This window comes from Chiloscyllium punctatum, chromosome 8 (genome assembly GCF_047496795.1).
Source record: "Chiloscyllium punctatum isolate Juve2018m chromosome 8, sChiPun1.3, whole genome shotgun sequence".
Lineage (NCBI taxonomy): Eukaryota > Metazoa > Chordata > Chondrichthyes > Orectolobiformes > Hemiscylliidae > Chiloscyllium > Chiloscyllium punctatum.
The window spans coordinates 11371962-11516140 of record NC_092746.1 but is presented as its reverse complement, the minus strand read 5'-3'; the positions used below and the strand labels follow the sequence as shown (position 1 = coordinate 11516140).

Here is a 144179-nt window from a genome sequence, read left to right as displayed (position 1 = left end):
ACTCCACACAGTTAGTCACCTGAGGCGGGAATTGAACCCGGATCTCTGGCGCTGTGAGGCAACAGTGCTAACCACTGTGCCACCGTGCTGCCCGTGCCGCTTATTAGCTTGTAACAACAAGCCAGAAACCGCAGTAAATGAACAATCTGTTATCAGACCTTTTTGAAATTACAATTCATTATCTGATGAATGGAGCACCTACTGCACTGAAACACGACATTTGAAACTCAGCCAAGCATTCAGGATTGCCATAGCTGTCTGAATAGTGGATTGCACTTTAGCAAGGAAAGAACAAAACACAAAAAGCCTCATACGAATTTCCAAGCAAAATGTAATGGTGATTAGATCATTTACAGAATGGAATTTGCTTCCATACCAAAATCAGAAACTAAAGACGAAGGTACATAGAACTTTCAAGCAGAAATTTCTTGTTAGCAGTCATATTTTTAATCGACAGGAGCCATATAAACTAAAGTAGAAAAGATGGAGAAGCAAACTGTCAGGGCATGTTGTTTCATTTTTCATTACATCATGATGTTTTCTGCACTGGGGAAGAAAAACATTGTACAGGTAGTTCTCGTTTAATGCTCTAGTTGTGTTCTAGCGAAACCTAGATTAATAGAAAATCACTTAATATAAATAATAGGGCCTATGGGAAAAGTGGGGTTATGGGCAGACCAGCAAAGAATGCCACTCATGATCACTCAAAAGCATAACACAAAGTATAGCACGACCTGAATAAAGGTTTAAATCATATTTAGTAAAAAAACAAAAGCAACTTTAACACATTACATTGAAAAAATATTGTTAATGCAGGGACAGAGGGTCATCATCATCACCATCTTCGGGTGCAGTTGTTGGTTGCAGAAGTGGATGTCTGTCGTTGATTGCCTTCTGACTGTTTCTTGGAGGTTGGTTTAGAAAAAACATCCATGTTCTTGCTGCTTTGCCCTTTTTCTTCTGTTTTGAAGAAGCTGTTCACAAGGAACCTCTAATGCATATGAGAAAATAAAGAAAACTGATTAATGTAAGTGTCAATATACCTTTGAAGGACCGATGTCTGTGACAAATCACTGCATTGAAAATACATTTACATTACAATACAACACAGTATAGTGACATTTGAAGTTGTGAAACCACTTTACCCTTGCTTTTCAGAATACTCTAGACCCCCTCAACTTTCTATCTTATCCATGAACTCTCAAACCTATCGTGCTTTTAACGTGTTCCCAAAAATTCTGCACAACCAAATGAAAATGGTGTGTAAGATGAAATTCAAACTCCATTCTTTGTTTATAAGGGTGAGCCCAACCACAACCAGGCTTGGGTTTTGTACACACTTAGCTGACATTTTGCAAGCATTCCTGACCAGCATAAGGGCCAGAGGAAAGTCAAGACTTCCTTCAAGGAAAACCTATATCCAGCTAGCCACATACCTCTGCACCCAAAAGAATTTTGACCCATTAATGTTTCGTTACGTATTTTCATTGCTGAAAATATCCAATAGAAACAAATGGTATGCAAGTTCAGATTTGCAGGGAACACAATGAGTTCTAAATCTCACAATCTAGAATAAGTTGGGTTGCTGCTGAAATTCACAGAAGGTCAGTTGTCATCTGAAAGAGGAAGGATTGAGAAATGGTGGGGGCAATAATCCCTTCCTATCGCCTAATTTAAATTTCAGTTGTGATGGGAAGCTGCAACTGAGTTGCTACTCAGCAATTTCTTTTTTCAATATTAAATATTTTCCAGTTACTTTCATTTTTTCCTGTTCTATTTTTAATAAAGGGTTTTGAAATAAATATGTTCTTGGTGACTGAAGCCCCAATTTGACACTGCACATATGAAATTTAATAATGCGTTTTATGTTCTTTTTTTGTTCATTGCATGCCATTTGGGGTCTTAACATGCTTGACAATTAAATATTGTCAGTCTATTGATTCCCAGCAACCTATTGCTGGGTATAACCATTAGCCATATGTTCATCAGAGTAGCAATTACTTTATCATTTGAGTTGAGTAAAATTGGAAAATAGATAAAAATGTAACAAACAAAATCATAAGGTCCAGGGCAAAGATGGCTTTAAGTTTACCTTCTACCCCTAAAGTTTGCATACAAAAGATGAGCTTGTAATTTGCTTGCTGCATTGCATTCAATTCAAAGATGTTGTTAGCCAGTCTTTTCTTTTAAGTTAACTCATTTGCAGCAAAAAAATTATAATGTCATCTTAACAAGTTTGGGCAGAAATACATTGTAGGGAAGTCATATTTTCTATTCCATACTGATTATGAATTAAAACAAAGATTGCATTGCTATTCTGTGATGAAATTGTTATGCTATATATAATTATTCAGTATGTATGTTAATGTTGATGTAATCGAAATCTGCTGCCATTTGTCGAAATTGAACATCATCTTTTGAGATGATTTTGATGGATTGAAGCCTTACAGTTGGGCATGAGGATCCAGGAGGGTACTTGCTGGCTTCGTGGCTCTGCCATGATTACATCCCTAGTAGGAAGCTATCTGAATGGATTCCCCCCCCACCCCCACTGCCAAGCCAACTGAGCCTCTTCAGTCAGCAAGTGTCCCTTCGGGTTTGAATACCAGGCCTCTAGGAGTTCCCGTGCCTGTCTTTGTTTACACATGGGAATTCTTGGAAACCTGGCATTTAAACTGGTACTCCTATTAACAAACACATAGAGTTGGACCCCATTTACCAACCTCTCAGAAACAGAACCGGAAATGATACCGGATTCTGGATTAGTGGTGCTTGAAGAGCACAGCAGTTCAGGCAGCATCCAAGTAGCTTCAAAATCGACGTTTCGGGCAAAAGCCCGATTCCTAATGAAGGGCTTTTGCCCGAAACGTCGATTTTGAAGCTACTTGGATGCTGCCTGAACTGCTGTGCTCTTCCAGCACCACTAATCCAGAATCTGGTTTCCAGCATCTGCAGTCATTGTTTTTACCTCGGAAATGATACCACCTGCCACAACAAACCAAGACAGATGAATAGCAAGCGGGACAGAACACCAACACTTCACCAGCGACTCACTGGTGATGTGACCTGGCATGGTTACTAAAGGTCTGAGAACAAATCTACCAGCTCAGCGAGCAAAGTTACAACCTGATCCACAACCTGAGCTGCAAATCTGTTCCAAAATCTCAAGTTTAAAGCTGTTCAGAGAATTCCCACGTTAGACACGCCCTCACAGTTCCCCCTCCTCCCTCTACTGGGAGACTGCCTCCTTTCAAAGCTGACGATTTTCTTATTCCCTTTGCGACTGATGGCAAACAGTACTCGCGTTTTCAACCCTGTTAGTCTAATTGTCTACAAACAGTACGTCTCACCAATTAATGAATCGATGTTAATGAAACATGGTACACAGACAATCTATCAGAGCATATTTTTAGGTGAAGATGCTGATCAGGAGGAATCAAAATGTCAAGAATTGTGAAACTGGGTCCTAAAAATGGTCCCCTGTTAATTTTAAAGAGTAATGATGCTAGTGCCTAAAGAAACGAAAGAAAAAAAATCATTCAGAAATAAAGAGGCACAGGGAGGAAAGCTTTTTTTTATAAAATTCCAAGGAAAAATCACTACCTGAAGGAATGAGTCTCTGTGTTAACAATTGTACACTTTTTATGCTAGTAGTTGTTTATACCTCTTGCCACTTTAAGTGGCACTTGCTCCATAATTATTAGATTCTACTTTCTGTGTTTAGTTCAACTAATGATTAAATCTGAAGCTATTACAACTTTTTAAAATTCATGGTGTCATTAAGGACATGATGCTGTTTTCATGAAGTTGACAAAGTCTTATTGCTAATCATCAGTAACAGGTGCAACCTTACAATTCGCAGGACAACTATTCTCTATCAGAGTTTGCCACAAAATTTGCAGATTAATAGCAGTGTGCATCATCCATATATCTTCAGCAAATTCTACTTCATTATGTTCAGTGATTTTGAACAACAAGACAATACATTGCATTAATTTACAAGAATCGCCTGTAACAGAACCATTTGTTCCTTTCCAAGTGAAGCATATTTACGGAGGCTTTGACATAATTTGCATATATAAAGGTGTGTCAGACCAGAGAGTAAGTATTTTTCATATTGCAATGGCTTTGTAAAGTCAAATTTCTTCTTAGTGGGCATATTGAGACCAGTAAATGTGAGAGACGTGCATTCAAAATCAAATAAAGTACTCATCTAGATTGCTTGCAAAAATAGAAGTTTTCGTTGGAATTCTTTTATGTTAGAGAGGATGAATTGTTGTGATTTTCCACGTATGTTATATTTGGGCAGAGTCAGAGATAGTTTTGAGGGTCCCCTATCCAAGGGCACAGTAAGTGGTGTTATTAACAGCCATCCTGGCCAATCCTATGACAGAGAATAAGTCAGATATCAAATTAGGCGAAAGTGAGTACTGCAGATGCTGGAGATTAGAGCCAAGAATGTGGTGCTGGAAAAGCACAGCAGGTCAGGCAGCATCCAAGGAGCAGGAAAATCGACGCTTCGGACAAAAGTCTGATGCTGCCTGACCTGCTGTGCTTTTCCAGCACCACACTCTTGGCTCAGTAGTTTGTCAACTGAGCCAAGAGTAAGCTGCTGGAAAAGGGTTTGGGCTCCCTCTCAATTCCTTCCTCAACTATTTGCCATCACTCTCTCCTCCCAGTCCATTAGTAATGGACTGGGAGGAGAGAGTGATGGCAAATAGTTGAAGATGGAATTGAAATGGAGTCCAAAGCCTAACCTCTGCAACAGCATCATGTCAGCATCAGGAATCATGATGGCATAGCTAGCCATTGGAAAGTCAATGCAGCTACAAATTCAAGGCTAATTTGTGCTTGACAGACATTTTACTCACTTTAGAAGCATCCACCACTTGATGGGAAAACTGCTGAAGAAATCTGGATTTTGGTTGCGGCCTTCCTTTGTGAGTGTGAGGCTGAAGCCACAGCCCTCGCCAGCACTAATGGTGCACAATGGGCCTTCTGACTTGCCAGGTCTCTGCTTGGCCTCATAATTCGGCGCTGCTGGGAAAGTGCTACTCCCTGGTCCTGCTAAATTGGAGTCACATCAGGCTTTTGCCCACTGCTGTTGGCACATGAAGCCTAATTTAGAATTTCCCCATGTTTGGCGACAGTGTGTTACATTTTATTGTGATTTTAGTTCTAATATGCTAATGAAAACACATTCTAGCTTTGCGGATTTTTCTTTAGATTCTACTCTCTTTTCCTTCTAAAGTAAAAAATTGATTTATATTTATCTGTAATTTTCCAATGTGATAATTGATTCCTCTTAGTCTAGCAAAGACATTGGATCAAATCTTAACTCCCGAAAGATTAGATTCCCTACAGTGTGCAAACAAGCCCTTCAGCCTAACAAGTCCACACTGACCCTCCAAAGAGTAACCCACCCAGACCCATTTCCTTCTGACTAATGTACCTAACACTATGGGCAATTTAGCATGGCCAATTCACCTGCAGATCCTTGGACTGTAGAAGGAAACTAGAGCACCAGGAAGAAACCCACATAGACACGGGGAGAATGTGCAAACTCCACACAGACACTCTCCCGAGGCTAGAATCGAAAATGAGTCCCTGGCACTGTGAAGCAGCAGTGCTAACCACTAAGCTGCCATGCAAAAATTGAGTCTATTTGCATTTTGGAAAGAAGTAGTCAAAATTCAAAACTCGTTTGAATGAAGCAGGAACCCAGCCTTCCTCAAACATGTCCACGTCTAGAGAAAGATATCAAATTGTATTTCTTTACGCCACTTCCTATTAGTTGAACACAAAGAGAAGAACTAAAACACAATCTGTGCCTTGCCAAATGAAGCAACTTACAGTCTCTTAGGCCTATTAATTGACCTGTTGATGTGCCTTCTCATAGACAAATTAATTAACTTCCTACTGTCTGTAGCCGGGGGAAGAATTGAATTATAATTTTATAATGCTTGCTGAGGGAATTGTTAGCTTTTACAAATTGCAATCATCAGAGTCCCTCACAGTTCTACAACATGCTGTTAAATGATTGTATTACATTGGAAGAAAAATTGGATAAAGCCTGAAAACAAGTGTAGGGATCACGATGCGTGATTAATCTGTGTTCATTCCTTTGATGCAGGTAGCACATAAATTTGTTGCTACCTACTTATTATAATGAATATAATGTGCAGCCAGCATTAAGAAACACCCTGTCAATTTCCTGCAACCTGATCTCCTTAAAGTCATCCTGAACCTCTTAAAAGAGAAGTGCATTAATTTATTCCATAAATAACTGGTAAATGGATAAGACATAGGAATGGCACAACCTGGCAGAGTTTGCATTCTGTGATGCAACACTGGAAGCCTTGACAAGGAGGAATGAGGCCCTATACATACAATGGCCAGGAGACTTCCCGGGAAATCTCTCAAGAGGACAATGGGAGCAAAAACTGGGACAGATCAATGCCAGAAGTGTAGTCCTGAGGAACTTGATGAAGTGCTGAAAGTAATTTAATTGCCTCCTTTCAGTGGTCAGGTTAATGAATGCATCTCCAAATTTTAATTCTAACCAACTGCATTGCTGACCTCAAAAACTGCTCAAAATATCATATCCCCTTCACTCACCTACAAATATCTCCATCAAGTGAAATCTCACATTCATAAACAAGTGCACCTTCTTCCAATTTTGACATCGGTAAGTCTCACACCCACATATCAAATCTTGCACATACAGTCAGTGGTTCAAGCGTAAAACGTTCTTCACCAAAACATATTGCACTATACTCACTAACACATTTCCCTCTCTCCTGGAGGTCAATATTTGCATCACAGATGACAGCAACTATCCAACAGGCTAGCTGCACATTCTCATCCTCATAGAGAAGTAGATGCTAGCAAGAAGCAAAAACAAACTGGTGGAAAATCTCCACATGTCTGGCAGTCTCTGTGGAGAGAAGGCAGAGTTAACACTTCAGGTCTGATGAACCTTCCTCAGAACTCAGAGCAACAGTTCTGAGGAAGGGTCACTGGACCTGTAATGTTAACTGTGATGTCTCTACATAGATGCTGCCAGACCAGCTGAGCTTTCCAAATAATTTCTGTTTTTGTTTCTGATTTCCAGCATTTGCAGGTCTTCCAGTTTTTATTTTGATGCTACGATGCAGGGGTTTACTTATAGATTACTTACAGTGTGGAAACAGGCCCTTTGGCCCAACAAGTCCACACCGACCCGCCAAAGCGCAACCCACCTACATTTACCCCCTCACCTAACACTACGGGCAATTTAGCATGGTCAATTTACCTAACCTGCACGTTCTTGGATTGTGGGAGGAAACTGGAGCACCCAGAGGAAACCCACGCAGACACGAGGAGAATGTGCAAACTCCACACAGACAGTCACCTGAGACAGGAATTGAACCGGGTCTCTGGTGCTGTGAGGCAGCAGTGCTAACCACTGAGCCACCGTGCCACCAACAGGTGTCGATTTTGGACTGGGACAGACAGGGTTCAGAAGTCAAACGACACCAGGTTATAGTCCAACAGGTTTATTTGAAACCACAAGCTTTCAGAGCGTTGACTCTTCATCAGGTAGAGTGAGAGAAAGAAGCACACAGAAAAAGAATTTCTAGGCAAAACGATCAGTGAGCAGAGAAATAAAACAATCCTACAAATGATGTGAGTGAAGTGTTGACAGGTAAATAATAGGACTTGACAGGTGATCAAGAGTGTTAGACGGTGTGTGTAAAGTGTTGACAGTTGAAAAACAAGCGAAGGGATGATTGATAATCTGATTAAACGAGTCAGAGAGATAATTATAAAAATTAAAAATAAGATGGTACTGGAAACATACCAAATGCTTGGTACAACATAATAGGTATAAGAGTCACATGCCAAGGGTCTAACCAAAGTAATAGGTAATCCAAAACAGTAAAATTAATTAAGGTGGAGAGATCATAACAATTTATCAAGGTGATAGTGTCAAAACAGGACAGTAAGGAAGAATTTACAGATACAGAAGTGTGGTGGGGTCACACATAGCACAACATGAATCCAAGATGATGGTTGTGTCTGTCTTCATGGGTATGGAACTTGGTTACAGTTTCTGCTCGACAATTCTGCATTGTTGTGTATCTCAAAGGTAACCTTGGAGTTTTCCCCAATGGGAGGGAGCATTCCTGCCTAGTGACTGTTGTGTGGTGTCCACTCATCACAGCGTCTGCATGGTTTTGCCAATATACCTTGCCTCAGGGCACCCTTGCCTGCAGCATATGAGGTGGGCAATATTGGCCGAGTCACATGAATACCTGCCATGTACGTGGTGAGTGGTGTTCCCACATGTGATGGTAATATCCATGTTGATGATCTGACGTGTCTTGCAAAGGTTGCCGTGGCAGAGTTGTGCGGTGGATGTTGTCCTGAAGGCTGGGTAGTTTCCTGTGAGTGATGGTCCATTTAAGGTTTGGTGGTTGTTTGAAGGTGAGAAGTGAAGGTGTAGAGGTTATCTTGGTGAGGTACGTGTCATCATCAATGACATGTTGAAGGCTGCAAAGAACATGGCGTAGTTTCTCCCTTCAGGGGAAGCACTGGACAATGAAGAGCACTCTATTGGTTGTATCCTGTGTCTGTCTTCTGAGATGGTTGTTGTAGTTTTTCACTATGACACGTCAGAACTGATAATCGATGTGTTGAGTTCCGCATCCCGTTCTTATGACGGCACGCTTCAAAATCTTTAGCTGTCTGTCATGTTCTTCCTCATCAATGGATGAATGAATTCTGTGCAACAATTGCCAGATCAATGAGAGGGCCCTATATATATGTGGTACATAAGATGTTAAAGGGGATTAACAAAGTAGTCATGGAGAAGATGTCTCCTCAAGTGTAGCAATCTCGAATGAAAGATCATAATTCTAGGCAAAGGGATGACAGATTTAAATCAGAGATGAGTAGGAATTGTTTATCTTAAAGGGTCAGGAATCTGTGGAATTCACTACCTAGAGTACAGTGAATGCAGTGAAACTGAATAAGTTTATGGAGAAGTTAGACAGATTTTCAATCAGTAATAGGTTGAAGGGTTATGGAGACAGGGCAGGAAAGTGAGGTTGAGATGAGATCAGCAATGATTGTATTAAGTGGAGAAATAGGAAAGCTTACTGGCCTACTCCCCCTACAAGTTCTTCGAATGAGAATGGCCTATGAATTCTCAACTGAGTTCCCTGAGAGAGCATTTCCTGTGTGTTTGGCTATAAATTCTCACAGATCTACTCTGACCTCAGATTGTATATTTCAATTTTGTTTTTCAAAGTGAAGATTATGTCAGTATCTAGTTAGTCTAGGAGGAAACAAAATCAGACCAATTTGTTCTTGGCCATTTTGAAATACAGTGTTCAGAACACCAAAGGAATAAACCAAGCATTTTTCAATTTGTTTATCATCAAGCTGAATTTAAGCTCTGTGTAGTGTCAAAGTGAAGTTAACTTTCTCTAAGGAGTCATAATTTTAGCATCAGTACAACATTATTTCACAATGACACGGCATTTATAATAAGAACAGAATTTGTAGTGTAATTGCATTCTAAGACATGTTTTCCCATATTAGGTTTAAATTGAAGTTGATATAGACCAAAACAGAACTGGATTTCGGGACAGTTCCAAAACAAAAATGCTGAAAATGAATAGAAGGAATGAATTTCCCCAAGGATTGTGGGACATCAGGGCCAAATATGGGTTCTGGGCCCATACAATCCTGCTGTAACCCTGCCAGTGCAGGTATATGGGACACAGTTTTCAAACTTACTGCTTCACACTCACAATCCAAGTAGGAATGGTTGGCACGACATGGGGAGGGTCAGAATCAGAAGGCCTGAAGGGATGGCCAACTACCAGGAGAGGTCAGCCCTGCTCAGGTAGAGGTAAAACTATAGCAAATCTCAAAATAGAGGACCTCATAACAGTGTGCAGACAGCAATGTCCAGATTTGTCAATGTCATTACATGATGGGGGAGATGGTGGCTTCTGTGATGCCAGCAAAAATTTATCTCCTTCTCTGAAAATATCAGTAATTGAGACCACGATTGTCCTGATTGGCTCTTGTCTTCATGAGATGGTTGACGATTCCAGTGACAGCTCAATGGGGTTTAATATCTCTTTGCCCCTGCCCGAAGGGGCAAGAGAATTTCTCTACACTTTTAGATATCTGGAGCTATGAAATGCCTCTTTTGAGGAAGAATAACAGCTCTTCATTTTCATCATTGACAGGAATTGCAAATGATTGCATTTCCAGAAATCTAACAGTTAAAGATCACATTATTTCACTATGTCACATGCAGGCTAATGCTTAAGGCAAGAAAAGCTTCACTTAATCTCATTACAAATCAGAATAGGTTGTCTAACACAAAAACATTTTACAGCACCAGGTTTATATCTGTGTGACAAGTTGAAAATCTGTCCAAATGATTTTAGACTAAGCTGAGAGAACTTTGGCAAGTTAACAGCAATTTCTGCTGTAATTAATACATTTTTAAAAAGCCTTTTGTGTCACTCTATTTTGAGTTTTGCATCTGAAGGCAGGTCAGTGGTGAATATTAGCCAACCATGTTAAATATTTTTATTACTTGTAAGATGAGGAGTCAGGGTGCAAGTCTAGCTCACTTGGAACTGCAATGTAACCTTGTTGATGTTAATCTGTTGCAATGTCTAATCTAGCTGTAGAGTCGAGAGTGTGGTGCTGAAAAAGCATAGCCTTCTTGATGAAGGGCTTATTCCTGAATCATTGATTCTCCTGTTCCTTGGATGCTGCCTGACCTGCTGTGCTTTTCCAGTACCATACTCTTAACTCTGATCTCCAGCATCTATGGTTCTCATTTTCTCCTAGCCAATCTAGCTGTAGTCATTGTAACAAGGTCAGCGAGGTGGATCTCATAGAATATGAGTTCCCTGATTGGAGCTGTTAACCTGGTCCAATCATGAGGCCCTGGCTGACAGATATAAACAGGGGTGTCAGAGGTTCTATTCACTCTGCGAGTTGGCTCTGAGGGAGCTGGATCAGTGACAAGGATTCTCCATGTATAAATAAAGTGGGACTTGGTGACAGGATACCTGCCTCTGTGGAGTTATTTCAGCGATGGCCAGAGTAGAATAGCTCCAGCAGATTTGCTAATGGGGAAAAGACTGTTGAATCTGATCATTTCAGACCTGGAGGGGGTGGGGGGAGTGGCGGGGAGGTGGTGGGGGAGGGTAGGGCACAGAGGAGTGCAGGGTGAAATGGTATCTGGAATGCCAATGCCCTCTGTAAGAGTCTGCTTTAGGAGAAAGTCAGGACTGCAGAAAGTGAAATTAGAGTCAAGAGTGTGGTGCTGGAAAAGCACAGCAGGTCAGGCAGCATCCGAGGAGCAGGAAAACCAATGTTTCGGGCAAAAGCCCTTCATCAACTGGGTAAGTGGCTGATAGCCTGACAGAGGCTGGTAACCCGTCACCAAGTCACCCTTTATTTACATGTGCTGGCGAGTCAGAGTTGAAAAGGGTAGCACTGGAAAAGCACAACAGGTCAGGCAGCATCCGAGGAGCTGGAGAGATGAAGTTTTGGGCATAAGCCCTTCTTATGCCTGAAATGTCAACTCTCCTGCTCCTCAGATGCTGACTGACCTGCTGTGCTTTTCCAGTGCTGTCCTTTTCGACAAGACTCTGTGAAGCAAGAGGATCAGTTTATTACAGGGGACAAAGTTTGGTATAAGAATCACAGGAATGACCCTGCATGCGTAAGAGGCATGGTCCAATGATATATCAAGGTCCAGTAGGTGCAATGGTCCTGAACAAGCACATGGACCATATGGAAGCTGCAAACTCTCAAACAGTGCAGGAGCAAAACATGTCTAGCTCCTTGACAACTTTTCTGACTTTACCAGGACCTATGTGCTCTTTGTCGAGTGTTGAAGATACTTCCGATTTGAAATGGACACTGCAGATCATACTGCCTTGACATTTTTGCCACCTGAAGGGGAGAATGAATTTCTATCTGAGGAGGTCTGGGTAAGCCACTGCACGTTAAATGCCGCCCTATCAAAGGCAGAGTTGGAGGAACCTAACCCGGTGCTAGGATGCCCCAGGAGGAGCTACAACAAGGGGATGGATGTAATGATTGAAACAAGGTCAGCCAGGGGTGTAGTCATACAATATGAGTTCCTCGACTGGGGCTGTTAATCCGGTCCAATCAGGAAGACCTGGCTGACAGAAATGCCAAACATCCTGTTCATCTGAGAGTTGGCTCTGAAGGAGCTGGATCAGTGTCAAGGACTCTGCACATGTAAATAAAGGGTGAATTGGTGACTGGCTATCAGCCTCTATCAGGTAAAAACAATGACTGCAGATGCTGGAAACCAGATTCTGGATTAGTGGTGCTGAAAGAGCACAGCAGATAAAGCAGCATCCAAATAGCTTTGAAATCGACGTTTCGGGCAAAAGCCATCCTGATGAAGGGCTTTTGCCCAATACATTGGTTTTCCTACTCCTCGGATGCTGCCTGACTTGCTGTGTTTTTCCACCACCACACTCTCGACTCTAACCTCCAGCATTTGCAGTCCTCACTTTCACCGACTTAGCTAGCTGACCTCCCCTGGTCCTTCTTAAGCCCTCCATGATTGCTGAGTCCTGGCAATCTCCTTTTTCCCCAACAAAAAGAAGAATTATAAAACTTACTAAGTTATGAATATAATTTTCTCAAACATTTTGTTCCTTTTACTTGCCATGAGAAACGTTGCAATCAGGTTCCAATCGTGCATCATTGATTCCAATATGTTCCAACAGACTTCTCTATATAACATAGTCTTAAGTGAAAGCTGAGGGAGCCAAAACAATTGATCTGATTTATTTATTGTCATTTGCATTTTGTTACAAAATACAGTGAAAAGTGTTGTATTGTGTCGCCATTCTTGAGCCTTTTGTAAAATTGATTTTTAATTAATACCATTTAACAGTGTTACATTTTCCTCAGCGTTTCTTTCAGAAGCAGATGCCAGTAAGGACACCAAAATGTTTTACTTTTGCTATTTTGGTTCATTTATAAAAGATTAATAGTGGAAAAAGGAACAGGACTGTCTTAAACTGCAAACTCCTGCAGCAGGGGATGTTGCTGTCACTCTGGGTACAAATGAGACAGCTCTGGCCTAATTTCATCTGACTTTGATTGTGTGCGAATTGAAGGACATACTGAATTGACTATAGACTGTGAAAATAGGCCTGGACAGAAAATCATTGCAAATCACAGTGTTATACATTTTTTATGAAGGTAGATGAGACAAGTTATTTGTTAAAAACATTTAGAATTTTGAGTTGGACTATTCACTGAGGGCAGACTTCCCGCACATGAGTATAAATTTCAGCCTACCTCTACTTGGCTGGCTTGCCATGCTTTAACTTTTCAAGTGATGAACCTTCAAACAATATGAGGCAGCACTCTCATCATGCTCAAGGAGGAAGTCCTGTTTCACAGAGTTGTTGGTTAAGATGTGGCGAGCTGCTCTGTGCTCCATATCAGGATTGGTGGCGAATGCTGGAGACCAGAGAGGAAGAGGAATCTGGGATGCTCCCAAATCCTGTTGAGGTGTGGAGGTGTGTTGACAGGCATAGATGAGTGGTTTTAGGTACGTGTTGGATAGAGCGGTGGTGAGGGTGGACACATGGAGGTAAAACTGTGGGATTGGGGTCTCCTTGGTTACGCCTTGAAAACAGTTCTCCTTCTGCCCATTAAATTGGAGCAATGGATGGATGATGCCCTGAATTGGACATTAGTTTTCCACATAAGGACTGCAATTGAACCATGGATGCATAGCCTGATATTTGTCCCTAAAAGTGTAGTAGGGTAGAGATGGGAAAATCAGCGGGCCAGTTGTTTGATCCACACATTGGTTTTTTTGCCTGCAAGTAGCACACAAAATGTAGTCCATAAGATTCTCTGAAGTAATTCATCCTTTATGAGAGCCTCTATTTTAAATTTAACTTTGGTTTTAGTGTAAAAGGAGTAAAGGCATTTATGTGTTCTTTCCACAAATTATAGGAAGTAATGGTATTTGTTTGATAAAAGGAGGATGGATACCTGATGAACACTGCGGGTGTCCTAGTTTTCACAATATTCCATCAAGGGCAGAATTGCCTGAAAATCAAGCTCTCACTTTGATAACATAACCCAGTGCTAAAAGTATCATTATCTTCACTGAACATCAATCAAAAGAATTATATTTACTTGATGCTCCCAGACTTCTTTGAATGTCCAAAACAGGAGGGGTCTGTGAATTCTCAGCTGAACCTGAGTATTTTGTTTTGTTTCCAGTACAGATATGTCTCTTGTCTGAATCAATACTGATGAAGGTAGATGGGTTGATCCTGAGTATTACCATTTGTCTTGGTAGGTATGTCATACCATCCTTGTCCTTTAATTGCATTACCTATATTTAGTCTTAAGATGTCTACTTTTATGAATATAGTTTGATCTCATTTGCATAGAACCACTTGAGCTATTGAGCAAAAAAAAACACTGCAGAATGGTGCTATACATAATTCAGCACTGCAGCCTGAAGCTATTCAATGACAGATATTCACAGTACCCAACAGTAGAGGACACAAGCATTTTCAACACCTAGAAGCTCAGTGAATGTCCCTCAGTGAGTTCCATTATATGGGCGGTTTCTGAGTGTGACTTAGAAATGGAAGCTAAACTATTGCTGGAGGCCGCAGGAACTGCAATCATATTGACTGGCAGAATGACCCCTTGGGGTGACTGAAGAAATTTTTAATTATTTTTACTTCAACTGACAATCCAGCATCAGGTGTTGCAACAAGGATGAAAATAAGATCAGTTATGTAGTTTTTTTATTACATCAGGACATCGCAAGAGTTTCACAGTTAATGATGTACTTTTGAAATTGAGTCATCATTATAATATGGGCAAAATCATCAGACATTTTGTTCACATTTTAGATCTCATACCTCAGATATAAAATAAATAACCAGTTAATCTGTTTCTCTACTGTTCCAGTACTGAGACAGACTCTAGTCAGGATTCCATGAGAGTTTCCAAGCAAATAGTACCATGCAGTCTTTACCATTTACCTGAACAGGTAATTAAGACTTGCGCATAGGATCTCATTCAAAATGTATAAATATCAAAATGGAGCTCAGATTGCCTTTGATAGAAGAAAACTAGAAACCATGCTCATGTAAAATAATGGACATTTATTGTCTTTTTATATAATTTACAGAGACTAGCTGTATCAGGTCTCCATTGAATCCTCTTTCTCAAGATTGCAGTTCCATGTAATCTGAGATCACAGATAATGTTGACTGCCTGTTAACATAAAGGATACTATTATTTTATTCTACACCTCCCCCAAAGACTTTGATTTTGTATAAATCATATATTATTTACATGAGTTTATTATGAGAAAAACAAAGCTACAAAGTCCCTCCGTCAGTGTGCAAACACTCAGGTGCCCCCGAGTTCCCGAAAACTGCCATAGATGGAATGCCTCTGCTGTCAGGTACGCGGGCCCAAACATATCCTGCCACCATCACAGGAACCATGTCACCATTCTTTGTGCCATCTCGCCTCCACTGACATCATCTCCTCCATGAGTCCGCGATGGGCCGATCTCGGCAATGCTGCCGCCATTGAAGCTACCGAACTCAACATTGGGCCTACCATACTGTAGCAGCCGATGCCTTGTTCTGGCTTAACTTGCTGCCACCTTTGGTCATCAGGAGGAGCCAACTCTGTTGCTGTTGCTGCTGCTGCTGTCTCCAATCGTCACTGCCATAATGTTTTCAAGTTTGCTGATCTATCGAATAGATCAGTAAGCTTAAACTTTTCTGGTGAAAGGATTGATATTGATTAATTGTATTGCATTACTTCATTGTTGCTAAGCACTTTTAGAACTGGAAGAATATTATTAGAATTTTGATCTACTTGCACTGCACTCATTTTATTGCCTTGTGGTATTCTTAACGGATTAAAGTTGTTGTTGAATCATTGTTGTTATAAAGATTGTTGTTGTAGTGTTAAAACTGAAAGCTATTGATAGTTCTACTACTGTCATGATATCATTCAAAATTTTTTTTTCTCTGCCTTTGAGGTATTTTTGTGCAGAATTTAACACTGTGATCAGATTTCAACATTCTATTTCTGCAAACTTTAAATATTTTAATGAACAAAATATCTAAACATCTTAGTTGCCAAATAAAACATTGAATTTCTCATTCAAACCATCAAAGCAATAAAGATTTCACTAACTTCAGTCTTCATGCTGTAATTCTTCGAACTGCAATAATGATCCTTATTCACGATTTTCTGCCTTTTCCAATTGATTTTCTTTAAGCCTGCACCTGAAGAATTATCTTAACTTGCAGTCCTTAACTTTGTCATTGAGTAAATTATTCAGAAATTTGCTAACTCCCTCTTGGAAGTCTTCAGTATGCTCCTCAGCCTATTTTTTTCTCAGTCCAGAAACAATACTTTAATCCTTTCCCTTACGGGATCAAATCTGCTTTTGTTATCAAGTAATTTGTCTCTTTTTCACAGGTACTCAATTTGGATTTACCCCCTTTGTTGCTAGTGTCCTTTACTGCTTCCTTTACTACTCATTTCCCCTGTCATTGTCAGTAAAAGACTTTTAGAAACTTCCAGTTTTCTGTTCAGATATTTCTTTGATAGCAGCTGACCAACTCTGGCTGCAGGTGGGTCTTAAAACTACATTGACAAGTTCTTGAATTTAAAAAAAATTCTTCTCTTCACTCGACACTTCTTGAACTTCACTGCTGTTTTGATTTTCTAGAGACAATAAAAAACCTGCAGATGCTGGAATCCAAAGTAGACAGGCAGGAGGCTGGAAGAATTCAGCAAGCCAGGCAACATCAGGAGTCCTGAAGAAGGGTTACACCCGAAATGTTGACTTCTGCACCTCCTGACGCTGCCTGGCTTGCTGTGTTCTTCCAACCTCCAGTCTATCTAGTTTTGATTTTCTTGGCAATGTATCCAGTGGCTGCCACCATCTTCTATCATGTGGTTTGATGCCACCTTATGCGTTTGTGTTCTGGGAAATGGCTGGTCGAGTCGAAGGCCAAGTCAAACATTATCTTCAGTCTTAGACTTCGAAGTAACACTACTTATTATATGATTATAATAAGTCTCGCTATAAAAAGTAATCACAGGCATAGCAGGTTCTGATCTTAACATTAGATAACAATTAATCTTTCTCGTATTCATGACCATACTCTCATGTGAGGGTTTCGAGTTTAGTTTGTCACCCAAATTGTGCAATTTATGCTCAATGATGGGCAGCTCTGTGACATCATCATAAAGTTAATCCTCCAACTTGATCTCATGAAGGATGTTGAAGATTCTACATTCTTTTGCTTGGAATGCACTGACATCAGCCAATTAAGATATGTGTTTCTTAATCCCTGCGGAAAAAAAAATAATGTACAGAGTTCTTTAATTCCTCTGCTTTTATTTATTTCTAGAAGACTGGAGAAAGGTAAGCTATTGGCTGCTCCTACCTGAACAAATGAAGCCCAATCAGATGCTGTGAAGAAACATATAGGTGAAAACAAAAGATGCTGGCGATCACAGCAGGTCAGACATCATCCACGGCGAGAAAGCAAGCTAACATTTCCAGTCTAGATGATTCTTCATCAGTGTTGAAGTGAAGTGTGGAGGGGGCAGCATTTATTCCATGGTGTTCTATTTCCCGTCCTTGCACAAGCATGATCCTGACTTTCCCATAGCTGGTCATTTTAATACAGCTTCCTGCTTGCACGCCCACTTGTCTATCCTTGACTTGTTGCAATGTTCCAACGAATCACAGTGAAAACTGGAGGAGCAATATCTCATCTTAAAACTAGGCACTTTACAACCTTTACAAAATTGAGTGCAACACCTTCAAGTTGTGAACACGTTCCATCCCTTCCTTTTAGCTTTCTATTCTCGGTCACCACGTCCTTTCGCCTCTCCGTCCCATCCCAGTGGGACTGTCTGATCTTTCCAGTCTGGCAGTTAGACACACCATTGTTCTGTCATTCCCACATTTGGATCACTTAATCTAAATTATCATCAGCCTTTGTCCCCCAGCACTTCAACCTCCCACCCCCCAACTATTGCATAAATGCTGCCCCCTCCACATTTCACTTCATCACTGATGAAGAGTCATCTAGACTTGAAATGCTAGTTTGCTTTCTCTCTAATGATTTTGCCCGACCCACTGTGATCTCCAGCACTATTTTATGTTCAGTACAGATTCCAGCATCTGCAGTAATTTGCTCTGAAGAAATGCGTAGGTGTCTCTTCTACTGCTGCAGAAATTGGAGAGAGAAATAGTGATTCAGGTGAACCAAAAAGATATAAGGTAAGGAAGAATGATGGTAATATTGCACAAGTTTCACTTTCTGCAGGTAGTGGATTTTCTTGCACAAACTTACAGCATGGGTCTATTCCTCTGCAAACCATAATATCTTTGAAACGTCTGCAGAATGTCTGATGGCATATAATGTCAATTATAGTGGCAAAGGAAACTTGTAGATTCAGAGAAACTACTCCTTATATACTGGTATAATTTGGATTGGAGAGTGCTCTGTGGCCCTCGAGCTCCATCACTCCACTCATCCCAGTGCGCAATGAAATGTTTTAGCCAGTTACTAATATGGCCAATTAGATACATTTGCTTAGATTTAAAATTCTTGAAAAAGGATTAGCCAATTTCTTTAATTGTTGACAGTCTTTGTATTGTGCAAATAGACTTATTCAACAATGATGTACATTGGATAACACACAGTTTTAAATAAGAGATAAATATTTATGTTCACATATATGCATACTCCAATTAAAAGAAAAAGTAACAAACTTTCTCTGCACAGATTAACTCAATAAAAACAATTTAGCCAATAATGGTTAGCTTTTGAAGAAAAAAAGGTATGAAATAAAATATTCAAGATGGCTTTCAGTTGGCATCCTGGCTACAAACACAGGTGGTTGTCACTGGGACCTTTAAATGCATTTTATTCAGTAATTCAGAGGCTTTTCAAGAACAAAGAACAATATAGCACTGGAACAGGCCTTTCAGCCCTCTGGGCCTGTGCCACCATATTTTGCCCTTCCATACTAAAATTGTCTTCACTTACAGGATTCATATTCCTCTATTCCCTTCATATCCACACATTCATCAAGGTGTTTCTTGAATGCTGCTATTGTGCCTGCTTCCACCGCCTCCTCTGGGACCACGTTTCAAGCACTCACCACCCTTTATGTGGAAAACCTGCCTCACATATCTCTTTCAAACTTTCCCCCTTGCACATTGAACCTGTGTCCCCTTGTAATTGACCCCACCACTCTGGGGAAAAGCCTCACACCTTCCACTCTATTCATGCAATTCCTAATCTTATAACCTTCTATTAGGTCACCCCTCAATCTCCTGTGTTCCAGTGAAAACAAAGTTAGTCTATCCAACCTTTCTTCATAGCTAAAATTCCCCCATACTGGGCAATATCCTGATAAGCCTTTTCTGTACCCACTCCAAAGCATCAACATCCTTCTAGTAATGTGATGACCAGAACTGTACACAATTTTCCAACTGTGGCCTAACTAAAATTCTATAAAGCTACAGCATAACTTGTCTATCCTTATACTCAATGCAACTTCCAATGAAGGCAAGCATGCCATAAGCCTTTTTCACTATTTTATCTACCTGCAGTGCCACCACCAGTGATCTATGGACCTGCACACCTAGATCCCTCTGCATATCAATACTTCAAAGGGTTCAGCCAGTCACGGTATAATTTCCACCTGTACTTGACCTTCCAAAATGGATCACCTCACATTTGTCCAGCTTCAACTCCATCTGCCATTTTTTCTGCCCATGCCTCCAACTGATCTATATCCTCCTGTATCCTCTTCACTATCTGCGAACTGCATCTGATTTTTTTTTTAAGTTTCACACTGTTTTATAAAAAGGTTTTCTCAGAAACGTGGATTACCTGGATATCTCTCTCCCTCAGAAGGTTGAACCCCAATAAAATCTAGACAGAGTTTAATTCCTGATAGCCATAAACCCAGCCATGTGATTTCCAGTAATCAAGTCAAAGCAATTAGATTGTCTGGCTTGAAAGCAGTGATGTTACAAACAAAAAGGCCCAATGTTTTTTTCACTGATCCCTTTCAAAAAAAAATACACGCTTAGGTATTCAAATGCACCATTTTCACAATTCTTTAACATGGACTCTTAAAAAATAAATGAATAATGAAGCATTTTAACAATAATACCTATGGAACTATTAAGATCTATAATAAGCAGCTTTGTGGATTACTAATCCCCAGACTAGACTTTAGATTCAAAAGCTGTTGTTGCATGTCATTGTCATCTCCGGCAGAATGAACCAAGTGATATACATCTTTGTCATTTTTTAGAAAACCATGTTCATCCTTCTCAGGATAGATTTTCTTTTTCTTTGCTGTCTTCAAAGACTAAAGCATAGTTCAAGATTGCTTCTTACAATAAATCATTGATATGGGTAGCGTTCACTCCCATTCTTTCTGAAAGAGCAAATTAAGGACCAGAATTTTATTTTGTGGCTGGTTGTCTTCATCTTCATCGCCCCTGAATTCCTACTTTCAACCACTCCAGAAAGAAAACTAAAAATGTAAGATATCATCCAGTGTTACTAGGGATGGATTTTCTTCAATGAAATCTGATTCATAGTGCATTGGGTCATCTTAAGTTTCTTCAGCAACTGGTCAACAAAAACATTCCAATTTCACACAAGTTCGCTACTTAAAAATGCTGATTAGGAATGATCATCAAGATTTTGGTGATCTTCCTTCTAATATACCAATATGGAGCACACATCTTGATGGCTGACTGAACAGAATATGTCCTGCATCATGAAATTTAATTGTTGGAGAAATTCAAATTTAAGACATGCTGTTGTCTCAGAGCGAATATGTACTCCAGTGTCTGTACTGAAAATGTGTTGCTGGAAAAGCGCAGCAGGTCAGGCAGCATCCAAGGAGCAGGAGAATCGACGTTTCGGGCATGAGCCCTTCTTCAGGAATCAGGCATCATGCCCAAAACGTCGATTCTCCTGTTCCTTGGATGCTGCCTGACCTGCTGCGCTTTTCCAGCAACACATTTTCAGCTCCGATCTCCAAGCATCTGCAGTCCTCACTTTCTCCAGTGTCTGTATACAGTTTAAGATTTGTATTCCTGCCATTAGTCTACCACTTCCCATAAAAAGCTTTCTTAGGTGTGTTGTAGAGTCATAGAGCATGGAACCAGATCCTTTAGTCCAACCAGTCCATGCCAAACATAATCCCAAACTAAAGTAGTCCTGACCTTCCTGCGCCTGGCTCATATCCCTCTAAACTCTTCCTATTCACTTACTCATCCAAATGTCTTTTAAACACTGTAATTGTATCTGCATCCAGCACTTCCTCAAGAAGTTCATTGTACACATAAACCACCCTCTGTGTAAAAATTTGCCACTAATGTCTTTTTTTAAATCTCTCTCCTTTCACTTCAAAAATGTCCCCCCAGTCTTGAAATCCCTCATCCGAGGGAAAAGACAACTGCCATTAACTCAATCTATATGCATCATTATTTTATAAACTTCTATAATATCAGCTCTCAACTTCTCACACTCCAGTGAAAGAAAGTCCTACTCTGTCCAGCCTTTATTTATAACTCAAGCCCTCCATTCCCAGTAACATTCTGGTAAATCTGTTCTGAACCTTCTCCAGCTTACTATCATCCTTCCTGTAATGGGACGACAAGAACTGGGCACAGTATTCCAGAAGAGGCCTCCCCAATGTCCTGTACTACTACACTCAGAGGACTGAGCAATGAAGGCAAGCATACCAAACACCCTTTTAACCACCCTGTCTATATGTGACACAAACTTCAAAGAATAATGTACCTGAACCCATTAGTCCCTCTGTTCTAAGGGCCCTACCGTTAATTGTATAAGCCCTACCCTTGCTTATTGTACCAAAATGCAATACCTCACATTTGTCCCGATTGAACTCCATCTCCATTTTTCAGCCCATTGACTCATTTAATTAAGATCCCATTGTAATCGTAGAAAACCTTCTTCCCTTTATACTATGCCACCAATTTTGGTGTTGTCCACAAACTTACTAATCATGCCTTTTATATTCTCAAGCAAATCATTAATTTCAATAACAAACAAAAAAGACCCAGAACCCTGTGGAATACTGCTGATCATAGGACTCCAGTTTGAAAAGTAACCCTCCGTCACCATTCTCTGACTCCTGCTGCTAAGCCAATTATGCATCCAATTGGAAAACTCACCCTGAATCCCATGTGACCTGACTTTACTCATTAGTCTACCGTGCAAAACCTTGTCCTAAGCCCCTAAAGTCCAAGTAAACAATGTCTACTGCTCTGCCCTTACCAATCTTTTTAAGTTCCTCAAAAAAGTCAATCAAGTTTGTGAGACACAAGTTTCCTCACACAAAATCATGCTGACAATCTATAATCTATTTGTGCCTCTCTAAATATCCATAATTCCTATCTTTCATTATCACCTCCAACAATATAAGCACAACTGAAGTCAGACTCACATGTTTATAATTTCCTGAGTTCACTTTACAACCTTTCTTAAACAAAGGTACAACATTAGCCACCCTCCAGTCATCAGACACCTCACCCATAGCTATATATGATGCAAATATTTCTGCAAGGGATCTTGCAATTTCCTCCCTTACTTCCCACAACATTCTGGGATACATTAGGTCCCAGAGATTTATCCACCTTTATATTGCCCATTATCCTCCCGCACTTCCTCTTCTGTAATGTGAACGATTTTTAAAACATCAACGTTTATTTCTCTGTGTTCTCTAGTCTCCATTTCTCTCTCCTCAGTAAAAATTGTTTTGAAATATTCATTTAATATCTCTCCCATCTCCTGGGATTCAACACAAAGATGACCCTCTTGATCTTTAAGGGGCCCTACCATCTCTCTCGTTACCTACTTGCTCTTAATGCATTTGTAGAATCTCTTTGGATTATCCTTAACCTTATCTGCCAATGCTATTTTATAACCTATCTTTGCCTTCCTGATTTCATTCTCAAGAATGCCCTTACACTCTTTATAACGATTAAGAGATTCAGTCGGACCTCTGTTCTGTCAGGCCATTGGCTTTTCACTTTCCCTTCTTTGGTGAAACCACCATGGAATAAATCGAATCATCCAAACTGAACTTAACATATTTATCAAATGACTTTGAAACTATTCTACCCAGTCAGGCATGAAACAAACCTCATCTCCTATTTTTGATTTATCAAATATTGATAGTCCATAATTCCCACTATCATAACAACATGAACTGAAAATGTTTAACACCGGCAGGTTAAATGAAAATGTATTGCAAAGTCCTGTGAACTAAGAAAATCTGCTCATTCTCAGATCTTTCATAATGTCTACAATGTTTTGAGCTGACCTTTTCATTTATACATTATTTAAGCACAAACCTTGCAAAAATCAAAATAATCAATAAAATGGGATCATAAATAGGATGAAAAAAACCCTGCTAACATATTGTTTTAAAATTCCTTGATGTGTAGTTAACCTAAAGTGACAAGAATTTCAAAATAGAGTGTAGTATGCATCAGCCTGGAAAGGAAAGATAAACGAGAACTGGTGGATTTAGGAAATTAGGGAGAGGTAAAGTCAAAGCAAAATTAATGGGGATGGACTGAAACTGGATATTATAATGCAGGGAAAAGCCATAATAAACAAAACTGAGAATTAGAAATGTCAAATCTACATTTTGTAATTCAACTTATGTTGGGGATAAACTTGTTCTGTATTAAAACTTTGGCAGGATTTTTATTTGAATATGTAAACAAGCTATCCACTCAGTATAGCAGGAGAATATCAAACATATACAAACTCACCCTATTTACATTCATTGAGGCAGATGTTACGAGTGGTTATTCATTTATTCACAGCTTTTAAAACATTTATGATAACCTTTGCTTTCAACATGCTTTTGGTCAAACATCTTAAACCCCAATTTTAATCTAGATAACCCAATGTTAAGTTTGTGAATGAGGAGTTAAGAGGTATTGTGCAAATGAGGAATGCGGGACATCGTTTATGCCACATTCTCTCCTTGTCCAATTTCAGTTGGGGAGAGAATTTGTTCAGGAGGGCAAACAAATGTTGCGACGTTGAGAGACAGTTGGCACCACAATACATTTTTTTGTATCAATGGAATGGGGAGCCCATCCTGCATTAGACCTGTCATTAGAACTCAGTGGGAGTTTTGTTTTCCCCTTCCAGGCACATGCTGCATGCAGCACACTTGCAGCTCTGTGGATCACTGGATCTTCACTATATAGATTGCCGAAAAAATCTTTCGTTTCCACCTGGCTTTTTTCTTTCCCATTGTTTTTAACTGGCTTTAGATCAGAGGCCTTTCAACAAGTATTGTAACACTACTTTTACAAACATTCCTGGATTGATAAACAACTACATGAAAAGGAACAACAGTGACAACAAGACCTTGAGAGAGCTGCAGAGGCCTGAGGTAACAGTGCATCGCACAAGACAACAGGTGAAGCAGGCTTATAGTAGGAGGGCACGCCCAACATGATAGCACTGGACCTCATTCTGAAGCAGTGTCTCAAAGGATTTCACTTCACTACATTGCGATTCTAGACATTTGAAAACTGCTGCTGATAGAACTCCTGTTTACTAAATCAGCAAGACCTGCTTCCCAGTGACAGTCAAAGTTACCATATCCCCCTCAGAACCTTTACTACCACATCATTGAAGTCTGCTACTGGGTTCATCACTGTGTTAACTGGTCTAGAGGATGTAGCTGCACTGATTAGAGCTAACTAGGGCTAACCAACGCCACAACCTTCCTTATAGAGCACAGAACATAGAACAGGATAGCTCAGTACAGACCCTTCAGCCCTCAATGTTGTGCCGACCTTTTATCCGACTCTATGATCAAACAAACCTCCATACCTTTCATTGTACTATCACCTACGTGCTATCGAAGAGTCGCTTAAATGTCCCTAATGTATTTGACTTTACTAGCACTGCTGGCAGTGCATTCCATGCACCCACCACTCTCTATGCAAAGAACCTACTTCTGACAATTCCCCTAAACCTTCCTCTGATCTCCTTAAAATTATGTCCCATTGTTCTAGTCGTTTCCACCCGGGGAAAAAGTCTCTGGCTATTCACTCTATCTATGCCTCCCATCATCTTGTACATCTCTATCTCATCCTTCTTTGCTCCAATGAGAAAAGCCCTAGCTCCCTCAACTTTTCTTCATAAGACATGCCCTCCAGTCCAGGCAGCATCCTGGTAAATCTCCTCTGCACCCTCTCTAAAACTTCCACATCCTTCCTATAATGAGGAGACCAGAACTGAACACAATATTCCAAGTGTAGTCTAACCAGGGCTTTATAGAACTGCAGCATACCATCAGAGCTCTTAAACTCAATTTTCCGCTAATGAAAGCCAGCACACTATACACCTTCTTAACAACTTATCGACTTGGTTGGCAGCTTTGAGGGATCAATGGATGTGGACCCCAAGATGTTCCTCAACACTGCCAAGAACCCTGCCTCTAACCCTGTATACTGTATTCAAATTCAACCTTCCACTTCACACTTTTCCAGGTTGAACTCCATGTGCCACTTATCAGCCCAGTTCTGCTTCCTGTCAATGTCCCGTTACAACCTCCAACAGCCCTATCCAACACACTACCCACCATTTCACCAACGTTCATGTCATCAGCAAATTTGCTAACCCACCTTTCTACTTCTTCATCCAAGTCATTTATACTGATCTCAACAATGAGAACAAAGATAATTTCAGAAACATTAGCAGTCTTGGCTCAAGTGAGGCCATACTTAAGTCATCTCACTTCATTAAAGGTGCTATCTAAATGGCAAAGTTATTCGAGCAACCTTGGCTTCCGTTGGCTAAGTCCTCAGTTCTGAAATTTCTTCCTGAGTCCCTTGCCTCTACCGTTTTAAGTTGCTGCTTATGTGACCAACTCAGCTCATCTGCTTGCACCAGTACACTTGAACTTTGTTTGCTAATGCTCCAGAAAAGTGCCTTTGAATATTTGAATAAATTGTAAGCACTATGAAAAGGCAACTTGCAGTTGTTTGGTTGCTTGCAGGAAGTAAAAAAATGTCTGGATTGCATTATTTATTTTAATGTTTCAATTATCCACGGATAAGATATAACATGGGCATGTAAATACTGTCTCATCGGGTAATCTTAGAGCTGAAGTGCAATAGAATAAATTTGTGGCATAGCTTTATTTTAATAACTACCATGTTACTGAACAGAATAGATAGAAACATGCAGCAGTATCTGGATAGTCGCATCCATTTTTTATTATTTACAATCCAGAGGTCTGCAAGGATTGTAATACTGCTCGTTTTTTACTTCTAGTTGTATATTCTCAGATTCAGCCAAGCTGCTTGGATCTGTGTACCTCATTGTAAATCACCACACTGCAACACTCTTGATTTAAAATAATCTCTTAAAGCTAACCTTTTAAAAAAAAACTAGCAATGTACAGGATGTAATCATTATAGTAGCTGGCACTGTCCATATCTAATGTGAGGTTATGGGAACATCATAAGCTGTACTCTGGGCTTTCTAACACCACAGATGATGACTAAATTTTCAGCATCTTATCACACAGTCACAGGGTGGACTAGTACAGGGGACTATGAAGAAAACACAGCATGAAAACTGGAGTACAGATGATCAGATTAAAAGATATCGAATTTGTTAGTGGTAGCACAATCTGACTGGAGCAGGCCGAGACCAGGGCCCATGGAGACTAAATACATTCTCTTTTCTCTTTATCCTTTCACCCAGTTAAACTCTTCTGAGAAGGGGAATTTAACACTTCAGAGATTCTGACAACTTATCAGATGGGCTGATTGATTGTGGCTGTTGGATACACTGTAGTTATCGCAGGGTGAAAGGCAAAGCAGGATCCAGATACAATTCAACAAGATCTCTCCAGCATTAACAGCTCGGCAGTTTGACTGCACTTTCATGAATCTTTTCCGCATGGATTGTCTATCTGTTGTGTACGCCTGTGTCAGCTCCTGCTGTTCTGTTCCAACCTAAACCAGGACTGTGGCAAACTACAAAGCATAAAGAGGAATGAATCCTTTTGTAGTTTATGACTCAATAGCATGAGTTTGGCTTGTATTATCCTCACAATTGTGTGTATTCCTGTTCTTGCACTGAACCATTTTGTGTAAATTGGGAAATTATCACTTTCTAAATATAATCTTTACTAAACTTTAAAATAGAACACTTGTTTATAATTTATATTAATGCTTTAACAGAACACAAATGTATAATGCAATATGGAAAAGTGTATATTTCATGTAAAGAAGAGTGGCTATGATGCTTTGGAGGCATCTTCCCTTTCTTGCATTGTCATTTTAGTAGAAAGCCAACCTTCCCCTCCCTTCTTTGGCAGAGAAACATATCAGCTAACGTTTCTATTCTAGATCTCGATGCATTGTTACCAAGAAGAATTGCACTTGTATATGTCTATTAGTCCAGGACACAATTAGGGTAAAGCTTTGCTTCCTCTCATTTGTTTGACATCATTCAAGGGAACCTTGGAACAGGAGTAAGCCATTCAGTCCATCAAGTCTGTTTTGTCAATCAATACAACCATAGCTGATGGAGCACTTCAAAGCCTTTTGTCTCATTATCCCCATAACTCTGATTACCCTTGGGAAACAGAAATCTATCAATTTCTACCTTAAGCATTCTCAAAGACTGAGGGTCCACTCGCCTCGGTGGTAGAGAATTTCAAAGATTCACAACCTTCTGAGGAAAATAATTTCTCCCCATTTCGTGATTAAGTGGCACCCTCTTTACCATTAAATTGTGCCCTCTGGTTTTACACCCCCCAACCAGGGAAAACATCTTACTTAGCTGCATCTTCTCCTTCTTTCTCTTTTAGTATTTTGCAGGTTTCAATAAGCTTCCCTAGTTTGAAGGATCAGAGAGCTGCTGATCTTCAGCACAGTGTTTGAAATTAGCAGCATATAAAATCTCAGAAACCTCAAGTCTCAAAAGAGTAACTGTAATTCAACTGGTCTAGCCCAGTGCAGCATTTCTGCAAAGCTTATTGTGGAATTTTCACAGTACTATCACAATCTGTTGTCTCCCACCATTGCATCAATTTACCTTCAATTTTAGTAGTGATTTAATAAAACCTGCAGAAAACTGTTACACAACGGTGTCAAAATGCTCAGAAAAAATGTTATGAATATACAAAATAAGTGCTCATAAATGATAGATTTTTAAGCTGAAATCTTAATAGAGATTGAGAGAAATATGAAACCATTGGTCAGTTCCAAACTCAGAATCAATGTAATTCTTCTGCTGAAGTACTTGAAAGATCAAGTCACTGCAATCTTGTGGCTTACTTGATATTTTCCAAAGGGCATACAAGGACCGTGGGATTTCAGAGGTTGAACCAGCTAAAGCAATGACAAAATAAGGGCTAAGTGGCATTTCTCTCAAGAAACTAGCAGCATGTAGTGGCAGAAGGGGTGGTGGCTTGAGGGAACTGCCAGATGTTGACTGAACGGGAAAAAAGTACCAGCGCTGAGGGGGGGTGTAGGGACAGTGGCACTTGATTGGAGGAATGAGATCAGGGTCAGGTTTTGACTGGGGTGGCTTAGATATCTACTTAGATGGGCAGGAATAAGAGAGACCATCTGTCATGAGCATTATCTGACCAGACCGTATGACCCATTAAGGAAGAAGAGCTGCTTGGAGGGAGGCAGGTCCAGGCACTGGCAGGAGACTATCAACAACCTCAGGACTCACAAGTGAACTTGTTTCTTTGCCATTGCAGAGAGTTGCAGAGGGGCATACCAACATGCCTCCTGTGTGGCAAAAGGCTGTCATGATGAAGCGGTCTACAGCTTCAGGTGGAACTTTCTCAAAATGTTTGAGAGGGGGTGTTAGAAAAGACTTCAATTCTCCAGAGAGGCTGTCACTGACATCTGTGCCATGTTTCAAAACACATTGTGGTTCACCAGGGTTGAAGTGCTGATCACAGATTATCCTGTGAAATTAAGGATTTGAATATGCAAGGAGAAGAACATCTTGGATCACATACAAAGTGCAATGAGGAACACGTCAGGAAAGACTGAATTACCTTAATAGATGCTGTTACCTCCACCCTTCAGAAAGGTTCCAATGGAGTCTTACCCTTAATCTGAACTATTGTAACATCCATCATTTGGTACTTCAGCACAATGTACAGTGACGAGGCTGAGGGGCAAAATGAATGCATTTTAGTCCATTACATTTAGCACATGATTGCGCACATGAGGGTGCAAGGATGTTGAGTTCTCATTTAATGCCAATAACTGGAACAAGAAGCAACAACAATGAACACAGCAGAATGAAAACTTTAAACCCATGATCGTAATTGCCTGTGAAACTCGGAAGTGTGCTTCCTAATTGTTGCACATTTTCTCGTGTTATCTTGGTGATGGGTCCTGAGACTACATTCTTGACAAGCTCTAGAGAGAATACTTAAATTCAATTTTTGGTAAGATTACCTTTTTAGTTAACATGCAACTCATCCTTTACACCATTAACCTTAACACATGGCTATAAACAGAACCACCTCTCTTTCTCTGTTGAGTCTACTTTCATGCGATTCTTTGAATCACAACTGGAATGGGTTGACAATTTGAGTATTAATCCTTTACTCTGTATTGCCTGGCTGACCCCAGTGTGCCAATCCTTGATGTACTGGTGTCACTGGCAGAAGAACTAAGGAAATTTGTCCACATCAAGAATATAACGAGAGGACCTCCAAATGTAAAAAAAAATCAGCTGCTGCTTTTCCCATGTAAGAGATCCTTCTGTCTCTCTGTCTTCCTGAGAAAGTCAAGAACCTGGTGAGAACTCCAATTGTTTATTCATCTGTCCCCTTACTACTCCTCTATGAAATTCATGGGCAAGATGAAAATGTGTGTATGTAACTCTGACCTCTCTGGGTTTCCCTGAGCGATTGTTGTGAGCTGGAGTTACCAAAGCTCCTGAATTGTCCAGGAGTCTCCTGGAATGACTGATTCATCGTAGAGCCACAGCTGATAATCTCAAAGGAACATATTTCCACATTTCAGTTTAGGCCAGCATGTCTCTCAGCGTTTAAATGCAAATCGCAACCGCAATATTCCATATTGCAATGTCATGTAAGTGCATTGCCAAAGCCATAAGACAAACCACTTCAATCTGGACAATATCTTGAAGGATTATTAGCTACATCACTGTCCTATGTCCGTATGGATTGTTAAGTCATTTCTATAAATCTTCTGGCCATGAACTGTGAAGCATTGTTAAATAAATCTGTACCGTACCACATGCCTGCAGCACATGGCTCGAATGCTGAAGTTTATGATAAATCTAATTGCTTCTAATGCCCAGCAGACAAATGAGAGAAGAAATACAATGGATGGTTAAAGGAAACCAGCTTATTTTTGCTGCTCAAAATGGCCAAGTGTCATGAGATTGAACTTCCACGTACAGATCTAACTAAATTTGACAATCCTGCTTTGAACCTATTCCTCTGCACCTGCCAGATGTCCTGCTCTGCCAGCTTTACTGCGGCACAAATAATCCTATTGATGTTTGGTTCCATGAAATCTGCATTTATGCAATATTTTATACCATTAATAGAATAATTAAGTAGAAAAAGCCAGAATCGCAGATCAAAAAGGAACAAGGATATTTAATCAGAAAAGAAGAATATAATTGTTACACAGATTTGATGGTCACAGACAATTATCAGAATGGAAATACGAAAGGTTAGTTATATGGAAATATTCAGGGTAGTTGAAAGCTTGTGCTTACTCATGACCATAAGTACTTTCAAAGCTTTTGTCCATCCAGTCCCTCTTTAGCAAGCTGCAATAAAACAAACAGCTTTTCCTCTTGGAATCAGTTCAGTCTAAAAACATGCAAACAAGTAGACCTGATGAAAGATGTAACATTTCATGCCAAAGTCCATTTTCTTCAACATCAAAGAAACGTGGCAGGGTGTGAGTCTTCCACAACATCAGGACCAGATCAGCACCACTAAATGTTAACATTTAAGGCAAGACCTCTGTTCTTATGCCAAGAACACAATAGTTGCAGATGCTCCACAGCATAATATCAATTCGGAGAGGAAGCACAGAATGCCAGAGGCAAAGTTTCTGTGTGACATTTTTAACTTGTCCACTGGAGCCCCATTAAAAATTGTTGAATCGCTGTACCTTTTACACTCTTAGTAATCACTGGGATTCATTTCAAGGAACATTGATAACTTGTAGAGTTGTGACTGGAAAGACCCTGCGATTATGAAATATTTGCACCAGCATAAAAGTTATTGTGTGAGGAAAGTAGCACTGACAAGACAACATTTATTTTCATATGTAAATAGCAAACAAAGAAACTTGGTACTGAGGCTACACAGAAAGAGCATTCAGGATGAAGTTAAACATCTGACACTTGTAAATTGTATTTTGTAGTTCATAACTAGTTTAACGTATAAATATATAAATTATAAATCGGGGACTCATTAACAGTAATTTTAATGTAACCAGCTTTCATTTTAATTCTATTTGCAGCTAATTCTGTAACTAACAATGTTCTTGGAAAGAATTTTCATACTGAATATACTACGAATGCCAATCACGTAAATTATAAGATGCATTTACTCATTAATTTTTTATGTTCGTTAGAAATAGCAAGTGGTCTTAAAGATGAGTACATTTTCAGTATGACTTGTTTACTTTTAAAACAGAAGTAGCTCTGGAAAAACAATTTTTTTTGTAGTTACATTATTTCTTTTAATTATATCCTGACCCTTATTAATACTGAAGAGGGGATTTACCTCAATCTTCTGCAAAACTGCAATGCCCATAAGCCTGGCTGTTTTTCTAGCTTTTAAAATAATTTTCCCCACACTCTTGGTAATCTTCCCAGGAACTTAAATTGGAATGTTTGTTACCAGCTTGGGTTCCATCAACAGTGTAACACGATTGGTAATGAGGCACTAAATGTTCAATTTACCCCTTTCTCCACCTACACAGTAGGTAGCTATCCCTAGCATTGTATAACACCTTGATGAAAGCATAGTTCCTTCTCCATTTCATGTCTATCCAGATTTGTGGAATCAAATCGGAAATTCCTGATGCTGTGCATGCACCAATATTAGATTAGATTCCCTACAGTGCAGAAACAGGCCCTTTGGCCCATCCAGTCCACACCGACCCTCCGAAGAGTAACCCACCTAGATCCATTTCCCTCTGAATGATGCACCTAACACTAAGGGCAATTTAACATGGCCAATTCACCTGACCTGCACATCTTTGGACTGTGAGAGGAAACCGGAGCAAAGCCACACAGACACGGGGAGAATGTGCAAACTCCACACAGACAGTCATCCAAGGCTGGAATTGAATCTGGGACCCCAGCCCTGCGAGCCAGCAGTGCTAACCACTGAGCCAATGTGCCGCCCTTTAATTAAATCTAAAAATCAGACCCCCTTGGCCTAGGTCCTGTTCAAATTCAGAATTCCCACAATGTACCGTGCGATTTAACCATTCTGAACTGGGGGACTTTTACAAATTTGCAGACCAACTTTCTTCATTCCCTTCAGTGTCTTGTGCCGAACAACCAAGTCAAAAAGGCAAATTAAACTGCAGATTGGATAATAGACTTAAGACCTCTTGTTGAAAAAAAATCAGGCAGATTATTTTTTTTAGTGGTCTCCTTCCCTGACAGCAGTCTGTGTCTTTTCAATAATTCAGATGAATGGAGTATTGGACAGTGTATACCTTGACCATTCAGCCTCACAAAGCTGTCCCTAAATTTAAGAGTGAGAAAGCAAACATTTGACCTTAGTATCACTGACTCTCTCTTCTGGAAGCAACACTCAGTGGATTTCCCTTTTTTTTATTTGCTCTCTCCACTGCCCCATGATAAAACAATATGTCTTCTGACTATCTATAAGAAATATAACTGGTGACCCTCTAACATAAATACCAAACAGGCAGAAAGGTCTGTTTGAAAAACATTACTTAATACAGCTAAAATTACAATACTTTTTTAAAAGGATTACGCATTATGCCAAAAATGTAAGCAGATCACAACTGAGTCTATTTTAATATGAGTTTGGTGAGAGCAAAAGTACAAATCACAGAAAATTATCAAATACGTATTAGTGATAGCAGTGAAGAATCCTCTTTCACAAACCTGATTTCCAGCTTCTTCAATAACCTTGAACTAGACATTGTGTGTAGGGATTCTGGCTAACAAGGGGAAAACACTTCTAATTTTGTGCATCAGACAAATGGTTCATAATGGCTCAGCTTTCAGAGAGATAAGTTAAAATACATGTTTATTGATTTCCGTGAGAGGTATAAGTCAAATAAGTTGTGAAATTCTTCATCCACTTCCAGATGAAAATGTCCGCACAATACAAATGTTTTTAATATCCCAGTCCATGCTTCGAAAGATTTTAATTCAATGTGTGAAATATAAAAATGGTATTTTGCCTCATGTTGCTCAATGTTACTGTGTTTGTTATCAGTAATTGCTCCCTTGGGTGGAATCTTGGTGTTTAGCAACTAAGTATGGAGGCAGGTCTAAAGGACGATACTCCCATGTGGGGATGGGTCAGGTTTTCTTGTGAGACTTTATTCTTCTCAACTCATTGCATATGCTTTGTGGATAAAGCAGCACATTTCATGGGCGGGCAGGCAGTTCTGACTGTTTGGACTCCAACTTCTGAGTGACATATTTAAAAGGTACCCAAACAGCACTTCAGTCTAGGATCTAGAGGCATTATTTTGCTCCATCTTTTCTGGGCTCATCACTCTGACAAAGAAACGGCACGTACTTTAGCACTGCCTCTTGAAAGGTTCTCCTGAAGGCTATCCAGAAGAGAAGTTCTTTTCTCTCGGGAATGCAATAAAGAGCCATCCTGACTAATGAAGGTACCTTGGAAAGAGGGGGCTGTGAAGAACAGCGCTCCAAGAGGGTGAATGATCTGTATTGGATCTCTAGGCACCCTACAACCTGGACCACGTGAGGAAACCCAACAATGTGATCTGATGCAAGTAGGCAAAGCACTCAGCAGCTTTACAACTGTAGGTGTCAAGGCAGCATTAAAATGTACGAGGAGAACAATTGAACAACATTGACGGCAGTTTGAGTGCACAGGTGTCTCCTGTGTAACTGGCACTTAACACAAATATAGCACATCATGCAACAGACCTCTTCTCTTTCAATCTGTTAAGGTGCTTGACTATTTATGATATCCATGAACTGTATCTTGAGGCGCACTGATCACTGGTCATGCTCACTTATGCATCATATGGAATAATACAAAAAGTACCAGGGACTGTCATTTTCCATTACCCCTTGGCAAGGGCATAGCCTCTGGAAAAGGGAGAACTTAAGTGAGATGTTTGGGTTTTGGTAGTTAATCAATATGGTTTAGCCCCTCCACATCTCTGCAATAGATGAATGCTCCTTGCAAACTAAGGATTGAATCATTTAAACACAGTCCCCTTGCAATCCTGTATAATTCACTACAGGCTTTCCCTGGGTTACAAATGCCTGACTTATGAACACCAGTACTTACGAACCGACCTCTGTAAAGTCTATTATTTTTAAAAATTGAGTTACATACAATGGTTTGTACTAATGAATGGATGGACTGCTTTGCTAGATGCTCAAAACATTGTGCATTTTCAGCGGTTCTTCAGCCTGAGGGTTACATTTATTATTATTATTAATATTATTATTATTAGTAGTAGTAGTAGTATTACTCTATTACTATATTTAAGATGATTTTGCTTGATGGCCGGAATGTCTCTACTCCATAGTTGGTTCACAGCTTTGATTGTCACACATGCTGAATACAACATTATTATTCTCAAATGTAGCCACTATCAAGTTGTATGAGGCCTGTCTGCCTCATATCACTAAAGTCCTGGCTCCCTCAGCATCCTGATCATCAGCATTAGCTCCCCAGTATCTCCGTCAGAATCCCCTTCTTCACTGTCTGAGGAGATGGATTAGTTCATCTATCCTAATAAGACTAGTTCATCTCACTTATTTCATGTTCGCATCCTGTCTCTGAGATCTTATGTTCTGTGTACTTTATTCTGACGCTGCCAGGATCTCTGAGATCTGTGAGTGGCAGTGGCTTCTGGAACCGGATGTCAGTGTCCGTAACAGATTGGTGTATGTGGACCCTCTGAGAGTTTAAATGAAACATTGCAGAATCATTATCCTGGGAACCCTGCCTAACAAGTACTGGAGAGCTCCTCCTGAGTTGTCTGGGCAAAGGAAGATAAATCAATCATGGCCCTGGTGGATTCCTAGGAAGCATTGCTGTGCTGTTTGCCATCAATGACAGTTTCACACTGGGCTTATCAGCGATATTTTTATAGTTACCCCTTGTCACCCACAAGCTAATGCTAATGATGAATTGTGGGGGAAAACCTTTAAGGGCCCCGGGAGTTGCCCAAATTATAAACATCGTGATAATTCCCTGGAGATCAGGCATATATCTGTTGGAAGTGTTGCGAAGCCTTCAGTAGATCCTTTTTCAACATGGTTTGATGGCACTAAATCACTTTTTCAGCCTTGCTTATCTGCAGTTACCTTTTGAACTTCATATTTCTGGCTGCATTGGCAAGAACTATTCTTTCTTCTTCTCTTCCCTTTTAACCTCAGTCATGCTTTTAGACTTGCTAAGTTAAATTGTCACCTATCATCCAATTACTGATCTGTGATGGAATATCAGGAATATCTCTTCGTTTGAGATCTTGACATAGTCAAACTACCCTTCTGTGATCATCTTTCTACAAATTCCAGAATTATGTCTGCAGATTGGAAGCTTGCAAATCTGACCACCACATTTGTAAGAGAGTATAAACTACACTATATTTCCGAAGTACAAAGGGGTCTGGGAGTGCTAGTCCAGGATTTTCTGAAGGTTAATTTGCAGGTTGAGTCTGTGATTAAGAAAGCAAATGTAATGTTATCATTTATCTCAAGAGGGTTGGAAGTTAAAATCAATGATGTGCTTTAGAGACTTTATAAATCTCGAGTTAGGCCCCATTTAGAATACTGTGTCCAGTTTTGGACCCCACATTTCAGGAAGGATATACTGTCACTGGAGCATGTCCAGCGGAGGTTCACACAGATGATCCCTAGAATGGTAGGCCTAACATACAGTGAATGGCTGAGGATCCTGGGATTGTATTCATTAAAGTTTAGAAGGTTGAGGGGAGAACTAACAGAAACTTACAAGAGGCGTGGTTTAGAAAAGGTGGATGCTGGGAACTTGTTTCCGTTAGGTGGAGAGACTAGGACCCGTGGGCACAGCCTTAAAATTAGAGGGGGTCAATAGAACAGAAATGAGGAGACACTTCTTCAGCCAGAGAAGTGGTGGGCCTGTGGAATTCATTGCTGTGGAGTGCAGTGGAGGCTGGGATCTTGAATGTCTTCAAGGCAGAGATTGATAAATTCTTGATCTCGTAAGGAATTAAGGGCTACGGGGAGAGTGCGGGTAAGTGGAGTTGAAGTGCTCATCAGCCATGATTAAATGGCAGAGTGGACTCAATGGGCCAAATAGCCTTACTTCCACTCTTATGGTCTTATGGTCTTAAAGGAAGAAGAGAGAAACCCAGAATGTGAGACCTGTTAGTCTGATGTCAGGAGGGAAATACTAGAATCTCTTATAACGGATTTGATTACTGGATATTTAGAAAATAGTTTTATGATTTGGCAGAGTAACCTGGATTTATGAGGGGGAAATCATGCTTGACAAACCTAACATAGATTTTGAGGACATTACCAGAACAGTCAATAAGGAAGAACCAGTGAAGGTAGCACATTTGGACTTTCAGAAAGCTTTCAAAATCTCCACAAGGGAGATTAAAAAACTAAATTAAAATATGTGGGACTGGGGCAATGTACTAGCATGGATTAAGACTTGATCAACAGGAAAAAACACAGAAAATTGGAATAAATATGTCATTCTCAAATTGTAGGCTGTGACCAATTAGGTAGCTTCATTGTTGGGCTCCAGTAGCTCACATCTAAAATCAATGATTTTAATGGTGACCAATTGTAATATTTCCAAATTTGCTGATCTTGAAAGACAGTGATGAGGCCATGTAGATGCATCAGAACTCACCAAGATTACAGAATGTGAAATGTGAGGAAAAGGTAAAAAAAGTCTTCAAGGAGCTTTCAACAAGCTGAATGAGTGACCAAGAGAATGGCAGATGGAATATAATGCGGATAACTGTGAGGGTATCCACTTGGGAAGGATGAATAAAGGAGCAGAGTATTTCTCAAATTTTGGGAACCATTTTGGATTTGAAACATTCACTCTGTTTCTCTCTTCACAGATGTTATCAGAACTGCTGAGTTTCTCCAGAATTTTCTGCGTCTATTTCAGATTTCCAGAATCTGAAGTAATTTGCTTTTAATAAGAGAAGCAAGTTCTACCCACATTGGTGACCCCAGCACATTAGTAAAGAAAAGATAAGGATGAAGTGTTTTTAAAGATTTTCAACCAGATGTACCAAATGGATCATTTATCGTGGCTTCCTTCTGAGGTCCCCAGCATCACAGATGCCAGTCTTTACCCTGTTCAATACATTCCCCATGATGTTAAGACACAGCTGGAAGCATTGAATACTCCAAAGATTTCGGGCCCCAATGGTATTTGTGCAACAGTATTGAGAACTTGTGCTCCAGAATTAGCTGGACCCCAGCTAAGTTGTTACAGTACACCCACAATATTGGCACCTACCCAACAATGTTGAAAACTGCCCAGGATTTCCTGTGCAGGAAAGCCAAGACAAATCCTTTCAGTATTTCCTAGGATTATCCCCATGCCTCCCCACACCACCAACCCAAACCACATCTGTTCCCTTCCTGGAAGGAGATTACAAACGCCATGGTTTCTAATATGGTGGTGGTGGGGTCAGCAATGTTTGGCTCCTGAGCATGGGGCACGGCCATTCATGGCTCATGTGGTGAGTTCTGATGCATCTACACTGCCTCATCACTGTCTTTCAAGATCAGTAACACTTCTTTTAGTTTTGGTTGCCCTTGGGCCTCCTCTTGATATCCTACTGCAGGACCCCAAATGGCTTAGAAACTCAGAGTGACTTAGAAAGTAGGATTCCTGCAGTGTGGCCCTATGAATCCACACCAATCCTTTGAAGAGCATCCTACCCAGACCTATCCCTGTAACCCTGCATTTTCACAGCTAAGGCACCTAAACTGAACACTATGGGGAGGGTGTGATTGAGCTTGGTCCCTAATGATGTGAGGCAGCAATGTGAACTTATGAGCCACCATGCCGCCCCATGTATCCTCGTACTGGCTCCATCTCGGTTGACTCGGAGCCCGGATCTGTCCGTCCATGTCCAGCATCAGAGGAGGTGTGGGTTCTGTGGCATGTGACATCTCCAGTTCAGAGGTAGCTATGGTAGTGATGGCGCTGGTGGCAGTAGAAATGGAGGACATTGCCAGGACTCTGGAGATGATGTCAGATGGTGTCAACTGGAGGAGCAGAGAGAGTGAAGTCTACAGAGAGTGAAAGATGACCTTTTCAAGCTGTTTTGGTTTTAGTCATATCAATGTAACATTAATCTGGAATGTGGCAACATTATCCACTTTTCACTGTACCAAGGTACAAGTGACAATATATTTTAAAAATCTACTTGATAAATCATTCCGTTCTACACCCCACGATTCTTTTCTCAGTAACCCTTTGCATCTGAACATTATTAGTACAGCCCTTTATGAGTTAAAGCCCATTTTTGAATTAAGCTTCACTTTCCTGTCCCAGTCAGCTTTGCTCGTGCAGTTGCCTGACTTTGGAAGGCTTGTTGAGCTGGTCAGATTTCCCTCCTTACACTCGAAGTGTTTCATAACAGCAGGTAAGATAACAATGACTGGGATTTCTCATGAGCTGGTTGACCTGGTTAGGTTTCAGTAAATATTTATGTAAAAGAATGGCTTGGTTCTGAAGCCACCAAGTTACTGAAGCAATGTGTATTCTACAGAATTTGGAACAAGAAATAATTGGGTTTATGAACTGGCCTATTTCCCCCTTTTGCCTAACAAGATTGTACTCATGAATGTAATTCCAGTGGGCTGGGATTTTAATGAATAATAATGAAATGCTAGTTAATGCATAAAGGTTCCTGATCATCATGAATAAGAAAGTCAACCCCATATGAAAGACTTTGAACATTCAATAGCAACATGTTAACTGCTGTCAGCAAACTGAAACTTTACCTCCTTCCCAATTAAGATCCTCTGTCCACCATTCTAAAAACTACAGGTCGATCAGTCTGCCCTGTTTCAATTGGATAAAAAAAAACTTGCATAGCTTTAGGCACATCACCACCTGTAATACAGCATACTGATTAATTATCTATTATTTTTGTTTTGTTAAGTAATAACCAAATGAATGCTATAATTCGATCATTTGCAAAGCTGCACAAGGATAATATTCCCCATTAGCCTTCCTTTATTTTCATTTGTAACTGTAAGTGTCTCTTCATCCTCATTTATGAATCAGCCAGTTTTTTTTAATCAGTTCATTCACAACACCATCGAAGACTTTCACACAGGTCAACATGAGATGCTTCCTCTTCAGACACTCTCTTTAGACAAAGAAGTTGGCCAAGAGTGGAAGTAACAGCATGTGTATCTTGCTCTGAGCTATTTCATCTCACTGGAAACTACATGCTCAGCACAATGGGACCAATCAATAAGTTAATGGCATAAATCAATGAAAAAGATTTTTGAGAGATCTTAATTAAAGAAACAACTGCTGATACAAATTATGTTTTCAATGTATTGATATAACAGAGGGCAGAAGGTTGAGCACAGACGTGCAGTGATCAATGTTCTTAACATTTGCATGCCTTTTCATCATCTACAGAGATCATTTAATGTTCCTGCCTTTTTGTATTAACAGATACTGCTCCGGAATCTTTGAGACCATTTGTCCTTCTCCAAGGTGAACCGGAAGTCTTGATAGGTCACTAACTCATGTTTTCTTTTAAATTATTTTATAATATAATGACTGGGAAACCTGTGCTAACACAAGGCCAGAATTTGACATCAGAAGATCTTTTCTCCAGTGAGTAGTATAACAATAATAATTAAAGCAGAGCTGAATTGATGGATCCCATTAAAAGCAGCAAAAAAATCCTCCAGTGAATGCGCGGCACAAACATCCAAAGTCAATAGTTCTGATTCCCCTGATAGTTAAGTCTGAGACCCAGTTTAAAGAGACATCAATCTATGATGTCAGCATATAGCTAATGAACCTTCAAAAAATCAATATTCAAAATCCCTTTTCTACACAAAATCCTGACTATTGCGACATCTTCAGTAACTGCCAGCGAGAGTGAAACAGCAGCCAAGTAATGCATGGAAGCTGTTATTTTTATTCTCAGTCGTCTTAGGAAATTGGAAATTTCAGACTTTGAATAAATCCAGTCTGGTGAAACCACGATAGAAATGAACTTGAAAGAAAAAGAGATAAACATTCCAGCACCACGTAATAAGTTGAACATATTGCAACAGAACACCACTTGAAGTTTTCCATTTATAATGTGCAGTTTTTGGTCTCAAAGGGCTTTTCTGAGGCTGGGCCTTGGTAACCTGCAATATGCATGGAAAGTAGGTTGAAATAGTCTAATAGTTTTTAAACAATAACAAAATATTGAAACCATCAAGCTGTTTCTCAAAACAATTTTAAATGCCTGGTCTAAGTATGACATGAATGTACTCAATCATAAATATGGTTCTTAATATGCACATTCTTAAAACCTATTATTAATTTACCTTAATGAAATATGTTTATTTGTGTCAACATTGCCACAGTGATAGCAGTCTTGCATCTGAGTCAGAAAGTCAGGTATTCAAGCTCAACTCCAGACTGTTTGACATTTGATCTCAACATATATTTGTGTGATACTGAAGGAATGCAGCACTGCTAGTGGTTCGGCTTTTCGGCAAGATATTAATTGGAAATTCCCATCTGTCATTTCATGTAAAATAAAAAAATCATTGCATAATTCAAAAAAGAGCTGGAAGTTGTCAAAGCAAACGTTTACCTTTTGCCAACGTCACTAAAAACCATTATGTTGAAATTTACTTTATTATGGTTGTGATCTCCAAGAGATGACTGCTGCGTTTACTTCGGTTACAGCAGTGACTACATTTTGAAACCCTGGAAAACCATGCCGACAAAAAGCTGTGAAATCTACAAGAATGGTGCTAGGGACAAGAGATATCAACTTGGAGAACTAGCCATTTGGATACAGGACTGGCTCAAAGGTAGAAGATGGAGGGTGGTGGAGGGTTGTTTTTCAGACTGGAGGCCTGTGACCAGTGGAGTGCCATAGGATTGGTGCTGGGCCCTCTACTTTTTGTCATTTACACCTGTTTTTTAAATGCATTTCTGCTGCTGGACAGTTTGCACTTCATTTTGGTGTGACCATTATCAATCGCGTGATCGCTCAAATCGAAAAATGCTGTGTTAGCAGCCGGAGATGTCAATCAACATGTGTCATTTCAGCTCAGACCCTGTCCTAACATCTCACAACTGGACTCACATTCTGCAGCAGGAAGGACTCCCTTTACCCAGCTCCTGTAGCTCTGCCCTCGCACCATTGCCAGCACTACGTAAGGAACAATAAAATACTTTCAGGTTGGTTGCTGATTGATTTCTGTTGTCTCTTGCTGTGCGTTTGTAAGTGGTGGTATCATGAGTTGCTCAAAGTTGCCTAAGGGAAAAGTCTGTGGAAGTTCTGTGACACATGCTGATTTTAAGAGCTCTGCACAATATAATTGCTCTTAAGTATTGATGCAATATATCTTGACAGGAACAATGAACAGGTGCAAGACAAAGATGCCGGAAGAGGAAGGCAGAGTTAGCGAGAAGGACTGTCTTTTATAGGATATACTGTCCACACTGGTTATGGAACAATACTTCTCCACTAGTCTCAGCCAAGAACAGTGGACCGAATCTCACCTTTTCTTGGTTAAGTCCGAGTTCAGTCGGGTTTTTTTAAGAGGGTTTGTCTCTGTTAGACTGAACAGATCTTGTTATTTCTTATCAAACTCTCTGCACTAACTACTTACCTTGCCCCATAATAATGTCTCTCACATTGAAGCTCTGCCCATTTCACCATGCACAATTCCCAGGAAGGTTCATGGCGCTGCTCAACATCGAAGTACAACTCCGCATACCTCTGCCACTCTCCAAAGAACTGCATTGTCAGTCTCACTCAGTGCAGAGCACTTCGAACCGTTGGCGTGTTTCTCTCTTATGCTTTGTTGGTACAGTCAGCCTCCCTACAACCTTCCTCCTGTGGAGAAATGACCAGCTTTCCCAGAAACACCACTCTGGATCTCTTAAATAGAGATTACTGACACCTCAGAGGAAGCATTGGCCAACACTACCCCCTGTACCACCACTTGCTCAGATATTGCCAGCTCAATGGGAATGTTCATCATGGAGAGTGTAGGACCACAATCTGGTGACCACATCACTGCAACAGCTCCACAGCTGGCTCAAGAAGAAACATCCAGGCCAGGGACCCTGGGAGGATTGCCAAAGACCAAGCAGTTGCTCAGCAGGAGAGGACTCTGGTATTGGCGATCAGGTACATCATGTAAATGTACAAAGAAGACGAGTAGAGGCAGACAAGCATCTGAGACATCATGACTTTCATTGCCCAGAACTGGAGTGATTAAGGAGTAATCTGATTAGCAAGGTTAGATCTCATGGAATACAGGGAAAACTAGCCATTTGAATACAAAACTGGCTCAAAGGTAGATGACAGATGGTGGTGGTGGAGGGTTGTTTTTCAGACTGGAGGCCTGTGACCAGTGGAATGCCACAAGGATCAGTGCTGGGTCCTCTTCTTTTTGTCATTTTCATAAATGATTTGGATGCGAACATAACAGGTACAGTTAGTAAGTTTGCAGATGACACCAAAATTGGAGATGTAGTGGACAGCGAAGAGGGTTACCTCAGATTACAACAGGATCTGGACCAGATGGGCCAATGGGCTGAGAAGTGGCAGATGGAGATAAATGCGAGGTGCTGCATTTTGGGAAAGCAAATTTTAGCAGGACTTATACATTTAATGGTAAGGTCCTAGGGAGTGTTGCTGAACAAAGAAACATTGGAGTGCAGGTTCATAGCTCCTTGAAAGTGGAGTCGCAGGTAGATACAATAGTGAAGAAGGCACTTGGTATGCTTTCCTTTATTTGCCAGAGTATTGAGTACAGGAGTTGGGAGGTCATGTTGCGGCTGTACAGGACATTGGTTAGGCCACTGTTGGAATATTGTGTGCAATTCTGGTGTCCTTCCTATCGGAAGGATGTTGTGAAACTTGAAAGGGTTCAGAAAAGATTTACAAGGATGTTGCCAGGGTTGGAGGATTTGAGCTATAGGGAGAAGCTGAACAGGCTAGGGCTGTTTCCCCTGGAGCGTCAGAGGCTGAGGGGTGACCTTATAGAAGTTTACAATATTATGAGGGGCATGGATAGAGTAAATAGGCAAAATCTTTTCCCTGGGGTCAGGGAGTCCTGAACTAGAGGGCATAGGTTTAGGGTGGTATGGGTATGGAATGAGCTGCCAGAGGAAGTGGTGGAGGCTGGTACAATTGCAACATTTAAGAGGAATTTGGATGGGTATATGAATAGGAAGGGTTTGGAGGGATATGGGCTGGGTGCTGGTAGGTGGGAATAGATTGGGTTGAGATATCTGGTCGGCATGGACGGGTTGGACTGAAGGGTCTGATTCTATGCTCTACATCTCTATGACTCTATGGAGGTCGGAGCTACTGGGCAGTAGTCATTGAGGCACGATGCATGTACTCTCCTTGGTATGGAGATGACGGTGGTCTTCTTGAAGCAGTTGTGGACTTTGGCTTGGAGGAGGGAAAGGTTGAAGATGTCAGTGAATACCTCAGCTGGATGGTTCCCACAGAATCTCAGTGCACAAACAGACACTCTGTCCAGGCCTGTCGCTGTCCTTGGGTGAATTCCCAGGAAGACCGATCTCATGTCTGCAGTAGTGATGGAGGGAACAGATGAATCCGGAGATGTTGGGGCAGGTGACACCATGCCGCTGGCATTCTGTTCAAACCAAGGATAGAAAACATGGAGTGCATCAGGGAAGGGTGTGTCTTTGTCCGCTATCTTAATCTGCTTAATTTTGTCTCCTGCTGCCCTTGCCCTCCTGAGTAACAAAGGTTACGGATTTTAGTTGCTGCTTTCAATGGCGCTTGAATGAGTTGTTGCACTGCATCTTGTGAATGGTACACACTGTTATGTTATGCCTTGATGATGAATGGAGTGCACGCTAAAGGTCAATCAAGTGGGCAACTTTGTCTGGATGGTAGCAAGCTTCTAGAGAGTTATTGGAGTTGTATCCATCCGGACAAGTGGACAGCACTCCGTCATACTCCTGACAGGTGAGGTATCTTGTCAGGATTTTATTACCCAGGAAATCTGTTCATCTGTAGTTGAGTGCTTGGGTCCTGTGGCTGCATAGCATTCGGTCCAGAGAGTATAGCCCATACAGCTGGAGAGATGCAGCGGAACTGGTCAGGTGTGTGGGCACAACTTGTCTGGGACTCTGCCATCATGTCAATCAAGAGCAGCCATTGTTATGGGACTGAGGCTCGGCATTTGCAGTGGGACCTTCAGGCTCTGGGTAAGTGCGCAATACAATCATGATCTGCAAAGAGTGAGACAGTAGGGCATGGCTGGGAAAGTTATCATACAAGAGGGGTATCGCCCACGGTTAAGATTAGAGTGGTGCTGGAAAAGCACAGCAGTTCAGGCAGCAACCGAGGAGCAGAAAAATCAAAGTTTCAGACAGGAGCCTTTCATCAGGAATAGGGCTGGGAGTCTCCAGGGTGCCACTCCACCCCGGAGTCTCTCAGCCTCATTCCCGATGAAGGGTTCCTGCCTGAAATGTCTATTTTCCTGCTCCTCAAATGCTGCCTGACCTGCTGTGCTTTTCCAGCACCACTCTAATCTTGACTCTGATCTCCAGCATCTGCAGTCCTCAATTTCGCCTGGGTACCATCCACGGTCAGGAATACCCTGGCATCAAAGGAATGGCTTTGGCCAATGTCTGATCACACCAGGCATAGTCACCTCATATGCTAGGGACTGGATGGGAAGGGTACACAGATGTAGGTGGGTTGGGTTGGAATTTAAGGAATTGTGAAGCCTGTGGAATGTGCTTTTAGGTAGAGGATGTGGATGTCTGAGAACTCACTGAAATGTTCAGCCTGAGACTGGAAGCCACTCCCTATTGCACCGCATCATCTTGAAAAGTATTCAAAGGAAAATAAAATGGCCACAAAACTCTTGTAGAATTATCGGAACAGGTGTAGGCCATTCAGCCTTCAAGCCCATTCCACCATTTAGTGAGATCATGATTGATCTATAGCCTAACTCCTTTACCTTTTCTTTACAAAAAACAATCTCTCTTAGATTTAAAACTCATAGCTGATCCAACATCCACTGCCACTTGTGGCAGAGAGTTCCAAAACAATACCACCTTTGCATGTAGGAGTGCTTCCTAACATCTTTCCTGAACAGTCTGGCCCCAGTTCTCAAACTATGCCCCTCGTTCTCGAATCTCCAATATGTGGAAATAGTTTATCTTTATCTACCCTCTCTTGAAGACTTAAATCATAGAGTCATAGAGTCATAGAGATGTACAGAATGGAAACAGACCCTTCGCTCCAACCCCTCCATGCCAACCAGATATCCCAACCCAATCTAGTCCCACCTACCAGCACCTGGCCCATATCCCTCCAAACCTTTCCCTCCACAACAGTGAAGTGTTTCGACATGCTGGTCATGGACCACATCAACTCTAATCTCTCAGTCTGTCTTGAAACCATACATTTTGCCGACCGACCCAACAGCCGATGCCATTTCCCTAGCCCTACACTCACCCCTGGAACATCTGGTTAACAAGGATACTTATATCAGACTCCTGCTCATCGACTACAGCTCTGTCTTCAACACCACTATCCCCTCCAGTCTGATCTCAAAACTCCAAGACCTAGGTCTCGGTTCTAACCTCTGCAACTGGATCCTCAGCTTCCTGACCCACAGACCACAATCAGTGAAGGTAGACAACTGCACCCCCTCCATGATAATCCAAAGCACTGGATTCCCCCGAGGATGTACTCCCTGTACACCCGCAACTATGTAGCCATCTACAAGTTTGGTGACGACACCATTGTGGTCGGATAGATATCAAAGAACAATGAGTCAGAATACAGAAAGGAGATGGTGTCATCATGCAATGATAACAACTTCTCTCTCAATGTCAGCAAAACTAAAGAACTGATCATTGATTTCAGACAGAAAGGAGAACACACCCTCATCAACAACAACGAAACGGAGGTTGAGTGTGTTGAAAGCGTCAAGTTCCTAGGAATAACAAATACAGACGACCTGTCCTGGACTTCCCACGGAGATGTGATGGTCAGGAAAGCACGATGCTTCTTCTTCCTCAAGTAGCTCAGGAAATTTGGCATGTCCATCAGGATCCTCACCAATCTTTACAGGTGCACCAGAGAAAGCAGACTGTTTGGGTGTATAACAGCCTGGTATGGCAACTGCTCTGCCGGGACTGCTAGAAACTGCAGAAAGTTGTGTGCATAACCTAGACCAAGAGAGATGCCAATCTCCCCACCATGGACTTCATTTACACTTCTCCTGGCTGTGGAAAGGATGCCAAAATCATCAAAGACCCTTCGTAACCCAGTAAGCTTTCCTACAACTTCTTCCGTCACTCAGAAGATATAGAAGTTTGAACAATGCACTGACAGCTTCTTCCCTGCCATTATTAGGTGGACGGATGGACTCTCTAACTTCAAATAATACTGATCTTTTTAACGTTGATCTTGCCCAGTGCTCGTCCTGTGCAGTATAACATGTACGGCTTACTCTGTCCAAGTTTTTTTTCTTGCTTACTATGATCTGCCTCTATTGCTCGCAAACAACGTCTTTCACTGTACTTAGGTACACATGACAATTAACCAAATCAATCAATCAATCACTTACATGGGATCATCTTAAGGTTCCCCTCTGAGCCACACAACATCCACATTTGGAATTACGTTGCTATTCCTTCATTGTTACTGCATCAAAATCTAGAACTCTCCTCCTGACGGCACATCATTACATCCCAAGATGGCATCTCACCACCATCTTGTCTGAGGAGTTAGGGATAAGCCCTATGCCTGTCTAGCCAGTGATGCTAGCATTTCCTTGAACAAACAAAATTAAATTGCCCCTAACCACAGCTTTAGAGTAGGACAAGAATGGCACTGCCAGTGCTTGTGATGATCACCCATGGCCATTAATTTTTATGCCTTTGATTTCTTCCATGTTGGAGCAAGAAATAAGCACAGCATCTCTCAATTTACCACCTAATGATGCAGAAATGAGTTGCTAGAGCCTCTGCATCTCAAGAGAGCTGAACACATTTCATTTTCTCGTGACAGAGAGAAGTCAGTAAGGCGAAAATCTCCAACATTCTCAAGGCACTTGGGGCTGCAGTATTGTTCACAAAAGTCAAGTACGTATACACGCTAACTTCCCTACTGCCTTTCTGTAATTTTTGTATGGTCTAGCATCTGTACATATGGCAACATCAGTGGTTGTAATTTGACCGGGAGAAAGGCTATTGAATTTCAGTGGGGCAAGGACACAGCCTCAGTGGCAATGGGAAGTTGAATGTAAGCTGTTATCTTGAGAAGGGCAGCAAGATCAGTCTTCACAGATTCTCTGGCAGAACCTCTACAATCCTCACACGGAAATGGTAAGGACAGCACATTTCATCAGGACAATAATGAAAGAGACATAAACTGACAACGATTCAGTAGCTTCATGGTCGCTGTTACCATTAGTAGTTGATTTTTAAAAGAAAAAAATCCTGATTGATTTAATTAGCTGATTTTCAACTCTCCAGCTGCTGTGGTGGATTTTGAACTCATGACTGTAGGTCATTAGTTCAGACTTCTGGATTATTATGATTGTAACATACCCAGTGTACTACAGTACCTCTTAACAATCAAGTTTAATGTTGTATTCAGCCATGTGAGGGTAAGATACAATGTGTGTCAGAATGTGCCATTTCATCAAATCAGCAACACACACTGATTGATGAAATAATCTGATCTGACTTCTTGGCTTTCTACTGACAACCATTTGTTTCAAAGACAACATACCTTTACAATAGGGTAAATGTGGGATACATTTCTAAAGGGGGTGCAGGAGCAGAAGGACCTTGGTGGGTATGTGCACAGGTCATTGAAGGTGGTAGGACAAGGGGACAGGCCAGTATCTTTGGCTCTATTAATAGCGATATAGAGTACAAGAGCAAGAAGGTGATGTTAAACTTATGAAAGACTTTTATTGGACCTCAGCTGGAGTACTGTGCACAATTGTGCATGTCACGTGATAGGAAAAATATGGCTTCATTGGAGAGAGTACAAAAGCAATTACAAGAATGGTTCCAGGAATGAGAATCTTTCATGATAAAGATAGATTGATGAGGTTAGGGCTGTTCACCTTAGAGAGAAGACGGCTGATGGGAGATTTAATAGAGCTTTGCCAAATCACGTGAGGGCCACATCGGGAGGGCCACATAGAGAGAAGCTGTTCCTGGTGCTAAAAGGACCAGGAATGAGGGGGCTTGGATTTAGTAGCGTGCAAAAAGAAGCCAGGGTGACATGAGAAAAATCATTTTTCTTCATATAGCAAGTCATTGGGGTCTGGAATTGCCTGGAAATGGTTGGAGTCGGGTTCGGTTGAGGCATTCAACAGAGAATTAGTTGATTATTTGGATAGAAATAATGTGGAGCAAAAACAGGAGATTGGCACTTGGTGATGATCATTTGAAGAGCTGGTGCAGGCACAATGGGCTGAATGGCTTCCTTCTGCTCCATAACAATTCGTGATTCTGAATGCCATTTGTACATTTCCTGGTGGATTTGCATGCTTGCAGCTCATGTTTGCATGTTAGGAGCCTTCAAAGCATCTTGGAGGTTGTTTTGTTTTTTACAAATTCACTCATTGATGTGGGCATCATTGGTTGGGCCAGTATTCTAATGCCCATCCCTAATTGTCCTTGGGAAGGTGGTGAGTTGCCATCCTGAGCCATTGCAGTCCACATGCTGTTCGGAAGGGAGTTCCAGAATTTAAATCGCACCATCTGCCAGGGTGGGATTTGAACCTAGTATCCCCAGAACATTACCTGAGTTTCTGGATTAAAACATCTAGCGATAATACCACTAGGCCATTGCCTGTTCCTTATTTTGATAAATTTACTATCTTTTGTGATGAGGTCAGAAGGCATAGAACACCAGGTTATTGTCCAATAGTTTTATTTGAAATCACAAGCTTTTGGAGCTTTGTCTGGTGAAGTAGACTTCCTCACTTCGAAACACAATGTAAAACTTTACCATATCATGATCACCCATCACAAAAGACTCTTTTACAATAAGATTCTTAATTAGCCACATTTTTCATTTCACTGTCATGACACATTGGGGTAGTACACTATATCAAGCTCTGCTATTCTGGAATTGTCACAAAAGTTAAAGATTTTAATGTAGGGTACACAAAATTCCCCAACTTATCTGATTTTCAGACGTAGGTTGAGTGATATGCGAAGGTCTGATGTTTTTTGAGAGTTTGTTACTGGGATTAAAGGGATGAATCTTAATTTCTGATATTTTCAATGAGATCCCCTTTCATTTTTTTTTCTTTCCTGTAATATAGTTAATGATTTTGACAAACATTTATAGTCTTTGGTTAAAACGTGCAAAGGCAGCCTCTTGTGACTATTCAGTGATGGACCTCCACAGCAAACAAGAGAAAAATAAATTCAGGTGTAAAGGCTTTTGGATGGGTATCTGAATAGGAAGGGATATGGGCCGGGTGCTGGCAGGCAGGACTAGATTGGGTTGGGATATCTGGTCAGCATAAATGGGTTGGGTCGAAGGGTCTGTTTCCGTGCTGTACATTGCTAGTACTCCACGACTCTATGTTCAGTGCAGTACCAATGTCAATCCATGTCGATGGAGAAGCAAGAGAACAATAAATATGTCATGTAAATTGGATGTCTTCCATCAACGTTGCCTACTTGAGATCTTGGGCATCATTTAGTGAGAGAACATCTGGATGAAAAAAGAACCACGCGGATCTAGTTGGGCAGCATGGTGGCTTAACAGTTAGTACTATTGCCTCATCGTGCCAGGGACCCAGGTTCGATTCTAGCCTTGGGCAACTGTTTGTGTGGACTTTGCACATTCTCCCCATGTCCCCGTGCATTTCCCTGGAGGTACTCTGGTTTGCTCCCACAGTCCAAAGATGTGCAGGTTAGGTGGATTGGCCATGCTAAATTACCCATAGTGTAGGATGTGTAGGCTAGGTTAATTAGTTATGGGAAATACAAGAATAGGGGGATTGGTCTGGGTGAGATGCTTTTTGGAGGGTTAGTGTGGACTCAATGAGCTGTATGGCCTGTTTCCACACTGTAGGGATTCAATTATTTTAATTGCCAAACATTGGAACAGGGAGACTGGCAGCACATGTATTTCCGCTCTGGATGTTACTAGATGAGAAAAGAAGATGGAGCAAGCCAAAGAAGACCTGGTGAAGTATATTTTAGGAGGACTTTTTAGCAACTTATAACCACCTGGGCTGAAGCAAAATAGATTGCAAAGAATCAGGGCTGGTGGTAGAGTCTTGCTGACCATAACAATTATAAATAAGTCAACCCTCAACTTTGGGTCAATCTTGGGTCTCCCATTTGGAGTAGATGTTGCAACGACACGACTGCATTGACCAAACAAAACTTAATTGTGATTAATTTTCTATCTTACAGCAGTGACAACAGTTCAAAGGCACTTTTTTGACTCAAGCATTTTGGCATGCCCTGTGGTCATGAAAATGCTGTATAAAAACAGTCTGCCTTTCACTCTATCATCTCAAAGTTGTGTCCACTATAATGAGATTCAGTAACCTGCTTGAATTTGACTACCAATTTAATAAAGTTTACTGATTTGCTTGGGAAACTTATAATTAAAATAATTGAATGTCAGACTCCTTTTGCCACTTTTGAGAAGTATTATATTTCCATGGAAAGTTTCATGAATATAATAAAATGTAACTGCGCCACAATCAAAACATAAAAAGACTTTTTTTTTGGGGTGGGCAGTAGATTAACAAGCTAATATTTTATCCATTTGTGAGAGGTTATTATGGTTAACAGAGTGTGAATGGAGTGAGATGGAACTATTTCTATTGTAATAAAGTCTTACCAACATGCTGGCTAAGAACTGACAAAACCGATCACAACCATCAGCTGAACAAGTTCAAAATGTTAGAGTCAAATCAATCAACCTAAAGCAATGGAGTGCCTTAATCTCTATGCAATCACAACTAATTATTGGTTCGCACATCAATATAGCTTCATTTTAATGAAGCCACAATCGGCTGTACTGATTAACAGTGTATGCCTTTATCTTAAACTGAGCCATTTGTTTACGATACGCGCTTTCATTGATGGGCATAAAATAATCTACTCTAGTGACAAATGAAAATGAGAATCAATTTAAATACCACATTTGAAACTTCAGGAAAAGAATGAATTAAAATATTATTCTTGTGTCTTCTGCACTTCCAATAGTTTAAGTACAACTAAAATAGAAAAATATCTTGCACAAAATCAAATTCAAAGCACTTTTCTCAGTTGTCAGAATACTAATCTTATTTAATAGTTAATAATTTTAATTCTTAATTGCTTTAATATATATGATTAATATTGATCAATCTATTACGAACATATAATTATCATGTTCATTGCAAAATAATGGACTGCTGGTAGAGGTGAGTTTATACATTAAATATAGGAGTCATTTTCCACTGGCATTAATAGTCAAGTTATTTGAATATAGTCAGCCTGTGAGCCCTTACCCTCGACCCTTCAACCAACCATTGCACGCATAAAGTGTTGAAAATACTTAGCAGGTCAGGCAGGCAGACTCTTAGCACCCATCAACCTTCCTAGGTTCATGCCAGAATTATGGGCCGATGCCTTTAAGTGGTCATTAAAGACCCTAGTGGATGGCAGGTGGGCACTCCAAATACAGGCCTTCCAACCCCTCAATTCTGGTGGAAGGTAGCAAATCTCAGTAATGCTACCATCCTGCCGAATTAAACACCCTTTCTTCCACTAACATACCAAGTGATAGGCCATGCATTAAATTAATATTCCACCCAGTTTCATGTTGCAACTCACAACATCATTGTGGGCTGGATATTCTGTGCCCCCACTGATTGTGTTTTGGGTAGTGGGCATGTGGACGTATCACCTTCATCCCCACCCCCATCCACCTATTGTACTCTTTGCTACCTTCTCCCCACCCCCACCCCCCTCCCATTTCTCTCTGCACCCCAGAGGCTCCCTGCCTTCAGTCCTCATAAAGGACCTATGCCTGGAATGTCGATTTTCCTACTCCTTGGATGCTGCCTGGCCTGCTGTGCTTTTCCAGCACCGCTCTAATCTAGACTCTGATTTCTACCATCTGCAGTCCTCACTTTTACCTGGCATGTATTACAGGTCAGCTGTCAAATGTACCACCTACTCACTCGTGCCACTGGCTGCATTTAGCATCTCACCTGCCATATGTAATTGCATAATTAAGTACTAATTGAGCTTTTAACAAGTTGCCCATGCCAAAATACAGTAGGTCTAGCTACTGAGACAGGACATCCTTTGATGGACAGTCGATTTCCAGTTGACTTCCCTTCCAGGGGTTGGGGGGGGAGGAATGTGAGTAGTCTCCCAATCCACCCCCTTTCCAGTAATATTCAGCTCTTTGTTTCTGTATCTATGTAAGTTGGCAGATCTGTGCAGTATTTCCAGTATTTTCTGTATTTGTTTCAGATTTCCATTGCCCTCAGTATTTTCCTTTTTTGATACATGCCGTTGCCTTTTAGAAAGGAGAAAGTGAGGACTGCAGATGCTGGAGATCAGAGCTGAAAATGTGTTGCTGGAAAAGCGCAGCAGGTCAGGCAGCTTCCAAGGAGCAGGAGAATCGACGTTTCGGGCATAAGCCCTTCTTCAGGAATGAGGAAAGTGTGTCCAGCAGGTTAGGATAAAAGGTAGGGAGGAGGGACTTGGGGGAGAGGCGTTGGGAATGCGATAGGTGGAAGGATGTCAAGGTGAGGGTGATAGGCCGGAGTGGGGTGGGGGTGGATCCTGACCTCTCCTCCCTACCTTTTATCCTAACCTGCTGGTCACACTTTCCTCATCCCTGAAGAAGGGCTTATGCCCGAAACGTCGATTCTCCTGCTCCTTGGATGCTGCCTGGCCTGCTGCGCTTTTCCAGCAACACATTTTCAGCTTTGCCTTTTAGAAAGCCCACTACACACCTTTAGTGGAAGAGAGGGCAAGGAAGATATATTTTACTGGTCTAGAAAATTTGCTCATAATTGGTACTTCAGTGCAAAATATGTAGCCCACTATTTCAACACCTCTCGATGCTTATAAATCATGGTCATCAAATTTGCAGGCTGAAACTGAACTATTAAACAGGCATGTCTCCTTCACACAATGCCTACAATATTCCCTGCTTTCACCCTTTCCTGAAAATAACACCTCCCCTCTCCAAAATGTTCATTTTTGCATTGTGTTTTGGACTTGTGGGGAATTGGTTAGTTCAGTTGTCCAGATGTCTAGAATGGGGTGTAGAATAAAGCAAACATTACAGGTTCAATCCCCATAGTCATTGAGGTAGTTAGGAGGCCTCCTAACCTCACACCATGCTTATAGAGTAGTTAACCCCAGGGCATCAACGTGGATTTCACCAGTTTCCTCACTTCCCCTCGTTCCACCTTACCCCAGTTCCAATCTTCCAGCTCAGCACCACCCTCATGACCTGTCACATCTGTCAATCTTCCTTCCCACCTATCCGCTCCACCCTCCCCTCTGACCTATCATCTTCACCCCTTCCTCCATCCACCTATTGCACTCCCAGCAACCTTTTCCCCAGCCCCACCCCCTCCCATTTTTCTCTCCACTCCCGAGACTTCCAGCCTCATTCCTGATGAAGGGCTGCTGCCCGAAACGTTGATTTTCCTGCTCCTCGGATTCTGCCTGACCTGCTGTGCATTTCCAGCACCACTCTAATCTTGACTCTAATCTCCAGCATCTGCAGTCCTCACTTTCGTCAAGCTACACAGAACAAATTGTCTTTAATTGAGAGGGATGCCTATATTGTCCTTGGGGACTATGGCTCTATGCTCTTGGAATTGCAGGATTAAGTATTTTTCTTATAGACTCGGGTATACATATTTCCTGTCATCTTCCAAGACCAGCCCTTAACTGAGCAGATTAATTTATCTCTGAGCTTATCACTCTGCAACCCTAACTTTCCCCTGCTACGCCTTGTCTTGATGTGGTTTTATTCCACTGTGCTGCTTGTTCCAGTGGTGTTTTGCTTCCAATGCAATGACTTGATTTCTATTGTCTTGCTGCACAATATAATCAATGGATTAATCACCACTGGTGAGAACAAGGAGTAGTATCTGTTGACCTTAGAGAATCTGTTTGATTCCCTTACTGCTTAGCACCGTGCCTACGTATTAGTCAGAATTTCTTTGAAACATAAGCTCAATATTTCATGCTTTTAATATTTCACCTTGACACTCAGCAATATAATTCATTTTGTCTTCCTTTGAGATCTATGTGATAATTTTGTTAAAAATAATAAACAAAAATAAACAACAAATGGTCATCAATAGATTCAAAATAGACAAAATGGGAACGCACAAGAAGGGATCATTTTTAAGAAGTTCCACATTATGAATTAACCATCTTTATACTGATACAATGCTATCAGCAGTCAGCAGAAGAAGTAATCAACAATGCTACCCAATTGTAACATTACAGAGTGGGAATGAGATTACACCGTCGTACATATTCTCATACAAATGAGTGGATAGGTTACTCCTGACCTGTCTCCCAATGGACCTTTGCAATCCACAGAAATTAGAACATTTAAAGTAATTTGGTAGGGATGAATTGTCCCAAAATCCAATTAAATGTCAATTTTGGAGCGTTTCATTGAGGATTTCTCCCCATGAGCCTCCAAAGCATTTTCTTATGCAATTTTACACTGCTCAACTTATTACGTATGCACCAGGACGCCACATCACTGCTCCATGGTGGAAGTGCTCACCACTGCTGGACCCTCCATGTTTCTTGGTTGTCACTTAGGTTGCACAGGCTGGACTTGTTTCTACTAGAGTTGTGAAGAGTGAGGGTGACTTGCTTAACATGTAGAAGATCCTGGATGGTCTTAAAAGGTGGGCACGGAAAGGATGTTTCCTCTTATGGTTTAATCCAGGACTAGGGGGCACTATTTTAAAATTAGGGGTGACCATCTCAGAACAGACGTGAGCAGAATTTTATTCTCTTGGAGTGTTGTGTGACTTTGTAACTCTGTCTCAGAAGATGGTGAAGGTGAAATGAATATTTTAAAGACAAAAGTGGATAGGTTCTTCATAGAATCCCTGGAATGTGGAAACAGGCCACTTGGCCCGACAAGTCCACACCGACCTAACAAAGAGTAACCCACCCAGACCCATTCCCCTACATTTACCTCTGACTAATGCACCTAACCAACACATTCCTGAACACTATGGGCAATCTAGCATGGCTAATTCACCTAAGCTGCATATCTTTGGATTGTGGGAGGAAACTAGAGCACCCAAAGGAAATCCATGCAGGCACAGGGAGAATATGCAAACTCTACACAGACTGTCACCCAAGGCTGAAATTGAACCCAGGGTTCCTACTGCTGTGAGGCCGCAGTGCTAACTACTGAGCCATCAAGCTTCTCTTGTTAGGCAGCAGAATCAAGGATTATTAAGGATTGATAGGAATAGGGAATTCAATACACAAATAGATCAGCCATAATCATATGGAATGGTTAAGCAAGCTTGAGTAGTTAAATAGCCTAATTCTGTTCCCAATTCATATATGCTTATGTTCTCACTGATAATACCATCATTGGGTCGCACGGTGGCACAGTGGTTAGCACTTCTGCCTCACAGCGCCAGAGACGCAGGTTCAATTCCTGCCTCAGGCAACTTTCTGTGTGGAGTTTGCACATTCTCCCCGTGTCTGCGTGGGTTTCCTCTGGGTGCTCCGGTTTCCTCCCACAGTCCAAAAATGTGCAGGTTAGGTGAATTGGCCATCCTAAATTGCCTGTAGTGGTAGGTAAAGAGGGGAATGAGTCTGGGTGGGTTGCTCTTCGGAGTGTTGGTGTGGACTTGTGTGCCGAAGGTCCTGTTTCCACACTGTAAGTAATCTAAAATACTAGATATACAGAAGATCAAATGCTGTAAGCCAGGAATTATGCTTTATAATTCCAATGTGGGACGAGTTGCCCTGGAGATGACTCAAGTGTCACCCCAATTTGCTGGCAGGGATCTGGACATCCTGGTGGATGAGATGGTGAGAGAAGACTGTTCTTTTTTTTCTGAGGCCTGCCAGAGGAGACAACAGCACCAGCTTTGCCCTAACATGCCACCCAGGTAAGTGATGTGTCCACTCACTCCGAAGGAACATGCAACAATACTGCAAGCAGATTAATGATCTCCCATGTTCGCAAGGGTAAGTGCCACAATTTCCTGTCACGCTCGCCCTAACTCTTCCACTGTACATGCCTCTGACCAAGGCTCATCGTCCATCACTTTCATTATTGCATGCAATATCTTCCCTCACCATCTGCTGGATATGAGCATAAACCTCCATTTCACCACTGTATCCGCTATTGCTCAGGAAAAATGGTGAAGTGATGGAGGATAAGGGTGACTACCTTCATTCCAAGTGCCCCCTTCTTCACAGGAAACAGGGCATTGCCAATACGGATTCGCCAGAAGTCTATCTTCAGGACACTCCAGGGGTGCTTGAAGCCTTCACCTGCCTGTCATACTCAACCATACAGAAGTTCAAACCATGGATGATGGGTCTGCATCTGGTCAGCATGTCCTCAGCATGTTTGAGTCCTCCAGAAAAAAAATGTCCCTGTGGTCACCCATGCAAAATTCTAACACCGACAGGCTCCACTCTCGGACAATCTTCCTCAACATCAACTGCAGACCACGGAACTGCACCTCGATGTAGTAGGAGAGAAAAGAGAAAAAAAAACCCATCAGAGGGCACAGCGGTGGCTTCGGAGAAATTTCATTGTAAGTATGTTATCACATTTGAAAATGTATATTCAGATTTCATCATCAGCTGTCTGATCAACTGTCAATTTAGCTGCACCTACAATAATAATGTTAGAGGGGCTACACATTCTTAGTATCACACAACATTCTAACCAGCTCTGAAGAAAACTCAGTCAGGATTGAATGAGGTGTTAGAATATGCCATGGAGGCTCCCATTGGTTTGTAACTAAGTTTTCCTAAACAAGTAGAAAATGAAGAAAGAACAAACTTGTAAGATACTTTAGCAGTAGGGATTAAAAATGGGAAGTTGGCCTCTCCAGTCTCAAAACATCCACGGTTAGAGATAGATGACTTTGTGTGACTCAGTTCCATTAAAACCAGATGCCAAACTTGTCCTGCCTGGGTCACTGATACTCCTGTGCTGTAAGATGGGTGAAAGTCACATTCCTTCTGATGAACATCCTCATTTGTTACTTGCCACAACTCTCTCAGAGTCTCACTGTGTGTAGCAAACCCTCACTGCAAACTCCAGAAGTCCAGTTGCTCTTCAATGAACACCCAGACCTTAAAGGAATGGGAGCCTCTTGCTGAGGAGATGTTATGGCCCTAATTGGTCCCAGTGGAAGGAAGTGTTGTATAGCAGGAGAACAGGGCATTGTGCCCTAATGTTGTGACTCTTACATCGTTGCAGAATGTGGTGTCACTGCTCCTCTCTTAACTGGAGGACAATCCATCATGGATGTATGACTGTAAGTTTCCTGCACTTGCTTTGCAACAATTGGGCACCTTTGGCTAAGAGCTTTGCATTAGGAGGCTTTTCCACCTAAGTTGGAGGTTAATAGTGCTCCAGCGTTCCCAGATGCATGTGTTCCTTATCAATTTCCATGGATTCTCTTAGGCCACTGAGCACAGAGATGACCACAGCTTCTGTGTCTGGATCTTTTTGTGATAAGATCGAGTAACAGTAGCCATTTGGCTCCTTAAATTCAATTCCACTAGTTAATAGGATCATTGCTGAGCCATCAATTCTCATGCCCATTTTCCTTCCCTTTCCCTTAACTCTTGATCCCCCCACTGATCAAGGATCTATCGATCTCAGCCTTAAATATACACATTGACTCGACTCCAATAGCTCTCTCTGGCAAGGCAGTCCAAAACGTCTCACTGTACTCCAGTTTGGGTTTCACCAGCAACTTGTACAGTTGCAGTAAGACTTCTCTATGCATTTACTCCAACAGTTCATTCACCTTCTTGATTACCTGCTGCAACTGTTTCTGTGTTTCATGCACAAGTATCCCAAGTGCCTTGGAGTTGCAGCTTTCTGCAGTTTTTCTCCATTAATACACTATGCCTTCATTCTCCCTTCTAAAATGAACAACTTCACTTTTTCCAACATTCTTCTCCATTTGCCAATTCTTTGACCACTCACGTAACCTATCAATATCTCTGTGTAAACATGATGAGGATGTGCCAATTTGGACTGAGGTTGACAAAGTCAAAAATCACACACTATCAGGTAATGGTCCAAATGGTGTGTTTGGAAATACGCGCTTTCAGAGTGTTGCTTCTTTATCATTTAGCTCGTGGGGCAGGATCATAAGGACACAGAAATTTATAGCACAAGATCACAGTGTCATGCAACTGATATGATATATTGAACAATATATCATATCAGTTGCATGACACTATGATCTTGTGCTATAAATTCTGTGTCTTATGTTGTCCTATGATCCTGCCTCACCTGACAAAGGAACAGCACTCCGAAAACTAGTACTTCTAAATAAACCTGTTGGACTATAAACTGGTGGTGTGCGATTTTTGACTCTGTGTAAATTGTTTGTATCCCTCTCGCAATCTGCCTTTGCACATATTTTTGTTTTGACTGCAAATCTAGCTACAGTACATTTGCTTCCATTCTCCAAATCATTGATAATTATTGTAAACATTTGTGGCCCCAGCACTGATCCCTGTGGAACCACACTGTTTACAGATTACTAACCTGAGCAAGGACCCCTCAATCCCACGCCCCGTTTCCTGTCGATGATCCAATTCTCTATGCCACAAATGACCTCTAACACCAGACTGGTTCAATGAAGCCTATATAGGCAATATCAGAAACAATTGTTATCAGTCAGCATTGCAGAACACACATTGATATTTAAAGACATTCCCCCAGACACTGGGACATGGAGGCCTCTGACAGGGATGGTAATAGGCTGCTCCACATGGGCCTTTAACACTATCGACCTGATTCAGATGTATGATACACAAATCATTTGATACACATACATTAAGAGATTGTCAATGGGATATGAAAAAGAGAACTCCACCTGCCACATCCACATTCTCACTTATCTAAGAAATGCATGTTAAATAAAGGATAATGGTGTGTATATTTTGTCGCCAAAGCTGTGAGATGAGCAGTGTTGTGCTTCCTTAATTTGTACAATCTTTAAAACGGGATTCGTTTGTAATGTTCAATGACATGATCAAGATTACTTGTGGCCAGGGCTAGTATTCAATACTTACTGCCCTTGTCCCTTTAGGGGGTAGTCATTGTGGGTTTGAAAGGTGCTGGCTGAGGAGTCTTGGTGAATTTCTGAAGTGCATCTTGTAAAGGTTTTCACTACTTTTGCTGTGAGTTGGATTGAGTGGATTGGATGCCAATCAAACAGACTGCTTTGTCTTGTGTGGTGTCAAGCTTCTTATCTGGTGTTGGAGCTGTGCCCATGCAGGCAACTCCTGACTTGTGCCTTGGGATGGTGGACAAGCTTTGGAGCAACAAGATGGGTTATTTACTGCAGTATTCCCAGCATCTGACCAGGCCATGCAGCCACAATATTTATGTCGGTAGTCCAGTTCAATTTCTGGTCAACAGTAAGCCCCAGGATGTTAATAGCAAAGGATTCAATAATGACAATGCAGGTGGAGTTCTCTTTCTCAAATCCCATTTACAATCTCTTAATGTATGTGTATCAAATGATTTGTGTATCATACATGTGACAATACATGATTTTACCTTATTGGGGATCGTTATTGATCAGCACTTGTGCGATACAAAATGGGGAGGTGAAAGCATACTGGTATTATTATTATTTTAGCTTTGACAAAGGGTCAGTTAGACTCAAAACGTCAGCTCTTTTCTCTCCTTACAGATGCTGCCAGACTGGCTGAGATTTTCCAGCGTTTTCTCTTTTTTGGTATTATTGGGGGTCTATTAATCCAAAGACCGAGGTAGTGTTCTGGGGACCCAGATTCAAATCCCACCATGGCCGATGGTGTAATTTGATTTTTTGTTTAAATCTAGAATTAGTAGTATAATGATGACCAATGAATTCATTGTCAATTGCCAGGAAAATCCCATATGGCTCACTCATGTCCTTTAAAGGTGGAAACAGTCATCCTTACCTGATCTGACATACATGTGACTTCAAATTCACAGCAATGGGATTGGCTTTTAACTGCCCCCGGGCGATTCGGAATGGGCCAGAAATGCTGGCTGAGCCAGCAATGCCCTTATACAGTGAATGAATTAATTTTTTTTAAAAATCCAAGTTACCTGCCACTTACCAGCCCACGCCGATATTTCCCAGATTTTGCTGCATTTATGATGAATGTAAAGTCATTGATGCAGATGGTTGGGCCTAGGACACTACCCTAAGAAACTCCTGCAGCGATGTCCCTGGAGATAAGATAACTGACTTCTATCAACCATAATCATTTTCCTTTGCACTAAGCACAACTTCAACCAGCAGAGAATTTTCCCCTTGATTCCCATTAAATCTGGTTTTGCTAGTTCTCTTTGATGCCACAATTGGTCCAATGTGGCCTTGATGTTTTGAGCAGTCACTCTCATGTCACCTCTAAGGTCTGCTGTTCTGCACATGTTTGAATGAAACTTATAATGATACCATGAACTGAGTGGCTGTGGTGGAACTCAGACTTGGAGTCAGTGAGCTAAGCAAGTGCTGCTTGATACATTGTAGGTGACTCCTTCTATTACTTTGCTGAAGATTGGGACTGAACTGTTGGGGTGACAATTGGCCAAGCTGGATTTGACCTTTTTTTTGTGTACATGACATAGCTGGGCAGTTTTCCAAATTGTTGGGTGGATGCTAGTGTTGTAGATCTACTGGAACAGCTTGGCTGGAGACACAGCAAATTCTGGACCACAAGTCTTCAGTACTATTGCTAGAATGTTGCTGGGCCCCTTAATCTACAGTATCCAATGCCTCCAATTATTTCTTCCTATCATGTGGTGAGAAGTGAATTAACTGAAAATTAGTATTTGTGATGCTAGGGACTTCTGTCTGTTGCAAACATTTCTGACTTACCTTTTACACCGATGCTGGATGTCCTAATCATTGAGGATGAGAATATTTGTGGATCCTCCTTCTCCAGTGAGTTGTTTAATTGTCTGCTGTCATTCACTACTGATGTGACAAAACTACAGAGCTTAGATTGGTTCCTTGGCAATGCACTTGAATAAAGAGAAAAATATTATGGATACAGTAATCTGAAATCTGAAACAAAACAGAAAATGCTTGAGAAACTCAGCAGGCCTGGCAGCAGCTGTACAAAGAGCTAATGTTTGAATCCAACATGACTTCTTCAGAACTGAGAAATTAGATTAGATTAGATTACTTACAGCATGGAAACAGGCCCTTCAGCCCAACAAGTCCACACTGACCCGCCGAAGAGCAACCCACCCAGACCCATTCCCCTACATTTACCCCTTCACCTAACACTACAGGCAACTTAGCACGGCCAATTCACCTAACCTGCACATCTTTGGACTGTGGGAGGAAACCGGAGCACCCTGAGGAAACCCACACAGGTCAGGAATATTCCTGATGAAGGGCTTTTGCCTGAAACGTCGATTTTCCTGCTCTTCGAATGCTGCCTGTCCTGCTGTGCTTTTCCAGCACCACACTCTTGACTCTAACCTCTGGCATCTGCAGTACTCACTTTCACCTGGTTTAGTGGTCACCTATAAATTCCAAATTTAATTGAATTCAGAATTTACTATTTGCCACAGTGGGATTCAAACCCTAACCCCCAGAACATTGCTTGGGACTCTGGTTTACTAAACCAGCAACAGTACTGCGGCACCAGCACCATCAACTTATTTTCTTATTGGCAAGCAGCTGTCATTCTTCAATTTAAATTTACTTGAACTAAAAAAAATGAAGAAATTAATTACCAATGTCTTCTTTGGTGCAAGAAGTCCTTTATTGCCTCCTATTAACCTCATGAAAAGATAATCAAAACTTAACATCAAGGTTAGACACAAACAAACACATATAATATGTTTAAATAGGACAGTTTGTGGTACAGATAGGGAAAAATAAAAGTTAAAGAGTCCTTAGAGTATCTGAGGTGTGAGATTGTTGAACTGAGACCACAGTTTTATGGTTGACATATCCTCAGTTGTGGTGGATCTGTAGATCTTTGAGTTTTTCATCAGTGGCATTTTGCCCAGTTTGCTTTTTCCCTGGGCACTGTATTTTAAAAGGATAAAAAAAAACAATTAGGAAGAATTCCACTCTTGTCACAAATTTATTTTTCTGTCTTGCTGCTCTGCTGCTCAAAAGCAGCTGTTGAAGTAAAGTTCAATATGCATTCTGGAGTCTAACTTCATTGTCTTCCCAAGCTGGCTGACTAGCAGGTGAACCCTTCATCTCTCAATATATGGAATCATTAGAGACATGTGAATTAAACAGGAAAGTTGAATTTGTTGATAATCACTCACTGCCCTGTTTTCATTGTATTTGGAGTAAAGAAGAAATTATCTCAATGCAGATGGTTTTGTTTCTTCCTCATGGGTCTCACAAAGCTTGCGTCTATCTGAGGTCAAGTGGCCACTGCAGCTTTTTTGCATACGCATTTCTTCCTTTCTAAAACCATCTTAGTCCATGACTTGCTGCGGTTCTCCAGAGCCACACTTTTGACTCTGATCTCCAGCATCTGCAGTCCTCACTTTCTCCAGGTCTTAGGCACAGATGGTTCTGGAGTAACACATGCTTCAGCAGCACGATTTGAATAGAATGTCTCTGAAGAATTAGGGAATGGTATTTTCGAGAATGCTTACCTCTGTTTGCAATAATGCAATTTCAGCAGGGATCGCTTCGCATGCCTCATGCTGCAAATGTGCCGATGTCTGCCCCGAAATCTCCACACAGCTCTGAGTATATGCAACATCAGCACTGGTCTTTGTGCCATACTGCGCATGCACTGATGTTACCTACCACCAGAGGAGCTTTCTGAGAGAGGTACTGTACAGACAGCAGCTTTCTTGCATTTTTTAAATGTACTGTGTTAAATTTACTTTTGTTTCCTCAATAAATATGATTTCAACTTTCATTCAGGCTGTGCTATACTCTGCGTTAGGCTTTTGGGTGAATTTTGAGGATTGTGAATGATGTGTTTCACTGGTCTGCCCCAACCCTACTTTTCCCGTAGACCCCATTATTTCCAAAAAGCGCGCTTTGGTGGTTCGCAGCCATGGTATTATGGGAGAACTACCTGCATAACAATTAGATGATAGAAGTTAAATTTCAATAGTCCTTTTTTATACTATTATAATAACATTGATATAGTCTGTTTAAAATCACAAAAGCAGTGCAAAAGTATAAAACGTTTCGGTTGAAGTTTCATTGCCCCAGATGGTGAAAGTATGGTGAGATGGGGAACAAAAATTTGAGATGTCAAGGAAATTGTCTGAGTTTCCACCCAAATTTGGAACAGTGAGATAGGAATCTTGCTAGTGATCCTTAAGAGCCCTATTTGCATGTATTACATCTCATCAGTACCCATTCTTACCTCGTTCAAATGTAATTTTCTATTTTCCTTCACAACGGTGGGAAACTAGATAGTGCTAATTCTCAACATGAAAGTCACAGCGGATAACTGGTAGTTCCACTTTGCCAGTTGTTCTTCCAGGCCTCCATCTTGACCTGCATTCTCCAACATCACAGGGCAGGCTCCATGTCTAGCATTTGCTTGCATCTTTTGCCTACAGAGGTTGGCATCAAACACACACTCAGGCTCACTGCATCATCATGGCTCATCTCTGACTCACTTACAATAGTCATCCACTTCAATGCTACATTTTAGACCATGCTGATATTTTGTATTGTAATGCTGCTGCCAGGTCACTTTGTGTGTAAGGATAAATACCTTTAGCTTGGTCTCTTAGCACTCACTCACTTGGCACTTACTCACCGTATTTCTGTCTTGGCTTTTAATGCCGACAAAAAGCCAGACAACTTGCAATGTTTGTCAGCAATGATCAGTCAAGAACGTGGACATGTTGCTGCGTGACACTGTGCTATATTTATATGACACACATGCAGCATAACCCTAACCTGATCACACCATATGCCAGCTTTGAATGCAACAAACACATTGATTATATTCAACCAAAGGGCCATGTCTCAAAGTCTAAGGGGAGTAGTATATGGGAACTGTCTTCAGTCAGGAGCTACTGTCACAGTAACTCAAGAACATCATCTGATCTCACTCCAGGGCCTTGGACATAGATAGTCAGCTGTTTAAAGTGTCCAGGGTCAGGAGGACTGTATCAATACACGATGGAGAGTGAGCCACAGTCAGTTCTGCAATCCAGTGCAAGTTTGGGGACTAGTGGCAAGTCAGTCAGCTGTTTCGCAAAGATCAGTCAAAGGTCTGATCACTTGTCAAGTTGGGAGGGGTTTGGGCTACAGACAGTTTAGGAAGTCTGGTCGTTGAAAGTCAAGGAGATTTATCAGGGACCAGTGCACTGGTGAGGCCTCAGGGGAAATCAATTATGGAGATTAGAGACAGCATGCTGAATGCAGAGGTGATAATAATTGGGATGGGGTGCATTTCAACACATAATTTCAACATCTGGAACACATGAATGTGAAAGAAAAAGCACTGCAAGTAGTGGGGAACATTGATGGTCACGACCACACTGGTTTTGATGAAGGCACTGTACACTTCAATATTCGGCATAACTAAGCCTGGGTTTCAGGGGTAACTGGGGAGAGGAATAGTTAACTAAAAGGACTAGGTGGGAACATGAGGAAGATCAAAGCTTGTGGAGATGATGGGGAGGGCAATGAAGAAAGGAACATAAAAGTTTGAAGGAGTCAGCTAGTCTGTGTGTCTGAGCCTGCAGTCGAAAAGGGTGGCACTGGAAAAGCTCAGCAGGTCAGCATCTGAGCAGGGGAGTCAACGTTTTGGGCATAACTCACTCTGTGAAGCACTACCTGTTTAGTTTTCCACCCTCAATGAAAAGTGCAGAATCAAAATGGAAAATGGTTGCACCACACTTGCTGTGGATTAAGTGCGTATAATGTTTTGTGAGAGTGCAGCTCACCTTTTGTTTAATGTGAAGCCCTTCAAAGGGCAATAGAATTAAATAGATGCCCAGTACAGGTTAAAAATATTTGTAATCACATAATTCTACATGTAGACCTCATGCAATTACCTATAAAGTTGGGTAAAAATCCTGGCCAGAAGCAACCTTGAACAGATCGCTCATTAATAATCCTATTAATGGCTGTGAATCACAAGCTGTAGATGAAGTTGTAGATTTATCTTAGATGCCAAAATCGTAACCACCATCCAAAGTTCCATAGTCTACACAAGAAATGGGGACTGCTCATTTCACATGTACAATGAAATGTCTATTATCATGTATTGTCTTTCCAGGTTAATGTGTAGGCTGGGAGAGATGGGAGAAGTTCTCACTATTGCCACCACACTTACGAATTCTGACTGTATTTGTGCCAAATGATTAAAGCAGTAAACATCTGAATTAGGTCAGTGATATGCAGGATCCAACTGAGGGCCTCCTTGTCAGAGGCCATCATCTCCCAATGTTCTGAAAATTATGTTCAAATATGACTTGTGTGAGTGCTCCAATTTCTGACTGTTGATCACATTACTAAGGAGCTGTTTTCTTTCTGACTTTGCCCATTTTAGGTGTGTTGCACCTGTCCCAGTGGATCTCATTTCAGAAGCACTAAATGGATGAGAAACACATGCATCTGGAAGCCTAGGACCAGCACCACCCTCCAGCAGATGCGGTGCAACCTCTGAATGTGGAATTTCCAGACAAGGGAGGCTTCATGGAGTAGAGAAGATGCATTTGGCCACAAGTTGCTCATCATCCATAGAACGAAGATGGGAGAGGAGGCAGTGGCACAATACTCTATTCAGAGGTGACTGTCAGAATGCATATCATGAGGTGCAATGAACCTGTAATGGAATAACTTCTTCCACTGAGGCCAATGAGGGCCATAAGATATCTCCTCCACATCAGATTTCCATGTGAAATATGTTCAGGGTTTTGTTCTTGCACTGTGCAGGACAGAGGACACTGTTCATTCCTCATACAAATATGTACGATGTAGGTCAGTGAGAGATGAAACAGTGTGTCAATTAAGACCATGAAGACATTTTTCAGACAGAACAGCATCTTCAGCATTCTACAATGCAGAAGTGTCTGCCAAGGTAACCTCTTTGAACCTTGTTCAATGGAACTGAATTATGTGAAGTCATCTTTCCCTGACTCTAAATGATCTGATGCTGCTAAGGGTGACACACCCCTTGTTTAATCCCACCTGTAATTGCAGCCTATTCATTTGGTCATCCTATGCATTTCATGTTATTTGATAAAAGTTGAGGTTACAAATTCATGGAAGCCTTCACAAGATCCATTGGTCACTTGTTCACTTATGATAAAATTTCATGGTAGTATGGTTGAAACAAAAAGGATAATTATCAATCAGATAGGGTTAGAGAATTGTGTGCACTTGTTCCCAGGCCAGCTGCAGAGATGAGGTATCGGTGTGCTCACCAGGATGTGCTTCCGAATGAACTCTGACTAACGTACCCATGAAGGGTCAGTATCTGAGCTGGTGAAGGATTCAAGAAACCTTGCAAGTGCTTTCTCAGGCATCTGTGGCTCATCATTCAGAGGTGAAAGAGCATAAAGAATTAATTGAGAAATAAAAGTTGAAGTTTAGCCATGACAAGAATATTGTCACAGAAGTGGTGATGAGAGAGCAGCACTGCAAATGACAATGAATCTTACTCGGTTGCTGGGACACTGAAGTTTTGACATCACAACATGGACCTCTCCCACTATGATGAGATTTCTATCCATGTAGGTGGTGAGGAGATGAATGATAGGCAATCCACCAACTTTGAGGACTGCAGATGTTGGAAATCAAAGGTGAGAGTGTGGTGCTGGAAAAGCACAGCATGTCAGGTAGCATCAGAGGAACAGGAGAATCGATGTTTCGGGCATGAGCCTTCATCAGGAATGAGCCTCGAATGCTACCCTGACCTGCTGTGCTTTCCCAGCGCCACACTCTCAATTTCAACCCACCAACTTTGGTTCTCTCTGCTCTGTGTTTTCTCTTGCAATGAGACAAAGGGAGGCAGAGTGAAATGAAAGTGGAAGCTAGTGCTTGTACACTTAGGAGAGATATGATGAGGTGTCAGGTGTTAGCTAGTAAGAAGTGCAGAGGGCATGCAGGACGAGTACATCGGGAGGATAGTGTGGGTGAGTGGAAGTGGGAGAAGGCGCTGTAATCAATTGTGAGAGTGTTAGACTATAAGTTTTGGTAGGAGGTGAATGCAGTAACAGACTTAGAGTGTTTATGCAGCAGCAGAAAGAAGATGGTAGCACCATTGCATAGCAAAGAAGGTCATTAAACGTCTTCCTGCTTTGCTGGACATTCCTCCACACTGCAACGATCACACTGACCTAGGTGGCATCTTCGGTTTAGGTTGGCAGGAACTGTTGCCGTTGCCACTTCAGACGGTCCAGAGGAAAGTCGATAGCCTTCCTCTCCATCACCTTATCCATCGGCACCTCCAGGGCCCTTGTCAGCCATCTCCAGGGCAACCTCTCCGAAACTGCAACTGTGAAGGGCAGTTTTAGGTTTGCAGTGATTGAAACGGCGCGCAGCTGGAATTGAAAACTGGTACCAGCAATTGGAAATCCAGATGATCTCGCAGTGGGAACTATTTCTGCCACCGGTGACTGCAAGATAGCGTGATGCACACTGAATGAGCTGTGCAGAGTGTAAAGTTGCCTGAGAAAACTCATGAGGACTCACAGAAAGAAGTTCCCTGAGCTTAATAATTAGCCAAATTTTGGTAAAATTTAGCACTTTGTCTTCGTCAGAATTCTATCCTGAATCACCAGAGCTAAATGGTTACACTTTACTGTTTAAGATGAGCCATCTTCACAATCTCCTTTTACTGATACCTTTAGGAAGCTCGGCTTGGACGTCCCTTTTTTATAAACAGTAAATTTGTCCTTCATTTTTTCATTGTATACTTCACTTGGGAATGAATCCTCAACAAAATTAAGTTCTTAAATGGTTTTAGCAATTCTTATCTTGTGTGATTAAATTGAAGAGCTAAGCCGCAGCTCATTTCATTTCATCTTTTTTGAAATGCCGCCTGACCTGTAGGTCACAAGGGATTATTTCTTTCTGTACTGCTGAGCCTTGTATTGTTAGCTGATATTGCCTCAGTAAATGAGAAACTGATGTTAGAAAAATGCTAAACATTATTTATAAATATTAACATCAAAAGGGCAGTTGTATCAGATGCCTGGAAGGGGGGAGGGGGTGGCTAAAATACCTCAAACGCTACAATTAGTATTTGCTTTTTAAGCAGGGAGATGGTAAAGAGCAGCAACTAAAACCATTCCCTGTGGTAATGTGAGTCTTTTCAAAACAAATTCAAATCCACCAGAAGGAACTAAGTATTAATCTCAAGTTCTTTGATAATAAGCATAATGATAAAGAAATTACATGGAAAGAAAATAAATGGTTTCAGTACAACTCAGTAGCCAGCAATGATTCACTGCTTGTGAGAGCCCGTAATGGGAGGCCAGGTCTGTAGCAGGCATTTAACAAAGACAGATGTGAAGCCTCCTTGCCACCTTACTGAATGATAATACACAGAAAGTTCCCACCGAGTAGCCAAAGAGAAGGAAAATTACTCTCTTCATGAGAACTTTAGCAAGATTGATTTATCATTTAGAAGGAAAAATTAACCAAGGAGAGTGGAATGACAAACAAGGAAATAGATACAGCTTAATTTCTTTTTACTGTTAAACCCATACTGGGACAATGTCTGGTTAAACAGTTTTTTTTAACCTCAAGGGAAGTATTGGCTGTCTCACATTGGTGAGGTTTTATGATGTTTTGTATTGGCCACCAGTATAACTGCTGTTCTGGTCTGGCAACATTTTTAATGTTTATTCTGGGCTACATGGCACCATTTTGAACTCTATACAGGATCTTTCAGAAGGCCATTACCAAAATCTAACGTCTTGGCTTGGCAATGAAAAATAATGGGTGATGAAAACATATGTACAAACATGATGTGCCGATGTTAATTTTCAGAATTTGTCATGAAGTTCTACTTTACAACAATTAAACAATAATTCTTGTCAATATACAAAGGGGCTGTAATTTGATAAATTATTTTTTAAAATGCAATTCTAAGGCAATTGAAGACTGATAATAAGTATGCTGAATGGAAAATAGGGACATAAAAAAAGCAGAATTGTTTGACGCTGACCACTGGCCATTGTTTACCTTAATATGAATTTCGATTCAGACTCAGGAGTGTTTGCTGTGAATTTACAGTGCTCAGTGTTCAAAGCTCTCCAGCATAACATCATCTTCTCATCGTAATATCATTTCTTAAGATCTCTGAAATGAAATACCATAAATATAAATATTATTTGTTATAATAGTATTTATTTGACATTGATAGAGTAGGTTAACTAAGTTAAAGGTGATGCAATTGATGAAACTGGAAAAATATTGTTAGTGTACTGTCAGTTATGTTTAAGAGTTGGGTGAGAAATTTGATTGAAAGAAAACCATCAGATACAATGATTAGAGATGTCTCATAAAGCAATTAAAGATGCTGTAATCAATAGGGCTTATGCTTAAAGACTTTGTATCAAATGTGTTTGCTACATAAGCAAAATTGCCCAAGGTTTTTAAGAGGCCAACGTAACTTACTATTTATATAAATTAAGCAAATTAACACATTTCAAGGAAACAGTTTCTTTTATTTCTTCCTATTCATGATTATAAATAAGACTTTTTACAAAAATAGCATTCTGTTTGAATCAGTTGTCTGAGGTCAGTTGAGAGGAATCACAGTGATTAGCCAATAATTTTGAGACTGGTTGTCAATGTCTATGGTATTGAACTGAAGTGAGGGAATTCAAGGGGAAGGCAATCAAGAGAACAGTACTCTCAGGTAAAAAAAAAAGATTGTCAACGGAATATGATTAACCATGATTTCTGAAATGAGGAATTTATAGTTAACTGTCATCATATTTCAAAAGCATTGTTGACTTTACTGACTGTGGAATCAAATTATTTTACGAACTAAAGTCAGCATATCTGGCAGATTCCTCGACAGTAGAAACTATCAGTAATTGTTTCTAGGGTGTGGGTCAGACCTGAAGTCTTGACTGAATGACAGAGACTTTACATTTGTTGCGTATTTGAAGTGCTTCGCAGGAAAGGAGTAATGGAAATGAGGAGTTATTTTTGTCTGCTTCTTAATTTGGAGTAGATATCCGCACCTACTGGATTAAAGTCAAATTGTAAATCAATCAGATTTACATCAAGTTGGGGTAAATGGTCTATGTCAATTTCCTAACAGATTCTGCTGCAAGGAAGGAAGACAGCACATGTGTCAGACTGGTAATTTAATACTGCATAGTGCACACATTGACTTAGGGCAGGAGGCAGTGTATGAGTTGCAAGAGTGCTTTCACTTCATATCAGTGGTTTCGCTGAATGCAATCTTGTATAAGGCCGAAGAAGTCCGAAGCAAATAGTGCATTACATACATTTGGAAAAGCTACCAAGCTATGAATTTATTGAACATATGCATGTTACTATTAATATTAGTAGAAATTTTGCTCCATAACCAGTGCACAAAATGTTTCCTTCGACAGCGATGATGATATTTGTTTTAGTTCTCCTCCTCAAAGTTAGTGTCCAAAACTGAATACATATGACAAAATCATTAGTTTTTAATAAGACTTTTAAAAAGATGTACTGACATAAAATCACTCTGTTATAATTGCTGTTTTCAATCCTTTTGAGCTTGCAAGGGTATTAAATATTATCATATCAAAGGTTTAGTCACTACCATAAAGGAGATATAATTTAAATGGACAGAGGCATATTTGCAGTGATTATTCAAAGTAGGTTATTTGCACCTTGTATTTCAGAATATCAGGGTACAACTTAATTTAGCTCAAATAGCTGGCTGTCACTAATGGAAGAAATTTGCCTTCATTTTATCATTGCTATTGTGTCAAGTCGAAGAATACATAAAACATGAAATCTGATAAGCGGCATATGAACACAGCATGGGTAATGTAATGAATGAAGGGAAAAATGATTGCAAGACTGATGTTGTGAATGTAAATTTCCTCCAATAAACTGATTTTGGAAATACTTGTGGCTGGAACGGTCGCAATGGAATATAAAGCTTATCAATATGACTCCGCAGTGGTATTTATTTCCTTTAGCTCCGATGCCTGACAGATGAATTATACAGGGATGATTTAGTGCCTAAAGATGTATGTCATATTCTATAAAAGACTTGTATCAGTGGAAAAATTATGAGTGGCACAACCCCCAGTCTCTCAGCCAATGATCTATCTGTGGTTAGGCTGGCAGATTGAATTACCCCCATAACAGTGTTTAGGCCTGCATGATAAACAGTCCACTTGTCAAATATTTTCTCAAAAAATGTGACCAAAGGGGAAAAATGTAAGTGGTTAAAGACCAACCACAGCATGAAATATGAAGCATAAATCGCCAGGGTCGCAAAGAGCAGGGACTTGGTTACTAGGGCTCCAGATGGATTAAATAAAGCCGCTCCTCAGGGATGGTGCAAAGGGATGCAATAAAAGGGATACAGAACAGAGTGCTCTTATGTTGAACAGTTTGAAGACAATCTCTGTTAATTCGCAAACTGCAGAGTCAAATTAGTCCAGTTCCCATGTAAGGAGAATTACATATTGTCCAACAGTAATAAATCTCCACTTCTTCTGTCAAATAAACCAAATTGAGACAGCCTCTACTGTGAGCGGTTCATTAAAATGTCTACTTTAATGTGGGACTTTGTTTTTATAATTTATATACTGCTTTCTTTCTATTAATACCAACATTGGACCCAATGTTGAAAGAGAGACAGAATACAAAATGATGGAAACATTTTTTTCAGCCACGTTTAACACTACATCTGGGTTCTGCAGATGGGTCCACAAACTCCCCCAATTAAGTTTTAAACACAGATTAATTAACTGCACCAAATTGTTAAACCATCATTTGTAATCAATTCATAAATCATGTGCACCCTCTAAAGGACAAAGCATTAGCAGAAGGCAGTTTTGCACATTTCATACAGTAGCGTGCAGTTAAAAGCAAAAAACAAGATGAGTTAAAAATCCCTTTCACAGTAGGCGTATTCCTTTCCCCTCTAGCAAATGTTCAGTTAATAATAAGCACTGAACAAAGAATTAGATCTGAAAGAACAAAGAGCAAGGAAATAACTGCAGACAATGAAAAACAAGACTGATCTGACTGCCCTGCAGAAAGTGTCTATCAAGAAAGATGGGTTAATGGTAAAAGCCAGCTTATACTTTTTTCTCATCAGAAGAGGTCAAGGTTGTTTTACAGTTCAACTTTCATTGCTTGCACCACTAGTTTGGCAATTTTATTTTGTCACTTCCCCGAGCCAACATTATCACTGGCCGTGCAGCCTTTCATTTGAAAATGACTACCTGAGAGGCCTAATGCTCATCATCAAGAAATACAGAGCTGTTGAATGATGATAGGTTACTGAATATAAACAGTGCCTGCAGCAAAGGGGAACCAAAGAATGTGAAAAGATAAATAGGACAGATACTTTGTTTCATTGTCAGTGGCACTCTGCGTTATTTGAGGCACTTATTTATGCACTGTAAGCAGAACAATACTGAAAAAAATGATTAAATACTGACTCTTCAAGCAATAGACATCTCATTGTGGCAGGCCTAGCTCGCCACTGGGTGGTTTTGATAAAGGCAATATGAGCTGATAACTGATACAATTTGCCAGGAATCGTCAGGCTGCTGACAGCTACTATAGTTTTAATAAAATCATTAGAATGTAAATGTTTTATTGCAAAATAAAGAGCCTCCAGCAAGCATGACATTATCTACAGCTGGAGAATGAAAGTACCGATTAGCATTTGAAGATTTAATGATACACAAGTTATCTTTATTAAAATTTTAAAATCAAGTCTTCATTCTGTATGATTGAGTTTTAAACAAATGTAATATCTAGTTAGTTCCTGCATAAACCTTGAACAATTATTGAAAGTGTATGGCCTCTTAACATATGTTTCATCAGAATGGAATTGGATTTGCTATTTTAATATGACAAAGTAGATGGCCATTTATTGTAGCTCATTGCAAAGTAAAAATTTAGTTTTAATTTTACTTACGAGTGACAACATCCTTTTTAATTATTTCTAACTACTAGAACATTTGCTGATATGTTTTGGAACTTGCTAACAAAATAATTTTATGTAACATTTGGTACAGACACTCACTTGACATACAGAATGAAAGCATGATTAATAGTAAAGCTAACATATAATGGAAGAAGAACACAAATTTTAGGTCAATTGTTTTGTTGAACAATAGATGTACACACGAGGTCAATGTGAAGTCAGACCTTTGAGGTCATCTGTTAAACGGAATAAGATCCAATATGGCTGCAGAGGAATGTGCTTCATAAAAGAACAAAAATGGCATCAAATCCAGAGTGTGCACCCTGTAAGTTATTGCAGGTCAATCTGAAATGATCTGAAAAATACAAGTGAGTATTGAAGGTCATGCTTTACCAGATCAATATTTGTAGAGGAGGAGCAGGCCTGCATGAATAAAATTTAACTTACATTCATGCGGAATTACATTTTCCTATTTTTGAGTTTTTAAGTCATTTGGGGAAAATTAATTATTTCTACTCAGATTCTATTAAAATAGTTTTCATGTTGTAGAACCTTTCTTTTTGGTAGTTCAATTATTTAATGTCTTGCTAATGATGGTTGATGGCTTAGTGTTTTTGTTAATGATGGCATAATCCATAATAATGACACAGAAAATAATCCACTATATATAATATTAATAATTCTTGATCCAAAATAATGAAGATGTGTGGAATAATCATTACCATAATTGAACCTAAGTGTGTAAAGCTACATTAAATACGGATTTTCTGACACTGGTGCAACAGAAGTTAAAACAGTTCTGATACTTGTCTGGAGGGCAAAGCTTCCCTTTGAATAACTAATCCTTATTTGCAAAATCCAAATAAAACACAAAGGAAAACATTCACTGATTTTAGTTAGTGGTACAGTCATAACTTTCTTGAAGAGATTACACAGTATTAAAAAGAGGCTCTAAAAGTTTGAAAAAACATTGCTTCAGGTTACTTCTGGGATTTTCCAATCCTTGTCAATCGTTAGGAAAAATGATAAAATTTGTGTTTCTTTAATCACATCTTGATGAGACAGAGGACAAGAGAAAAGAAAGTTGAACAAGTTCAGACGAACAATTTAACAAGTTTGACAGAAATATAAACCCGAAAATGCTGGAGACAGCAAGTAAGTCAATGTCGGTAAACATGAAAAGGTAAATTTGAAAAGCAGAAAATGCGAGAGATACTTAGCAGTTCTGTCAGCATGTGTGGATAGAGAAACTGTTACTCCCTTGACTTCTTCATGCTTCAAAGATACTGCCAGCTTTGCTGAATATTTCTAGCAATTTCTGTTCTTATTTCAAACAACCAACATCTGCAGTGTTTTGTTTTGCTAAAAGGCAAATGTCTTTTTAAGCATCAGAGCAAATGTTTAGATGTAGCTTTGTGTTGGACGATTATTTAGAAAATAGAGTCAAAAATGAGAGCTTTCCAGACAAGCAAAAAACAAAAGTATTGCAATCTATATTGGTGACTAATTAAGCTTATATTCCAAGCAAACAAGGATGTCTTTTAATTTTCAAGCTTATTTGATAACTTATTTCATTTATAGATATTTTTGTTCCAGCTCAAACAAACAGAGCCTTTAAGAATAGAGTGAGTAGTTCAATGAATGTACAATTGTAGCTAATTATGGCATTGCAAGAATTTACTGTTGCCATTAGCTGATGGACATTTAACATGTTTGCATGACATCTCTTATGATATTTTATAACAGCTATTAACTTATTTTATCCAATAATTCTGGGTTTATACTTACCCCGATAATTTATATTTTATATTGTTATAGCCGATTTCAGATGCATGCCAGGTGTCAAATTCTGTTGGTGCACTAGAATGAAGCATCAGACATACAGGTGCATATCCAGTTGGTATAATGATGCAAGTGTGGTTTCTTCTTGCATTTAGTACTTTTTGTACTTAAAATAATTATTTTGACACAATCTACTGAGCTCTTTTTTTTTAATCCTTAAAGACAATCTTGTCAGCTCAACATTACCATGCCAGTCACAAAATAATTTTCCTGGTAACTTTGTTAGGAGATAGGCACTGTGAGTGTATTAATCCCCACGATCAATTATCCACCCTCCCCAAAAGGAACTGCTCCTCAGATCTCATCATCGCATTGCGAAACTGGTTGACTTTACCTCATCTTTCACTCATAACCAGCCCCAGCATGTCCACCAATCCAATCCTTTAATATTGCTTATAATACTGATTGACCGGCAGCTGTTAACCTATCTATCTGATTTTACTTACTGGTACTATCTCTTCAGAAACTCATGAAGGAATAAAACAGAAACGAGGAGACAAAGACACAAATTGGTTGAAAAACACTGTGTAATAGACCTGCTTACATTATGCTCAAGGGGACTCCAGGGACTGTCCAATCCATGAAAGAATAATGGTATGAGTTGGACAGCCCTGGGACGATTAATCACCACCACAATGCAGATTTAGCATGTTAGGTGAAAAGATAAATGTGTAAAATGCTGTGTCAAAAACCCATAGTGCGGCCCACACTGTAATTTTGGGACAGTAATTGAACTTCACTATAATTATCCTGGGGAGATAATATTAACTTATAGTCTAGTGTGAAAGAGAGAGTATATAATTCATCACTCTATGGGCTGCTCAGTGCATTGTGTTATTGAAATATGATGGCTCCATTTTTATCCTGTCATAATGACAACTGATGTGCTTATTTTCTCTCTGCACCTCCAGGGTATCGGGACTTGTGAAATAGTAAGCAAACATTTTCTCTGACGAAGCAGCAGTGCTTCATCATAGCAACTAACAGACTCAAAGTGCTGCTGACCTCTTTCTTTCAGGGAAAAAAAAAATTAAAACCAGCTGTTTTTTTTATCACTGCTCACCTCTTCTTATTCATCATAGTAAGATGTCAGAAAAAAAACTCGTGGGTAGTATCCATCTTGCAATTTTCTTTGCAAAGTGAGGGCGTGCAAATTTTGGATTGAATTAAGTGAGGCCAGGAGGAAGTAAAAAAATGTAGCTAAAATAATCCTACATAGTAAAATCATTTTCATTTACATTATAATGCTATAGTTTCAGATTTCTAAAATGTGTTTCTGCATTGTTAAAATATCATTTGAGATTTATTGCATGGATGGAACCAGCTGCCAGAGGAAAAATGATGGTGGACACAATTGCAACATTTAAAAGGCATCTGGATGGGTATATGAATAAGAAGGGCACAGAGGGATATGGGCCAAATGCTGGCAAATGGGATTAGGTCACACTGGGATGTCTGTTCGGCATGGACAGGTTGGAACCAAGGGTAAGTTTTTCCATGCTGTATGACCCTATAGCTCTATAATTGGCAAATATTTGCTTAACATTAGCCTTGCTTTTTTGCTAGCAAGAGACCTCTACAAGACAAGGCTGTGGGTTAAACTTCACTCCAAAGCTTAAGCATGTAATCTACTGCCGGTGCAGGACTGAGAGACCAGTTTTGGATGAGATATTAATATAAGGTACTCTCTGTCCACTCAAGTCAATGTAGAAAATGACATGATACAATTTGAAGAAGAAAAAAGAATTGCTCCTGATGTCCATGACAAAGTGTGTGTCCCTGAATGAATGTTACCAAAACACATTGGATGGTTAATTGGTCAAAGTCCATTTTCAGATCCATAATGACAATGTGTACAGTGATTGCACCTTAACCCAAAGGGTTAAAATTAGATATCCAGTCCCAGTTCCACACTTCAAGTAAGCTGCCTTTGTCTGATATATCTTTAAAGAATAACTTCAAGGAGCTGAATTTCAGACTCCTTGTCTATGTGGCCTTCTGTGCCATTCTGGGTGGGACAAAGGACAGTAATCAGTGAAACAATGCCAACACCCCATATTGGCGAGTTGTGGAGCCAGGCTGGGTATTCTTGTCCTTCAGTGCTTTCAAAGAATGTACTCTTCATTCTAATGCCAGTCACTTGCAGGTTAATTTTTCAAAAGCAACCTAAAGTAGTATGAGACCCCTTACTGCATCATGGGAACTGCCTAAAACCTATTTAAGATAGTTTGGTCTAGATATCTGTAAGTCATCCAAGACCAATCTCGTGTTGGATTTTTTTTAAGCCCCCTTAAGGTTTAAATTTTGCCACTTGGCAACTTATCCTCCTTTCTGCCTCGAACAAAAAAGGACCTCGTGACGATCAAGTTTATTCCCCAATACTTGGTCATTCACCTCACTGCTATTAGTCAGTTCTTAATGTGTGCTGAAAATGTGTTGCTGGAAAAGCACAGCAGGTCAGGCAGCATCCAAGGAGCAGGCGAATCGACGTTTCGGGCATAAGCCCTTTTTCAGGAAATGATTCCTGAAGAAGGGCTTATGCCCGAAACCTCGATTCTCCTGCTCCTCGGGTGCTGCCTGACCTGCTGCGCTTTTCCAGCAACACATTTTCAGCTCTGATCTCCAGCATCTGCAGTCCTCACTTTCTCCTCAGTTCTTAATGTGTACCAATTGATTTCCACTCTTCCTTGCATTACAAAAGTGATGACAGTTCAAAAGTCTTTCATGACTGCGAAGTGTTTGTGACTGCTCAAATTTGGAAAAGTTGCAATGTACACATGACAATTTCTTTCCTTCTCTTACTAAATGAAAAGTTTATCTTTCCACAACTGTTGAAACATGCCTTGAAATGCAGCAACAATTTGTATTTATGTAGCAACTTCATTCTAATACTGTTACAAAAAAAATCTCAATGTGCATCACAGGATCACTATAAAATAAAGTTTGGCATCAAAGGAGAAATTGGGCTGAAATTTCATATTCAAGGAATGTGATGGATGAAGCAAGTTGTCTGGCTAAGTGTGCCAAACTTTGGGGAGAATGCAAACAAAGGCGAAGGGTCTTTTTTTCATTCAAAAGCGGATGAGTGCTATCTGGAGTCAAGCCTGTCACCCTGGAAAGAGGTCAGAGGAAGTGACAGAAGCTGCCAAAAGCCAAGGTGGGCTGTTTGACAGGCTGTCATTGATGCTCTAGATCTTCGTTGAATTGTAGCAATGACAACAGAATTTTTAAAAAAAGGCCCTCAAACCCTCACCCTTCACGGACACTCTTCCTTCATACACTTGCCGTGCCTCATCCTTTCCACTTCATGTAATCCCACTCCACTCCCTCATACTCTCCATCCCACCCCTATGACCCCTCAAAATACCATATGCATTCATCCATTATAAACTCCCTGCAGATCCAACCAACACCACAGTAATAATAGGCATGGTGCAAAAGCTTTTAAAAAATGTCATTTATTACTTTCTAAGAAAATGATCCTTCATTTTGCTCCATCTCTTTATGATTATCCATTCTCTTTAAAGTACCAAAACCACCGAATAATATTAATTATAAATAAATAGCTAGCAATTTAGAGATTAATTGGAGGAGATTTTGACTAATTCAGAACTGGTTGTTGTGCAAGCTACCTGACCATACAGAAACAGCAGAGGGGTCATGAGAGATCATGGCAAGATAATGTTCGATTTCATCAGTGTACATATGGAAACTGACCTCATGTATAAGAATGATTTCATCAAGGGACTGCCTAATGAATAGAGAAAGAGGAGGGATAACTCCTCCAATGGAAAAAAAAACTCTGGTTAATAATATAGCATGGATTTACGTTAGCAAGATTGCTGCTTATAATTAGGAACAGAAAATGCAGGCTTGTTGAGTATTTCTAGCTTTTTCTGTTTTTATTTCAGATTTCCAACATCGACAGTTTTCTGCTATTTGATAGCTGCTAATGTAACTATATTCCAAGAGGTGTTGAATTGAAGGAAAACAGCAGAAAACAATCATTTAAAAAAATGTTGGTTCCACTAATCTGGCATGAGTCAGCCTTTGTCCAGAGGATTTTATGTGACTATTTGGGAATCCAGATCTGATATAGCACATTTTTGTAACACATTGGTTGGGCACATGATCTCAATACACACAATTTGCATGACATAAGGCACATACCATTGAACCTTTCTTGTGTGTTTGTTGGTATAATGATTGCAAGGAAAATAGAGTGGTCAAGTTTTTATTGAATTTTGAAAATTAGTTAATTCATCAGTTACTGAATGGTATGTTTATATGAATTTTCTGTGAATGTGTAAAGCTCTTTCTCATTAAAATAGTGAGGTTAAAATAGTGTTACTATATATATATATATATATGGGTATATATATATGGGTATATATATATATATATATATGGTTTTATATATATAGATATATATATAAGGCAGCACGGTGGCTCAGTGTTTAGCACTGCTGCCTCACAGCGCCAGGGACCCAGGTTTGTTTCCAGCCTCGGGCGACTGTCTGTGTGGAGTTTGCACATTCTCCCTGTGTCTGCGTGAGTTTCCTCCGGGTGCTCCGGTTTCCTCCCACAGTCCAAAGATGTGCAGGTTAGGTGAATTGGTCATGCTAAATTACCAGTCGAGTTAGGTGCATTAATTAGGGGGAATGGGTCTGGGTGGGTTACTCTTCAGAGGGTCAGTGTGGACCAGTTGGGCCAAAGGGCCTGTTTCCACACTGTAGGGAATCTAATCTATTGGATAATACTGCATCTACCCAAAAGAAAAATAGCCACCGGGAAGCAAATCTCAATGATTTACCAATCTACCATTGAATTTATCAGTTAAGTTAGTACCACTCTTATCAAAGTGCTCAGCAAAAACGGTAATGCAACAATTCAACAGGATTAGCATGAAACCAGTTAATAATTAACATAATTTTGTTATGATCAAAGAGGTCAGATGATGCATAAAGCTTTGCCTCAAAAATGATGAGACCGTTGCTCTTGTTGAAATGGAAGTCCAGTACTAAATGCCTAATTCTACAAATATTTTATACACTTTAAATGACTTCTGTTTTGAGATCTATTTCTGTATCATGAATTGGGCAGTTCCATTCTGCTAAATTCCTAGGTCCTAGTGTGAAAGGAAGATTTTGTGGCACACGGGATTGTAATCCCTGACTCTGAACCAACAAATACCACATTCATAATCCCAATGTGAGATATGATGACCAGGAAAGGTGCATTGTGTCCAAATAGGCTGATCATAAAAATGCAAATTTTTCTGATACTTCTTTTTTCTGCTTTTGCCACTGATTTCTCCATATCAGCCATATTTGATGTGAAGTGGCACCACTTGACCTACAGCCTCAGGTGACAGGCGGTCAACATGCCCCTGCAAACAGTAGCTATGGAAATAAATGTAAGCACATGTTTAAATTTACTTCTGCACTGCTAGGTTCAGGAAAACAAGTGAAAAGGTGCAGAAGATATCAAAATCCCATCTCTACTACTCGCTCTGGATCATACTCCTAATGTCAATATGCATGTCACTAGCGGTCACGGATCTAATGGTGCAGTGGCAATATCTCTACCTCTGGTCTGGAAGCTCCTGGCTTGAATTGCATACCATGAAACCCGTGTTCATATTGAGGATAAACATACAGATCTTCACCTTATAAATACTTGAAATGTGCCTCATGGCAAGCAGCAAGAGCAAGAGAATTTTCTGGTCAGCCATCCCACAAGGGCAATGGCAAACCACTACAGCACTTTGCCCATAAGCATGGACTAATCCAATGGAAGCCAATCCCCTAAACCTGGGACATGAGGATTGGAGAAAAGACAGACAGACCAGTATAGGACTATCATATATTAAGGTTCACTGCAATCAGCATGATCTATTTGTTCTTCATCAGTTTAATGCAGTTCTAGTCAGGTATAGATGAGCAGTAAATGGACAATGATGTTTTCATCTCATATCAAAACAAAAATGTTTCTATAAACACAATGTGACTTTCTGGCTGAAGAAGTAAAAAGCTTCTGAAAAACAGGCTTCTGATCGGAAAGTAAATTCAGGAAAAGGGAAATTCCTGATCAGCTGCTTTAACAACCTTGACTGTATTTTGAAATATTAAGCATGCTTGCGTAAAGACCAATAGATTAATTTTTTAAATTCTTTGACGTTATCACCACACCTCTATTCTCCTAGTCAGTCTTCTAGGATATGAACTATTTCATGATGGCACAGTGATTAGCACTACTGCCTCACAGCACCAGAGACCTGGGTTCAATTCCCGCCTCAGGCGACTGCCTGTGTGGAGTTTGCACATTCTCTCTGTGTCTGCGTGGGTTTCCTCCGGGTCCACAGTCCAAAAATGTGCAGGTTAGGTGAATTGGCTATGTTAAATTGCCCATGGTGTTAGGGGTAGGGGTAAATGTAGGGGAATAGGTCTGGATGGGTTGCGCTTTGACGGGTCGGTGTGGACTTGCTGTGCCGAAAGGCCTGTTTCCACACTGTAAGTAATCTAATCTAACTTCACCTCTCATATTTGACGGTTCTCATCCCTTCCTGTGCCTTCTGTCCTACACTCTGCTCAATTGCTGTGACTTTCCTTCTAGCTACACACCCTAATTGCTAAGCCTTGTGCTTCATGCTTTATATCATCTGAACATCAAACTCTCTCCTTCATAATACGTTCTTCTCCCCACTACGTTCACTGCATTCTCAGCCCAATCTCTTTGCTTGTCCTTCCCTTACTAATACAACCTTTCTCTCTCACTGGTCCCACCCAAAGTTCTCCACCTCCTGTCCCTTTTCCCTCTGATTAAATTGCAGTCGCTTTGAGGTAATGAAGATGTCCTTTGCTGCGGATTGAGCTTTCCTGTTCCTACACTTGTGGAATTGTGTGTGTTTGGAAAGAGTAATCATGGAAGTGTCAAAACCATTGTCCACAGTCTGGCCCTCTATCTCCAGATTTCTCTTGCTGCCAGCTGTCAGAAGGCAAGCAGTGATTGTAAATGAACCTACTATCCTAGCTCTGGCGAGCTCAGACCTGTCAATTAATGAATAGCGAATCTCCCGAGATGTCGTCCCATGTCTACGAATCTCTTTTTGTTTGCAGCTGCAATTCCTATCTAACAACAGTAGCTGGGAATTCAGGAATTTGGTAGGCCCAAGAATCAGACCTGATCATGAACCCAGCATTATTCTACCACAAGCACAGGGAATAATTGATTGTGTTCCATGTTGTAAGTTTAAAAATAATTGAAGATTTTCTTTTTAAATTTAGAAGCTTCCTTCTATTTTTCGAAATATAAGTTTTTTTTATCAGAGCTGTAAAGAACTGTATTTTGGAAGCTTTTAATTCCAATAATTGTAAAGTAAAACGGCAATATGTACTCTACATTTCCTTCTGGGATAAAAAATCCAGGTCATTTGTGCTAATCCTCAACTCCCAGATGTGGGGAAGCAGGTCTCCCACTACTTTGTGTCAGATGCTACAATCAAAAAGAGCAGTCCGGAGGCTTGTCAGAATGTCAGGTAGTGCTCCATTAATCAACCCAAGTGATCCAGCATCCTCTGGCACAAACTGGCAGACTTCTAAGATAAAACTATATTAGTCCATGACTGGGAAAAAACTGATGTGCAGTTTCAAGGATTTTGCTAAGGAATACTTGAACCTGCTGTTAGGAGAAGTGCGGAAGCAGTCCAAATTGATTTGGCCATTCTATGGGCTGGATTTTAAGATGCTGACACAATGGGAGAAAGGGATTGCTATATGAATGGAAACCCAGTTATAACACTCAGACTGTCTGTTTGTAGAATTTTAGCTCAGCCACCTCATTAATGTATTGACTGGAATTCTCCAGCCAGACTTGGAAGTGGAAATGAGTGCAATTTCATTCAGACAGTGTCACTAAGGACTATGTTTCCTTAAGGATGATCAGCCATGATCATATTGAATGGTGGTGTAGGCTCGAAGGGCAGAATGGCCTACTCCTGCACCTATTGTCTATTGTCTATTCCACATGCAGTCTGTTCAGTACCTTGGAAGCAGCCACATCTAAGTTCTCAGACATTCATGCATTCCTGAAGTTTCCAGTCCCCTGTATGACCACAAGATTGGATTCTGTGCAAGAGGGCTACCCAGTCAAGTTATGGCTCAAAATGCAGCAGAGGTCCTGCACTCTGGGATTCTTGGTCTTATCCTGAAAATTTAGGAGATGATATACAGGTTTCCTAATCAGGTAGGCTGAGTATGCGTGATGGCAGCATGCAAAGGTCCATTTTAACTCCACTAATTAAAAGGACACTCCAAACATGAAATTTAATGGAATTGGGTGAAAAATGCAAGGAAGTGCACACACTCAAAGATTACATCTTGCTTTAGTGATTCCTCACTGGGTTGTGCCTTTAGGGTCACCACTGATGACAGGAAGAAGCCTACCAGTGAAATCAAGATGTTCTTGCTGGAGGTGACTGAATGGATGAATAGCAGGAGAATGCTGCCTCACTGCTGGATTCAGTACGGAAAGTGGTTTAATGAATTAAAAGAGGAAAGATGAGTATTGTAGCATATTTTCTTTCTGAGCATGAGGTGGTGCCAGAGGATGATGATAAAGACTCCTCAGAGGGTACACTTTCAGGGTGCTCACACAGACTGTACACAAGCCTGGACACTTACACTGTGGTGGGACCAGTAGGAAGATAGTTGGGGTTTCACTTGGTGATTCACACAAGACCAAGAGCAGATGGCAGTATCAGGACATGAAATAGAGGTCAAGATGCAGGGAACAGGACATTCCAATCTGTTTCCTTGAGCACTGATGAGTTACCTTGGGGACTGTCATTTAATAGGAGCAGCAACAACAAATGTGATTACAATTTACGTTCTCCCAGCCGTCGCTAATTAATGTCTCTGTTGTGCTGATGATGTTGACTCTTGCTGTATTACAGAGACACAGGTGCTGTGTTACATTGTACGAGGTTTGCACTGTTCACTTGTTGTTGTAACGTTATCTTTTAAAGACTTTCACTATGCCTCATCCCCCTTCTATGAGGTGTGTTCACATAATCTAGATCAATGGCAGAAGGTCCCTCCTTCATTATGCACACTTATGTACAGATTGGAGAAGTCTGTCTCAAGTATAAATGGCTTAATATTGCTGATCTTTATGAAGATTTATTTATCAGTGGTGAGTGGAGCTGGACCATGAGAGGGATGGTGAAAGAGAACTGTAAGTGGGGACTCAACTCCTTCCATCTTTCATCCAGAGCATCTCACTACACATTTTCCTTCAGTGCATATCCCACAAGAACCCTCTTTTCCAATTGGCTGAGTTTTCTTTTGGTATTCCAGTGAGTCATGGAGTTTTTACACCACTGAGAAAAGCCCTTCAGCCCACTGTACCTGTGCCAATTATCATGTGTCTGCCAACAGCAAAATCTAGGAACTGCAGTGTTTGAGGTGTTGGTGTTTATTGGCTGACAGAATCACACAATTGAGGTCCTAGTCATTGCAGAAAGACTGTCAGTGGGCCTGGCCAAAGTAGCCATTATTAGGTCAAGGCCATGGGTCATGCTGAGGGGCAGCAGAACTTGGCTGTCTGTCCCTCTTTCATTGTTACGTCCACACTTGGGTATCCATCTGGAGGGATACAACGATACAACGAAGGCCGTTAGAGACTATTGGGCATCACTAAGGTGTGCCACATTGTTAGTTTGACCTGACTTTGTTAATTTCCTTTTCCATTCTATTTTGATGAGATTCTGTTAACAGTTCAGATTAGATTAGATTACATTACAATGTGGAAACAGGCCCTTCGGCCCAACAAGTCCACACCGACCCGCCGAAGCGCAACCCACCCATACCCCTACATTTACCCTTTACCTAACACTACGGGCAATTTAGCATGACCAATTCACCTGACCTGCACATCTTTGGAATGTGGGAGGAAACCAGAGCACCCGGAGGAAACCCACGCAGACACGGGGAGAACGTGCAAACTCCACACAGTCAGTCGCCTGAGGTGGGAATTGAACCCGGGTCTCCGGCGCTGTGAGGCAACAGTGCTAACCACTGTGCCACCGTGCCGCCCACGTTTCAGTTTTGTTTCTGTTATAGTGTCCCACCAGATACTCTTTAGCCTGTAAAGGATTAATTCAGCAAACAGTAGAATGTCTGCCAGCCATTATTTGAATTGAATTGAATTGAACTTTTTGTTACGTGTACCGAGGCACAGTGAAAAGCTTTGTCTTGCGAGCAATACAGGCAGATCACAGAGTTAAGTAGCAGAGATAGTAAGCAATAGGTAAACAGCAGCAAAAACAAAATCAGCTACAGGTGAATGTTAAGAGTTTGTGATTAGGCGTATAGTTTCTAGAAAATCCCACAGACATTCAGAGCCTAATAGAGTACAAATTCCTTCATCCATTTTTGACTTAGTCTGAAAACAGGAGAAAGTGAGGACTGCATATGCTGGAGATCAGATTTGAAGAGTGTGGTGCTGGAAAAGCACAGCCAGTCAGGCAGCATCTGAGGAGCAGGAGAATCAACGCTTCGGGCATAAGCCCTTCATCAGGAATGTCTGAAAACAGTCGGATTCTGCTCTGAATGTGACTAAGTCAGTGCTGACTAGTTGCCACTTTATAGCTCTTGGTGACACTTTCCATCACTTCTGATGACTGAGACTAGACAATGGTAATTGCCCATTTTGAACTTGCCCTGCTTATTATAGACAGGACAGAGCTGGACACTTTTCCACTCTGTCAGATAGATGCCAGTGTAGTAGCAGCTCCTTCAAATTCAGTTGATGTTGTTCGTGCAATTCCTGCTTACATTTTTAATTCTACTCCAACTGCTGCTGCTACCATTGGTCATATTTGTCCTAACCTGAGCTCCCAAAAAAAAACAGAAGTTGACCTGATAGATCTCTGTCTCCCAAACCTTCTTGCATTGTGACCCCCCTTTTTGGGCTTGACAATATCTGTGACCCTAGAAAGGGGGAGAATCTTGGGAGGGGCCGATGCTTGCAGCAGGGGTGTGCTGTTTCATTAATGGAGTCTGAAAGTTAGGGTTCTTCCACTCAGTATTCAAGCGTTAGAGATCAGCCTTATCGGCCACAACCTTAAAAGTCATACTCTTTTAAACAAAGGCCTGATTATTTAAAGGGGCCATGCAGTTTTTAGCGTTGCATCATAGCTACAGGGTACCCATTGTTGTCTTGCAATTCACAACCACAACATTTTTGTTCACAAGCCCTGTTTGGTTAACTCTGTGTCAGCTCATAGTTCCAAAATAGAGATCAGATGGACAAACCTCCAAAATTATGAAAGTAAGCTTACAGCACAAATTCAATGAACAGAGTCTTTCACACAATGAGATGGTAATCATTGACTTATTTCCCACCATGTCATTAGCCCCCTCAATCACCTTTGTGTCATTGCCCTGTTTTCACTGGTAAGTTCCAAACATGTGTACCCGCTGCCACGTTCCAAAAGGCCTGTTAATATTACTGTAACTGAGCAGTTGACACATTAAAATTGACAATCGACCGCTTCCAAGGAAATTGCTCACATGCAACTTAATACACTGCAGTTGAATGATAAGGTCAGGAGTTGGAGCCAGTTTCACGACACACTGTCAATTTCCACATTTTTGAGCCCTCACCCAACTCTTAAATCCACACACTCTGCAAGTTAAAACCCACACGATTACCTCCCCCACCAACCAACACTCCAAGCTCAACTGAGATTGCCTGCATTGGCTACAGTGAACTTTTATTTTAAAAAACCTTGTCCCTTATGCTATATGATGGAAATAGTACTGTATTCATAGAGTGAAAAAACAAAGTAATCCTGCTGCAGTTTGGATTTCAGTGCAGAAATATTATTGCAGACTTTGGAAGATTAAGAATCCCAGTCTATACAAAAACTGGATATTTGATTAAATTAGGTTTCAAATTGTATCAAATTTCTAATCAGTTTAAGTGAAGCATATACTCAAAACAGCCAATCTAAAATTTGCTCTTGTAGTTGCTTTCAATAAAACAAATATCAGATAGTGTTGCTTGCTTAATATGTAGGAATTAACTTTAAATTTTGTTCTCATGAGGAGTAATTGATGGGTGTGATAAAATGTTGCCTGACACTGTCTCTAACCTCCTTCAAGTCAGTTTTATTGTGAAATATTTTCATAACGATTATGTTCATAATTTATTGCTCGACCTCTTGTCATCATACAGAAGGATCCAATTATTTACTTTATTGCAGCAAGAGTTATAAGGCAAGAGCTTGACATTTACACTAGGTCAGTGCTATATTGGGCACTACAACACAATCTCTGACAATAACAGATTTATCTTTCTCGTCCACTGAATACAATATGCAATTGGTGTATATCAGTAAGACCCAAAATTGCAAGTCATGGACTGCAATGGTGAAAGGGGTTACATGTTGTCTCTTCAGTATTGTTTGGCTTTTAATATGTGCAATTACATTCAAATGAGTAGTTGGTTATATTTCAAATCTGTAATTATCTATGTGTCATTTTTGATTTATCTCATGTAATTGAACCTGCAATTAATGCATGGAGGAACCAACCACATTTCTGGTAAAGTAATTGGTTATAGCAGTTTTAACAGTGACCAATCTCTGTAATGTTTCTTTGTGCATATTACAGAATCAGGCAGTGCATAGATAGGAACAGACCATAATTATCTTATGTAAATATGATGTATAAACATTGTGATTGCACCTTCAGCTGACTTGAACTAAACTTCCAGAATTCCTTCCAAAAGCCTCTCTACCTCCTACATGGTTTTATTTTCTTTTAAGATGTTCCTTCAAGCTTACATCTTTTTTCGGGTGTTTGGTCAGCTGTGGTAACATCAATGAGAGCCTTGATGACAACACACCTGCAACTCAATGCAGTATTTTGGTTTCTTACTCAAAGAAGGACGCATTGTCTCTGGAAGTGCAAGAAAAGTTCACAAGGTGAAATCCTGGGTTGAGGACTATGCTCCAAAGAGAGATGCATGAGATGGGAATTGTATTCTTTGGAATTTAAGAGAGAAAGATAATTGAAATATAAAGTTCTTAAGGTGCTTATTGGTTGATGTTGGCAGAGAATTTCCTTTAGCTGAGGAGTCCAGAAATCAGAACCACAGTCTCAGAATGTGGAATGGGTCATTTAGAATTGAGATAAGGAGAAATTTATTTACTCAATTAGTTGTGAGTCTTTGGAGTATTCTACTCCAGAGACCTGTGGATGCTCAGTTGTTAAGCATTTAAAACTGACACAAAGTTCGATATATATTTTAATACTAAGGTAAGTAAAATATGTGTAGATAATGCAGGCAGGTGGAGTTGAGGAAGAAGATCATCAATGATTGAATTGACTGGTGGAACAGAGTCAAATGATAGAATAGCAAATTGCTGCTCCTGTTATATACTTATAAACGAGATTGAAAATTGCTTAAATAAAATCTCAAGAAGCACTGAAACTTTTGTTTGCATTGTCTTCGGATTTTGTTGGAACATTTATAAAGGATAACAGCTCACATGAATCTAGAACTGGATTTTTTTCTTTAAGGAAGAATTAATTAACTTGTTCAAAAAACAGAATATTGTGGGTTGCTTGATTTACAATGTTGCAGATTGTCTCAGCTGATGTATTGGAATTTGTTTCATAGTTCCCAAATGTGAACAGTGCTTTCGGAGCAGGTTGTTGGACGTGGATCAGCATGAAACTCTCTCAGTTTCAGACCGGAGTTCTTAATTTTAAAAAAATGTCTTCAGCTTTGATTTTCAACCAAGCATGTAAAAGGCTTTGCTGGAGGAGCTTCACAACCATAATATTGTTAAGTTAACATAAATTAACAGTGTGAAGGTATGCGCTCTGCTAAGGGCCTTCTTCATGTCTCTTCAATCTGCGTCCTCTGGTTAGCAGCACTTGTGCCACTAGACACAGTTTATTTGTATTTGCTCTAGAACTGTTCACAATTTTGAAACCATGCATAACCTCTTACGTAAGGAGAACAACTGCAGCTTTAGATTCTCCGTGTAACTGAAGTCCTGCCCCCCCTGCTATCGTTCTTGTAAATCTTCTCTGCATTCCCTTGAAGGTCTTGATGTCATTCCTAAAATGCGATGCCCAGATGATAGATCTTACTCCAGTTTGGACTTACCAAAGATTTAAAAATACTTACCACAACATCATTGCTTTTGTACTTTGTACTTTTGTTTTTAAAATCAAGGAATGCATATGTTTTCATATTAATCATCTGTACTTAGCCTGGCAACTTCAAAGGATTGTTTATGTAATCCTTACCACTCTCTTCCCCTGCACTAGATTGCTTATAGCCTCCAGAAATTTTATCTTCACTGATTCCTCCTTTTCTGAATTTGTGTCACCTGCAAACTTTGCAGTTATAGTTTATATCCCAAAGTCCATTCCATTAATATTGCAAAAGACTAAACCACTTTAGGTCACATGATGTTTCTCAGTAACAGTGGGATAAATATTTCCTTGCCCCTACTTGGTAAGTTCCAAGACCCCATACTGTAAGCGTCTTTACAGCTCCAGTGTTTGATTTGTGTCTCTTAAGATTTTTCAACATTTTCTTCAGTTTTGCCTGTAGCAGCACCATCAGTTTCTTTTCACTCCACTTTGATAGCTGTTTGCATTAATTTCCAGATTTCATTTTAAACAGTATCCACCTGGGTTCATTTCCACCCCCAGGAAAACTGCACAAACTCCACACAGACAAACTCACAATATCTACATGGATTTCCTTCAGTTGTTCCGGTTCCCTCCCAATGTCCAAAGATGTGCAGGTTGGGTGGATTGGTCTTGGGAAATCCAGAGTGACGGGAATAGGGTGGGGCCTGGGGTTAGGTGGAATGCTCCTAGGATGGTCAGTATAGACTCGAAGGGCTGAATGGCCTCTTTCCGCACTTTGGGATTTTATGATTTCTATGAAGTTGCTGCTCCAAGGGAAACAAAACTAACTTGCACTTTGTAAACTCTCTGCATTAGTGAAGTAAGTTCTCTCAATGTAGGGTAGGACTACAACCTGGTAGGAGTTCAATTTGTTTGACTGTACTTAAGCACCAGAGCTCGACATGCGCAGCATATTTGCATTTTTATTTGTCCATAAATAATTGTAATGAATAGTAAGAGATCAAAGTAAATGAAAACAAGGCAAAATCTGTTATCTACTTCGGTACAATGATGTGGAGGTGCCAGTGTTAGACTGAGGTGGACCAAGTCAGAAGTCACATGACACCAGGTTATAGCCCAACAGGTTTATTAGAAAGCACAAGCTCCAAACATCTTTTGCAGGAAGTAAATATGCCAGGATATTGGATGAGATAACATTACGATCCATTGATGGCCATTTATTCAACGTACTATCAAGGCTCAACATAAATCATGGACACTGAGGAAGATAAAAGCAGGCTACTTGACTCAGGAAAATGAGCTGGGAGGCAGGATTATGACTTATAACTAAAGGTACAGCCAATACCAGCTGGAATTCTTGAGCCAATGCAATAAAGAGGAGTACCTTAAGTAATGAGCCATCAGCCTTTTTCCTTTTCATCTGCCAATTCACAAAGCCTAAGGGATGGATATAATGCACTTAATTTTTGTTGATGAAATAGTAATAAAAACAAAAGCCATAATTATAAGCTAAACTAGCCAACAAGGCACAATGTCTTACCTAATTTTATGCTGCACTGATGTCACAAAGCTTTGAGTTCAAGGGAGAAGGAAATCAATCAAGATGCAAAACAGGTTTCTTCCCCAGGAATGAAATTAAACGTGCTGTATGAAATGGGATATGCGCAATCCAAGAATTCAACCCAAATTTATCTTATTGTTGCTGTGTAAGGTCTGCTAAAATTGGGGTTTTATTCTTGTTAGCGCTATTTTTCTTGATTTTCAGAGAGATGCAAGTGACGGTCAAAATATTCCCAAGGCTCCATAACATTGGTGAGGTCTTCAATGCAGAGATACATTATCAAGATTTGAGGCTTTGCGACCCATAATTCCTGGCATCAATATTGCTAGTTAAAAAAACAGCAAAGAGCACCTTCACAATGCTCCAAAAAGACACCAGTTATGTCTGTGGAGTAGGTCTTTGGAAACTTATGTTCAATAAATCAGTTTTTCCTACTCCTGTTTTCATTGCTCAGGGCAATTTTTATCTTTGGTATTTAATTCATTTCAGAAGTATCGCCCATCTGTTTATTGGTTTTTGAAAATAGTATCCAATTCTGTTGTAGTATTTTCGATAACCTGTTGATAATTTGTGACACATAATGAAAACATTACGTCAGCAGTGAGTGGATTACGCTGGGTGTTCATCCGTGCGGGCCTGCTTGGGTCTTGTGAAAGTGGTAACAGATTCTGAATGAGGTTTTTTAACAAAATTGTTGGTTTATAGGGATACATGTTTCAAATTTAGATTTATTCTTATTTAAACTGTTTGATTTTTTTTACGCAAAGGAATGCAACGTTGTGAAAATATATCTATTGAAAATTTTAAAAATCACAAGACTACAACTAATTATTGATGAATAAAGCCATTTGTACAATCTCAATTTGTGGGCGGCATGGTGCCACAGTGGTTAGCACTGCTTCCTCGCAGCGCCAGAGACTCGGGTTTAATTCCTGCCTCAGACGACTCTCTGGGTGGAGTTTGCACATTCTCCCTGTGTCTGCGCGGGTTTCCTCCGGTTTCCTCCCACAGTCCAAAAGGTGTGCAGGTTAGGTGAATTAGCCATGCTAAATTGCCCATAGTGTTAGGTAAAGGGGTAAATGTAGGAGAATGGGTCTGGGTGGGTTACGGGTTGGTGTGGGCTTGTTGGGCCAAAGGGCCTGTTTCCACACTGTAAGTAATCTAATCTAATCCGTACAGAGAAATCTTAACATTCCGCTCAAATCCTCCACCCTATTGTAGTATCCAAACATCTCTCAAACTATTCCACAATTACACACATTTATTACCCTTTGCATGAAGAACATGGGGAGAATGCAATTAATGCTGTTATGTGTGTATTCCAACTTTCTTGAAATAATGACAAAATTCCATCACGCATTTTTGATTTGTTTTAAACATTGCATTAGGTTTTAGCACACTTTTTTTAACGGTATCCTTTGCATCTTCCTGCTCCCACAGCTTAATGAAACAATTGTGCAGAAAAGCCAACATGGTGGTTGGAGAAAGTGAATGCTCAGCCATGATTTTACTGGCACAAAGTGAATGCTGACATTGGAATCAATTAAGAGGTTATCACCGGGTCCACTGTCCAACTGAGGAAGGTGGACTGGCTTTCTCTACTAGGCGAAAGTGAGGACTGCAGATGCTGGAGATTAGAGTCAAGATTAGAGTGGTGCTGGAATTGCACGACAGGTCAGGCAGCATTCAAGGAGCAGGAAAATCAACAACTCGGGCAGGAGCCCTTCATCGGGAAGTTCCTGATGAAGGGCTCCTGTCCAAAGCATCGATTTTCCTGCACCTCGGATGCTGCTTGGCTTGCTGTGCATTTCTAGCACCACTCTAATCTTGGCTCTCTCTACTGTCTGCCCAATCAAAGGACTATCTGCTCAGCAATCTCGGCAACACCACGGGCTTTGACATGGTGCCATCTTATGATGCTGTTGCAGGGGAGACGGAAAATTTATATTTGTTGCAAGGCCAGGCAGGTTGCACCAATCAGAGGGGAACACATTCTGAGTATATTTTGAAACTGCAAGGGCAGTCTGCAACAAGACCTCCTCAGAGTCATTATTCCCTCTTGCCTGCTTCCATGCAAAATACCAGCGACATGGGTAAATGTTTTACTTAGATTATTGCCCATTTAATAATTTGAATTACTTGCTCACCTCAGTTTGAGCCAGCTTCAAGGAACCCACCAGACATGACATCCTAGCATTTTGTCAGCTCTCCATCCACCTCCCAGTTTTCTACCCTCGAGCTGGTAAAATCCTAACCCTTGGAGGCCATTAATTAGAAGCAAGGTAGGCTTTTCATTCAGTCTGCTTCAAGACCACTGGAAAAGCAACATCAGGTGTAAGCAGGCTGTCAGATCGAGAAGTGCTGTCCTTAGATGGAAGAGAGAGAAGAAAAGCTGGCGGTATCACATTTGATCTCTGGTTCAATAGTACACTCTTGATAATGTCCCTGATTGTGACAAGAGAAAAGCAGAATACTGAAGATGCTAGTATTCTGAAATAAAAACAAAAACAGTTTTGTTTTAGAAACAAAGGCACTCAACAGGTCAGTTAGCATCTGTGTGAGAGGGGAGAATAAGAGCACATTTTTCAATGATTTTCCATTGGAACTCAGATCCAGGGAGGGAATTCTCCAGTTCCCTCAGGACATGAGAGAAGTGGAGAACTTTGTAGTCTGATCTATCCTAGCTGATGGTAAGAGGACAGTGATGAGTAGTGTACAACTGAGAAAAGGTTGAAAAGTGATTAATCATATTGTAAAAAAAATTATATTAGGGAGCTGAAAATTTGGAAGTCTATATATCCTGATTATTTGAATGTAAATAGCTATTTTCTTTTTCATTGGTGTGCTTGACTTTATATTCTGTACTTAGTTTTATTGTTATTTATTGCTGTGGTGTAGAAACTCATTTCCCCAAAAGGAACAGGCCCACATGACATTACATATGTTGGCACAATCTATTTTTTTATGGCAGCAATGGCTTTCTGTAATTTGATTTATAAGCAATCAAATCAACTCAATTTAATTAAGACAATAGCTGTATGATAAATGTACACCTATTGCTCATTAGTATTCAAAGCAAAATATGTTCTCCATATCACAGTAGGTGAAGTCATTCCTCCGATAAATCCTCATTGTCGCTTAAGCCTGCCTCAGTAATGTTATTCTATTCTTGAGCAGTAATGAAGTTTGTCATAGTTCTTGCAGTAAACACTGTACTTAGATAGATGGGATTACAGAGGCAGGATATTGGATGCTATAAAGTTAAGATTTTACTTTCCCTTATGTCAATTGATAAAGATCAAACTAGCTAATAGATGGTTGACATGATTATGATAATCAATTGCTGGACTTTTTTAATCATCATGGGGAATACCATAGCTGCAATAAAACATATTTATTTTCCAAAGTAACAGCATATAGGACTAATAAATAGTTTGGAAATGTATATGAAGTGAATGTTTTGATACTTCGCAATAGTCTCAATAGTATATCAAATGAAAACAAGTACTGTGAATGAGCCTATATAAAGAACAGACTTGTTTTCAACAAATGGTCCATGAGGAATTATACAAGTGGACTATTCTCAACAAGCAAAGTTGACACAAGACTATGCTGTTACATTTGTGAGATTTAACAAACAACATATCTAAGTCAATGAATTGGAAAGTCATTCCTATTGCATTAGTCTTGCACAGTCATGTCATTCTTTCTTATACTTTGCTCTGAAAAAAAAACAACATAGCAATTTAAAAACAGAATATTGTGGGATCTGAAATAAGATCAGAAAATGCTAGAAGTATTCAGCAGGGTAGGCAGCTTCTACAGAGATAGAGACAGGTTTAACAGATAGACTTTTACTTTTGAGGGATGAATCAGGAGTCAGGAGATTTCCGAACATTGTAGTTCCATCTCCAAACTGACTGTCTTCATCATGGATACTGGGCATGGCTTGAGGTCAGGCTGGCTGCTCCCGGTGGGCAAATTCTGAAGCAGCCAGTTTAAAAGGACTTCCTTCATCACTGTGATATAAACCGTATTCTCGCCATGGGTTTGAGGCACCCTAACCTTATCCTCTATTTCCTACTCCTTCATACCAATCCACCTCATACCCACATATGTACCAACCGACTGACCTAATACCCACTATAAACCAATATGAACCCATGAGCCTATTTTAACATTCGTCGGTTTTTGAAAAGCCACAAATCTGTCATGTAGATATTACTGAGATTTCCATGTAAAATTTCACAATCTTCATAACAACTCAAAAATCTATTATAATAAATGGACATTTTTTGAAATCCTTTTTAAAAGACAAATTATCTTCAAGCACTCATAAATCTGTCAAAATTAAAAAGCTCACATTCCCCTTGATGTTGAGTGATGACATTAAGAATACTTCCCCTCAGTCTTCAAGTATAACCAGAAGCTTTTGGTGGCCTGTCATTTTAATTCTTCACTTTGCTGTCCTGTTAACATCTCTATCTTTGGCTTACTTCAATGTTCCAATTAAGCTCAATGTAAGCTTGATGAACAGCACTTCATCATTTGATTTAGTTCTTAATAACTTGTTAGAGTCAAAATTGATTTCAATAATTTCAAGGTATAACCTGTGTTCCCTTGGTTTGCTTCTTTATGCCTGCATATGTCAATATTAATCTTGCTTTGGATTTGGATGATACTTATTCATCATTCTGCTATTCATCCTGCTCCTGACTCATATTTTGTTCTTTTATGCTTTCTATTACTATTCCTTTTGGCTCTGCTCCACCAGCTCTTTTGTTGCTTAAAGTCTTCCAATTACCTTTTGATTGCAGACCTCTGCTTCTGTTCTTTTTCCTTTTTTGCTCACCTCACTAACATTTCTAACTTATTCTAACTATGATGAAAGGTAACCTGAAAGGTTAACTATGTTTCAATCTTCACTGGAGCTGCAAGACCTGAATATTTCCAACGTTTACCGTTCTTATTTCAGATTGCCAGCATCTGCAGTGCTCTGATCAGCTAATAATGTGTTGGCCTTATTGCACAAGTCAACTATAATTTGATGCAAATATTACACCTTGTACTGTAGTTTATTTTTATGCTTCAAATTCCATTTCAAATATTAAAAACATTTATGATTGCAGCACTTTCAGATTGGTCACATCTAACATGATACATTCTGTAAGTGCTATGAAGTAAAACTATGAGCTTTATTTGCAAACTTATGATCAATACTCCTGTTGTGATCTTTAAATGACCACCAAGTGGATTAATTTTCCAATTATTTTCCATATTGCAATTGACAAAAGGAAAAAAAGACTTTCATTCTATCAATCCAGGCTAGAGTCTCTAAGATGAAACAATCTGTTGAACATTTTTTATGTCAACTGTGTGATGTTTCAAAAGAGTGGAGAACATCATTGTAGTGTCATTATTAGATTTTTTTTAACCCTGGAATCAGCAGAACAATGACAGATGGATCATAGAATCCCTACAGTGTGGAAGCAAGCCATTCAGCCCATCAAGTTTGCAACGATCATTCGAAGAACATCCCACTCCAACCACCTCCCCATCCAAGCCCTGTAATTCTGCATTTCCCTGGCTAATCCATCGAGACTACACAGCCCTGGATACTATTGAGAATTTCCCATATATAATCCACTTAGCTTGCACATCTTTGAACTGTGGGACAAAACCCACACAGATATGGGGAGAACGTGCAAACTCCACAGAGAGGCAAAAGTGAGGACTGCAGATGCTGGAGATCAGAGTCAAGATTAGAGTGGTGCTGGAAAAGCACAGCAACATCCGAAGAGCAGGAAAATCAACGTTTCGGTTAAAAGCCCTTCATCATTCCTGATGAAGAGCTCCTGCCCGAAATGCCGATTTTCTCCTTCCTCGGATGCTGCTTGACCTGCTGTGCTTTTCCAGCACCAATCTAATCTGAACTCCACAGAGAGTCACCTGAGGGTGGAATCAAACCTGGGTCCCTGGTGCTGTGAGGCAGCTGTGCTAACCACTGAGCCACCATGCTGCCCTGAAGTAGATATGGCAAATGTGAAGCTATCCAACTCATTCGGAGTGACTACTGGAGGGTCCACTAGTGGTGGCGATAGGTTTCAAACCCAGGACTCATTACAGGTTAAAGTGCAAATCTAGTGACTCGGATCACTCATCAACACTCCCATTTTTCCAGCACAGTAACAAGTATCACTCACTTTTCTGGTATTTTGTAATATTCCCGATTATATTCTCCAAGTAATACTTTTGTTGGGAATCAAGATCTTTGATAAAGGTTAATGATTAATATGGGGTCAAGCTGAAAGAAATATATTTATTGTTAAAATGAGTTTGTCTAAATGTCAAAACAGTATGATATGCTAAAATATACCTAGCCTAAATTGTTACAGTCTGAGGCTCAATTTATCCTGCAGAAAATGTCCTTTGATACAGTATGAATAATTTATGGATGATGTGTTGTGGCTATTCTGCTAAGGATTTATGGGTAACAATAGCCATGGGTAACCAAGGGTGAGTTATGAAGGAGAGTTTCTCTTCTCTGTACTGGTGATTATGACAAGGTTAACATTTTTCACTTCAGTGACACATTATTGTTAAAAATGACTTGTCCTGTCTGTAGTGGTATCCTATATTGTGGTTATTAATTATATAGCACACATTTTTCCACAGTACTGTGCAATGATAATATCAGGAAAGGAAATCTGCACTGTTCACTGAGGCTGTGAGAGTATGCACGCTTTGAGGTACTGATTGACCAATACTGTAGCAAATTTGCACACAACCATTATATATTAATCTGTCTGGATTTGTGACTGTCTTTACATTGTTACAGAAAGTCAATAAGTAAAAGCTAAAGAAAAATAGAAAGCTATAATGTTATAAGAAATGAAATGAAATGAAATAGCTGTTTTGGAAAATTGTTGTCCCATTGAAGAAATCTTTGGCAAAATTGTTAATCAACAAAATGGAGACGAGATTTCCAACAAAAATACTATTCCGTTCTTTCATTTCTTATACAGGTATGAAAATCAATTCAATAAACATAAAAAATATATGCCAAACATTTGAAACTTTAAATAAGAGCCTTGGTGATATGTTTGGTCAGATTTCAAAAGTAAAAGAAAGACCTCTGTTTTGACTATAATCCTTTATTAACATAACTAGTTTTGACAAAAGATTTCAACTAAAACGTTAACCTTATCCTTTTATTTCAGCTGAGGATTGACCTGTAATTCAAACTTTTTTTTTTGGTTCTTTGTGAGGTGCATCAATTTTTTGTAAGGCTTCTTTGCAAGAGGCAGAGTGAAATTTTCCATTGTATATGACCAAATGTAACAGATTAATTACAAGCTGAAACAGAAATTGCTGGAAAAGCTCAGCAAGTCTGGCAGGATCTGTGGAGAGAAATCAGAGTTAACCTTTGGGGTCGAGTGACTCTGCCTCAGAACGGATGGTAGCTAGGAAAATGTTGGCTCAAATGGAAAAGATGTAGAGGGGTGGGGCCAAGGAGTAAATTAGATTTGATTACCTACAGTGTGGAAACAGGCCCTTCAGCCCAACAAGTCCACACCGACCCTCCGAAGAGAAACCCACCCTCCTATATTTACCCCTGACTAATCCAACTAACACTACAGGCAATTTAGCATGGCCTATTCACCTAACCTGCACATCTTTGGACTGTGGGAGGAAACTGGAGCACCCGGAGGAAACCCACACAGACACGGGGAGAATGTGCGAACTCCACACGGAGAGTTGCCCAAGGCGGGAATTGAACCTGGGTCCCAGGCACTGTGAGGCAACAGTGCTAACCACTGAGCCACCGTGCCACCTACATTGGTGGAGAAGACCAGTTTGATAAACAAAGGAGTGGATAGCGATCTGGCTAGGAGGATGAATATCTATTAAGGGGGACAGTTAGTGGCTAACAATGGATTGTGTGTAATGGCAGACTATGTGATAATAAGGTCTAGTGCATGGGGGTGGGGTAAGGACATGGGAGAGCTTATTAACTGGCTTCACTGCCCCTAAAGCATACCTCATGTCTGATTTCATCCCCATTTACTGTGTGCTGTTTCCAGAACAACTCATCACTTCGCAAATATTCACCAAAGGTCGAGCACCTCCTGCGTCCACAACATTTTTGAAAGGCTTCTGGGCACCCAGACCTGCATTGGCAATCTGGTATTCCCTCTCATCTGCAGTGTAATGACATAACAGCCACAAAGACACAGTCAGGGTGGCCAACACTCCTTCACCTACACAACATTATTCTCTCATCCTATACACTGCCTAACCAGGCCACATTGTTCATTAATCCTTTTTAAAAAATTATCCTCATCTACATCTCATCTAAACATCCTCTCATGGTTGCCATTGGTCTGTCACTAGTGCCCAGTAGAAGCCCACATCTTGATATTGTCCAGGAGGGGAACATGACATATAGGCAACTGGTTGGACAGTTCCAAATGTGAGTTTTTATTTGCAGCCACCTAAAGCAAATACAAACAAAATGAACAGAGGCTTCAGCTCACCCATGTAATGCAAACCAAATGCTAGCATCTTAAACAATGGTAATCCTACATTTCGTAGAGGTCTACTGCACTCAGTTCTCATTACTGGAACCAGTATCAATCAACTACTGTCTGGCTTGTAGCAACTAGTGCAGCTGACCTCTATCAGAGTCGAGGAGACCTTCTTCATCCCAAATTTCCCGGTCATCGTTCTCGTCTACGGAAGACTGTTTCCATTCCCCTCATTCCTCAGTAACTATCATATTGCCTCGTTGCTTGCTCCAACCATGCACAGCCTAGTACACCATGATGACGCAGCACTCTCTGCTCAGACTATGCTGGCAGGTACCTCGAGAATGGTTCAAGCAACAGGACAGCATCTTCAGTACTGTCTATATTCTGCTTCACTAAGGTCTTGGCTGAGGCCTGGGTAGCATTAAACCTAATGTCGGCATCTATCAGGGGTTATGACCATGGTGTATTGAGTCTTGGTCACAGGGGGTAGGCCTTGACCCCCTGTAACCAGCCTTGTAAAGCACCTGGACCTTGAATGCACCAGGTATATGATGCAGAAACATGGCAATGAGTTGGGTAGTGGGCACACAACTTCACAAAGTGGCAATGGCGATCACAGATTAATTAATAGAATGGAGACCCTTCCCAAAGATGAAATCTCAGTGCCACGTGCGTACAGTCGATGACACCCGCAACCTAGGGAAAGCCAGTGATGTTGCCAAATCCTACTGCCCAGGCTGTAGCACTGATCTCATCATTGAGAATCAAAATGAACTGGCGTGATCTTATACAGACAGCATCAGTCTCTGTCCTGAAGCATTTATGGGTGCACAAGTGTGAAATCCTTCACAGGTCTCCCATCACTCCCCAGAAAGAATCAGTTGCATGCAGGTTCAAAGCAGCTATAACCTTCACAGCCAGCAGAAGAGAATGGCCTCCCATTCCTGCACCTCTCAGGCCCTGCTGTAGCATCTGACAAGTTCCATCGCAGTATTTGGACAATGAGTTTCTTGCACCAACATTGTTCATCTTCAGGAAATGGAGTCGGGCTGAATAATTCTGATTCTGCTGTTGACACCACGCGTCCTGAGGAGCCTCCAGCTACAACCTCTGCCTGAGCTGGGTGCTCTTTGTCCTCGACAAAAGCCAGCTGCTGCTCATGGGCTCACCATCTACCCTGAGCTGCCATCATTTTCATAGCAAGGCCGCCACAGCGGACAGCAATCCCCCAGGAACACGGTTCAGGATTTTCACTGGAAATGACCTATGATGGGAATGCAAGGAGTGAAAGAGTCTCCTCACTCTCGGAGGAGTCAGTGGTGATAAATCCAAAAAATGGAGGCTGCTCATCCTCTTCCAGTCAGTGAGATATGCTGGAGCCCAGTAATGAGGGCTATGTCTCCATTATTCAGTTAGCTTCAACATGTTCATCAGCTTGGTGAAGGCACCATGCTAGCACAGTGACAAATATATTGTTTTGGATTTTCTAGTGACCAGAAATATGATATTCCAGTGATGATGGGAGCTCTGTATGTGGACCTTGCAGAATCCCTTTCATAGCACGTCAGGAATTACCCAGGAAATGAAATTTTCTGCAATTCCTCTGAAAATCTCTGTGCAAATCAGAGACTTTGGAGAATTCAAAATTTCATAAAATATTAAGTCAGAAAAAGGTTAGACTATTAAATACAAAGTCTAACTCCCAAGTAACAATTCAAGATACTTAACTCATACAAACCTAACTACATCTCCCCCAGCTTTCCAAAATCTACTCTTTAGACCTTGACCCAATACCCTTTTGTGACCCAATATCCTCTCATCTGCCCTGCTGAGCCCAAACCAAACTAACCTGATGATGGATATGAACACTCCCGAAGACCTTACAACCCTCCTTCCTGTGCTATAGCCCCTGCCATATCCAAGTAACGTTCTTGAAACATTGTATCACTTACTTTGCCACCCTGGTACCTAACCCCTCCCCACTTGACGTTGTACCCACTTGGCACTCCACTAACCTGGCATTCTACACCTCTCTGGCATCTTATCCCTGGCACGCTACTCCTCTCCCTAACTGACATCCTTCTCTGCCAGCAATTTACTTACCTAGCACCATACCCATTTGGCATCCAAACTCCCGCACCTTAGCTTCACACTTCCCTTAAGTACTTGCAATCTGACTGCAACTATCAAAGTGGCTGTCAGGATTTTAACTTGCAGAATACAGCATCTGACTGCTTTGAAAAGGGGACTTTCTCTGAGATTTCTGCAAGACAAAAGATTTGTTCAGAATGGAAGCACACCTCTACCCAATCAGAATCTCCTCTCAGAAATGCAGAGGTCCCTTTTGTTTTGAAAAAAAATGAAGGGCCAAGGTGGCAATCTGCATGAGATTGCCACGCCTGGGAAAATCCAGCCCATTACATCAATCATTCAACTTTTCATTGCATTCAGTGAAGACCATTGATAAGACTACATGACAGATGACAAAGTGCACCATGGGAAATTGCACAAGTAATGGGTCACCTTTGGCCAGCATCCCATCTCTGTTATTGTGGCTGACTTCAGGCAAAGCCTGTTCCTGCCAGGTGGAGTCAATGTTAGATTGATGGCAAAAGTGCAGTTTCATGTCTGCAGGACACTAGGACCTTGAAGGGGAATATACATGAAGCAGATATTTGGAAACCGCTAACTTCAGCATCACTGAGATGCCAGTGTTCAATTTTCAAGCACCAGTGTCATGATACAAAATGTCTTTGATTAGCATTTAAACCCTAATTACGTTCATTCTGCATGCAATGTAAATGAGCAATGAAATGATAAGTTATGCTGCAATTTCCAAACATGTGTTTTAGGGCAGCACAGTGCTCAGTGGTTAGTACTGCTGCATCACAGTGCCAGGAACCCGGATCCATTTCCAGCCTCAGATGACTGCGTGGAGTTGGCACATTCTCCCCATGTTTGCGTGGGCTTCCTCTCACAGGTGTGCACTTTAGGTGGATTGGCCATGTTAGATTGGCCATAGTGTTCAGGAATGTGTAAGCTAGGTGCATTAGTCAGGGGTAAATGTAGAGCAATGGGGTAGGGGAATGATTTTGGGTGGGATACCTTTCGGAGGTGCAATGTGGACTTGTTGGGCAAAATGGCCTGTTTCCACACTGTAGAGCTTCTATGAAAATAATTCTATCTATTTTCCTCTTCAGGGTCCTCGTGTCGCACAGATATGAATCTGCACTTTAGCCATCAATCTGACCTGGACTCCACCTGCGCTGGGCATTGTCTCAGCCATTTTCCAATGGCAGTTAGCACCTAGAGAAAACCAAATGATGGCAGGAATACAGCTTGAGGTGTCAGCACTAGGCTTCGCCAGGTCACCAGGTACCGTCCCAGGTCCTTCATGTCCCTATTATCTTGCAGTAGCCCAGCAGCCCATTTCTACCCAACCCCCATGTGGAGACCAATTACATTGACTTTGTTTCCAGCCGTTAGCACTGTCCCCAAGCCCTGACATTACACCTTAATGTTGCCCACATTGGTTCTCTATGCTGTCCTTGCAGATGTCATGGTGGACACTGCCAACATTCTCCCCCACTCCGTTCCTGCAGCATATCAAAACCTCAGGCTATAACTTTGCTCGCTGAGCTGGTAGGTTTGTTCTCAGAAGTTTTGTCACCATGCTAGGTAACATCATCAGTGAGCCTCCGATGAGGCGATGGTGTTCTGTCCCATTTCCTGTTTATGTGTCTTGGTCTGTTATGGTGAGTGATATCATTTCTCATAGGCTGGCAAATGGGGTCCAAATCGATGTGTTTGTTGATGGAGTTCATGTTTGAATGTCAGGCCTCTAGCAATTCCTGAGCGTGTTTTTGTTTAGCCTGTCCCAGAATGGGTGTGTTAGCCCAGTCGAAGTGGTGTCCTTCTTCATCTGTGTGTAATTATACTAGTAATAGTTGGTCATGTCATTTGGTGGCTAGTTTCCTGCTCATCTGTCCAAGATCGTGTTTGTTGCAGTCCTTGCAGGGTATTTTGTATATACATTTGTTTTGCTGGCTTTTGTTACAGGGTCCTTGAGGTTCATCTGTAGCTGTTCAGTGTGTTGGTAGGTTTGTGGGCTACTATGATGCCAAGGGGTCAGAGTAGTCTGATCATTATTTCTGACATGTCTTTGATGTATGGTAGTGTGGCTAGAGTGTCTGGGCATGTTGTGTCTTCTACTTTGGGCTTGTTGTTTAACCGGAACTCCATCAATAAACACATTGATTTGGACCCCATTTACCAAACGCTGAGAAAAATAATTGGAAATGATATCACCCACCGTAACAGACCAAGACACATTAATAGAAAGCTGGACAGAATACCAGCGCTTCACCAGAGGTTCACTGATAATGTTACCTAGCATGGTGATAAAACGTAACAAATCCACCAACTCAGTGAGCAAACTTACAACCTGAACCTCAACCTGAGATACAAATCTTCTCAAAAATTGCATATCAAAACCTCTGATGCGGTTGTGGCTACACACCCCACCCCCATTCACCTCAAAACTCCCCCCAGTCACTGGTCCTGTCTATAACTCTACAAATGCGTCTGCTCACTTTGTGTCCACCAACCTTGACTCCCCTACGTTTTGAGAAATAAACGTATGCTCTTGAGTTCTGCAACAGTCTTACACAGTCACGAGTTTTTTTACAAGCAGTCCTGTCTAATATACCATGATATTTCTAGAAGCGTGTAAGTTAAAATTCTGGGCCATTAAGTGGAATTGTTGTGCAACTGCAGACAGAAACCAGATCCACCACTTCCATTGTGCTTGGGAAATTGTGTTGCAGACAATGTTCAGGAAATAGCTGCTGGGAGTTGAGAAGCTACCACTCACCCAGCCTTAATAATAGTGACAAACATTTTCTACAGCGCACGCTTGAGAGTGTGTGGGTATGTACATCCTCAGGCTTGCTTAGATGATTAGATTAGATTACTTACAGTGTGGAAACAGGCCCTTCGGCCCAACAAGTCCACACCGACCCTCTGAAGAGCAACCCACCCAGACTTATTCCCTTACATTAACCCCTTCACCTGACACTATGGGCAATTTAGCATGGCCAAATCACCTAACTGTGGGCGGAAAATGGAGCACCCAGAGGAAACCTACGCAGACACGGGAAGAATGTGCAAACTCCACACAGACAGTCGCCTGGGGCAGGAATTGAACCCAGTCTCTGGCATTGTGAGGCAGCAGTGCTAACCACTGTGCCACCCACATTACCTCTTACATTCTACCACCTACATTGGGAAGGGAAGAATCAAACATACCCGTTCAGACTGACCCCAGTGGAGATTGCAGAAGTTTGAATGTAAGGACAGGCTTAGGTATTGTTATCATACCTTGACTATACTCATAGTCTGACACATCAGAAATTGTTGCCTGTGTAGGCAGCGAAGGAAGGGAGCACTTGCTGAACTTTACTGCAGCATGAGACAGCATCTTCTCAAATGGTGGAAAAAAAAGGGTGGCACAGTGGCTCAGTGGTTAGCACTGCTGCCTCACACATCAGGGACCTGGGTTCAATCCCAGCCTTGGGTGACTGTCTGTGTGGAGTTTGCACATTCTGCCCTGTGTCTGCGTGAGTTTTCTCTAGGTGCTCCCATTTCCTCCAACTGTCCAATGATGTGCAGGTTAGGTGGATTAGCCATGCTAAATTGCCCCATAATGTCCAGACATTGCAGGTGGTCTGGGTGGAATGGGCTGAATGGCCTGCTTCCACATTGTAGGGATTCTATGAAAAGTGACTAATCAGTAGTATTAAGTTTAATCACAGACCGCTGTTGCTTGTTCTGGTTCTAAGGACTGTACTTCTGGTCTCAATAGAAGATAATGCCAGGCTTCCTTGTAACTGTGAAACTATGTTCAGAGTTTGGGAGAAGATTTGCAGCTCGGGTACTCGTTGTTGTGGTTCTGTTCACCGAGCTGGGAATTTGTGTTGCAGATGTTTCGTCCCCTGTCTAGGTGACATCCTCAGTGCTTGGGAGCCTCCTGTGAAGCGCTTCTGTGATCTTTCCTCCGGCATTTGTAGTGGTTTGAATCTGCCGCTTCTGGTTGTCAGTTCCAGCTGTCCGCTGCAGTGGCCGGTAGATTGGGTCCAGGTCGATGTGTTTATTGATAGAATCTGTGGATGAGTGCCATGCCTCTAGGAATTCCCTGGCTGTTCTGTTTGGCTTGTCCTAAAATAGTAGTGTTGTCCCAGTCGAATTCATGTTGCTTGTCATCTGCATGTGTGGCTACTAAGTATAGCTGGTCGTGTCGTTTTGTGGCTAGTTGGTATTCATGGATGCGGATCGTTAGCTGTCTTCCTGTTTGTCCTATGTAGTGTTTTGTTTATTGTTTACTATGTTTATTGTTACACAGTATATTAATGATAGTACAACAAAGCAAATAAGTTATGAGCTGTATATGATACAACTTCTTAGAAGAACATAACATGACTACTGAGGTCACAATGTTATCACAGCTCATCCACATACTAAACAAATACATCTCCACAACTCTTTCCTCAAGCAGCAGTAAGCTCATTAATGTCATATAAAGGAGGGCAGATTGAGAATCATAGAATAATAATAGAATAACAGAAGAAGGCAATTCAATTCATCATGTCTCTATCAGCTCCCGAAAGACTATTCAGTTAGTTCCATTCTCCAGCCTGATCTGCATCGCCCTCTAACTTCATCCCTTTCATTTGTTCCATATTGGGTGCAACATGGAAACAATTTAATGTCAGTCAGCTTCTGCAACTCTAAAATAAACAGTATTCCTGGAGCATATGGCACAAATGAAAAAAACATACACAGGTATTTGAAAAAATCGCAAGTAATGGAACTTTCAAAACATTTAAACAGCAGCCCAACTTTGCAAGAATCCTCCAGTGTCTGAAAGTCAGCATATTTTGCCTCAAACAGTCTTTGGGAATGAAAGTGTGCTGCTTGCTAGCTCATACTCACCAGAGGCCCCTTTGTTGAAGTCTGTATCATTTAGCAGTGTAACTGACAGAGCTTACTTAGCCTTATGACCTGCGGGGCTATCCCTGTATCTACTGTACATACATTTTATGGAGTTTACATGCTTCTTGCATTGCAGACCCATATGTGACAATTCTCCCTGAAGATTCTGGCAGAAATCTGTAAGGTCTATGAAAGGGTTAAGAGGGAAGTTGACCTGACTTCTGACACATGCAGGTTGCTTGATGAGTGAACCTGAAAGAATTTCATCTTGCAGCTGATTTCACATGAGTTGTATCTGACAAACTGCGATAGCTCCCGGGTCAGCATAGCACCTGCAATGGGACTCATTGCTTTTCAGTCATTCCAGAGATGCAGACATTGAATAGATAGAAATAAAAATAGCACACTTTCAATGTTTTGGATCGAAAATCTTAATTTACTTTTAAAAAATATCCTTCTTTTTTTTTAATTGGCTAATGTACATTTCTGTAGACAGTGTAACCGAAACCTAGGTATGTCTCATTCCTAATGTGCAATGCTTTTCAGAAGCTATCACAGTTCTTGATGCTTGAATAAAGCAGATTTGTAGGTTCTACCTGTTAAAATGATATTTAATAGAATTTTCTTTTTTTTAAAAAAAATGGAACTGATCTTGGCTATTCCAAGTACATAAACTGGCGAAATTTATCATGATAACATCAGATGGTTGTTAAAGAATTAAAGATATTGAAAGGTTAATCAAAACCTGGTGCCACATGTTTCAATAATTAATGAGCCATAAGAAATATTAAATTACTGCTGTAATCAATTAATGAGCAAGGACAGCTTACCTAATCACGACAAACAACTGCAGAATGCCCTGCACAATTTGAGCTGTCTTAATTCTTTCCCGACACGTTAAAGCACTTGCCTCCATGTCAAATCTGCTTTCCTGAATACACTCCTCCATGCTCCAGCTCCAACATGGGGGAGACAGAAGAATACAATGTCAACGTCAAGATAAATATGTTTTAATTTGGTTTACAGATTTGCCCACTACTGACAATGTTAAAATAAGAATTAAAGCAGGAGCAAATCAAAGCTTATTACAAAGTAAAGATGTAACAATATTTAATCATTGAAATTATGAAGATAAAAAAATGCTCAAGTATGAAACCCAATACGAGTTTCCATGGAAACATTTTCCAGTTGATCGTGGTTATGCATCTTCCTCCATGTGCATTGGAAATTGCTTACCTGCTAATGAAAATTCAGACATCGTTTTCAGAAGTACCCATTGGACATATATTTTCTTTCTGTTCTTTTGTTGTTTCATATATGGAAATTAATGAAGGTAAAAGTAAAGGTGGCAGAAGCTCAATAGTCCCTCAAAACAGACATGGGGCGCTTGATGAATGATTAACCATGCAACTGTTGAACTTCATGCAGGCAGTGTGCCATGTTGTCTACTAATTTGAATGATTGCAGCCTGCAGCCAGCACTAAACATGCTACTGAGTCCCTGCAAGCCTCAGTAAAAGGTTCAGTAGCGTGCAATGTGAGCAATGCAAAGTCTCCGTGAAGTGCTACATTATTGAAAGCCAGCCAACACCTCATACCATGAAAGCACCTTCTGGCTAGTGCAGGTGTTGGAAAAATTTGTTAGAAAAACAGGCGGGGTACTGAATTATAGTGTAACAGTCACAAGAGTGTTCTGCAAGTGGATGTCTTTGTGAAGAAATGGAGAGATAAGATTGAAACCATCCAGACAAACTTTGCACAGGAAGTGAGGCCAGATGATAGCTGTGGCAGTCAATACCAGGTGTCAAATGGTGAGGACCTGGAAGCAGTGTCGCAAAAACTTCATCGATCTTACACAAGTGAGAAAGGCCAGTGAATGTATCTTTGAATGCCATGTCCCACCCTATGCATTACAAGCTTTCACCATTTAATACGTCAGAACCTCATATTTCATCCTATCATCATTATGCATCAATCTGAATTCATCTTGATATTCAAACTCTTAGTTTCTCCATCAGAAACTTAACACCGCTGCATACCTCATACCTAGATTTGAGATTGTGCACACCACTAAACATTGAATTGTGACAGCCGCACCCCTCAAGTACACTGCACCACACTCCCTGACATGCCTCCCTCTCTCTTGAACGCAAAACAATGCAAGACCAAAGGTAGCAGCACCAAACACGTGAAAAGGGTTATTATTGTTGCATGTCTTCGACCCAGTGGAGGAGACAGTGATTGCCATCATGAGTCCATGGCTTACAGTGTAGAAACAGGCCCCTCGGCCCAACAAGTCCACAACAACCTTCCGAACAGCAACCCACCCAGACCCATTCCCCTACATTTATCCCTTCACCTAACACTACGGGCAATTTAGCATGGCCAATTCACCTAACCTGCACATTTTTGGACTGTGGGAGGAAACCGGAGCACCCGGGGGAAACCTACGTAGACACGGGGAGAATGTGCAAACTCCACACAGACAGATGCTTGAGGCGGGAATTGAATCCAAGTGTCTGGTGCTGTGAGGCAGCAGTGCTAACCACTGTGCCACCGTGCCGCCCATGTATTGAAATCCATATGCTGCAATATTTCCAATGCACTTAATGATAAGAAACTTTATTCTTCCTTCTTCACTGGCTAGAACTCTATCTCTTTTTGTGTCATCAACAAATCTGAATAGATGGCTTGCTATCGCATCAGCCAAGTGGTCAATAAAGAGGGCGGATAGTTGAGTGCCCAATATGAATCCTTGCAGAATAAAGAGTCACATTGTGCAAACTAGATTACCTGCACATTATCCCAACTTTTTCCCCTCTGTTGTTCAGCCAATTTCATAATTTGCGGAAGAATTTGCTGATGATACCATGGGCTGGGACTTTGACTAATCATCCCTTCGAAGAGATTTATCAAATACCCTCTGAAATTATTTTAAAATAGTCCATTCATGGGATCTAGGCTTTGCAGGCTGGGCAGGTGGTTGCCCTTCAGAAGGTGGTTGTGAATCATCCTTGGTGTATTTGTCCATTTGGTGTAGGTACACCCATTGGACTAATAGGGAGGGAATTCCAAAATTTTAACTGAAGGAGCGGTAATCTGTTTCCAAATCAGGATGGTGAGTAGTTTGTAGGGGATCTTGCAGGTGACAGTGATCCCTTGTATCTGCACCCATGTCCTTCTAAAATGGTAAAGGTAAAATCACTATAGTCCTGCTGGATCATAGGTCTGTTCGCTCGTCACAGAGATACAACTGGTGGTGTTTTAACCTGAAGGTCTCCACACTTTGAGTAAGTGGAGCAGTTGAGAAGGACAGTCCTTCATGGAAACCTCAGCCAGTGTGAGAATTGAACCCATGCCACTAGACCGTAAGAGATCAGAGCAGGATTAGGCTGGTCCATCAAGTCTGTTCTACCATTTGATCATTTCGAATGTGTTTCTCAACGCCATTCAGCTGCCTTCTCCCTGTTACCTTTCATCCCCTTATCAATCAAGAATTTACCTTTATCTTTAATACATTCAGTGACTTAGCCTTCATAGTTTTCTGTGGCAGTGAGTTGCACAAACACCACCCTCTGGCAAACAAAATTCCTCCATATCTCAGTTCTAAAGGGCCATGTCTTCAAGGGCATAGCCTCAAGTGGCTCTTAGAGTCTCTCCTGATAGTGGAAACATCTTCTCCACATCCACTTAAGATTTTTCAGGATAAGTTTTGATGAGGTCTCCCTTCATCTTTCTAAACTCCATTGAGTACAGTCCCAGAGTCCTCAACTGCTCCTCACTTGACAAGCCCTTCGTCCCCAGAATCATTTTGGTAAATTTTCTCTGGCCAAAGCCAACACATCCATCCTCAGATATGGAGCCCAAAACAGTACACAATATTCTGAATGTGATCTGACCAGACCCTTATATAGCCACAGAAGTACATCGCTGCTCTTGTATTCTAGACGTCTCCAAATGAATGCTAACTTTACGTTTGTCTTCCTAACTGCCAAATGAATCTGCACGCTAACCTTAAGAGAATCCTGAATCGATGATTCCCAAGTCCCTTTGTGCTTCAAATTTCCAAAGCCTTTCCCAATTTAGAAAATAGTCTACACCTGTATTCTTCCAATCAAAGTGCATCACCTCACACTTTCCACGTTGTATTCCATCTGCCACTTCTGTACCCACTCTCCAAGCCTGTCCAAATCCTTCTGCAGCCTCCCAACTTCCTCAACACTGCCTGCTCCTCCACCTAGCTTTGCGTCATCTGCAAACTTAGCACCAATACTGTAAGTTTTTTTTTGTCAAGATCATTAATATATAATGTGAATAGAAATCCTAACACTGATCCCTGCAGAACTTCACTAGTCATCAGTAGCCATCCAGAAAAAGACCCCTTTACCCCTACTGTCTGCCTTCTGCCAGTCAGTCAATCCTTTATCCACAACTTTGCAGCTAACATCATGGGCTCTGAGCATCACTCTGTATCACATGCCAGCTGTCTAGCCAACCCAGCTACCAACCTTCTAGATGGTTGCAGTCATGCATTTGAAAGGTGCTGTCTGAGGAATCTTGGTCAATTTCTGCAGTGCAATTGTTGGTGGATATGGCACCAATCCTTATAACTTGGCATAACTAACTCCCTGAACAGCGAACATAGCAGTCATAGCTCAGTATTGTCGAACAAATCATTCACACCAAGCTGAATTTGTGTCTACAATACATACATTTTATGAAACAATGTTTTTGTGGGCCATGCACCTGAAACATTCTGTTCTTTAGCTTTATTCACATATTTCTTAATGCTCACCCCTAGTTTAAATACTTTACTTTTTTTTCAGTTTTCTCTTTGCCTGCAATGCTTACAGCACAATTTCTAACAGTTACACCACCCTTTTCCTTTTTGTTTATGAGCATACTAACAAGGAACAACAGTAGGCCACACAGCTCTTTCAGCCTCAATAGGATCTTGGCTTTATCTTTATGGTTAGGACTATGGTGCCATCTTGATTCAGGTGGCATCTGTCTCAGTGGTTTGGTTCCTTCCTGCCAGAACTCTCATCCTAGTGACTCAAGTAATAAAGCAACTCTTACTCACACAGCTCCTTAAGCAAAGTGCACACTTCCTGATCTACCTATTTTTGCGCTAGTATAAAAAAATGACAAACACACCAGGTCTTTGCAGTCCTATTCTTAATTCCTCGTTAGTTTCTAGTTCTCAGATCCTTTGCTTATTCTCTCATAATATGGATCACAATGACAAGGTCAATTTTTAAAAAAAATTGAAAGAACTACGGATGCAGTAAATCAGAATCAAAAAGTTTTCAACGCAGGAGAAAGGGGGTAAGGAGTAGACAGCAGGTGTTTGGGGGTAGAGCCCAATAGAGAGAAAAGAACAGTTGGACAAACAAAGGTGTGGATAATAATCTGGGTAGGAGGGTGATTAACTGCTAATGGAGACTGTTAGCCACTAACAGTCCCCATTAACAGCTATTCACCCTCCTAGCAAGATTATTATCCACTCCTTTGTCTATCCAATAGTTCCCCTCTCTCTTTGGGGTATATCCCCGAACTTCTATCATTTACTCCTTATCCCCTGGCCCCACCCTTTCTTCTGCATAAAAGCCAACATTATCCTCGCTACCATCCAGTTGGAGAAAGGGTCACCAGATCTGAAACGTTAACTCTGATTTCTCCTCACAGATGCTGCCAGACCTGCTGAGCTTTTCCAGCAATTTCTGATTTTGTTGTTGACAATGACAAGGTTGCTTGCCTCCCTCTCACATAATCCTTTCCTAGTTACAAGTCTGCTTTATTAGGATTTAATTCCCCTTTTAACCACAATATGCTATTTCTACTGCTTTTTCATTCAATAACATTTTCAATCAATCACTCCCAATTTATTTCTGCTCATAGTTCATAGGCCAGTCATGTAAAAATGCAACATTACTACACTATATAGAAAATGTTGACTCAATGAGCTGTTCATGAACATGACGTGCACACAAAGAATCCTTCAAAAAACTTTAAACATCCTCCAATTTAACTTTAGAAGCTCTAAAAGCATTTTCACAATGTTTTCTCTCATTATTGATTTTTCAAGCAGAATGTAAAGAGCTCCATCCCATGTCATCACCTTTTTTGTGATGTTTTGTATGAGAACTAGCTCACCCAGGGACTCTGCTTTGATTATTTACATTGCCACACACTTTCTTTACCATCCTTCATCAAATGGGGCAGTATCACAACATGTTCACCTCTTACAACAATATTACACCAATGATCAGCTTAATTACTTTCATAGGGGAAGCATGAATCGCGGCATATCTATGTAACCCACACGTGTGTGGCTGAGGTCTGAAAACATTCACTACGTACCCTGTCACCTTCTAGTGACCCTTTGATTCATCACACTGGTTCAAATGTAGATGGCACAATGGAATGTAACAAAACAATTGCTGTCAGAATGACAAGTGTTGATCTACATGATTCTCTGTGGCTGGATATTGAGCAAGTGGATTTCCTCAGCGTATCAATGCAACCAACAGCATCTTGTACCAATGGGGAGATTTGAAATCCTAATGAAGCTCTAGGCCTGTTTCTCTCAATTACACAAATGTGACCAGCAAACTGAGAGAAGCCGCAACCAACACATAAGTATTCATGGCCATGGTTACGTAGCTGTTAACAGTGCTGTTTTTTTTTCCCTGGGCTTTAAGATTACAGTTGTAACAGAAGGTGGCAATTTTCGATGAGCTATTTAGTGAAGCAGTGACCTAGGGCAAACTGCTCCCAGCTGATATTCAGGTAGGAGAATTGTTCCCTGAATATACTAGGTGGATACACTTGTGCTGCTTAGAATGTCCCCCCTCCTCCTTTTCCCAACAGCTTATTCTGCTTTGTGTCACCTTTGGTCATTCTCCTCGTTACACTGTAGCTCAATGGGAATGCATAAAGTTCGTGTCCAGAAGCAAATAGTTTGTGATGAATCATTGAAGTTCAATTAAATTCCTTCAGCATATGCCATAGCACTGGCTTTAGACTGCTGTGACTGAAGAACTCTGGAAGTTTTTTGCACTTCGAAAAAGCACAACAAAAGCTAGAAGAAATCAACTAGCAATGAACTTGAAAGCAATTGATAAATCAATGCTCTTGACAAGGCATGGTGTGGGTATGAAATTTAGCCTTGCTGCTGCTGAATGTTCTATCAGCCATGTTCAGCTATCTATGATTAAGGGACAGTGTTAGTGGGGGCATTGAGTCCCAAGTAGCAGTGCTGGCACCAAATCAGCTTTGTCACAATTTGCCAACTCTGCCAACTTCTGACAGAGCCCCCTGCACACTTTAAATTCGACAGCAAATGGTGACTGGGGCACATCCCAATCAAAGTGCAAGCACACACTGTAGACAGGATTTTGGAGCCAAATGGCAAAGTGTTGGAAAAAAAAAGAGGCAAGAACAAGAGAAATTCTGTGGCCAAACTGTGGAGATGGGAGTGCTGTGAAATTACGGTTTAGCATGTCAACCATCTGTTAGAAGGCCATTGAAAAGCTTGCCCGGGATATTAAAGTCTGCAGGAATGCATTATAGTGCCAGATGTGGTTTCTCAAAACATGAAATGGGACGGAAGCAATATAGATCTGAGGAGCCAATTGGAAAACATCCTCAAGAATGCTATTAAACTAGTTGGATTACCGTTTAACTGATACATAGAACACGAGATTATGATGTGCACAATTTTTAAGAGAAATGCAAGGAAAATACAAAGAGTGCAAAACAAAATTCACCAAACAAGGTCAATATTGAGCAGTATTGAGGTAGATGACAAAGGTACAACATCAATTTTCAGTGGTGGAAGGGAATATCAGGCTAGGGAAGATTATATGATAGCATAATCCAGAAGGCTTTCTGGAAGATGATGGTAGGTTGTAAATTAGCTCCAGAATTGGTGTAGTTTCAGCATAATGGGAGCTAGTTTAGCACATGATAGTGCAATGCTCTCAACCACCTCCAGTTGCAAACAATCTCATGTGGAGGACATTGGCCAGGACATTCTGGGCCTGCATCAGAACTATCATAACGAAAGCAGTTTGTGTGTAAGTCAATGTCAAACACTGAATTGATGCCTGACCTGCCATTTTGCTGCCCTGTTAAAACCCTCTCTTGAACAAGAACAGCTGAATATATATTCAACATTTACAAGGGATCACTCCAGTTCACCAGCACTGTTTAAAAGTCCAAGGATCCAAATACAAATGAGTTACTTTTGATACTGCCTCACTGCAGAAATACTGGAAGTGCTGTACTGTTGGTTAATTTGTGAGAAGGTTTAAGTCAGAATGGAATGATTGCTGAATTGTAGGATATATTTGTATGCTTATGAAAGCACTCGGTGTAAACCACTTGCTTCTGGTCATGGCGTCTATAATTGCAGTTGCCTTTGGCTGCAACAAAGCGGGAATGGGAAAAGAAACTGTTGGCAGAGGGAGGAAGTTGGCAGCCCTCATCAGGAGGCGTTACCCTCCCTTCAGAGAGCACTTCTCCATCCTCCACGAGAATGAGAAGCAGATTTTTCAGCAGCTACATTTCATTGAGCAGTTGGTCAAATAATTGGTCCACTTCTTATCAATCGACTTGCAGCTACACATCAGCTCTGTCACTAGCCCTCAAGTGATCAGAATTTTCATGTCAACAGATCTTTCTAGCTGATACGGACACCACCAGCAATATATCATTGTTGGCCATCTATTGCTACACTAGCAAGAAATTGTCTTCTCTCGAAATGGAGGGATACAGGAAGAGTAAGGATGTTGTTTTGCCAAAACAATAAGATTCTGTCAACTGAAACATGCGACCTTCTGGATGCCACATCTCAATAAAGAGATTAATCTGTAGCTACAACCACCTTTGAACAAGTGGGCAACTCAAGCTGCTCCAAAAAGCCATTTCACGAATTCCTTTTCTTGAAATCTGCTATCAACCTGATATTCCCAGTCTATCTGCATATTGAAGTCCCCCATGCTTTTGCATGCCTTTTCTATCTCCCAATTCATTTCCTACCCCACATCCTGACTCTTCGAGGAGACTTGAACATAACTCACAAAGGCTTTTTCCCCCCTTGGCATTTCCTCAACTCTACCCACGCATATCCTGTGCCTTCCAACCCTATATCGCTTCTTGCTATCAAGTTAATTTCATTTCTTACTAACAAGACAACTTTGCCCTTTCCACCCATCTGCCTATCCTTTCATATTCTTGGATATTTAGTTTCCAGCTCTGATCCTTTTGCAGTCACATTTCTGTGATCCCTACAAAATCATGTCTGCCAATTTCCATGTGCAGCACAAGCTCATGTACTTTGTTTCATATACTCCATGCATTTAAATACAACATCCCCAGTCCCTCAGGCCAACCCTCTTGTTTTAGTTATCCTCTTATCTGCTGTGCCTGGAGTTAGACTCCTGACCCTTTCCCTACTCTCTGCCCTGTGACTGGTTCTGGAAACTTTAGTGAGCTAATTTTCCTGAGCTCTTCCGACCCTGTAATGAGCTTAAAGTCCTCATGACCACCCTATTTCGCTTTTCCATTGGCATCCTGATCCCAGATTGGTTCAGGTGGAGCTTGACCCAGCAGTACAGTTCCTTCCTCTCCCAATATTAAAGCCAGTGCCGCTCTGTCCTGTTAACATCCTCTTGTGAACAAGCACAGCTGAATAAGCATTCAGCATAGAAGGGACCACTCTGGTTCACCGGTACTGTTTAAAAGCACCAACATCCAAATGCAAATAAATTACTTTTAATACCAACTGACTACAGAGTTACTGGAAGTAAGTAAACTTTTCAGGAGTGGTCAATTAACAGGCCTGCTATCCATTTAAGATGTTCCTCTTTGCAGCTTGGCTGTCATTGCAGGAGCTCTAGCCACATGTTGCTAATGTGCAGAGGGCTGTCATCAACCAGGTAGAGAGCAGATAGCACTCAAAGTGCTGAAACGTTCTCTAAGTCGATTGGAGATGCGCCAAGAGATTTGAGAGAGGCTGGCACATGTTGGAAGCTGTGGTATGTGTGGACAGTACCCATGAAAGATACCTAAGATGTTGGTGCCTGGTGTCCAGCATGGAAGTCCTTTGGAGCAAGAACCCATTCTAGTTTCCAGGTCGAATTTTCCTGACAGGTACTTTTGTACAGTGAGTTTGGTAAGATCACAGCTTCTGGCAAGCTGGATTATTAACAAGGTTTTTAACAAGCAATTTGGAACTTGGTGCTCCCTGGTGAAAATCTCGCCACACCGTTTGAGAACACTGTTCAAAATGCTGCGAGATAAGCTGGAGGTCAGATGGGCCTCAAACATCTTACTCAGTTCTACTACTCTAGCCACCATATCCCACACTGCTCAGAGCTTAAGGTTCTGCTTTCTGCCTCTCTTTTACCTCAGATGCTGCCAGATTTGCTGGCAACGTCCAGCATTTGTACCTTTTAGTGAAGGTGTAGCCTGCAGGCTTCCCATGTCCGCATTTGGGTGTTATTCAATTTATACCTCAAGACCTTTGAAAAATTATGAAGGTGAAAAATAAGAATAAGCAAGAGTAGATCTATCTTGTCTTTTCTGAAGGCTGTTGTTACCTGTGTGGATAATTATTGATGGCAGCAAAGTTAGTTATACGTGCCAAATCAGTTTGCTTAGGTGCCTGATCATATTTCACAGAATCTTGACAATACAAAAAGATGCTATTTGGCACATTATTCCTGCACTGGTTCTATTATCTAACACCCATCTTCTGCCCTTTCTCCATATCCCTGCATAACAGTTTTATCTAAATAATCATCCAATGCTCTCTTGAATACCTCAATGGAACAATCCCCAATCACATTTTTGGCACTATATTCCATACCCCAACTATTCACGACATGATAAAGACTTTTTCTCACATCACCTTTTTATCATTTGCACACCCCCTTAAATCTATGCCCTCTCATTTTTATTTCTTTTAGGAGTGTAAAGAGCTTCTAGCCAGCCCATTTATGATTTGAAAAGCCTCCATCAAATCTCTCGGCCTTCCTCTTTCCAAGGAGAATAGTGCCAACTCTTTCAATCTATCTTCATAACTGAAGTTCATATTTGGTTGGCACTGACACAAATAGTCTTAAAATGCAGCTCAGTGTTGAGTCGAGAGTATGGTGCTGGAAAAGCAAAGCAGGTCTGGCAGGATGAGCAGGAGAATCGACGTTTCGGGCATAAGTTCTTCATCAGGCCTGAAACCTTGATTCTCCTGCTCCTCAGATGCTGCCTGACTGGCTGTGCTTTTCCAGCACCACACTCTTCACTCGACACTGATCTCCAGCATCTACAATCCTCACTTTCTCCTAACTCAATGTAGAGAACTAGAACGGAAGGGTTAAATAAGTGAAATGAGAATAATGCAATTGAAAATGTTTGAAAAGTGGCCATAATTATTCACACATACAGCTGAGAATCACAGTGTAATCGAGATCTCAAATATTCACGCAGACATCCTGAAGGCAAAATACTTTAGATTCGGGTGAGGTCAGGCAGGAAAATGTGCAGCTGCTATAAGCGTAGCTTAAAACATCCATTAATTTCATATCTATTTATCTTCTCGATAGAAATGAGCTTCCATTGATTTAAAGTATTGAGATAAATTGTGGACTGATGGTCAACTTGTTACAGAACCTATCCAAATTAATTCCATTATAAATCACGGCCTCAGCTAGAAAATATTGTCCAATTCTGGATAGCTCAGTTATAGAAAAGTGTTAAAGTCCTGGTGAGAGTGCAGAAGACATTTACCAGAAAGGTACCAAGGCTTTAGTTATGTGGAGAGACAGAAACTGGGATTGGTCTCCTGAGATTGTAAGAGGTTTAGGAGAAATTTAATAGATGTCACCATCATTGTGAAGGATTTTGATAGTTTCTCCCTACACAATATGTTGCCATTGATATCAAGTTTTTTATTTTCTAATTCCCGTTTCCTAAGAACTTGTACTAAAGAACTGTACCTAGGTACCTTTGTACCAAAGATTGTGCTGTCAGTGGTGACTTATAAACGTTTTGCTGTACTCATCGGAGTACATGTGACAAAAAAGCTAATTCAATTCAATTCAATTCAACTAGTGGATATAGATTTAAGAAAATTGGCAGAAATGCTGGGGGGTGGGTGAGAAGAGTAACTGAAGACTTTTTTTATTCCAGTGAGTTTTCTGACAATGGTTTCTGGCGATCACCAGCAAGACTACCATTTGTTGCTCACCTCAAGCTGCTCTTGAACCATGTGTCTTGTTAGGGTAGTTACGAGTCACTTATATTGTTCTGAGTCTGAAGTCATATGTAGGCCAGACCAGGTAAGGATGGCAGATTTCTTTCCTTCAATGTATTAATTAATCAAATGGGTATTTGTTTCAGCCATGATTAACAATGGTTTCATAATGACTATTAGACTAGGTGGTAATTCCTGTTTTATTAGACAAGTTCCAAGTTCCACAAGCACCATGGCAGAATTTGAACCTGCATCCCAGAGTATTAGTGTGGGCATCTAGATTAGTATTCCTATGGACATATGAGCAAGAGTAGGCCACTTGGTCCTTTGAGACTGCTCTGCCATTTAATAAGATCATGCTTGATCTAACTTGAACCTCAATTCTACATTCTTGTTTATTCATTCCCTTGGTAATATTCCATTAAAATTGCACTATCAACTTCCTTTAAAAGTTGGCATGATCTTATGTGTTTTGGCTGAGACAATGGTGGATGCAGATTCAATTGCAATTTTCAAAAGTGACTTCAATATATTTATAAATATTTGGCCTAGCACTGTGGCTGCGTTGTGGACGAGTGTCAGGATTCACTGAAGGCTTATTAGGAATGGCCTTATTTGGAAATCACTCGTGAAATGTGGACGGCACTGGTTAGCCAGCATTTTATTGTCCATCCCGATTCGCCCTTGAGAAGGTGACAGTGAACTGCCACCTTAAACCACAATGGCTTTAGGGAGTGAATTCCAGGATTTTGACCCCATGACAGTGAAGGTACAGTGATATATTTCCAAGTCAGGATGATGAGCAGCTTGGAGGGGAACTTGCAGGTGGTGGTGTTCTGCTGCCCTTGCCCTTTTAGAGGGAGGTATTCATGGTTTTAGAAGATGTAGCTAAGGATCTTTCATTAATTTCTGCAGTGCATCATGTAGATAGTGTACTCTGCTGAGTGTCAGTGGTGGAGGGAGTGGATGCTTGTGGACATAGTGCCAATCTAGCAAACTGCTTTGTCCTGGATGGTGTCAAGCTTCTTGACCGTGTTGGAGCTGCACTCATCCAGGATCATACACCTTACCTCTGCCTTTTAGATGGTAAACAGGCTTTGGGGAGGTGAATTCAGGAGGTGAATTATTCACTGCAGCATTCTTAACCTCTGACCTGCTCTTGTAGCCAAATTAAACTCCATCTGCCACTCCTCGGCCCACTTGCCCATCTGATCAAGATCCTGTTGTGCTCTGAGGTAACCTTCTTCACTGCCCACCTCATAATGTGAACTTGCTGTTTTATTGAAATATTGTTTTGAAAAACAGTTTTAGCTGAGAGAGGCTGATTTAACCATGTTTCTGTATATACCATACCTCTGTATATACATAACACTTCCTATGGGAACATCACATCACACCTTTCACTATATTTCTGAAAATAAGTGATGCATTTCCATTTCCAAAAATATGTTGTTAAAAGGGGTGACAAACAGAAAACACAACTGACACTAATTACTAAATAAGGTAAAAACAATGACTGCAGGAAACCTTTATTCCTGATGAAGGGCTTTTGCCCGAAACGTCGATTTCGCTGCTCGTTGGATGCTGCCTGAACTGCTGTGCTCTTCCAGCACCACTAATCCAGTAACTAATTACTAAATACCAGCCAAAATGAGAACAGATCACTGAAATTATAATTTGAGTCCAGAGATTTTCAAATAACCTTTGAATTATATGAAGAATGCAAGTCAAATGTTCAAGAGAGCGTGGCTGAAGCTTCAAAGAAAACAAATGGAAGTCAGAGATTGCAAACTGTCCACATTTCATCACTCAAATAAAGTTACCTGTTAACAGTCTAGATACACCTTCTCTGCATGACTTCACTTTGGTCAGGCTGTAATTAAATAATTATGGGGGGTGGGGGGTGATACGATCCCAGATTACTTTTCCTGCAGAACTTAAAACAGGTGCAGAATGAGGAAAAAATGTTCGTCTGGTTCTGTTCCAGACAATTTAAAAGAGCTGAATTCCTGAAAGATTTCATCGTTCTACCCACCAGCACCCACCCATCCCTGTCTCCCTCAACACTAATCCAGAAAGAATTTTTTCTGTAGCAGAAACTCTGTCTGTCCCTTCCAATGCTATTACATGCCTTTTAGATTTGTCATCCTTCTACATCCATGGAGGTGATTTATTTTCCCTTGCTTCCATGAAAAATTCTAACAAACAGAGTGGCACAGTGGCTCAGTGATTAGCACTGCTACCTCCCAGCACCAGACCCAGGTTCAATTCCCGCATTGGGTGACTGTCTGTGTGGAGTTTGCACATTCTCCCTGTGTTTGTGTGGGCTTCCTCCAGGTGCTCTGGTTTCCTCCCTCAATCTAAAGATGCGCCAATCAGGTGAATTGGTCATGCTAAATTGCCCATAGTGTCAGGTGCATTAGTCAGGAGTAAATATAGGGTAGGATAATGGGTCTGGGTGCGTTACTCTACAGAGGTAAGGTGTGGATTTGCTTGGCCGAATGGCCTGTTTTCATACTGTAGGGAATCTAATCTATACTCAGAGACAAATCAAGTGATTCCGTGTTTTGCCATCCTGTGCAACTGATACACCATTATCCGAAGCCAACATTACCTGTAACATCACCAAAAGCCAGTGCAGTTAACCATGAGTACTTGATGAAGGGTTATGCCTGAAAAGTCAACTCTCTTTCTCCTCAGGTGCTGCCTGACCTGCTGTGCTTTCTCCAGCACCCCACTTTATCGACCCTGACTTCTTCAGCATCTGCAGTCCTCAATTATCTCCTACTTGATAATTTTGGCTATTAGGGGATGTTAATTTGTCAGCTTCAAATACTTGTGTCTGTCTTCCAAGCAGAACCCTCAGAATTCTGACAACAATGTCCAGGAATTTGACAGGAATCATTGTCCTGTTTTGCAGCCTTTAGCTAATCATCTGTATCAATGGCAAAACCTAGTGATCGCTTTAAGAGCAGCTGATCTGCAGTGCCAGTTCAACATCTGGACAGCAAATTAAAACTCTTTCCCATAATGTTTGTCCAAATCATTGTGGTGAACCCCAGCATTTGTTAAAGACAGAAAAGCTTGATGATAGATGAGTCACATATTCAAATAGTGACTTTCTTAGCACAGCGGAGTTACAGGTTTACTGAATGATTCTCACTGCACAGGATGCTAGTTTATTTGTGCCTCCATTGCTACAAGGTGGTTCATCATCAAGGCAGGTTATGAAAATAAAAGATAAATCAAGGAAAGGCAAAGAAAATAATAAATAAGTAAAGTGGAAGAGAATAAAAGGATGAAGAAGCGAAAGAGAAGAAATCAAGAATGCAAGTTCCTTCACTACTTTTTTCCCTTATACTTCTCAATATGTCTTTCTCCCTTGTCCTGTCCTCGTTCACTCTTTGCTGTGGTTTGGTTTCAGCATCACTAACTGTTCTGCACTATCTAATCGCAGTGGCTATTACTAAACTTGTAATCTTTGAGTATGAATGTTGGCAAGTTGTTCCACTGTGGAAACTATTACAGTCAAACTTGCCCATGTCTTCATTGGACATCCACTGCTATATGTATTTATAGCAAGGTGATGGGGTGGCAGTTGGGAAGACAAACATTGGCCGATTTATTCAATTGTGTTAAGGCAACAAGTAGCATCCCTACTCCTGCTCTGAATAACAAAAAAACCTGTATAAATGAGGGTCTAGCCTTTCAGTGGATCAGTTTTATGGATCCAGCAGGCTCTGTTTCCCAACCTTAGAATATTTTTATATTTTCCTGTCTAATGTGAAGACTGATGTGCTATCCTAATAATGAAAACTGAAATTTAAGATCTTGTTTTTGACAGCTTTGATGTACACAAAGACTATTAAATAAAACCCCATAGTCTCAAGAATAAAAGTAGTAAACTACAAATGAATCCTCTTTAATGGGTTGCAATGCTGCAGAATTAAAAGTGTGTACTGTCACTATAACAGTGGGAAATACTTATCCTGAAGAATGACCTACTATTTGACCTTTCTGACTTTTCAAGTATATTTCCTGTGACCTAACTTCCTTATCTCTCTCTCGTTGAGCTGCTGAGGTGAAGACAGAGTAACAGTGCTGTGAATTCTCACTTATCATTTGAATTGACTGAATGAGGCTATTCTATATCTTTTGATAGTAAGTAGAACAAGGTTCTCAGCCTAACTTTAGACACAGTAAATCTGAAGGTTGAGGGTATAATTTAGTTTCAGGAGTTTAGAGGTAAACGTTTCACAAAATTAAAGTCGAATTAACAATGTTTTGATTGTATATTTGTATAGTTGAGCATTTCTGAGAATAAAGCTGCTGCTTTGTAAAGTGCAAGACAACCGTAGCAAAATGACTCTTTCAGGCAGAAACTTATTAAAAATGGCAGCTCAAAATGTCTGTTATAATATAAACTGTTCATTTTTTGAGTTTGACATTGCATGAGGCAGCAAATGATAAATTTATATCATGTTTCATTAAGTATGTGGAGATTCGTAGAATCATACAGGACAAAATAGACCCTTCAGCCCATCTGCATTGACACAAACTACTCTAAATGAAGTCACCTTTAACCTTAGCAGGAGCAGAAAAATAATGGTATTGGACCAAAGCCCACAGCACATCTCACCCAATTTCCCTTAAAGATTTATTGGCACCCGTAATAAAATTGAAACCAAATAACAGATCACGTCAGTTTTTATCAATTAATTAACACTTCCATTTGGCAGGTCTGCACACAATGAAAATTAGTCTCAAATCAGCGATATTTTAGGACCTGTTTAATACTTAATTCTGACCCAGTGAAGGAATAACATGCTGTTGAAGTCCAGCCAGCTACAGAACACAACGTGGGTGACAGCAGAAATGTTATTGTTCAAAATAAACTGAACCTTCCCACTGCAGCTGCACAGGGTGTTGAGTGTTAAAGGAGACGGGAAACAACTGCAAGTGAGACTGACAACGCCAGGCGAAGGTGTGGAATGCTCTGCTTACACGTCAAAAAAGAAACTTGTCACTGGTGATGGTGATTCACATTGCAAATCTTTTTGCCAATCGAAAATATAATGGGAGAATAAAACAAGCAATCGTAGGCCAGAAACAAAGAGTGATGCAAATTACAGAAATAACATCAACAAGCAACATGACCTAAGCTAGAGCTGTGGCAACATTTAATTCTATTGAGATAATCAGACCAGGATAAATTAATTATTTGACAGGCTAATGTTGCCAAGCAATACGAAGAAATTATCATTGATTATCTCTCTTGACATAATCAGCTGATTAACAAATGATACAATTTTTTTTGATTTGTTTTATTCCAAAACTAATTTGTTCATTCCTTATACAGATGGATTAATCAGGTCTGTTTGAATGAGTCTTTTTATATTGTCTTACTTGGCGCCATATTTGAAAGGAATAAATCTACACAGCTGCTTCGAATTGGAAATAGGAAACAGCTACAATACAGATGAAAAATGATTTCAAGGAAAATTGACTATTGTAATATCAATAAAGTTCAGAAAGACAATGCTTGAGGTGAAAATAAATTATGGACGGAGGCCAGAAGTGTGAGAAAGCTTGCTTATTAAATGTTGAGTTTTCCTTCATGTATCATCCAAGTACATGTGAGCTTTTTGCAAGGTTTGTGAAGGTTTGTAGCTCAGGTTGAGGTTTAGGGTGAAGGTTTGCTCGCTGAGCTGTAGGTTTGATAGCCAGACGTTTCATTACCTGGCTAGGTAACATCATCAGTGGAGATGTTAGTCAGGTAATGAAATGTCTGGATATCAAACCTACAGCTCAGTGAGCAAACCTACACCCTAAACATGTGAGGTGTCAGGAGAGTGGAAAAAGTCAGAAGGTTTTGGTTATTGGCAAAGTTTTATTACTTGCATGTTGTGTTTGCTTTTTAGGAAAAATAGCAAGCTGGTTAAATTAATTTTGTTATTACCTAGTGCATAAATTCTGCTTCCTAATAAGTAATTGGGGGTGGCACGTGGCTCAATGGTTAGCACTGCTGCCTCACACCGCCAGAGACCCGGGTTCGATTCCTGCCTCGGGTGACTACCTGCACGGAGTTTGCACATTCTCCCCGTGTCTGTGTGGGTTTCCTCCGGGTGCTCCGGTTTCCTCCCACAGTCCAAATGATGTGCAGGTCAGGTGGATTGGCTGTGCTAGGGTAGGGGGAATGGGTCTGGGTGGGTTACTCTTTGGAGGGTTGGTGTGGACTTGTTGGGCCAAAGGGCCTGTTTCCACACTACAGGGATTCTAAAAAAAAAGTACCCTGTGTTGAACCCCCATTTATTTTCAAACCTTTTCCAAATGTTTTGATTTAAATTATACTCTCATCCTCACCTCCTCCACTTGCGCTATGAGGTGCAGTTTGGATTTGGCAACAAAACTAGTCCAATTCCCTGATAAACGCAGCACTTTATCACCAGGAAAATTCTCAGCCTCTCGTTCTGAGTTCTGATTTAATGATCACGGCATTGGTTAGATTAGCTTTCCGATTGCATTTACTAACCAAGGCTGAGATATTTATCTAGTTCTAATTAATTGACTGGAGACGTATTACTCTTAGATAGTGGAGCTTGACCATTTCTCTCAACTGAAGCTGAAGGGAGGACATTATTCTCCTGTTGATAATGCAGCCAGCCAGACAACACTCCAAAGCATGTCGAAGAAAAATGCTATTTTCCCAAAGGAGTGGTAAAGTAGGATTCCTAGAAATTCAAAAGTCTTGTATTCTTTTCAAGGTAGAACAGTCTGGGCATTTAGTTTCTCTTGAAAGCTGAAAAGCAGATATTTTTTGACCTTAATTAATCCTTCAGAACCAAGCAACACAGAATTGACAATATTAGTTATTTAAGAGTCTGGTGTTTTTAAGCTTATATGCATATTAGAATATATATTAGTTTTTTTAATGCAAAGAACGGGATCCCATTAAAACAATTAATCTGGAGAAATTGGACCAGTTTAATACAATTGCATTCATGTTCATGCTATCAAACAAAATGCAGGTATAGTTTGATACCATTGACACTAGCAATCACATCGTCTGTTAAACATGAATAGTGAAATTAATATTTTGAACTTCATTTCCAAATAAACTCATTGCATTTTATCCTCTTATAGTAATTCCAAACACAGAGTTGATTGATCACATTAGGGTTATAATTGTACAAGCTGTAGGATCTGGAAATTGTTTTTAACAAGGTTTTTCTGGTCTGCAATATTGCTATGTGCTTGCAATTTTTAAACAGATTGCTCCTCTTTCATTCACTGTTGCACATTCCAGACACACTAGGCTGAATGTCATTTACTCTTGAAAAGCTCACAAGGGAAAAATGGAAAGAAAGAGAGAACACGATCCACTTCCTGAAGTGAATGTGAATTTTAGGTGGCGTCAGTGTGGCGACAGGTACACAATGACCTTCGCTAATCAGCACAGGAGGTCACAATCTGGAAATTATTTGCCAAATATTGTCAAAAATGATACTGCTGTACTTTGCAAGCAGAAATATACATAAAATGAATCTTAGATATCTTCTTTTGTAACCATCCACAATGACAGACAAATTATTATGTGGAAAACACACAGGTGAATTTTACAGACAGGAATAGCAATTTAATTTTCCTTTTTAAAGAAATGTCAAGGTTTGTAAAAAGATTGCAGGCTGAGTCAGGGGTCACCTTAGACACAATTGCAGTAATTCAGATCATGACCAGCCAGTAGAATCACATGTAACTGAATCTTCAATCTTCAATGGAGGGGACTGGCTGTCAGCTCCCTCATCTATCACCACCTGTTCAGGCAGCTTAATAGAAATGGCAGCCCAGACTAACAATATCTACTTGCTGCAGGATATGCAGTAGGCAACATGAGGTTTCAGGTGAGGGCCAAGATCAATCAGTCATTCTTTTTAAAATTATGCTAAAATTTCACAATAAGGGAGAAGAGAAAATACAGACATGTTATTCCCCCAGGTAATATCTCTTGCAGTCTGTTGCTAATTAAAGTATATTTAAATAGCAATTGAGATACTAATTTAGAGCAAAGTAGCAATATTTTCATTATACATTTATATCTGCTTTGACGGAGGGGAGTTAAGCATAACTGAAATAGCATACGAGTAAGAACAAACCAAATCTCAGCTGAAAATTTGGACTCAAATCTGCAGTTTTATTCGTTTGCTTCAGTTCATCGTATTGTCATACCATAACTGCAATTTTAATTCTGAATATTAATTTCCTGTTTTAGCATGGTCCAGTGCATTACAATAACATTTCCTGTTATCTATGTCAGCAATGTGTTTGTATTTAAGGTTTCTATTGAGTTGGGAAATATTACCTGTCCTAAGAATCAAGAAGCAGAAACATTCCTGTTAATATATTTGCTGCCTTTGCTCCTCTCAGCCTCAATACCAACATAGCCGTTTTGTTGTGTGTTTGGGTCTCTCTCTATTTAGTGTCCCAAAATAATGCAGCTGGATTCCAAGGATCATTTTGTAAAGACTCTTTACTTTCAGCTGGATCCACACGCATTCTCTTGACACTTACAACTTATATAAAAGAGCAAATGAACGAGGAACAGGAGTAGGCAATTCAGCCCCTCAAACGTCCTCCGCCATTCACTACAATCTTGGATGATCCCACCTTGATCTCAACTCCACTTTCCTACCTGATCCCTATACTCCTTCAACCTATTACTGATTAAAAGGTTGTCTATCTCCTCTTTAAATTAAATCAATGTCCCAGTACTCACCACATTCCTGAATTCCACAGATTCATGACCCTTTGAGAGAACAAATTCCTCTTCATCTCTTTTATGTGTTCCACCTTATCCTAAAACTATGACCTAGTTTTAGAACTAATTCCTGAAGAAGGGCTCATGCCTGAAACGTCGATTCTCCTGATCCTTGGATGCTGCCTGACCTGCTGCGCTTTTCCAGCAACACATTTTCAGCTCTAAAACTATGACCTCTATCGAGGTTGCTCCACTTGAGCAAACATCTTGTCTACATCTAGTTTGTCAATTCCCTTTTACATCTGCTATACCTCAATTAGAACTTCTCCCATTATTCTAAACTCCAGAGAGTATAGGCCTACACTGCTCAATCTCCCTTCATAATACCTCAAAGCCCCTCCTCTCTGGAATGAATCAAGTGAGTTTTCTCCGAACTGCCTCCAATAGAACTACACTCCTCCCAAGTAAGAAGACACAAACTGAACACAATACTCCAGCTGTGGTCTCGTTAATGTCTTGTACAGTTATAGCAATACTTAGAATCCCTACAGTGTGGAAACAGGCCATCCAGCCCAACATGTCCACACTGATTCTCCAAAGAGCAACCCACCCACCCCACCACACCACATTTACCTGAGACTAGTGCACCTAACCTACACATCCCTGAACACTGTGGGCAATTTAGCATGGCCAATTCACCTAACCTGTAAATCTTTGGATTGTTACTTACTTTTATGCTCAATTTCTTTAACAATAAATGCCAAGCTACCATTTTTCTTATTATCATCTGCTGTACCTGTCTGCTACTTTGTAAAGATGCATGCATGCTGATATGCAAATCCCTCTGCACTGTTCACTCTGACATTTCTTTCCCTTCAGACAATATTTATCTAGGTCTGTCTACTTAACCATGTGACTTCGACGTTATTACATTGTCACCATGCATATTTCTGATGGCAATCTCATTATACTGCATCTCCTCTAAAGTCTTTATTCCCCCTCCCCCCTTATATACAAATTGTATATATCAACAACCCTCCACCCTATCACCCATCCTGTCAAAGTCTCAGACTTGAATTAGTCTCTATAGTGCTTTGACCAAACTTCCTCATTTGAGTTTTGACTCTTTCTGAGGATGAGCACTTTCATCTGAGAGTGTGAATATTCTCCCTCTTCTGAGAAATAGTTTTGAAATTCTAATGATTACTTATTCAGTGATATCCATTACATCACAGTTCCTCTTTCTAATCCCATTCTCAGCTTCTAGATGCAAACCAGGAGCAGGAGAAGGTCATTCAGTCGTGCAAGATCATGGCTGTTCTCATTGAAAACTCAAGTCCACACTGCTGCCTATCCCTGATAATTCTTCACCTTCTTGTTTAGCAAGAAGCTACCTACCTCTTTCTTAAAAATATTCAAAGACTCTGGTTGAATTATATTTTGTTTGTCAATTGCCTGTTGCGTTGAGTTTTTGGAGCTTTTACACAATAAGGCTTCATGTGATTTCTCATCACATGTTACCAAACTCATTTTGTTACTAGTTTGGTAAGAAGTTGGGTGTGCTGCCTCTTTGAGACAGCTGGTCAGGTGACCCAGAGAAGTGGAGCTTGGGTTCAGTCTAGAACTGGCTGGGGAGGTGTGAACATTGTAAATAAAGTGTTCCTGTTCATATTCACTATTTGTCTACCTGGTTTATAATTCCTGGTTCCAAGGGAGGTACCAGCATAACAATATCTACTACTCTGCTTCTAGAGCAACCCACTCATCTGATTCTATCCCCATCTCGTTGGCTGAAACAACTCACTTTTCAGTGGATATCCAACAAAATATCAGTCCAATGTTGCCTTGCAACTGACTTACAGTGTAAAGTTATCAAAGCAAGAGAAGGTAGTGTCATGATACTCTGACAGGAACCTGCAGATCATGCTTGACATGGTGGTGCAGCGAGGTGCTATCCTCTTCCCAGAGGACTGCCAGAGGGCATCGTAACACCGGACTTGGGCTGAGTTCACCACATAGATCAGTATAGTTTCCAAGGTTTAGATCAGAGTGGTGCTGGAAAAGCACAGCAGGCCAGGCAGCATCCGAGGAGCAGGAAAATCAATGTTTTGGGCAAAAGCCCTTCATCAGGACACCCATGTCCTGACAATCAAGTACCACTCTTCATTTCACAGCAACTCTCATATTATCTGTTCTGTCAGTCTCAGTCATTATACATTACCCCTAAGCGATGTTCACACAATGCTTTCTTAACCCTTGTGTCTTGCAGGTTCCAACAGGATGACCACAATCTCAGGGAAGAAACGAGCTGCTCCAACAGAAGTCACCTTCCCAATCTCTGAGGTCCAGAGTACTGAAGTATGAGAGGAAGGATTGATGAAGCTGCCTCCTCCACCAGCTCAGGTACTGACACCACAGTAGAAACATCAGCCTTAGAAAGTGAGAGAGCACAATCTGGCAAGTAGCTCACCACAACAGCTGACTGAGAAAGGAACACCTCTGGCCTCAGGCACTCAGAAGACTGCCAAAGACTAAGCAAGAGAGTTCCTTGTGGTATTGGCAGTGAAGGACTTTATCAATATGTACAGGGAAGAACAGGAGCAACAGACAGGAACGTAAGAGGCAATGGCTGTCATTACCCAGAGGCTGTAGGACTACAGTTATGCCATGAGGACCAGGCTGACTCTATGGAGGGATTGGCAGCTACCATGGAGAACCAGCTCCTGTAATCTCAGGATCTACTGAAGAGGCCCACACACATCAGCTATTAATCTTCGGAGTGGCTCATGTGTGGAATGAACTGCCAGTGAAAGTGGTAGATGCAAGTATAGTTATAACTTCTAATATCCATTTGGATTAGTTAGCATTGCCGGCTAGGTCAGTATTTATTGCCCATCCCAGAGAGCAGTTACAGTCAACCACATTGCTGTGAGTCTGGAGTCACATTTTTTCCCCCCTAAAGGACATCAGTTAACCAGATGTGTTTTTCCCAACACTCGACAATGGATTCATGGTCATCAGTAGATTCTTAAGTCCAGACTTTTATCAAATTCACAATCCACCATCAACCATGGTGGGATTTGAACCCAGGTCCCCAGAACCTCTGGATGAACAGTCCAATGATAACTGGACATCACCTGCCCAAAGAAATCATCAAAGTATGACCAAATACATGGCAATAGGGCACTGGGAACCACTCCAGGCGCCCTTGCTCACAAGGAGACAGAACGATGAAAAGAGACAGCCACCAGGACAATGACGCACACACACACAACCCCCCAGAATCCTCCTCTGAGGCCTTCCAGTAGTGGCTGAGACTTTCACCTCCAATTTGCCTGCCCTGTCCCACCCTTGGAAGTTCGTGCAAGGGAGGGTCCCTGACAAACAATGACGTCTCTTAATTAGCAACGTGCCACTTCTGGAGAGAAACTTAATTTATCTCTTGGAAGTTGCGCAGGAGATTAGCTTCCGATACTGAGGCAGGGCTTTCCAAACTCCTTATCGCCCATGTTGTTTACAGCCTGATAAGATTCCATATTTTGTTTCCATGGTCTTTTGATGAAGAGAGTTTCAAAGGCTCATGGCACTATGAGAACAAACAATTTGCCTCATCTGTATTTTGAATAGGTGACACCTTACTGTTGACATTTTGTTCCAAATTCTCCGCAAAAAAGAAATGGCCTCTCCTTACCTCCCCCATCAAGACCACTCAAGATCTCACATGTTTCAATGAAATCATCTTCCACTCTTCTACACTCCAGTAGATACAAGCTGAGCCTATCCAACCTTTCCTTTTGTGAACACCTTCCCTAATAAGCCAACCTACCCATTCCAGGTATTTGCTCTGAAGAAAGGTCACTAGACCCAAGAATGTTTACTCTGCTTTGTCTTCACAGATGCTGCCAGACCAGCTGAGTTCCTTGAGCAGTGTCTGTTTTTGTTTGTTTGGCAACCCTTCTCTGAATTGTTTGCAACAAATTCACATTCTGGGAGAAAGAAACAGTGTGAACATTTCAATTCTGATATGACATCTTCGGTTCTGCAAGACATGCCTCCTTATGAGGTATAATCAGCAACCCATTTCTCTGAGATTATGCCCACTGGTCCTAGACTTTCCCATAAAGGGAAAATCTCTCCACAGCTACACTATAAAGATTAGATTCCCTACAATATGGAAACAGACCCTTCGACCCAACAGGTCCACACCGACCCTCCAAAGAGTAACCCAGCCAGACCCATTCCCCGACTCTACATTTATGCCTGACTAATGCACCTAACACTTTGGGCAATTTAGCATGACCAATTCACCTGACCTGCACATCTTTAGATTGTGGGAGGAAATCGGAGCACCCGGAGGAAACACATGCAGACACGGGGAGAACGTGCAAACTCCACAGAGACAGTCACCCAAGGCTGGAATCGAACCCGTGTGCCTGCGAAAAGAATCTTATATGTTTCAATAAGGTCGCCTGTCATTCTTCTGAACTGCAATGAGCAGACCTCAACCTGGTATAGTGTGTCAATGGTTCACAGTGCTGCCTCAAAGCACCTGGGACCTGGGTTTGATTCTACCCTCAGGGGACTGTCTGCTTGGAGTTTGAACTTTCTCGCCATGTCTGTGTAGCTTTCTTCCAGTTTCCTCCCACAGTTCAAAGATGTGCAGGTCAGATGGATTGGCCATGCTAAATTGCTTGTAGTATCTAAACATGTGTAGGTTAGTCATGGGAAATGCAGGGTTATGGAGATAGGATTGGGTAGGTTGGAATGGGTCTGAGTGGGATGGTCTTGAGAGGGTCAGTGTGGACTCGATAGGCCGAATGGCTTGCTTTCATGAGAATTGCTCCCATGTAGGGATTCTCTGATATCATGGTTGTATGAATCTCTCCAAAGAAAATCCCTATACTCCAAGGATTAACCTACTGAACCTTCTCTAGACTGCCTCCAATAGCCGCATATATTTCTTGAGATAAGGGGAACAAAACTGTTCACAGTATTCTGGCTGTGATCTAACTAGTGCTTTGTATCGTTTTTGCACGACCTCCTTATTTTTGCACTGCTTTCCCTTTGGATTAAAGACTGCCATTCCACTTGCTGAATAAGTTTTATATGATTCATGCATGAGGACTCCTAAAACCCTTTGTTCTGCAGTCTTTCTCCATTTAAACAATATTCACCACCTCTATTCCTCCTGACAAAGTGCATAATCTCATATTTCCCCACATTATCTACCATCTGCCAAGTTTTTTTCCCCGCATACTTAATATGTCAAATCCCTTTGGAGACCTTTGTCAGTCTCATTACTTGCCTTCCCATCTATTTTGTGTGATCTGCATAATGCTTGGTGATAGTACAGTTACTTCTCTTATCCAAGACAAGAATATAGATTATAAATAATTGTAATCCCAGCACTGATCTCTGTGGCACTCCTATAGCTACAAGCTGCAATTATGAAAATGTCACACTTACCCCAATGATCCCTCTTCTACTAGTTAATCATTCCTTATCCATGCTAACAAACTACTCCAACAACATGGAGTCTTATCTTAAGAAATAACTTTGAGGTGTTACCTTACTGAACATGCTTTGGAAATCTGAATAATTATATTACTGCTTTTCCTTTATCTCTCCTGCTTGTTACCAATGTCCAGTAAATTTGTCAGGCATGATTTCCCCTTCATGAAGCTGTGTTAACTCTGCTTGATTATACTCATCTAAACATATCCTTTATAATTGACTGTAACATTTTCCTGACAACAGCTATAGTCACCTGTCTTTTGTCTTTAATCCCTTTTTAAAACAGTGGCACTTCTCCATTCTTCTGGGACATTTTTCGCACCTACGAATTCTTGGAAGCTTACTACCACTGTATCAATTATCTCTGCAGCTCCTTCCTTCAAAATCCTATGGTGCAACCCATCGGATTCAAGGGACCAAATCAGCCCCATTAATTCCCTTAGTACCCTTTCCCTAGTAATAATTATTGTGTCCATTTCCACAATCACAACCTCCCGCAAGCTTCCCAAAACCCACAGCACATCCATAGTTTTTTGATCACTTATTAATTTTGAATTGTCATCAGTGTCATCTGCCATTTTCTGGTTCCTCATTACTTTTCTCCAGCCAGTTGTATAAGAGGCTCTTCTTTCTTATTATTGTCTGTTTTTTATGTTACTTGCTAGTTTGCCAGTTTATTTTCTCCCTCTTTATTATTGTTTGGTCACCTTTTGGTGGTTTTTAAAACATTGCAAAACTCTAGTTTATCATTAGTTTTTGCCACATTGTATGTTTTTTTTTCCTTTCAATTTGGTACCATCCTTCAGGTTCCTTGGATAACCATAATTGGTTTATCTTCTTGTAAGGATCCTCCTTCCTCATTGGAATATATATACTTACGGTGAGTCATGAACTATTTTCTTAATTCATTTTCCAGTCCATTCAAGCTAGCTCTGCCTTTATTCCTATTTAATTACCCTTATTTAAAAATAGCAACAAACAACTAAATTACTTATGTCCAACCCAAGTTTTTCACACTCGAACTGAATGTTCAATTCTACAATGTAGGGTCCCTTTTCCATAGAGGATTATTTATTCTGAAATCACTATTAAAACTTACTTCATTAGACATTATCAGATCCAAAATAAAGAGTCATTAGAGCATGGGAAGAAGAAGGGGGAAAACTGGAGGGGCAATTATTGACTGTCAGCAAAACCCTAACTTCTACTGCTGGTAAAATGCATGGCCACTTCTGACATGTTGACTCAACGCCATTGTGTCTGCGCTGGGCTAAAAGGGGGAGCTGAAAATTGAGATAGATGGATTGAGTGGAAGCATCAAAGCAAATGAAGATGACTGGGGACAACTTTCAAGAAGCTACGTTTGGCCTACGCCAATGAACAGTGTTTTCTTCAATCGTGCCATAAATACAAAGTGTGCCTGGGAACTGAAAACGGCTATCACCACATGCGGAGTGGGCGGGGCAATTGTTTCATTTTGTGAAGGAGGGGAATTCACTTTTTGTGGCATGTGAGAACCTCCAAAGGGCAGCCACACACAGAGAGTGCAGCTGAAGGACACTTGTAAATATTACGTTCTAAATGTGAACCATAAGCAGTAAACTATTATGCAGAGTCCACATTCCAGCCCCAAGCACTCTTGGCAACATTGTGCAGCATCAGAAATCAAAGCAAGCATGGCTGTGAAGCACAAGCGAACTATTGAGACCTGAAAAGGTTTATCCTTGTTGCTGAACATTTTCCAAGGCCCCATAGCCTGCACCTGGCACAGAAGCTGCTCACTGAGGGGGGCGAGGCACTGTTACTTCAATCTTGTAGTTACAGTTCGACAAATAATCAATCACACAGCTGGTTAAGAAAAGTGAACATATATTGACAAATGTGAGAGAGTATTTACAAGGAAGTGTCATTGGTGTCACCTATATGCTCTTACAAAGTCTTTTGTGTTTTTCCTTCCTGGATGTCTCAGTGCAGGTGATACAGCCAGGGTAGAGGTAGCCTGCCCTATTATCAAGCTCATTGTCATTGGAGGTTTGGTTGGCCACCCCAGGGTGTTTTTAGACGGAGGGTTCAGACGTGCTAAATGAGAGCCAGTGGCAGATGCACCACTCTCAGCTTGAACTCCCAATGGGCTGGGTTTGGCAGGCAAGTGGAAGGATTGACCATATCTGAAGTATCCTGATGGAATATTTCTGGGAACCTCTGTGTGGTTCCTGCTTTGGCTGGGAGCTTATTGGCACTGCCCTGTACACCACTGTCGAGAACAATGGAGCATAGTTGAATGCACATGTCCAGTAGATTCTGAGACTTGACACTCCAGGCAGCTGCCAACCTGTCCATGGAGGCAGCCAGAAAACTGCATGCCTGAGGCAGCAAGGTCCCAAAAGTGTTGATTCAGTCCTGTAAGTGGAGTCACAAGGACATTTCTGGCAGCATAGCTCAGGTGGAGACCATTCTAATGGTTGAGATCCTCCTCTTCCCTATGTACTAGTAAGCTACAAACTGAAAGCCACTTTTCTCACAGCAAACTGTCAGGGGCATTCATCTCTCAAATCAGATTTACCTTTTGTCAAATTGTCAGTTAATAATCTAGATATTATTACCATTGACATTCTGCTTCTTAATTACGCATCTATCTCTTGATGCTGACCATGCAGAACTTCTTCCTTTGTCTTGTCTATATCACTCATATCAACTTGTATCAGGATAACTGGATCCTACTGCATGATCCTTCCAGCCCTGAACAGATGCCCAAACTGTGGCACCAGATAGATTACAACTCATGCCTTCTGGCTGCAGAGAACAGTGTAAGTCCCTTCACCATACTGTCCCCTTCTACCATTACATTCTTCCTTACTTGCCCCAAACTTGAATGGCTTCCTGTACCACGGTATGTAATCTGCTTCCTCCCCATAACTCTCACTTTCATCTAGACAAACTGATCAAACCTGTTGGCTGATTGAAAATGCAGAGGTTTCTGCATTCCTACCCTCTGGATCACCTTACCTGCTCATTCAGAATGACATTGTCCCTGTCCCTGAACACTTACTAGTACGAGTGCTTAGGGAAGAGGATCTGTACCACTGGAATGGTCTCCACCTGAGCTATGCTGCCACAAGTGGACAAAATAAGAAAACGCTATTCTCAGAAGTGCAACTTTCTCTTCTACAAAAAAATCTGAATACCTTTCCCCCTCCCTGATACCTCCAGCTCATGAACGCTGAGTCAAAGTAGTGTGAATTTCAAACACTGCCAGAAGAAGAGTTTGCATGGATCAAACTGGCATCAATGAGCTCCCATATGCTACAGCTGTGACACATCACCATGTTTCCACCCTTAATGGAGCAATTATTTTATTCTATTATGTGGCATTGTTATACATTTTATTAGCTTTACCATCAGTTCCTATGATAGTTGAATGTTAGTGAACAATTTTAGTTACTCACCAAATAATTAGCTTCCTCTTCAGTAACAGAGTAAGAACTAATTCCTGAAGGCCGAAAAATTTAGAAAAAGTGAAAGTAAAAGAGCATCTGTTTCCCTTCTTTCTCAACTCCCAGAACTTGATTCTAATTCACATGAACATTTCCAGCTTTGTGTGCTTCTAACACAAAAGACCGTCTAATCCAGTTATGGAGGAACCAGTTTGAGCTCCTTCTTCATTTAACTAGTCCAACTGTTCTCTATGTCAAATATTTTGTTAAAACACTGCTTAAGGCCAGCAAATTCAGAATTTCAACTGTAGTTTTCAGTTATATACTAACTAATACTAACTACAAATAAAGTTAGATTTGTACGAGAACATTATGATTTTGTTACCTACCAACTGACAACATTCATTCCATATGTTGATTGTCTTGGGTGAGTACTGCTTTTGTTATGATTTTGTACAGATGGTCAACTTCATTTAACCTTCTGTAAGTTTAAGATGGTGATAATGATCTTTCCTTTAAACTCAATTAAATTCATTCCCAGGATCGCCCATGGCCTCGATGGAAAGATGAAGGTAAGAGAGGTTCTTTTTCACTCTCAGCTCATTATCATACAAGGAATAGTTAGCAACCATTTCCTGTATTGAATGAACATTACCAGGCCATGAGGTTGATTGTTGCCCCTTCACATAACACTAAGAATCAGGCATTCTCGATGAATTCTTTGAGGAATCTGCAATCTAATAACTCTTGGTATTACTAATAACTTCATTTAAGAATTGTTAATTTTCAAAAGGAGAAGTGTTTACTCTGGTCAAAGTACTGTTTTGGGATTGGATTGTTAAATCCATAAAGTAACCACTGACCAAAGCGTCTACTGACAGTCCAATGGCTTGCACAATGTTTCCAGGGAATAATATCTCTGATTTTATAAAACAGCACTTCACTTTACAGCATCACACATAATACTTAGAGTTAATATTCTGGCATTTTATTTCAGACGCAATTGTCATTACTTGCTGCAAGCATTCAGTTTGGTGAAGAGGATATTCTTGGCTACTTTTGCTGGACATTCATCTGCTGAAGTCATGAGGTTAATGTTATGTTTCACTGCTTTGTTCACTGAGAGATTACCTTGTTGAGGTTTAATAAAATCATGAGCATGGATAGAGTAAATAGACAATGTCTTTTCCCTGAGTTTGGGGAGTCAAGAACTAGAGGGCATAGGTTTAGGGTGAGAGGGGAAAGACATAAAAGGGGCCTAAGAGGTAACTTTTTCACGCAGAAGGTGGTACATTTATGGAATGAGTTGTCAGAGGATGTGGTAAAAGCTGATACAATTGCAACATTTAAAAGGCATCTGGATGGGTATACGAATAGGAAGGGTTTGGAAGGAGATGGGCCAGGTGCTGGCCGGTGGGACTAGATTGGGTTGGGATATCTGGTCGGCATGGACGGGTTGGACCGAAGGGTCTGTTTCCATGCTGTGCATCTCTATGACTCTAGGACTCTATGGCTCTATGATCCAGTAAGACCAAACATCTGTTTTGACATCAGGTTTGAATTTTGCTGGTTTCTACTTACTTGCAGTTCAACACTCGAATTTACTTTCAACATCAAAACCTTTTCCCCAAAAATGTTTCTTTTTTGGTTTTGTGATACTTGAAGTGCCATTGCTTTAAGTATATATTTGGAAAGGTAAGGACTGAATAGGGATAGTCAACATGGCTTTGTGTGTGGGAAATCATGTCTCACAACTTGATTGAGTTTTCTGAAGAAGTAACAAAGAAGATTGATGAGGGCAGAGTGGTAGATGTGATCTATATGGACTTCAGTAAGGCGTTTGACAAGGTTCCCCATGGGAGACTGATTAGCAAGGTTAGATCTCAAGGAATACAGGAAAAACTAGCCATTTGGATACAAACTGGCTGGTGGTGGAGGGTTGTTTTTCAGACTGGAGGCCTGTGACCAGTGGAGTACCACAAGGATTGGTGCTGGGTCCTCTACTTTTTATCATTTACATAAATGATTTGGATGTGATCATAAGAGGTAAAGTTAGTAAGTTTGCAGATGACACCAAAATTGGAGATGTAGTGGACAGCGAAGAGGATTACCTCAGATTACAACAGGATCTGGACTAGATGGGCCAATGGGCTGAGATGTGGCAGATGCAGTTTAATTCAGATAAATGCGAGGTGCTGCATTTTGGGAAAGCAAATCTTAGCAGGACTTATACACTTAATGGTAAGGTCCTAGGGAGTGTTGCTGCACCTTGGAGTGCAGGTGGATAGCTCCTTGAAAGTGGAGTCGCAGGTAGATAGGATAGTGAAGAAGGCATTTGGTATGCTTTCTTTTATTGGTCAGAGTATTGAGTACAGGAGTTGGGAGGTCATGTTGCGGCTGTACATGACATTAATTAGGCCACTGTTGGAATATTGCATGTAATTCTGGTCTCCTTCCTATCGGAAAGATGTTGTGAAACTTGAAAGGGTTCAGAAAAGATTTACAAGGATGTTGCCAGGATTGGAGGATTTGAGATATAGGGAGAGGCTGAACAGGCTGGGACTGTTTTCCCTGGAGTGTCGGAGGCTGAGGGGCGACCTTTTAGAGGTTTACAAAATTATGAGGGGCATGGATAGGGTAAATAGGCAAAGTCTTTTCCTTGGGGTTGGGGAGTCCAGAACTAGAGGGCATAGGTTTAGGGTGAGAGGGGAAAGATATAAAAGAGACCTAAGGGGCAACGTTTTCACACAGAGGGTGGTACGGGCATGGAGTGAGCTGCCAGAGGAAGTGGTGGAGGCTGGTACAATTGCAACATTTAAGAGGCATTTGGATGGGTATATGAATAGGATGAGTTTGGAGGGATATTGGCCGGGTGCTGGTAGGTGGGACTAGATTGGGTTGGGATATCTGGTCGGCATGGATGGGTTGGACCGAAGGGTCAGTTTCCGTGCTGTACATCTCTATGACTCTATGTATCCTTTTGCTTCATTATTAGCTGTATTTTAAACTGACAGGCTATATTCAATTCACATAATTTTCCACTGTTTTGGTGCTCCCCTTGTTGGGATGTTCCAGCTACTTGTGTGGCTTGTTCCCTCCTTGTCAAGAACGCTTGAAAATTGTGGCTGGTTCACATTTCTTTGTTTATGTGGGCTGTGGTTTACGCACTTTCCTATTACAATGATCATGCTGGGCTTCAGCATGCAGGTTGACTGGGAAAATCAAGTTGGTAACTGATCTCGAGTAAAGCAATTAATAGACTGTTTACGAGATAGGTTTTTTTTGGAACAACTTGTGGTAGGGCCCATTAATGAACAGGCAATTCTGGATGTGATGATGTGTATTAAGGCAGACTTGATTGGGGAGCTAAGGTGAAGGAACCCCTAGGAGCGATTATGCATCATGCAGTTTGAGAGGGAGAAGCTGGAATCAAATGTAACATGATTACAATTGAGTAAAGGCAGCTACAAGCACATGAGGGAGTAGTTGGTCACAGTTGATTGGAAGGAAGGCCTAACAGAGAAGTCAGTGGACCAGCAGGAGGCTGGAAGAACACAGCAAGCCAGGCAGCATCAAGAGGTGGAGAAGTCAATATTTCAGGTATAACCCTTCTTCAGACTGGGGGTGGAGGTGAGGGGAGCTGCAGATAAAGGGGGGTGGGGGTGGGTTTTTGGTGGGGAGAAGGGTGGAGTAGTGAGGTAGGGATAGGTGAACCCAGATAGAGGGTACAGCCTGGTTGTTCAATGGGAGGAATGAATCTGGTTGGTGGCTGGAAGGAAGGGTCAGCAAGTGGAATGGAAGGGAGGAGGAGGGGCTAGAAGGGAGTCAGGAAATGGGAAGGGAGGTTATTTGAAATTGGAGAACTCAGTGTTGAGTCCTCCGGGCTGTAAGCTGCCCAGGTGGAAGATGAGCTGTTGTTCCTCCAATTTGGTTTGTTTCACTGTGACAATGGAGGAGACTGAGGAAGGTCATGTTGGAGAGGGAATGGGAATGGGAATTGAAATGGGAGGTGACTGGGAGGTCAGGTCAACCCTTGCGAGCCCGTCAGAGATGTTTGGTGAAACGTGTTCTAAATTTACATTTCGTCTCCCTGATGTCGAGAAGACCGCATTGGGAGCACCAGGTCCAGTAAAACAAGTTGGAAGAGAGGCAGGTGAACCTCTGTCTCACCTGAAAGGACTATTTGGGGCCCTGGAAGGAGATCGGGGGGTGGTGCATCTTTTCCGGCTGCAAGAGAAGGTACCTAGGGGGTTGGGGTGGAGTGTGGCATGATCCAAGGATTGACAAAGGGAACGGTCCTTGCAGAAGGCAGAGAGGGATGGGGAGGGGAAGATGTTCTTGGTGGTGGGTCTGGGTGGAGTTCGTAGAAGTGTTTAAGGTCGATCCATTGGATGAGGAGACTGGTGGGGGTGATAGGTGAGGACAAGGGGGGGCCTTGACTTTACTATGTTTGAAGGAGGGATGGGTTTAGAGTAGTGGAGGACTGTCTCAATGACAAAGGGGGAGAAAAGCATGTTGCTCCAAAAAGGTAGACATTTGGGATGCTTGGGAGTGGAATGTCCCCTCATCTGAGCAGATGCGATGGAGACAGAGGAATTGGGAAAACGGGTTGGCGTTCTTGCAGGGTAAAGGATGGGAGGAGGCATAGCCCAGGGAGTTATGGGTGTCTGTGAGTTTATAGTAGACATCCATCTGTAGACTGTCACCAGAGATGGAAACAAGGTGGTCAATGAAGGGGAGGGAGGTTCCAAGATAGATCATGGAAATTTAAAAGCTGGGTGGAAATTGTTAGCAACGTTGATGAACTGCTCCAGTTCAGCCCAAGTGCAGGATGCAGCACCAACGCAGTCATCAATGTAACAGTGGAAGAGTTGGGGCACAGTGCCTGTGTAGGTACTGAACAGGGATTGTTCAACGTAGCCAACAAAGCAGCAGGCGTAGCTGGGGCCATTGTGAGTGCGCATGGCCACCCCCAGATTTGGACAAAATGGAAGGAGTTGAAGGAAAAGTTATTGAGAATGAGGACTAGTTTAGTGAGGTAGAAGAGGGTATTGATGGAAGGGGGCTAGACGGGTTTATTGGAGAGGAAGAAGCTAAAGGTCTGAAGGCCAAACTTGTGAGGGGCTCCAGAGAAAGTTTGCAAGAATAACCCTGGGGATGAAGGGTTATAATATGAGGAGCAATTGAGGACTCTGGGACTGTACTTGATGGAGTTTAGAAGGATGTGGGGATCTCACTCAATCTTACAGAACGCTTAAAAGGCCGAGATGGAATAGATGTAGAGAGGATTTTTTTCTACTAGAAGCAGACCCAGGACCTGAAGCCATAGCCTCAGAGTGAAGGGACAACTCTTTTGAACTGAGATGTGGAGGAATCTTTTCAGCCTGAGGGTGGTGAATTTGTGGAGCTCATTGCTGCAAAATGCTGTAGAGGACAAGTTGTTAAGTATATTTAAAGTTAAAAACCACACAACACCAGGTTATAGTCCAACAGGTTTATTTGGAAGTACTAGCTTTCAGAGCACTGCTCCTTCATTGGGTAGCTAGCAGGGCAGTATCATAAGGCACAGAATTTATAGCAAAAAGATCAGTGTCATGCAATTAAAACAATATATTGAACAAACCTAGATTGCAGTGAAGTCTTTCATCTTTTAGAATGGGTTGTAAGTTTCGGTTCATTAATATGTAAATCCCAGAACTTCTTTTAAGTCACGTTCTCGAGATAACTTAAGATTTTATCAAACAAAAGTGACACCTCAGCTTAGATAGTGTACTGAAGGTGTGACATTAGAGTCTATCTGTATCCCAATCTTGAGTCAGACTGGTTCTTTTTCCAAAGTAGGAATTTAGAAAATGTTATATGTATTGACTGCCTGCAGGTTGTGTGCTTTTTGGGCAAAAATAGAATGTGTCCGCAAATACAAATTCACCCCATAAACATATATATGTGTGCGCGTGCATGTGAGGGAGAGAGAGACAGTGTGGGTGTGTGTGTGTGTGAGAGTGAGTGTGTGTGTGTGTGTCTGCATGTGTGCATGTGTGTTTGCATGTGTGCATGCTTGTTAGAGTGTGTGCGTGAGTGTGACTGAGTATAAGCCTGTGAGAGTGTGAGAGTGGGGGGTGGGGGGTGTATGTGTGTGTGTCTGAGAGAGGGTCTGCGTGAATGTAAGAGCATGGAAGAGAATGTGTATGTGTGAGAGTGTACAGTGTATGGAGTTACCTGTAGTGTGACATGATCCCAAGATCCCGGTAGAGGCTATCCTCATGGGTACCGGACTTAACTGTCAGCCTCTGCTTGGCAACTCCGATGGCCTCAACCGGGACCTTGGGTTCATGTCACACTACAGGTGACCCCACTACACCATACACTCACTCACTCACTCACTCTCTCTCTCACACACACACATACAAACACAAACACACTCTTACATAGTCCCACACTCATGCAGACCCCCTCTCATACATACACACACACTCACTCACACTCTGTCACATTCACGCAAACATACACTCTCTCACTCAAGCACACACGCGCGGACACACACACTCTCTCTCCCTCACACACATACATATAAGTTTATGGGGTGAATCTGTATGTGCAGAATTGTATTTGCGGATAACCTGGTGTTGTGTGATTTTTAACTTTGTTCACCCCAGATCAAAATCGCCAGCTCCACATCAAGTGTATTTAAGATGGATGAGTTCTTGATTGGTAAGGGGATCAAGAGTTATGGAAAGATGGTGGGAGAATATTATTGAAAAACATATCAGCCATGATTGAATGGTGGAGCAGACTTGATGGGTTTAATGGCTTAATTCTGCTTCTATATCTTATGACCTTGTGGCCTACAAATTGAATCACTTTGTTCAATTTTTTTGAACCCGGAATGAATACTCTTCTGCTTTTACAATTCTCTTTATCTGATCTGCTTCTGAAAACAAAGTTCATAAGCGCATGGCTTGCAAAGTGTGAATACCCTCTGCATATTAAAAGTGATGCGGGCAGTGTGCGAACTTTGTACTGCTTGATCATTGGTATCACAAAAGTGGGAAGCTGGAACTAACCATGCTCAGTATCTTGAGATTCTAGCACAAACTAAGGTTCATCGCTACAAATAAAAGA

The 144179-nt window shown here is 40.9% G+C and overlaps 1 long non-coding RNA gene across 3 annotated transcripts; it reads right to left on the bottom strand.

The window, feature by feature from the left end:
- Nucleotides 1–40742: 40742 nt before the first annotated feature.
- Nucleotides 40743–108443, bottom strand: LOC140480217 (uncharacterized). Of its 3 annotated transcripts, XR_011961213.1 has the most exons (7): nucleotides 108333–108443; nucleotides 107927–108052; nucleotides 70050–70166; nucleotides 61770–61915; nucleotides 59435–59532; nucleotides 57080–57377; nucleotides 40743–40790 (listed from the first exon to the last, which is right to left on the bottom strand). It is a non-coding gene; the product is annotated as an uncharacterized lncRNA (long non-coding RNA). The 3 variants fall into 3 exon arrangements; XR_011961211.1 differs by lacking the exon at nucleotides 40743–40790 and having other exon boundaries at nucleotides 56544–57377; XR_011961212.1 differs by lacking the exon at nucleotides 40743–40790 and having other exon boundaries at nucleotides 56544–57371.
- Nucleotides 108444–144179: the final 35736 nt, after the last annotated feature.